General features: G+C 36.6%; 9 protein-coding genes and 1 pseudogene across 61 annotated transcripts; 2 read left to right on the top strand and 8 right to left on the bottom strand.

Moving 5' to 3' along the window:
- The first annotated feature begins 4960 nt into the window (after positions 1-4960).
- On the top strand, positions 4961-62058 carry LOC108327225 (myosin-1). Of its 45 annotated transcripts, none has more exons than XR_008247399.1 (28): positions 9384-9595; positions 9659-9817; positions 10972-11005; positions 11175-11299; positions 11388-11704; positions 11783-11926; positions 12008-12157; positions 13334-13458; positions 13547-13863; positions 13942-14083; positions 14351-14440; positions 17094-17127; positions 17297-17421; positions 17510-17770; positions 17879-17988; positions 18070-18220; positions 19353-19491; positions 19566-19882; positions 39840-39964; positions 45491-45576; positions 45655-45798; positions 45879-46028; positions 47004-47037; positions 47206-47330; positions 47419-47735; positions 47814-47955; positions 59643-59753; positions 61447-62058. XR_008247399.1 is itself a non-coding variant. In XM_052873941.1 (9 exons), exons 2-7 carry the CDS (start codon positions 9762-9764, stop codon positions 12143-12145), a joined length of 618 nt encoding a protein of 205 aa, XP_052729901.1. In that variant the 5' UTR covers positions 9384-9595; positions 9659-9761; the 3' UTR covers positions 12146-12157; positions 59643-59753; positions 61447-62058. The 45 variants fall into 45 exon arrangements, 5 of the variants coding, with proteins under 5 accessions (XP_052729904.1, XP_052729905.1, XP_052729901.1 ...); XR_008247398.1 differs by having other exon boundaries at positions 17510-17796; XR_008247401.1 differs by having other exon boundaries at positions 9674-9817; positions 17510-17988.
- On the bottom strand, positions 32680-39493 carry LOC108327226 (uncharacterized). The gene is made up of 2 exons (XM_052873938.1): positions 33264-39493; positions 32680-33027 (listed from the first exon to the last, which is right to left on the bottom strand). The coding sequence occupies exon 1, from the start codon at positions 38199-38201 to the stop codon at positions 35949-35951; it is 2253 nt and encodes a 750-aa protein (XP_052729898.1). The 5' UTR covers positions 38202-39493; the 3' UTR covers positions 32680-33027; positions 33264-35948.
- On the bottom strand, positions 61815-64811 carry LOC108327684 (pentatricopeptide repeat-containing protein At2g22410, mitochondrial). 6 transcript variants are annotated; one of them, XR_008247391.1, is made up of 4 exons: positions 62590-64810; positions 62428-62465; positions 62238-62329; positions 61815-62104 (listed from the first exon to the last, which is right to left on the bottom strand). XR_008247391.1 is itself a non-coding variant. In XM_052873940.1 (3 exons), exons 1-2 carry the CDS (start codon positions 64649-64651, stop codon positions 62259-62261), a joined length of 1611 nt encoding a protein of 536 aa, XP_052729900.1. In that variant the 5' UTR covers positions 64652-64811; the 3' UTR covers positions 61815-62104; positions 62238-62258. The 6 variants fall into 6 exon arrangements, 2 of the variants coding, with proteins under 2 accessions (XP_052729900.1, XP_052729899.1); XR_008247392.1 differs by having other exon boundaries at positions 61815-62101; XR_008247389.1 differs by lacking the exon at positions 62428-62465.
- A 1983-nt stretch (positions 64812-66794) lies between these two features.
- LOC108327683 (uncharacterized) lies at positions 66795-72080 on the bottom strand. Its single transcript, XM_017561368.2, has 12 exons — positions 71687-72080; positions 70909-71037; positions 70710-70802; positions 70485-70564; positions 69982-70095; positions 69154-69227; positions 68676-68752; positions 68272-68355; positions 68095-68187; positions 67882-67989; positions 67729-67800; positions 66795-67396 (listed from the first exon to the last, which is right to left on the bottom strand). The coding sequence occupies exons 1-12, from the start codon at positions 72035-72037 to the stop codon at positions 66938-66940; spliced, it is 1734 nt and encodes a 577-aa protein (XP_017416857.1). The 5' UTR covers positions 72038-72080; the 3' UTR covers positions 66795-66937.
- Positions 72081-74010: 1930 nt separating this feature from the next.
- LOC108328674 (LIM domain-containing protein PLIM2c-like) lies at positions 74011-76094 on the bottom strand (annotated as a pseudogene).
- A 7738-nt stretch (positions 76095-83832) lies between these two features.
- On the bottom strand, positions 83833-86967 carry LOC108327881 (uncharacterized). Of its 4 annotated transcripts, none has more exons than XM_017561607.2 (4): positions 86824-86963; positions 85105-85438; positions 84892-85009; positions 83833-84785 (listed from the first exon to the last, which is right to left on the bottom strand). In XM_017561607.2, the coding sequence occupies exons 3-4, from the start codon at positions 84892-84894 to the stop codon at positions 84015-84017; spliced, it is 774 nt and encodes a 257-aa protein (XP_017417096.1). In that variant the 5' UTR covers positions 84895-85009; positions 85105-85438; positions 86824-86963; the 3' UTR covers positions 83833-84014. The 4 variants fall into 4 exon arrangements, with proteins under 4 accessions (XP_017417096.1, XP_052729896.1, XP_017417095.1 ...); XM_052873936.1 differs by having other exon boundaries at positions 85105-85338; XM_017561606.2 differs by lacking the exon at positions 85105-85438 and having other exon boundaries at positions 86824-86967.
- Positions 86968-87745: 778 nt separating this feature from the next.
- LOC108328006 (remorin) lies at positions 87746-90217 on the top strand. The gene is made up of 5 exons (XM_017561773.2): positions 87746-87981; positions 88470-88520; positions 88888-88975; positions 89421-89502; positions 89904-90217. Exons 1-5 carry the CDS (start codon positions 87825-87827, stop codon positions 90096-90098), a joined length of 573 nt encoding a protein of 190 aa, XP_017417262.1. The 5' UTR covers positions 87746-87824; the 3' UTR covers positions 90099-90217.
- Positions 90218-91763: 1546 nt separating this feature from the next.
- LOC108328005 (transcription factor MYB17) lies at positions 91764-94673 on the bottom strand. The gene is made up of 3 exons (XM_017561772.2): positions 94043-94673; positions 93055-93184; positions 91764-92551 (listed from the first exon to the last, which is right to left on the bottom strand). Exons 1-3 carry the CDS (start codon positions 94176-94178, stop codon positions 91894-91896), a joined length of 924 nt encoding a protein of 307 aa, XP_017417261.1. The 5' UTR covers positions 94179-94673; the 3' UTR covers positions 91764-91893.
- Positions 94674-110820: 16147 nt separating this feature from the next.
- LOC108328535 (disease resistance RPP13-like protein 4) lies at positions 110821-113767 on the bottom strand. Its single transcript, XM_017562413.2, has 3 exons — positions 113530-113767; positions 113236-113325; positions 110821-112599 (listed from the first exon to the last, which is right to left on the bottom strand). Exon 3 carries the CDS (start codon positions 112593-112595, stop codon positions 110934-110936), a length of 1662 nt encoding a protein of 553 aa, XP_017417902.1. The 5' UTR covers positions 112596-112599; positions 113236-113325; positions 113530-113767; the 3' UTR covers positions 110821-110933.
- A 498-nt stretch (positions 113768-114265) lies between these two features.
- Positions 114266-120683, bottom strand: LOC108329381 (DEAD-box ATP-dependent RNA helicase 8). Its single transcript, XM_017563557.2, has 10 exons — positions 119826-120683; positions 118683-118743; positions 117784-118018; positions 116691-116929; positions 115993-116244; positions 115736-115916; positions 115329-115417; positions 115177-115250; positions 114989-115103; positions 114266-114612 (listed from the first exon to the last, which is right to left on the bottom strand). Exons 1-9 carry the CDS (start codon positions 120149-120151, stop codon positions 115025-115027), a joined length of 1536 nt encoding a protein of 511 aa, XP_017419046.1. The 5' UTR covers positions 120152-120683; the 3' UTR covers positions 114266-114612; positions 114989-115024.
- Between the last annotated feature and the right edge of the window lie 641 nt (positions 120684-121324).

Genomic DNA, 121324 nt, shown 5'->3' with positions numbered 1-121324 from the left:
TAATGTGTCATTAGCATTTAACCATGTAATCAGCAGAGTGCGTCGGTTGGGAATGATGGTCGGTCAGGGATGTTACCCTAGGTGGGCGTCCAGCTCTTGGGCGGAAGTCCAATCCTTGGGCGGACGTCAAGCTCTTGGGCGGTCGTCCACTCCTTGGGCGGACGTCCAGCTAATGGGCAGTCGTCCACTCCTTGGGCGGACGTCCAGCTCTTGGGCGGTCGTCCACTCCTTGGGCGGATGTCCAGCTCTTGGGCGGCCGTCCACTCCTTGGGCGGACGTCCAGCTCTTGGGCGGACGTACAATCCTTGGGCGGGCGTCCGGCTCGTGAATGCGTACTAGATTATTGGGCGGACGCGCCAACCCTGGGCGGACGTCCACCTCTTAATGGTTGGCCGCTCGTCCGGTCCAGATTCTTGGGCGGGCGTCAACTTCTTGAATGATTGAACGTCTGTCTTATGCCGGGAGGACCTATCAGTACAATGGGTATTTTTTCAGTTAGTTTTCAATTAGCCTTCCCTAAAAATTTGTCTCTATCATTATAAAACTATTCACCGAGATTGTAACATCATTTAAGCAAATTTAGGTTGGAAGTGTTAATGTGTTGTATTGTAACTTCATTTAAGTAAACAGAACATTGGAGGTACAATTTTTTTGGATAATGATACTTTAACAATATTTTTTTGATAACATTTAATATTATTTACGTTTCATTTTATTGATCCAAAATTACTCCACAATCAATAATAATAATCATAAACACCAATATGAACCAATCACATAATGACACGTAGATAATGTTAAAATGTTGTAAAAAATGTTCAAAAATGTTTTCAAAGTATCATTATTTTCTTTTTTTTTTCACTTTTTCTGGTGTTTCTGTACTTCAAAGGAGTTTCTAGCTTAGATAAGTTGGTCGAGAAGCTTTGCTGCGTCTTTTTTCCCTGTTGTCCTTGTGTTTAATGTGTTTGAAGGATTTCTTATCCTACCTCTGGTAGTGATCATCTAATTAAGCCATTTGTTCCTAATGTAATTTCTTCTTTATCTACAAATTGTATATGACACTTTTTTAATCTTATTGTGTTGGAAAATGATACTTGAACAACCATTTTTGATAACATTTAGACACGCGCACACGTGTCAAAATCTGAGTGGTCCATTTTCATTTAATTTTTCCAACTAGACCACTCAGATTTTGACACGTGTGCGTATGTCTAAATGTTGTCAAAAATGGTTGTTCAAGAAACATTTTCCTTATTGTGTTTGCTGCATCTTTACTAATACGAGCTTTTGATGTACATCTACTGCTATATTCATGTCTTATAATTAATCAGGACATTATTTTCTTGTTAATTTTCTTTCATTCCAGGGATATGATACACACAGTATTTTTCCATTACTTGGAAATTAAGGTATTTTTTTTCATTTCTTTATAATTTTTGCTGTTATTACCTCTTTTTGTTATTACCTTCCAGTGTTTTTTTTATCATTTATAGCTCTTTCATTTCGTTTCTATTTTGCTGCAGGGAAAATGATGAGACTTGGAGTTTATCTGCAAAAGGCTATGGATAAAGAGCGATTGTCTGAAAAGCTGAAAGACCTTAAATATTCAAACTGCCTCAAACATTTCTCAAAGAAACTGCCTCAAATATTCCCAAAGATGTCTAATGCAAAGTCGGTTTGGAAGATGTTTTCCTTTAAGTAAATCTTTTCTGTGGTTGAAATTATTATCCTCATTTTTTTCATTCTTATGTTTATTTTATTTGTTTTCATTCTTATGTTTATTTTATTTGTGCAGTGTTTTCAATCCTTAATATTCTAAGATCGTGTTTTACAGCATGTGTGAACTCCTCAAGAAAAATGAAGATGGAATATATCCAAGTAATTTTACTTGGTTAAAATTTCTTTTTTATCATAAATCTTACATTAGAACGATAACCTGCTTGATTTAATTTGGGTTATTTGAAACTGATCATAATGACTATATTTCATTGATTGGTTATGTTGATGTAAAAGTCAAACTTGTTCAGTAAATTCACAGTTAAAAATGGCCATTGAAAAGCTTAACTCATTTGTGTCTATGATTATATTACTATTCATATACCCTATATTTTGTTCACATAACATTTCAGTTCTTGCATGTTATCCTAGTTTAAGGATGGTTTTGTGATGAGCTATTCCATTTTCTAACGAGTGACTCTTTTTCTACTTTTATCTTTCTTCTGCTATGCAGTGGTTGTCATATCACTGGTTTACCTTGTTGTTGCTGGTTTATTATACAAGTGCACAAGCCACTTTTGTTTATAACGAGTAAACAAGTCATTTATGGTTATCCCCAGTGTGCAAACAACTTATTATTATAATTGGACCTTTCCTTATGGATAAGATTTTGTAGAAAAAATAATAATAACCTCTCAAGTGGTAAACAAGTTTAACTCTCTAAATTTAATTCATGCTATAAAAAATTACAATGGTTTTGGACACTGACAAAGAATACTTAAGACAATATTGTAGAAGTAGAAAATTGAAAGAATTAGATATTACGTTGTCTACATAGGCTACGAAAGTTAGACCATCTAGGGTGTCAACATTAAAATCTTTCAAGCTGACGGTGATTGGATTTGCGTGATTTTAGCAATTATAATGAGCTCTCAGAGCATCTAAGTTGCTAAAGGGTTATATGAATCATATAAAGAGTTAAAGTTTGACCATATGAATTCTAGAGCTCTCGAGTTAATTGGTTATAGTGCTAAGAATTTTAAAGTTTATGTACTTTTTAAGTCTAACTATGTATTGTTTCTTCCTACTCATGTCATGCCCATGCTTTCATATAACTAATGCTAAATTTTATATTATATGTCATGATACTTAATTTTACTTACTATATCATTTTTTACCAAATTGTCCAATTCATGTTTTTCACATTTTTTTTTCAAAGTGGTATAAATAATTATTTGCATTATGTCAGAGTGATTGCAACGGAATGGTTAGTATGGAATAACAAATCAATAGGGTCTTTAATACGAACGTGTGACTTTTAATTTTAAGTCAATTTAAACTTACCAAGCAAATAATAAAGAGTAAGGTTGAAAGAAATTTGCACATATGATTTTATCGTGGTTCGGATCTTACCAATCCTACCCAGTCGCTTATCTCAAAACAAGATAAACAAACAATTACAAATTATAATCACAAAGAAACAATTTGTAAAACTTTAGAAACCACCTCTCTTTATACCATAAGAGATGAACCTGCACCTCCTTTGAGTCTTCACAAAGGATGAACACCTCCTCCGAATACTTCACGAAGGATGAACTTCCTCTTCCGAACACCTCCTTAAACACACCAAGGATGAACCAACTATTTCCTCTGTCACCATAGCAACACTTCACTAGTTTCACAGACACGAGTTTCACAAGCCGAACAAGAACACACAAGTCTCAATGATTTATGAGTACTAGAGCACAAGGGAAGAGTTGTTTGTTGATGGAAAAAGAGAACCTATTTATAGAGTCACGCAAATTCTCTTCCGTTCTTCGTTTCCAGGCCATTTAACACTTTTAATCGATTAATGCAAGTGTTAATCGATTAAAATGAGTACAACGACTAATTTTTAAAAGTTAGAAAACTCTAACGATCAACTTAATTGATTATTTTAAGGATTAATCAATTAACTAATCGATTAAAATATATATTCTTTGATTTTGTAAATGTGTTAATATAGTGATTTTAGCTATTATTTTAGTGTAATTCTAATTTTGATTAATTTTAACTTAGTAAACCATATAATTCATATTTTAATTCCTAGTTATAGTGGAGATTGATAATTGTTCTTTGAATTCTACTGCATTAAAGAAGAAACTAGGATTTTATTGGGTTGAGAATTAGTTCACTGTCATTTCAATTTAATGATTTTAAGTAATAAGTTGTTTTATTTATAATTTTTACTACATGGAACTTACTACACAGTATTACAACTATATGGTATTTTTTACTTAAATAATAATAAAAAAATAAAAAATAAAAAACACTATCAACTAATATATGATTAAATTGACTGAATTTTTAAGAAAATAAACATTTAATTGAGACAAAATAAATTAGGAGACGAATTTTCAAACAAAGATAGAAAACTAAAAGTGTTATTGAACAATTAATATTTTATAAAATATTAAATAACAATTATTTTAAGTTGGAAACGTAAAATAGTAATCATATTATAATACCTATAGGATAAAAAAAATGGAATTTATACCTATAAATAAAACAGGTTCAATAACTTTGACTCCTTAATTTATATTAGTGCAATTAATTAAAAGGATAGATTTGATTTATTTTCTTAAAAAAAATCGGCATTTAATTTATTTAAATATTTTTCAAACATTTTCTTAAATTATTTACCTTTTAAGAAGTTAACATTAATATAAACCTTGTAATTTATGAGTTTATTAATTTACTTAATTGTCTTTTTATTTATTATATTTATTATTCTATTTTTACATCTCGAAGTTACAAGAATCACAATATTTACAAAAATAAATTATAATATTCATTTATAAAAACAATTAATTATTTAATTCACATTTTTCAAACTATATTATTTTATTTAAACCATTATATTTATTCTTTAATTCATAAGTTTAAATTAGAATTACATTATAAGATCAAAAGTTAATTTTTTGGAAAAATCGATAAAAAAAATTCAATTTCAAATTTTATTACAAAACCAATTTTTATTTACTCTTAATTATTTTTTGTGTTTTTCCCTTTTAAAGAAATTAAAACTTAAGCTTAATATTTAAATTTTTTTTTTAAATTAATTTTCTATAGTTTAAATTTTTATTTTGTCCTTTCCGTTTTAAAAAATTAAAAAAAAGCAGAATAATATATATATATATATATATATATATATATATATATATAAGGTTTGAAAGTGGGTTAAAAATGTTGAAAGGGTATAAACGGCAATCAGTAAATTGAATTGATGAGTGCAGAGGAAGTGCGGGAAAATCACATTTCTCTTTCTCTTTATCTTTCCTTTTTTTTTCCTTAACGATCATATAGTTTAGTTTCGGATGTTTTCCAAATTATTAACTTTTGCAATTGTGTTGTGGTGGAAAGATATGAGATTGGATAAAGCAGAAGAGGATTTCATTTTCGTCGTCTTTTGTATTATTTTTCTTCTCTTTCTTTTTTTTTCTGTTTATTTTCAAGAACTTTTTGTTTGTTTGAAGGTGGATCACTGAACATTACTGGCTTAAAGGTTTTTCTATTTCAGTCATACCTAGTTCTCTTGTCTCTGTAATTGTTTTATTTGCATTTTATGAAATGTTACGTGTTATTTGTGCTTTCTGTTTTCTTGTTTGCTGTATCCTGTTTTTTTTTCCTTCTTATATTTGCTTTTTCTGGACAATCGATATTGTTCTTGGACTCCTTTTGTTTGTGGAGTCTTTCTTTATATTTTGTTATTAGGTCTTATGTTCTTGTTTTTTCTTAGTACTTGTTTAGTCTTTTACTTGGTTTAGGAGTGGGTGTTGATCCAGATCAATGTTACCCTCAACCGAACTTATGACTTGTATTAATAAAATATTAGTCAATTCAGTTCTGAGTTGTACTTTTACATATTGTCTGCTGACAAATATCCAATGCTTTGTTGCCTAAAAATTTTGAATGGACAGGTGATGTTTTGACTACCGATTGAGTCTTGTGTTCTGAAATTTTTCTTGACATCGCTTGACCATTTTTCACTTATAACTTACTTGAATTTCCTTTTCGTGACTCTATAGGCAGACAAGTACAACTGGTTGACACACAAAGAAATATATCAGAAGGTGATTAAGGTTGGGAATTCCATCCGCAGTTGTGGTTATGGACATCCATGTATTTATTACCGAAAAAAGAAGCATTTTCCCGATTTCTTTCAGTAGTATTACTACGTTATCCCAAGTTCTTGAATTTGTTTTGTCGTTTAATTGCTTTCTTCGTGTAATTTTATTTAGTATCAGGTCTCCCTTGTAGTTCTTCGTGGTATTCTTTTTAGTTATTCCCTACCAATCTATCATCCTTGACACGTTAACATTTATATAACAAAGGAACTTTAGGTGGGTGAGACTCCGAATTTAAGGTGATTGTCTCATTTTCCATTCATAGATTTACTCAGTATTTTGACTAAACATTTACGGCTTTTGTATGGGATTTACACAGAATCTCATGGGATAGAGATGAGTATTTTCTTTCATCTTGCCCTTGTCATCAAGTGCTGGATCAGGACTAAAATAAATTTAGGAAAAATCTATTGAAGAGGAGTTGTTGGTAGAACTCTAGTTGAGGGTGTTCAAAGGATTAGTAGCAACTTTAGTTGTCAAATTTTCTTATTTCTTAAGCTGGTAATATTTTTTATCATCGGTTCATTTTTCTCTTTATGCTCGCTGAAAAATTTATCTAACCAAGTGAAATAATATTAAAGTGGCTCTCGTTCTCTAGATAGATGAAAGACTAAAGAGAAATGCATTTTCCATATTGTTCGTTAATTTGGTTTGATATTATTTTCGTATAGATTAAAAAGAAACTCATGTTTCTTAAAAATTTCAACTTTCAAGCGTCTGGATGTATAGATTTGATTTGTGGTTTAATTGGTTGTTTCGTGTAATTTTATTTGGTATCAGGTCTCCCTTGTAGTTCTTCGTTGTATTCTTTTTACTTATTTGCTACCAATCTATCATACTTGACACGTTAACATTTATTTAACAAAGTAACTTTTAGTGGGTGAGACTACGAATTTAAGGTGATTGTCTCATTTTCTATTCATAGATGTACTTTGATTGGTAAAGTTTGTATTTGTTGCTCAATGTTTTCAGCATAATGTGGTGATCAATCTGGTTTCATAAACCTAGTGTACCCTTAGTTGACTTTGAAATAAAACTTGTAATAACTCCTTTTATCTACATATTCAGTGGTGAGGGTGGAGTCGGAAAGACCGAGACAGCAAAAATAGTAATGCAATACTTGACTGCCCTTGGAGGAGGAAGCGGAATAGAGAACGAGATATTAAAAACTAATCCAATACTAGAAGCCTTTGGTAATGGAAAAGCATTAAGAAATGACAATTTGAGTCGTTTTGTAAGATTTGCAATTTGTTATATTGATTCTTTTGGTTGATTCATTAGGTTTCTTTCAATTCAATATGGATGCTAGTGGATATGCTCAGCTGGGAATAGAATGCACTCCTCATTGCTTTGATAATATGTTTGAAAATTTTCAAACGAAGATAACTTAATATTACAGGGAATCAGTGTTTTCTTTATTGAGTTTGTTTGATCCCATTAATGGATAATTTAAATTTTTTTCTTGTTTGTCTTACTTTTGGAGTTCATTATATCAGAAACTTCAGTTATGGCTTCAACTACCAAATGGGGATTGGGAGCTGGTAAAGATAATAACAACTTCCGGAGCTGAATCTCTCATTTCACTGCCAGATGGGAAAGTAAGATACGCAACATTGTTTCTCTAGACTGTTAAGTTCTTTTTGGTCTGATTAATTGTACAGTCCAGCCTATCATAGGTTTTAAAGGTGAAAGAGGATAATTTGGTGCCAGCTAATCCCAACATTCTTAATGGAGTGGATGACCTCATGGAACTTAGTTATTTAAATGTACCAGCAGATTTATTCATCCTGCAATATAGATACAACCAAGATATGATCTATGTAAGCTTATATCTCCTAATATTCTCTCTTTGTTTAGTTTCCAAATCATAACATCTTTAAGTGCATGACTATTTAATTCAGACGAAAGCTGGGCCCGTTTTGGTTGCTGTCAATCCCTTTAAGTAAGTTCCTTTCTTTGGTAATGACTATATTGAAACATACAACTGTAAGGCAATTGAAAGCCCTCATGTTTATACAATTACCGACACAACCATCCTAGAAATGATTTGAGGTAACTTTTTCTTTATATTTGCATGTTTGGATGAAGTTTCAAAAGTCAAGCTGTTTCAATTCATTTTAAACTATACCCTTGTACTGCTTTGCCTACAAATGAAGTGAATCAATCATAATTTTAATATTAGTATTTCTTGATTAGTTCTATTTTTCCGAGTGACTGGAATCCAAAACTATTTGGTGTTCGTTGCTTCTTTAAGAGATGCTTCAGTGTATGTTTTAATTTCAGTTTCAATCTGTGCATGTATTGCTTGAATATTAGTCTTCAGTTTTTCGCTCTCCACCTCTGTTTAAAGATGGTCCAGCATACAAGGCTCACAAGTGGGGCCTTACTCAGTATTTTGACTAAACCTTTACGGCTTTTGTATGGGATTTACACAGAATATCATGGGATAGAGATGAGTATTTTCTTTCATCTTGCCCTTGTCATCAAGTGCTGGATCAGGACCAAAATAAATTTAGGCAAAAACTATTAAAGAGGAGTTGTTGGTAGAACTTTAGTTGAGGGTGTTCAAAGGATTAGTAGCAGCTTTAGTTGTCAAATTTTCTTATTTCTTAAGCTGGTAATAATTTTTATCATTGGTTCATTTTTCTGTTTAGCTCCCTGAAAATTTTTTCTAACCAAGTGAAATAATATTAAAGTGGCTCTCGTTCTCTAGATAAATTAAAGACTAAAGCGAAATGCATTTTCCATATTGTTCGTTAATTTGGTTTCATATTATTTTCCTATAGATTAAAAAGAAACTCTTGCTTCTTAAAAATTTCAACATTCAAGCGTCTGGATGTATGGATTTGTTTTGTCGTTTAATTCCTTGCTTCGTGTCATTTTATTTAGTATCAGGTCTCCCTTGTAGTTCTTCGTGGTATTCTTTTTAGTTATTCTCTACCAATCTATCATCCTTGACACGTTAACATTTATATAACAGAGGAACTTTAAGTGGGTGGGACTCCGAATTGAAGGTGATTGTCTCATTTTCCATTCATAGATGTACATTGATTGGAAAAGTTTGTATTTGGTGCTCAATGTTTTCAGCATAATGTGGTGATCGATCTGGTTTCCTAAACCTAGTGTGCCCTTAGTTGACTTTGAAATAAAACTTGTAATAACTCCTTTTATCTACATATTCAGTGGTGAGGGTAGACTCGGAAAGACCGGGACAGCAAAAATAGCAATGCAATACTTGGCTGCCCTTGGTGGAGGAAGCAGAATAGAGAACGAGATATTAAAGACTAATCCAATACTAGAAGGCTTTGGTAATGGAAAAACAGTAAGAAATGAGAACTTGAGTCGTTTTGTAAGATTTCCAATTTATTATATTGATTCTTTTGGTTGATTCATTAGGTTTCTTTCAATTCAATATGGATGCTTGTGGATATGGTCAGCTGGGAATAGAATGCACTCCTCGTTGCTTTGATAATATGTTTGAAAATTTTCAAACGAAGATAATTTAATATTAAAGGGAATAAGTCTTTTTCTTTATTGAGTTTGTTTGATCCCATTAATGGATAATTTAAATATTTTGGTTGTTTGTCTTACTTTTGGAGTTCATTATATCAGAAGCTTCAGTTATGGCTTCAACTACTAAATGGGATTGGGAGCTGGTAAAGATAATAACAACTTCCGGACCAGAATCTGTCATTTCACTGCCAGATGGGAACGTAAGATACGCAACATTGTTTCTAAAGACTGTTAAGTTCTTTTTGGTCTGATTAATTGTACAGTCCAGCTTATCATAGGTTTTAAAGGTGAAAGAGGATAAGTTGGTGACAGCTAATGCCGAGATTCTTAATGGAGTGGATGACCTCATGGAACTTAGTTATTTAAATGTACCAGCAGATTTATTCAACCTGCAATATAGGTACAACCAAGATATGATCTATGTAAGCTTATATCTCCTAATATTCTCTCTTCGTTTAGTTTCCAAATCATAACATCTTTAAGTGCATGACTATTTAATTCAGACAAAAGCTGGGCCCATTTTGGTTGCTTTAAATCCCTGTAAGAAAGTTCCTTTTTTTGGTAATGACTCGGTTGAAACCTACAAGTGTAAGGCAATTGAAAGCCCTCATGTTTATGCAATTAGTGACACAACCATCCTAGAAATGATTTAAGGTAACTTTTTCCTTATTTTTCATATTTGGATGAAGTTTCGAAGAGTCAAGCTGTTTCCATTCATTTTAAAGTATACCCTTGTACTGCTTTGCTTACAAATGAAGGGAATCAATCATAATTATAAAGTTAGTATTTCTTGATTAATTCTATTTTTCCGAGTGACTGGTAACCCAAAACTATTTGGTGTTCGTTACTTGTTTTAGAGATGCTTCACTGTATGTTTTAATTTCAGTTTCAATCTGTGTATGTATTGCTTGAATACTAGTCTTCCGTTTTTCGCTCTCCACTTCAGTTTAAAGATGGTCCAGCATACAAGGCTCATGTGGGACCTTATTCAGTATTTTGACTAAACATTTACGGCTTTTGTATGGGATTTACACAGAATCTCATGGGATAGAGATTAGTATTTTCTTTCATCTTTCCCTTGTCATCAAGTGCTGGATCAGGACTAAAATAAATTTCGGAAAAAACTATTAAAGAGGAGTTGTTGGTAGAACTTTAGTTGAGGGTGTTCAAAGGATTAGTAGCAACTTTAGTTGTCAAATTTTCTTATTTCTTAAGCTGGTAATATTTTTTATCATGGGTTCATTTTTCTCTTTAAGCTCGCTGAAAAATTTATCTAACCAAGTGAAATAATATTAAAGTGCCTCTCGTTCTCTAGATAGATGAAAGACTAAAGAGAAATGCATTTTCCATATTGTTCGTTATTTGATATTATTTTCGTATAGATTAAAAAGAAACTCACGTTTCTTAAAAATTTCAACTTTCAAGCGTCTGGATGTATGGATTTGATTTGTGGTTTAATTACTTGTTTCGTGTAATTTTATTTGGTATGAGGTCTCCCTTGTAGTTCTTTGTTGTATTCTTTTTAGTTATTTGCTAGCAATCTATCATCCTTGACACGTTAACATTTATTTAACAGAGGAACTTTTAGTGGGTGAGGCTCCGAATTTAAGGTGATTGTCTCACTTTCCATTCATAGATGTACTTCGGTTGGTAAAGTTTGTATTTGTTGCTCAATGTTTTCAGCATAATGTGGTGATCAATCTGGTTTCATAAATCTAGTGTGCCCTTAGTTGACTTTGAAATAAAACTTGCAATAACTCCTTTTATCTACATATTCAGTGGTGAGGGTGGAGTCGGAAAGACCGAGACAGCAAAAATAGCAATGCAATACTTGGTTGTCCTTGGAGGAGGAAGCGGAATAGAGAACAAGATAGTAAAAACTAATCCAATACTAGAAGCCTTTGGTAATGGAAAAGCATTAAGAAATGACAATTTGAGTCGTTTTGTAAGATTTGCAATTTGTTATATTGATTCTTTTGGTTGATTCATTAGGTTTCTTTCAATTCAATATGGATGCTAGTGGATATGCTCAGCTGGGAATAGAATGCACTCCTCATTGCTTTGATAATATGTTTGAAAATTTTCAAACGAAGATAATTTAATATTAAAGGGAATCAATCTTTTCTTTATTTAGTTTGTTTGATCCCATTAATGGATAATTTAAATTTTATACTTGTTTGTCTTACTTTTTGAGTTCGTTATATCAGATGCTTCCGTTATGGCTTCAACTTCCAAATGTGGATTGGGAGCTGGTAAAGATAATAACAACATACGGAGCTGAATCTGTCATTTCACTGCCAGATGGGAAAGTAAGATACGCAACATTGTTTCTCTAGACTGTTAAGATCTTTTTGGTCTGATTAATTGTACACTCCACCTTATCATAGGTTTTAAAGGTGAAAGAGGATAATTTGGTGCCAGCTATTCCCGACATTCTTAATGGAGTGGATGACCTCATGGAACTTAGTTATTTAAATGTACCAGCAGATTTATTCATCCTGCAATATAGATACAACCAAGATATGATCTATGTAAGCTTATATCTCCTAATATTCTCTCTTCGTTTAGTTTCCAAATCATAACATCTTTAAGTGCATGACTATTTAATTCAGACGAAAGCTGGGCCTGTTTTGGTTGCTGTAAATCGCTTTAAGAAGTTCCTTTCTTTGGTAATGACCATATTGAAACCTACAAGTGTAAGGCAATTGAAAGTCGTCATGTTTATGCAATTACCGACACAACCATCCTAGAAATAATTTGAGGTAACTTTTTCCTTATTTTGCATATTTGGATGAAGTTTCAAAAAGTCAAGCTGTTTCCATTAATTTTAAAGTATACCCTTGTACTGCTTTCCTTACAAATGAAGTGAATCAATAATAATTATAAGGTTAGTATTTCTTGATTAATTCTATTTTTCCGAGTGACAGGTAATCGAAAACTATTTGGTGTTCGTTGGTTCTTTAAGAGATGCTTCGGTGTATGTTTTAATTTCAGTTTCAATCTGTGCATGTATTGCTTGAATATTAGTCTTCAGTTTTTCGCTCTCCACTTCTGCTTAAAGATGGTCCAGCATACAAGGCTCACAAGTGGGGCCTTACCCAGTAATTTGACTAAACCTCTACGGCTGTTGTATGGGATTTACACAGAATTTCATGGGATAGAGATGAGTATTTTCTTTCATCTTGCCCTTGTCATCAAGTGCTAGATCAGGACTAAAATAAATTTAGGAAAAAACTATTAAAGAGAAGTTGTTGGTAGAACTTTAGTTGAGGGTGTTCAAAGGATTAGTAGCAACTGTTGTTGTCAAATTTTCTTATTTCTTAAGCTGGTAATATTTTTTGTCATTGGTTCATTTTTCTGTTTAGCTCGCTGAAAAATTTATCTAACCAAGTGAAATAATATTAAATGGCTCTTGTTGTCTAGATAAATGAAAGACTAAAGACTAATGCATTTTCCATTTTGTTCTCTAGATAAATGAAAGACTAAAGCGAAATGCATTTTCTTTGTTGTTTGTTAATTTGGTTTGATATTATTTTCATATTGATTAAAAAGAAACTTTTTTGTCTTAAAAATTTCAACTTTCAAGCGGCTGGAGGTATGGATTTGTTTTGTTGTTTAATTGCTTGCTTCGTGTCATTTTATTTAGTATCAGGTCTCCCTTGTAGTTCTTCGTGGTATTCTTTTAGTGATTCGCTACCAATCTATCATTCTTGACACGTTAACATTTATTTAACAGAGGAACTTTTAGTGGGTGAGATCCCGAATTTATGGTGATTATCTCATTTTCCATGCATAGATGTACTTTAATTGGAAAAGTTTGTATTTGTTCTCAATGTTTTCAGCATAATGTGGTGATCAATCTGGTTTCGTAAGCCTAGTGTTCCCTTAGTTGTCGTTGAAATAAAACTTGTAATAACTCCTTTTATCTACATATTCAGTGGTGAGGGTGGAGTCGGAAAGATCGAGACAGCAAAAATAGCAATGCAATACTCTGCTGCCCTTGGTGGAGGAAGCGGAATAGAGAACGAGATATTAAAGAGTAATCCAATACTAGAAGCCTTTGGTAATGGAAAAGCATTAAGAAATGGCAATTTTAGTCGTTTTTTGAGATTTGAAATTTGTTATATTGATTCTTTTGGTTGATTCATTAGGTTTCTTTCAATTCAATATGGATGCTAGTGGATATGCTCAGCTGGGAATAGAATGCACTCCTCATTGCTTTGATAATATGTTTGAAAATTTTCAAACGAAGATAATTTAATATTAAAGGGAATCAATCTTTTCTTTATTTAGTTTGTTTGATCCCATTAATGGATAATTTAAATTTTATACTTGTTTGTCTTACTTTTTGAGTTTGTTATATCAGATGCTTCCGTTATGGCTTCAACTTCCAAATGTGGATTGGGAGCTGGTAAAGATAATAACAACATACGGAGCTGAATCTGTCATTTCACTGCCAGATGGGAAAGTAAGATACGCAACATTGTTTCTCTAGACTGTTAAGTTCTTTTTGGTCTGATTAATTGTTCACTCCACCTTATCATAGGTTTTAAAGGTGAAAGAGGATAATTTGGTGCCAGCTATTCCCGACATTCTTAATGGAGTGGATGACCTCATGCATCTTAGTTATTTAAATGAACCAGCAGTTTTATTCAACCTGCAATATAGACAACCAAGATATGATTTATGTAAGTTTATATCTCCTAATTTTCTCTGTTCATTTAGTTTCTAAATCATAACATCTTAAAGTGCATGACTATTTAATTCAGACGAAAGCTGGGCCCGTTTTGGTTGCTGTAAATCCCGTTAAGAAAGTTCCTTTTTTTGGTAATGACTATATTGAAACCTACAAATGTAAGGCAATTGAATGCCCTCATGTTTATGCAATTACCGACACAACCATCGTAGAAATGATTTGAGGTAACTTTTTCCTTATTTTTCATATTTGGATGAAGTTTCAAAAAGCCAAGCTGTTTCCATTCATTTTAAAGTATACCCTTGTACTGCTTTGCTTACAAATGAAGGGAATCAATCATAATTATAAGGTTAGTATTTCTTGATTAATTCTATTTTTCCGAGTGACTGGTAATCGAAAACTATTTGGGGTTTGTTGCTTCTTTAAGAGATCCTTCAGTGTATGTTTTCATTTCAATTTCAATCTGTGCATGTATTGCTTGAATAGTCTTATGTTTTTCGGTCTCCACTTCAGTTTAAAGATGGTCCAGCATACAAGGCTCACATGTGGGGCCTTAGTTAGTATTTTGACTAAACTTTGACGGCTTTTGTATGGGAATTACACAGAATCTCATGGGATAGAGATGAGTTTTTTGTTCATCTTGCCCTTGTCATCAAGTGCTGGATCAGGACTAAAATAAATTTAGGGAAAAACTGTTAAAGAGGAGTTGTTGGTAGAACTTTAGTTGAGGGTGTTCAAACGATTAGTCGCAGCTTTAGTTGTCAAATTTTCTTATTTCTTAAGCTGGTAATATTTTTTATCATTGGTTCATTTTTCTGTTAGGTCCCTGAAATATTTATCTAACCAAGTGAAATAGTATTTGTTAAATTAAAATGTATATTGAATAACTTGGTTTACTTACACCCTTCTCCTTAATCCTATACTTATAGGATTAAGTGAGTGGTACACACCTCACACACACTCACATACAGCACACTCACAACTCACATCTAAATACAAATACAATAATTTTAACACTCCCCCTCAAGCTGGATCATACATATTGTATGAGCCAAGCTTGGAATAAACACACTCAAATGGAAATAACATCAATCAACCAAATTGCAAATACAAGCACTAAGAAACTTCAACTTGGAAAGTCTTCAAACACACGAGATTTCCTTTGCAGTGTTGTCTTGGAATGATACTCCCCCTCACTGTAGGGACTAAATTGTCATCACTTTCTGATGGGGCATGTAGTGGCTGGAAGCGACAAAACTACAGGGACTGCCATCACTAATTGACGAGATGATGGGGACTTACAGGGACGGCCATCTAGCACTGACTGATGGGGCCTGCATGCCATCACTGACTGACGAGGTGATGGGGACTTACAGTGGTTGGAAGCATACTCCCCCTCACGACTGAACAACATGAACGTGAAGGTGGAAGAATGGGTGAGAACCGATCCGTACGAGGGTTTGGACAAATCTGAAACCCATAACTTCGGAAGTTCAGTTCAGCGGACGGTCTCAAAGAACAACTCCACATGAGCTCACATGAGCTGTTACAACAAGGCAAAACGGTGCCAGACAGCGGCAAAACGGTGCCTGGACAGCAGCAAAACAGAGCAGCAAAACGGCGCCTGAACAGCAGCAAAACGGCGCCTGCACAGCGGACAATAGGCGCCTGGACAGCGGAAACGGCGCCTGGACAGCGGAAATGGCGCCTGGACAGCGGAAACGGTGCCTGGACAGCGGAAACGGCGCCGGGAAGCGAAAACGAAGATTGCAGCAATGTCTGCTCTGAGAGTCTGAACATAGAGAGGAGGTCCAGACGACGGCTATGGAGGTGTCGCGGAGACTTTCCGGCGAGCAGAGGGCGGCGCGTGAGCTGTACGCGTCTGTTCGCAGCGTACGAAGAAGCGGCGCGTGGCGGAGCGTGTGGAAGAATCAGATGCCGGCACCGGCGGGGTTGGCCATCGCGGGAAGAGGCGAACCAGATCCAGTGGTCGCCGGTCGGAACGGTGACGGTGGCCGGCGACGAACTGGCCGGAAAGAAGCACTGCGTGGCGGCGCGTGACTGAGAACTGGCTCTCGAAACCGGCGTGGTTGGTCGTCGCTCGAAGAGATTGTCCAGATCCGCAGGTCACCCGTCGGAACTGTGACGGTGGTCGGCGGTGGCGGCAGCGGCGGCCGGCGGTGACGGAGTTAGCAGCGACGGCTGCGGAAAGAGGCGGCGACAGCAGTGGCTGGCTGGGTCTAGATTGGTGTCGACTGTGGCGCAGATTTAAGAAGAAGAGAAATGCCGACTGAAATTTGAGGGCTGCCGGCGGTGACGACGGTGGCGGACAGCAGCGGACAGATGAGAGATAACCGCAAAAAACGGCACCGGACAAGTGCAAACAGTAGTGACAGTATTGGTGGACAACCCACGATAGAAATTTTAGGGGCTGCCGGCGGTAATTTTAGGGGCTGCCAGCGGTGATTTTAGGGCTGCCGGCGGCCATGGCGGCCGGCCGCCGGCAGACGGCAAAGACCACAGAGAAGGATCAGAGAACCTGCTCTCATACCATGTTAAATTAAAATGTATATTGAATAACTTGGTTTACTTACACCCTTCTCCTTAATCCTATACTTATAGGATTAAGTGAGTGGTACACACCTCACACACACTCACATACAGCACACTCACAACTCACATCTAAATACAAATACAATAATTCTAACAGTATTAAAGTTGCTCTCGTTCTCTAGATAAATGAAAGACTAAAGAGAAATGCATTTTCCATATTGTTCGTTAATTTGGTTTGATATTATTTTCATATAGATTAAATAGAAACTCTTGTTTCTTAAAAATTTCAACTTTCCAGCGTCTGGATGTATGGATTTTTTTTGTGGTTTAATTGCTTGTTTCGTGTAATTTTATTTGGTATCAGGTCTCCCTTGTAGTTCTTCGTTGTATTCTTTTTAGTTATTTGCTACCAATCTATCATCCTTGACACGTTAACATTTATTTAACAGAGGAACTTTTATTGGGTGAGACTCCGAATTTAAGGTGATTGTCTAATTTTCCATTCATAGATGTACTTTGATTGGTAAAGTTTGTATTTGTTGCTCAATGTTTTCAGCATAATGTGGTGATCAATCTGGTTTCCTAAACCTAGTATGCCCTTAGTTGACTTTGAAATAAAACTTGTAATAACTCCTTTTATCTACATATTCAGTCGTGAGGGTGGAGTCGGAAAGACCGAGACAGCAAAAATAGCAATGCAATACTTGGCTGCCCTTGGTGGAGGAAGCGGAATAGAGAACGAGATATTAAAGACTAATCCAATACTACAAGCCTTTGGTAATGGAAAAACATTAAGAAATTACAACTTGAGTCGTTTTGTAAGATTTCCAATTTATTATATTGATTCTTTTCGTTGATTCATTAGGTTTCTTTCAATTCAATATGGATGCTTGTGGATATGCTCAGCTTGGAATAGAATGCACTCCTCGTTGCTTTTCTTTATTGAGTTTGTTTGATCCCATTAATGGATAATTTAAATTTTTTGATTGTTTGTCTTAGTTTTGGAGTTCATTATATCAGAAGCTTCAGTTATGGCTTCAAATACCAAATGGGGATTGGGAGCTGGTAAAGATAATAACAACTTCCGGAGTTGAATCTGTCATTTCACTGCCAGATGGGAAACTAAGTTACGCAACATTGTTTGTCTCGACTGTTAAGTGCTTTTTGATCTGATTAATTGTACACTCCACCCTATCTTAGGTTTTAAAGGTGAAAGAGGATAATGTGGTGCCAGGTAGTCCGGACATTCTTAATGGAGTGGATGACCTCATGCAACCTAGTTATTTAAATGAAGCAGCAGTTTTATTCAACCTGCAATATAGACACAACCAAGATATGATCTATGTAAGCTTATATCTTGTAATTTTCTCTCTTCCTTTAGTTTCCAAATCATAATATCTTTAAGTGCATGACTATTTAATTCAGACGAAAGCTGGGCCCGTTTTGGTTGCTGTAAATCCCTTTAAGAAAGTTCCTGTTTTTGGTAATGACTATATTGAAACCTACCAGTGTAAGGCAATTGAAAGCCCTCATGTTTATGCAATTACCGACACAACCATCCTAGAAATGATTTGAGGTAACTTTTTCCTTATTTTTCATTTTTGGATGAAGTTTCAAAAAGTCATGCTGTTTCCATTGATTTTAACGTATACCCTTGTACTGCTTTGCTTACAAATGAAGTGAATTAATCATAATTATAAGGTTAGTATTTCTTGATTAATTCTATTTTTCCGAGTGATAGGTAATCGAAAACTATTTGGTGTTTGTTGCTTCTTTAAGACATGCTTCAGTGTATGTTTTAATTTCAGTTTCAATCTATGCATGTATTGCTTGTGTATTAGTTTTCAGTTTTTTGCTCTCCACTTGAGTTTAAAGATGGTCCAGTATACAAGGCTCACATGTGGGGTCTTACTCAGTATTTTGACTAAATATTTACGGCTTTTGTATGGGATTTACACAGAATCTCATGGGATAGAGATGAGTATTTTCTTTCAGCTTGCCCTTGTCATCAAGTGCTGGATCAGGACAAAAATAAATTTAGGCAAAAACTATTAAAGAGGAGTTGTTGGTAGAACCATAGTTGAGGGTGTTCAAAGGATTAGTAGCAGCTTTAGTTGTCAAATTTTCTTATTTCTTAAGCTGGTAATATTTTTTATCATTGGTTCATTTTTCTGTTTAGCTCCCTGAAAATTTTTTCTAACCAAGTGAAATAATATTAAAGTGGCTCTCGTTCTCTAGATAAATTAAAGACTAAAGCGAAATGAATTTTCCATATTGTTCGTTAATTTGGTTTCATATTATTTTCCTATAGATTAAAAAGAAACTCTTGTTTCTGAAAAATTTCAACATTCAAGCGTCTGGATGTATGGATTTGTTTTGTCGTTTAATTGCTTGCTTCGTGTCATTTTATTTAGTATCAGGTCTCCCTTGTAGTTCTTCGTGGTATTCTTTTTAGTTATTCTCTACCAATCTATCATCCTTGAGACGTTAACATTTATATAACAGAGGAACTTTAAGTGGGTGGGACTCCGAATTTAAGGTGATTGTCTCATTTTCCATTCATAGATGTACATTGATTGGAAAAGTTTGTATTTGGTGCTCAATGTTTTCAGCATAATGTGGTGATCGATCTGGTTTCCTAAACCTAGTGTGCCCTTAGTTGACTTTGAAATAAAACTTGTAATAACTCCTTTTATCTACATATTCAGTGGTGAGGGTAGAGTCGGAAAGACCGAGACAGCAAAAATTGCAATGCAATACTTGGCTGCCCTTGGTGGAGGAAGCAGAATAGAGAACGAGATATTAAAGACTAATCCAATACTAGAAGCCTTTGGTAATGGAAAAACAGTAAGAAATGAGAACTGGAGTCGTTTTGTAAGATTTCCAATTTATTATATTGATTCTTTTGGTTGATTCATTAGGTTTTTTTCAATTCAATATGGATGCTTGTGGATATGGTCAGCTGGGAATAGAATGCACTCCTCGTTGCTTTGATAATATGTTTGAAAATTTTCAAACGAAGATAATTTAATATTAAAGGGAATAAGTCTTTTTCTTTATTGAGTTTGTTTGATCCCATTAATGGATAATTTAAATATTTTGGTTGTTTGTCTTACTTTTGGAGTTCATTATATTAGAAGCTTCAGTTATGGCTTCAACTACCAAATGGGATTGGGAGCTGGTAAAGATAATAACAACTTCCGGACCAGAATCTGTCATTTCACTGCCAGATGGGAACGTAAGATAAGCAACATTGTTTTTCTAGACTGTTAAGTTCTTTTTGGTCTGATTAATTGTACAGTCCAGCCTATCATAGGTTTTAAAGGTGAAAGAGGATAAGTTGGTGACAGCTAATCCCGATATTCTTAATAGAGTGGATGACCTCATGCAACTTAGTTATTTAAATGTACCAGCAGATTTATTCAACCTGCAATATAGGTACAACCAAGATATGATCTATGTAAGCTTATATTTCCTAATATTCTCTCTTCGTTTAGTTTCCAAATCACAACATCTTTAAGTGCATGACTATTTAATTCAGACGAAAGCTGGGCCCGTTTTGGTTGCTTTAAATCCCTGTAAGAAAGTTCCTTTTTTTGGTAATGACTCGGTTGAAACCTACAAGTGTAAGGCAATTGAAAGCCGTAATGTTTATGCAATTACTGACACAACCATCCTAGAAATGATTTAAGGTAACTTTTTCCTGATTTAAGTTAACTTTTTCCTTATTTTAACCATCCGTGCATGTATTGCTTGAATAGTCTTATGTTTTTCGGTCTCCAGTTCAGTTTAAAGATGGTCCAGCATACAAGGCTCACATGTGGGGCATTAGTTAGTATTTTGACTAAACTTTGACGGCTTTTGTATGGGAATTACACAGAATCTCATGGGATAGAGATGAGTATTTTGTTTCATCTTGCCCTTGTCATCAAGTGCTGGATCTGGACTAAAATAAATTTAGGGAAAAACTATTAAAGACGAGTTGTTGGTAGAACTTTGGTTGAGGGTGTTTGATTGGTTCTTTTAATAAAGAACCTATGAATATCACTAGAACACACCACAACACAGGTTCTCTGAATTATACAGCCTCCTTTTATTGCAAAAGAATTCAGAAAATGGTGAATACAGGGTACTCAGAGAGCTTAACCTCACCCAAAGAACTCCAAGAGTTCTTGTACAATCAATAAGACTCCAAAAAACTCCCCACTATACAACTCCTAACCTCCTTTTATTCAGCCCACTAACAGACTAACAGAAACCCAACCCCCTCCTACCTAACTGCCCTAGCAGTTAGGCTATGTTGCTTTTCTCCTTCTCTTATATACAATTAGTTCCCTGACATTACTCCCCTCCCCTCCAACAACCTTGACCCCAAGGTTGAATTCAGGATACTGATCCTGTATGGTTGCCACGTCTTCCCAGGTGGCGCCCTCTTGATCCCCTTCTTGCCACTCTATCAACACCTGAGGTATTTCCTCTGATGCCAGCTACCTTGTTCTTCTGTCTAAAATTCTCACCGGCCAAAACAAGGGTCCGTCTGCTTGTAACTCTGCCGGAGGTGCCTTCTCCACCCTCTTCTCACCCACAGCCTTCTTTAGTTGTGACACGTGAAATATTGGATGAATTCTTGCTGCCTCCGGTAATTGTAAACGGAAGGCTACTTTCCCCACCTGCTGTAACACCTCGAAAGGTCCATAATAGCTGGCATATAGCTTCTGGTGCAACCTAAGAGGCATGGACGACTGCCTATGGGGTCTAACTTTTAAATAGACCCAATCCCCCACCTGAATATCTGCTTCTTTCCTTCTTCTATTAGCTTGAGTGATCATTGCCTCCTGAGCTTGCCGTAAATGAACTTCAATTGTTTTAAAGCCTCATCCCTTGTTAACAAATCTTGTGCCACTGATTCCACCAATGTCTCCCCTGGAATAAAACGACTCAAAGTTGGTGGAGGCTGTCCGTATACTATTTCAAAAGGGGAGCACCTTGCTGCACTTTGATAACTGGTGTTATACCAGTATTCAGCCCATGAAAGCATCGTCTTCCACCTCTTCGGTTGTTCTGAGTAAAAACACCTCAAATACCCCTCCAAAATTCTGTTCACCACCTCAGTTTGGCCATCCGTATCAGGATGGTATGCCGTGCTAATGTTGAGCTGGGTACCCTGCATCTTGAAAAGCTCTTTCCAGAAAATGTTCAAAAAGAGAGGGCCTCTATCACTGACTATGGACGTAGGAATCCCATGCAATTTAACTATGTCTTGTATGAAAGCCTCAACCACCGTGCGTGCGGAATAAGGTTGTTTCAGTGCTATGAAGTGACTGTATTTACTCAACCGGTCAACTACTACCAAGATTGCGTCAAACCCTTGGGATTTGGGTAGCTTCACAATAAAATCAAGACTTATCTCTTCCCAAATGGCCTGTGGAATAGGTAGTGGCTGCAAAAGAACCTGGGGAGAAGTAGCTAAATGTTTATGCTGCTGACAAATCACACAGGCAGCCACAAACTCTGTTATTGTTTTCTTCATGCCTGGCCAATATAGTGATTGAGCTACCTTTCTGTAAGTACGAAACACTCCGGAATGGCCGCCAATGCTCGTCACGTGAAACTCTGCCAAGAGCTTGGGAATCCAACTCGACTTAGCTGATAAAACCAGCCTTCCTTTGTAGTGAAGGCGGTCATTCTCCAACGTATAGGCTTCATGGCTATTTGGGGCCCCTCTGACATCCTCTATTATTTTTCGAAGCGTGTCATCCTCCTCCACTTCTTTCAAAACCTCCTGAAAATTGTGCCAGTAGGGTCTAGAAATAGCTCGCAGTTCAGCCTCCTCCATACAACCTTGTCTTTTCCGAGATAATGCGTCTGCAACCTTGTTCGAACTGCCTAGCTTATAAACAATTTCAAAATCGTAACCCATCAACTTTTCTATCCAGTTCTGTTGGTTGTGCCTCGTTATCCGCTGTTCCAGCAAGTATTTGAGGCTGCGTTGGTCGGTGTGAACCACGAACCTCCTCCCTAATAGATAGGGTCGCCAATGTTGGATGGCCAACACCACCGCCATAAGCTCTTTCTCGTATATAGACTTACTTCGAGATCCCTCCGACAGCACCTTGCTAAAGAAAGCAATGGGTTTCTTATTTTGCATCAACACAGCCCCCACTCCACACCACGAAGCATCACACTCCACGTGAAATTCTTACGTGAAATCGGGCAAAGCCAGGACCGGTGCAGATGTCATCATAGCCTTCAGAGTATCCATGGCTGTCTTGGCTCGCTCGGACCATTCAAACTTTCCCTTTTTTAACAATTCCGTAAGAGGTCTTGCTAATTCCCCATATCTCTGCACGAATCTCATATAGTACCCCGTTAAACCCAAAAATCCCCTCAACGCTTTCAAATTTTTGGTTTCTTCCCACTCCAACACGACTTTAATTTTATCTTGGTCCATCTCAACTCCTTTCTCCGATATTTGGTGTCCCAAGTATTGAATTTTCCGTTTCCCAAACTCGCACTTTTTCTTATTGGCCACCAAGCTGTTCTGTTCCAGCAGCTGCAATACCAACTTTAAGTGTTGAAGATGCTCTTCCCATGAAGGGATGTACACCAATATGTCGTCAAAAAAAACGAGCACCCATTTCCTCAAGTAAGGTGCCATTAATCTGTTCATGGCGCTCTGGAAGGTTGCGGGTGCATTTGTTAATCCAAGTGGCATCACCAAAAACTCGAACAAGCCCTGATGCGTTCTGAAAGCAGTCTTGTGGACATCTTCTTCCCCATGCGTATCTGATGATATCCCGCTTTCAAATCCAGCTTAGAGAAGAACCTTGCCCCCCTGAGCTCATCCAAAAGTTCCTCAATAACCGGAATTGGAAATTTATCTGGGACTGTAGCCTTATTCAAGGCCCTGTAATCCATGCAGAATCTCCAGCTTCCGTCCTTCTTCTTTACCAAAATCAGTGGGCCTGCAGAACAACTCTGATCTCCACCTGCTGCTTTTCATTCAATTCACCCAACAAGTCACCGCCTGTCCCCTGCTACACTACGCACAATTCCCAAACCAGAAACCATGACTCAGCATCCATTATCTTGACAAGTGCGTCTGGGTCTACCAACTGTCTTGAAAGCGCTGGATCTCCTTTGATCATCCTTTTCTCACCTGCCATTACATACTGCATGTACATATCTTTCCAATTAATAACCACCTCCCCCAATTTTGCCAACCAAGCAATGCCCAATATCAGATCAACTCCCCCAGTTCAAACACATACATGTCTTCCTCCACCTCAACGTCTCCCAGCTTCAATCCCACCTTCTCGCAACGTCCACTTGTCCACTTCTTACGCCCGTCCCCCAAGCTCACAGCGTAGGTGGGTGTTGCAACCACCCATAAACCCAGTTCCTCCACCACTCGCCGGCCAATGAAATTGTGGCTAGCCCCACTGTCGATCAAGACGACCACCCTAATCTCTCCTATTAATCCGATCATCTTCATGGTCTTGGGAGGCGTCAGCCCCTCGGCATTCGCTTCCGGTTTAGAATTTTCCTCCAATTCCTCCTCCTCATCCTCTGCTAGTAACAAGACCCGTAAACTCCTTTCTGCACATCGATGACCCAGAGCGAAGGGTCCGCCGCATCAGAAACACCTTCCTTCTTCCCGCCTCTTCAAAAACACTGGATACGGTAAGTTTCTATTGAATATAGGGAAGAAGATTAGGGGAAATCTCCCTAATGTGTTTAGCATACACATAGGGTAGTTTATTTATAATGTAGGATAAGGGTTAAACCCTAAATACAGAATGGGCTAAGCCCAATTAACAGAAACATACAACTTAACATCTAACACTCCCCCTCAAGTTGGAGCATATAAACCATATGTTCCAAGCTTGTTACAAAGATAGTCAATTCTAGGTCCTCGTAAGGACTTGGTGAATATGTCTGCCAACTGGTTGCCTGAGTTAACGAACTCAGTGTTGATATCTCCGGATATGATTTTTTCTCTAATAAAATGACAATCAACTTCAATGTGCTTGGTTCTCTCACGGAAGACAGGGTTAGAGCTAATATGAAGAGCAACTTGATTATAACATATAAGTGTCATGTGAGTGGCATCTCCAAATTTCAATTCATTAAGTAATTGTTTAAGCCACACAAGCTCGCAAGTAGCAGATGCCATAGCTCTATATTCTGCTTCTACGTTGGACCTTGCCACAATACTTTGCTTCTTACTTTTCCAAGAAATCAGGTTGCCACGAATAGAGACACAATATCCAGAAGTAGACCTCCTATCAGAAGGGGAACCAGCCCAATCAGCATCTGAATAGCAAACGATTTTTGTATCGTTGTTAGGGCCATATAGCAAACCTTTTCCAGGTGATCCTTTAATATACTTCAGTATGCGAACAACTGCATCCCAATGGTCTTCACATGGGGAGTTAAGAAATTGACTCACCACACTAACTGCGAAGGAAATGTCAGGACGCGTAACGGTAAGATAGTTTAATTTACCAACTAATCTTCTGTACCGTTCAGGATCTGAGAAAGGTTCCCCCTGATTTGGTAAGAGTTTGATGTTAGGGTTCATAGGTGTCTCAACATATTTACAGTTCATTAACCCTGTTTCCTCCATGATGTCTAACACATACTTCCTCTGAGATATGACAATACCATCATTGGATTGTGCTACTTCAATACCCAAAAAGTACCGGAGTTTGCCAAGATCTTTGGTTTGAAAATTATGACAAAGGTGTTGTTTCATCTGAGAGATGCCGAGATAGTCACTTTCTGTGAGAACAATATCATCAACATACACTATTAAGTAAATACATCTAGCACTTGAATGGCGATAGAACACTGAATGATCCGCTTCACTGCAAGACACACCAAATTGTTGAACAACACAACTGAATTTACCAAACCAGGCCCGAGCAGATTGTTTTAGGCCATATAAGGATTTGCGAAGACGACATACCAATCCAGATGACTCCCCCTGAGCAACAAAGCCAGGCAGTTGCTCCATATAAATTTCTTCATGCAAATTACCATTTAGGAACGCAGTTTTGACATCAAGTTGGTAAAAGACCATTGTCGAAGAGCGGCCATGGCAATGAATTGGCGAACAGAGGTCATTTTTGCCACTGGAGAAAAAGTATCACCATAATCCAAACCAAAAATTTGTGTGTAGTCTTTGGCAACCAGTCGAGCTTTCAGACGATCAATTGTGCCATCAGGGCCAACCTTGATAGCATACACCCACCTGTAAACAACAACAGACTTTCCAGATGGTAATTGGACAAGCTCCCAAGTTCCACTTTTCTGTAAAGCACTTAATTCATCCAGCATAGCTTGACGTCAGCCAGGATGAGTTAAGGCATCACCCCCAGATTTAGGAATTGACACAGAAGAAATGGATGAGAGATAAGTGTAAAAAGATGGATATAATCTGTGGTAACTAAGAACAGTATAATGGGGGGAAGGGTTACGGGTAGAGCGTATACCTTTACGGAGGGCAATAGGCAAGTCAGACTCATTGCTGATCATCTATCCCGGCTCATCAGTGATGAAGTTACAAGCAAAGAAGAAGAGATCCGGGAATCCTTTTCAGATGAAACTCTCTTGCACATTCAACAGAGGCCATGGTTTGCTGACATGGCAAATTTCAAGGCAGCGGGAGTTATCCCAAAAGACTTATCTTGGAGTCAGAAAAAGAAGTTCTTTTATGATGCAAAACAATTTGTCTGGGATGACCCTTTCCTGTTCAAGATTGGGGCTGACAACCTATTGAGGCGCTGTGTAACCAGTGAAGAAGCAGCAGGAATCCTTTGGCACTGTCATAATTCACCATATGGGGGGCACTTCAATGGAGAAAGAACAGCTGCAAAAGTCCTTCAGTCAGGATTCTATTGGCCCACATTATTTAAAGATGCTCACAATCATGCCAAAAGCTGTGATAGATGTCAGAGAACCGGGAGCATATCAAGAAGGCATGAAATGCCACTACAAGCAATCTTGGAGGTTGAAGTTTTTGACTGCTGGGGCATAGACTTTGTTGGCCCACTTCCACCATCTTTCAATAATGAATATATCTTGGTGGCTGTTGACTATGTAAGTAAATGGGTGGAAGCATCAGCATGTCAGAAAAATGATGCTAAAACAGTCATTAAATTCCTGAAAAGGAATATTTTCTCAAGGTTTGGGGTGCCTAGAATTCTTATTAGCGATGGAGGATCTCATTTTTGTAACTCCCAGCTAGAAAAGATACTAACTCATTATGAAGTGAGGCACAAAGTTGCATCCCCATACCATCCTCAGACCAACGGCCAGGCCGAGGTTTCAAATAGGGAAATTAAGAGGATTCTTGAGAAAACAGTTTCATCTTCAAGAAAAGACTGGGCAATGAAGTTAGATGATGCCTTATGGGCCTACAGAACAGCATTGAAGACACCGGTGGGAATGACTCCATTCCAGTTAGTCTATGGAAAAGCATGTCATTTACCAGTGGATTTGGAACACAAGGCTTACTGGGCTATCAAATTTCTAAATTTTGATCATACCTTGTCTACAGAAAAAAGGAAGTTGCAACTACAAGAGTTGGACGAACTGAGATTAAACGCCTATAAAAACTCCAAGAAGTACAAGGAAAAGGTCAAGATGTATCATGACAAGATGCTTCTGAATAGACAATTTCAACCTGGCCAACAAGTCCTACTCTTCAACTCTAGATTCAAAATTCTCCAAGGCAAGTTGAAATCAAAGTGGTCTCGACCCTTTACCATAAAGGAGGTAAAGCCCCATGGAGCCATTGAATTGGTTGACCCCACATCCGATGATCCAAATAGAAGTTGGGTGGTAAATGGACAGCGGTTGAAACATTACCTGGGTGGTGAGATTCAGCGTCTCACCACAATCATCCATCTCTCAGATCCTTGAGCATCATTGTGTCAAGCTAATGACGTTAAACAAGCGCTTACTGGGAGGCAACCCAGCTTTCTAACCTTCCTTCAGTGTTATTTTGTTATTTGAGTGTGATTTTGATCTTCTTAAATGTGTTTTAGAACTTGTTAATATTTGGCTGTGTGGAAGCATTTTAGTGTGTTTTGTAGCCTGAGCTGTTAATAGTGTGATTTTGTGTGTATTGATTTGTAATAGCTTGTTTTGGAGAATGCTGAAAACTTTTGAAATTGAGCACCTCAATTTTGATTCTTGAAGTGAATTTCAAATGTTAGAGATTTGAGCAAGTTTGGGTTGTTATGGGTTGTTTTGAGAGCCAGAGAAGAAAAAAAAATCAGAAAATTGTACAGTGAGTTGAGCAATTCTGCAGTCTCTGAAATCTGCAGAACTCACGCCCAGGCCCCCCTGACCAGGCGCGCCCAGGCGCGAGATGGCACCACCTACGTGCTGGTCGCGCCCGGCGCCCTCCACAAGAGGGGCGCCCGGGCGCGACATGTGCAGGCCCAATCTAAATGGATTTTTAGTGCACAGTGGTCAGATTTTCCTCATTTCCTCAAACCCTAATCCCTCAACTCCAGCTCTCTCTCTGTTTTTCTCTCTCGTTTCCCCTCTACCACAATCCATCACTCCAATTTTCTGAATCCCACACTACACACACATCATCTCCCTCACCATCAACATCTCATTACCTCTTCAAACCCTTTTCCCCAACTCAACCCAGCCACTCAACCCAGCCAATAAACCCTTACTCATACCCACTCATTCTCTTCACAAAATCAAGTCTATCTGGGCACTCTTCACTCACGGCCAAGCTCTCAAAATAACAAAGAACCCCAATTTCAAATTAATTTCGCTTCTCCAAATCAAGTAGGTTTTAATTTCGTTTGCTTGTAATTGAAAATCTATTGCTTTTAAGTTTAGATTGTTGTTTGAAATAGAGTAGGCCCATAAGGCATCATCTAACTTCATTGCCCAGTCTTTTCTTGAAGATGAAACTGTTTTCTCAAGAATCCTCTTAATTTCCCTATTTGAAACCTCGGCCTGGCCGTTGGTCTGAGGATGGTATGGGGATGCAACTTTGTGCCTCACTTCATAATGAGTTAGTATCTTTTCTAGCTGGGAGTTACAAAAATGAGATCCTCCATCGCTAATAAGAATTCTAGGCACCCCAAACCTTGAGAAAATATTCCTTTTCAGGAATTTAATGACTGTTTTAGCATCATTTTTCTGACATGCTGATGCTTCCACCCATTTACTTACATAGTCAACAGCCACCAAGATATATTCATTATTGAAAGATGGTGGAAGTGGGCCAACAAAGTCTATGCCCCAGCAGTCAAAAACTTCAACCTCCAAGATTGCTTGTAGTGGCATTTCATGCCTTCTTGATATGCTCCCGGTTCTCTGACATCTATCACAGCTTTTGGCATGATTGTGAGCATCTTTAAATAATGTGGGCCAATAGAATCCTGACTGAAGGACTTTTGCAGCTGTTCTTTCTCCATTGAAGTGCCCCCCATATGGTGAATTATGACAGTGCCAAAGGATTCCTGCTGCTTCTTCACTGGTTACACAGCGCCTCAATAGGTTGTCAGCCCCAATCTTGAACAGGAAAGGGTCATCCCAGACAAATTGTTTTGCATCATAAAAGAACTTCTTTTTCTGACTCCAAGATAAGTCTTTTGGGATAACTCCCGCTGCCTTGAAATTTGCCATGTCAGCAAACCATGGCCTCTGTTGAATGTGCAAGAGAGTTTCATCTGAAAAGGATTCCCGGATCTCTTCTTCTTTGCTTGTAACTTCATCATTAATGAGCCGGGATAGATGATCAGCAATGACATTTTCACTGCCTTTATTGTCATGAATATGCACGTCAAACTCTTGTAGCAAGAGCACCCATCTGATCAAGCGTGGTTTGGAATCAGGTTTGGTGAGCAAGTACTTGATGGCAGCATGATCAGTGTATATAATCACCTTAGACCCAATGAGATAGGGCCTAAATTTCTCTAACGCATACACTATGGCAAGAAACTCCTTTTCTGTGGTTGAATAATTTAGTTGTGCTCCATTCAAGACTTTGCTTGCATAGTAGATTGTATGGAACCGTTTTTCTCTTCTCTGCCCAAGGACTGCATCTATAGCATAGTCGCTTGCATCACACATTAGTTCAAAGTCTTTATTCCAATCGGGGGCTATGATCACCGGAGCAAAAATTAGCTTGGCTTTCAAAACTTCAAATGCCTTCAAGCATTCGTCATTCATTTCAAACGGTGTATCCTTTACAAGGAGGCTGCTTAAAGGCTTAGCAATCTTGGAAAAATGCTGAATGAATCTTCTATAAAAGCCAGCATGCCCAAGAAAGCTTCGAATTCCTTTTACATTGGTCAGCGGTGGAAGCTTTTTGTTAAATTTGGAGAGAGAAAATATAAAGATAGAAGTATTATTCCATTGTGTTATCTTTCTATTACACCAAATGTCCTATATAAGGAGCAAGTAGACCAGCACACAAGTAGACCAATTATACAATACAATATATTTCAACACTCCCCCTCAAGGTGGAGCATATAGATCATATGCACCAAGCTTGGAACATATAAATTGAATCCTAGGTCCCCTTAGAGATTTGGTCATAATGTCTCCGAGTTGTTCATTAGAATTGACAAACTTCGTAACAAGTTCCTTAGTCAACAACTTCTCTCTAATAAAATGACAATCAATTTCTATATGTTTTGTTCTCTCATGAAACACTGGATTGGAGGCAATATGAAGGGCTGCTTGGTTGTCACAGTACAATTTCAACGACTCATTTCCACAAAATTTCAACTCTTGGAGAAGTTGCTTGATCCACACAAGTTCACATGTAGTCAAAGACATAGATCGGTATTCAGCTTCAGCACTAGATCTAGCAACAACACTTTGTTTCTTACTTTTCCAAGATATAAGGTTCCCTCCAAGTAGAACACAATATCCTGTAGTAGATCTTCTATCAATTGGAGAACCAGCCCAATCTGCATCACAATATCCTTCAATCTGAGTGCTTCCCTTGTCCTCATACAACAATCCCTGTCCTGGATTTCCTTTTATGTATCTGAGAATTCGAATTACTGCATTCCAATGGTCAACATGTGGATTCTGCATGAATTGACTCACAACTCCCACTGGATAAGAAAGATCAGGTCTTGTTATTGTAAGATATATGAGTTTTCCAACCAGCCTTCTATATCTCTCTGGATCTGAGAAAGGTTCACCTTGATCTCTCATTAGTTTTTGATTTGAGTCCATAGGACTATCAATAGGCTTGCAGTTTGTCAAACCTGTTTCCTCTAAAATATCAAGAGCATATTTCCTTTGTGAAATGATGACACCTTCTTTTGACTGTGCCACTTCAATACCAAGGAAGTATTTTAGACGACCCAGATCTTTAGTCTGAAAGTGGTTGAACAAATGATTCTTTAATTGAGTAATTTTAGTGTTGTCATTCCCTGTAATAACAATATCATCAACATACACCATGAGATAAACACATTTGTCAGGAGAAAAATGACCATAAAACACTGAGTGATCTGCCTCACATCGTTTCAACCCAAAATTTTGCACAACCCGACTAAATTTACCAAACCAAGCACGAGGTGATTGTTTCAAGCCATAGAGGGAACGGCGTAATTTACAAACTAACCCAGACTCCCCCTGAGCAACAAACCCAGGAGGTTGCTCCATGTATATCTCCTCTTCCAGATCACCATGAAGAAAGGCATTTTTAATGTCCAACTGATAAAGTGGCCAATGACGAATGGCAGCCATAGCAAGTAAAATACGAACGGTACTGGTTTTAGCCACAGGAGAAAAGGTATCACAATAATCAATGCCATAAACTTGAGTATATCCCTTAGCTACTAGACGAGCTTTTAGACGATCAATTTCACCAGTAGGACCAACCTTAATAGCATAAACCCATCGGCAGCCAACAGGCTTCTTACCAGGGGGAAGAGGAACAAGGTCCCAAGTACCATTGTGGTCAAGTGCTTGCATTTCATCAATCATGGCTTGACTCCATCCAGGATGATCAAGTGCCTCATAAATATTATTAGGAGTCTTAATGGAGGATAAGGAGGAAACAAAAGAGAAATAGGTAGAAGACAAACGATGATAACTCAAAAAATTATAAACAGGATATGGATTACGAGTAGAACGAATACCTTTCCGAAGGGCAATGGGCAAATCATCGTCTGAGTTAGGAGAAGACGAGGAGGATGAAGGATCCATGGTCTGGTGAGCTGATGGAGGAGGAGATGAGTCTAGAGGATCTTTATTGTTTTGAGCTTGAGATTGTCTCCGACGCTGATATGTGAGAATAGGTGGAGGAACAACTTCATTCACATTTTGAGTTGGAGGTGTAGATGCAGGAATAACCAAGGGATCACACGATGGTAGAGAAAACATTTGTTGAACAGATGAACGATCCTCCACAGAGGATGAGAAAAACGGTGTATCCTCAAAGAATGTGACATCAGCCGACATATAATATCTCTTGTTGGAGGGAGAATAACATTTATATCCTTTCTGAAGACGAGAATATCCCAAGAAGACACACTTAATAGCCTTGGCGGATAGCTTATCAAGACCTGGAGAAACATTATGGACAAAGCATGTACACCCAAATACACGTGGGGGGATATGATATAAGGCATCATTTGGAAAAATGACAGAATGAGGAACTTTATTCTCAAGAGAGGAAGAAGGCATCCTATTGATTTGAAAACAGGCAGTAAGGACTGCATCTCCCCAGTGATGTACAGGAATATTAGTATTCAACATCAAAGAGCGTGCAGTTTCAATGAGATGTCTATTCTTCCTCTCTGCAACACCATTCTGTTGTGGAGAGTGAGGACATGTTGACTGATGTAAAATTCCTTGGGAAGATAAGAATGAAGAAAACGCTGATGAAAAATATTCCTTAGCATTATCACTACGAAGGATTTTAATTGTCTTCCCAAATTGGTTCTTGATTTCATTAGTAAAGGACACAAATATGGACAAAAGTTCAGATCTCTCTTTCATTAAATAAACCCAAGTACATCGAGAGAATTCATCAATGAAAGTGACAAAATAGTTAAAACCAAAAGAAGTAACACGACTTGGTCCCCAAATATCAGAGTGAATAGTTGAGAAAGGAGAATTACATAATGTCTCAGACTTTTTAGGATGAGAAGATCTAACATGTTTTCCTAATTGACACGACTCACAATCTAAGACTTGAATGTTCTTGAGACTTGGAACCATCATCTTCAACTTGAATAAACTTGGATGGCCCAACCGATCATGCAAAAGTTTTGGGGATGAAGTGGTAAAACAGGAAGCTGGAGAGCTATGTTTCAAAAAATAAAGTCCTCGAGACTCATGTCCTTCTCCAATCAGGCGACCCGTACCATGTTCCTGTATAACAAAGGAATTAGCAGTAAAGGTTTCAGAACAATTTAAGGAGCGAGTCAATTGGCTCAAAGAGATTAAATTGTAGGGGCAATGAGGAATATACAAAACGAAATTTAAATTTAGTGAAGGAGATAAGGAAACTCTGCCAATTCCCTGCGATGCAACTTTGGATCCATTGGCAATAGTAATGAAATGAGGGATTTTCTGAGAAGACATGGAAGAAAATGAAGAAATAGTACCAGAGATATGGTCAGAGGCACCTGAGTCAAGGATCCATGGATTGTGACCTTCCACAGATTGAGACATACCGGCAGTTGACGCACTGGACATGGAAGAGGATTGGTCAGGATTAGAAGATTTTCCAGATTTATACTTCAAAAATTCTTGATACTCTTCATTCGAAATTTTGGGTTCATCAGATTTCAAAACATGAACACCCTTGTCTGGATATCCATGTAAGGCATAACATTTTTCTCGAGTATGGCCTATCCTCTTACAATATGTGCACTGAGGAGGCATACCACGGCCACCACGTCCTCCTCGGTTGCCTCTGCCTCCTCCTCTTCCTTGTGGTGCTACCATGGCTGATGTTTCAATACCACTAATTGAACTTTCATCTTTAACTAATGAAGGTACCCGAAGAAGTCGAGTAACTAAGCTGTCCATTGATGGAACTTGATCACCAGCCAACATTTGATCACGAACATGACCAAAATCTGAATGTAGACCTCTTAAAATTAAGACCATGTAAAACTTATCAAGCTTCTTGTTTAGGCCTTCTAAAGAATCAGCCACAAAGAAATTCTTCAATTCTTCTACAGCAGCACGGGCCGTTCCTATGTAAGTAACCATATCATGATTGTTCTGTTTGAGAGAAGTCACTCTTTGAGTTGCATCAAAGAGGCGTTGTACATCGTTAGCAAAGATATCTTGAGCTTTTCTCCAAAAGGAGGAACACGTTTTGTAAGGTCTTAAAATTTCTAAGACTTCTGGTTCAACAGATTGCCATAGGACAGCACATAGTTGGAAATCAAGTTTCTGCCATTGAGATTTTTCTTCTTCAGGAACGGTGGAAACATCTTGTTCAAGATGGTCATGGTGTCCTTGACCAAGAAACCATAACTCCACAGAAGAAGACCAAGATAGATAGTTTTTCCAACTGAGTTTTGCAGAAGTAATGGTTGGAGTGGCAGAGAGAGGCAGTGTTCCAAGACCAGCCATCGTAAAACCAAACCAGAAAAAGAGGAAAACACCTTAACGGAGCAAAGATTGTGGGAAGAAACCCTAAACGGAGCAAACCTCAACGGAGCAGAAAATCAGTGACCACAATAGACTCAGGGGACGGAGGCGAACCGACCGGCGGTGGCGCGGTGAAGTTCTGACACGGGAGAGGCGGCGCGTGAATCCCACGCGCCCGAGAGAGACCGCACAGAATCGGCGCGTGACGGCGCGTCGAGAAGAATATGCGGTGGCGACCACCGGGGATGGGTCGCGCTCTTCGAGGCGCACCGAACCCCTAACTCCGCCGGAGAAAAGGCTGCGATGGCGGCGGCGGAGACGGAGCGGCGACGGAAGCGGAAGCAACGACAATGGGTGGCTGCAAACCCTAACCTGCTCTGGATACCATGTTAAATTTGGAGAGAGAAAATATAAAGATAGAAGTATTATTCCATTGTGTTATCTTTCTATTACACCAAATGTCCTATGTAAGGAGCAAGTAGACCAGCACACAACAGTAAAGTCTTACAGTACAATTATACAATACAATATATTTCAACACTTTTCAATGATTTCCACTTTAGCTATGTCCACTTCAATTCCTTTGGATGAAATTTTATGTCCCAAAACAATCCCTTCAGTCACCATGAAGTGACATTTTTCCCAATTAAGGATGAGGTTGGTTTGGATGCATCTCTTCAAAACTGTTTCCAAATTTGCCAGACATAGATCAAATGAGCTTCCAAACACAGAGAAGTCGTCCACGAAGACTTCTATACATTTCTCCACAAAATCAGAGAATATACCTTGCATACATCTTTGAAAAGTGGCGGGGGCATTGCAAAGCCCAAAAGGCATCTTTCTATAAGCGAATATACCGAAGGGGCACGTGAATGCGGTCTTTTCTTGATCTTTTGGATCAACAGCTATTTGATTATAACCAGAATAACCGTCCAAGAAGCAATAGAAAGCTTGCCCTGCTAATCTCTCCAGTATTTAACTTCCGGTAGTCAATGCACATTCTCCAACCGGTGACAGTTCGTGTAGGTATAAGCTCATTTTTCTCATTACAGATAACTGTCATGCCACCCTTCTTGGGCACCACTTGCACAGGACTTACCCATGTGCTATCAGAGATAGGATAAATGATCCCTGCCTTGAGAACCTCTTTTCTCACCTCCTCTTTCATGACTGGATTTAGCCTTCTTTGAGGTTGAGTTGCTGGTTTAAAATCATCTTCCATGAAAATGCGGTGCATGCAATAGGTTGGACTTATCCCCTTTAAATCAGAAATAGACCATCCTACAGCTCCTTTATTTCTTTTTAAAACTTCAATCAACTTCTTCTCTTCAGCAGATGATAAGGAGCTGCTGATAATCACAGGCCTGTTGTTGCCCTCATCTAGAAAAACATACTTTAGATGAGAGGGTAATATTTTTAGTTCTAGTTTCTTCTCTTCCAATATGACATCAGCCTTCATATCTTCAATCTGCACCTCATGAGATGGGATCTCCTTCAGCACATCCAAATCTGTTAAACGTTCTTCAATCATTCTCTCTTCTTCTTCATTGAGAGATTCACGTGCATCTATGAGGGTTTTTATAAGTGGGGATGATACATGTATTTCCCTTTCCACAGTTATGCAGGCTTCGTCAAGCACATCAACTTGAAAACAAGCTCCCTCATCAGTGGGATGAGACATTGCTTCAAAAACATTGAAATTCACCTTCATCTTCCACCCTCACCTTGAGCTTACCATCATCAACATCAATGAGTACTCTTGCCGTCTTCATAAATGGCCTTCCAAGAATGAGCGGTACCTCCACATCCGCCTCCATTTCCATGATAACGAAATCTACTGGAAACACAAATTTATCTACTCGTACAAGAACATCCTCCACTACACCAAGTGGATACTTGATGGATCTGTCCGCCAATTGTAGGCTCATCCGAGTAGGTTTGAGTTCAAGCTCTCCAATCTTCTCAAATAAAGAGAAAGGCATCAAATTAATCCTTGCACCCAAATCAATCAATGCTTTTCCAATAGCTAGCTTACCTATAGTGCAGGGAATGGTGAAGCTACCGGGATCCTTGAATTTAGGAGGGAGAAGCTTTTGGATAATGGCAGTGCAGTTGCCTTGTACCTCAATGGTCTCTTCCTCAATGTATTTCCTCTTTTTAGTGAGGAGTTCCTTCATGAATTTTGCATAGACTGGCATTTGTTGTAGTGCTTCTGAAAATGGTATTTTTATCTCCAATTGCTTGAAGATATCCATGAACCGCCCAAACTTCTTTTCTTTATCCTTTCTTGAGTATATTTGTGGATAGGGAAGAGGCTTCTCAACTTCTCTTTCTTTTCTTTTTCTTCTCTCATCCTCTTCATCTTTTTCTTTCTCTCTACTGACACTACTGTCTTTTTCTTTTCTCTCATTCTCTTCTTCTCTTCTATTCTCACTCTTTGTCTCATTTTCATCTTTTCTTTCATCACTCTCTTCTGAATTCTTTTTCTCCCCACTCACTAGCAACTTACCACTTCTTGTAGTGATTGCCTTGCACTCCTCCTTTGGGTTGGCTTCAGTATTGGCTCCAAAACACTTATCAGGTTTTTCTTCTAGCTTCTTGGCCAGTTGGCCAACTTGTATCTTCAAATTCCTTATGGATGCTTCTGTGCTTTTATGGTTGGAGATGGATACTTGCATGAATTGTTGAAGAGTGTCCTCCAATTTAGAGGTCCTGTCTGATAGAGAGGGGTGCGGTTGGTATTGTTGTGGTGGTCTGTTTGAGGGTCCAGCTTGTCCTTGGCCCATGCTTGGGTGCGGTCTCCATCCTTGATTATAGTGATTTTGGCGGTTCTGATTACCCATATAGTTCACATCTTCTTGGGTATTGACCTGCATAGCACAATGACCATTAGCATGTTCTCCTCCACACAATTCACACCCTTGATGTTGGGCTTGTGACACATTCTGGAGCTCTTTTGGCAATTGATAGAGTTTGTTCATGAGCGCTTCAAGCTGTTGGGTCATTATCTTGTTTTGAGCTAATAAGGCGTCCTGAGATTGTAGTTGAAAAACGCCCTTTTGTTGAGCCCTTTCATTCTGCATTTCACTGTCATTTGTAGCCATGTTTTCTATTAGCTCATGGGCTTCTTCAGGTGTCTTCCATCTAATATTTCCTCCAGCTGAGGCATCCAACATCAGTTTGGTTTGGGATCTCAATCCTCCCAAAAACATATTGAGAACGGTAGGCTCATCAAACCCATGAGTGGGTGTCTTTCTCAGTAGACCTTTGAATCTGTCCCAGGCTTGACTCAAAGTCTCATTGACATCCTGTTCAAAAGATGAAATCTCCTGTTTCCCCTTGTTAACCTTGGACTGTGGAAAGAATTTGTTGAGGAATTTTGCCACAACATCCTCCCAAGTACTAAAACTATTTTCAGGGAAAGAGTTCAGCCACATCTTAGCATTACCTCCCAAGGAGAATGGAAATAAGCTGAGCCTTATTGCCTCATCTGGCACTTGATGGATTTTTACAGTGTTGCAAATTTCCAAGAAAGTTGCCAAATGATTATAAGGATTCTCGTGTGATAGGCCATTGAACTGATTACTCTGCACCAGATGGATGAGGGCTGGCTTCATTTCCATGTTCACAACATTTACCCGTGGTCGAGCAATGCTATTAAAGTGGAGTGGCCCTGCGAAAGTAGAGTAGTCTTCCAATGTGCGCCTTGCTTGTCTATCACCGTTATCATTCATGTTGTCAGCCATATCCCCCATTTCCTGATTAGCTGTGGGAGAGTTTGGTCGCTCAGAGATTACAGGTGTGGGAGAAATGTCTCTTGATGTCCTGTTTTCTCTCCTTCTTTGGCTATTGTTTCTTCTTGCTGTCTTTTCAACTTCAAGATCCAATAGAAGAGGTTCAGATGATGATGTGCTTCTAGTACGAATTTTTCTCTGCATTCACTAAAGACAACAATACTAGAGCACAAGGTCAGCTTTAAGAACAATAAAAACAAATTTATTCTTAGTATAAAGAATATAAGACTAAAGCCTAAGTTGGTTAAGAATTACACAAGTAAAGTATTAACACCGAGTCCCCGGCAACGGCGCCAATTTTTGCAGTCCCAATCCCTTGGTAACTTAGAAAGTTCATCTGCATTACAATTAGAGGCTCTAAACAACTACAGAATCAAGCTCTATCCCTAGATACAATCTCCTATAGGTGTTAATTCCAGTTCAACATCCACAAAATATTTCCCAATATCAAGCAGATCTAAGAATCATGCTATGGTTGATCAAGTCACAACAAGCTTTAAGAGAAGGAAATTAAACACTCACAATCAAATGAAAGAAGCTTAAATTCATTAAAACTCAAGTGCATTTACATGAAAGTTTCGTAATTACATCATTCCCCAACAAATTGAAATTAGTTCTCCATAGTCATGGAGAACTTGAGCTTACAATGGAGAAAAATGAAAGAATGCGGATCCAAGGAGGAAGAATGGAGAGTTCCCACTGCCCAAAACCAGCTCCCTGAAGTCCAAATATGGTGTTCCAAGCTTCAGCCGCCAAGAAGATGTTACCCTGAGTTTCAGAATGCTTTAAATAGGTCTAGGGTTCCAGGTCAGCAATTATCGCGCCCGGCGCCCCTCCTCAGTCGCGCTCGGGCGCGAAACTCTCGCAGAAAGTCGCGCCCGGGCGCCCCCTATGTCGCGCCCGGGCGCCCCCTATGTCGCGCCCGGGCGCGAGCTTCTCGCATTAAGTTGCGCCCAGGGCCCTCTTGGTTGCGCCCGGGCGCGAGGCTTGCGCAGAAATTTGCGCCCAACCCCCTTCTTCTATGGCGCCCAGGCGCGAATTTCCTTCCCTGCTTCTTCAGATCCTGCTTTTGTATCTTTTCCTAGGCTCCCTTTCTTGATAATTATGATACTTCTCCAACAACTTGCAAATTGCCTACAAATTCGAGGAATTAATGAAGAAAACTTGTATGTAAAGCTTAAACTAGACTTATTCACAGACTTAGATAAAAAGGGAGGGTTAAACATGTTTCAAGCTTCAAAAGGGTCGATTTGGTACGAAAATTGGTTCAAAGATAATGGTAAAAATTACCGTTATCACTCTCGTTCTCTAGATAAATGAAAGACTAAAGAGAAATGCATTTTCCATATTGTTCGTTAATTTGGTTTGATATTATTTTCATATAGATTAAAAAGAAACTCTTATTTCTTAAAAATTTCAACTTTCAAGCGTCTGGAGGTATGGATTTGTTTTGTCGTTTAATTGCTTGCTTCGTGTCATTTTATTTAGTATCAGGTCTCCCTTGTAGTTCTTCTTCGTATTCTTTTTAGTTATTCTCTACCAATCTATCACCCTTGACACGTTAACATTTATATAACAGAGGAACTTTAATTGGGTGGGACTCCGAATTTATGGTGATTGTCTCATTTTCCATTCATAGATGTACATTGATTGGAAAGGTTTGTATTTGTTGCTCAATGATTTCAGCATAATGTGGTGATCAATCTGGTTTCCTAAACCTTGTGTGCCCTTAGTTGACTTTGAATTAAAACTTGTAATAACTCCTTTTATCTACATATTCAGTGATGAGGGTGAAGTCGGAAAGACCGTGACAGCAAAAATAGCAATGCAATACTTGGCTTCCCTTTGTGGAGGAAGCGAAACAGAGAAGGAGATATTAAAGACTAGTCCAGTACTAGACACATTTGGTAATGGAAAAACATTTAGAAATGACAACTTGAGTCGTTTAGTAAGATTTCCAATTTATTATATTGATTCTTTTGGATGATTCATTAGGTTTCTTTCAATTCAATATGGTTGCTTGTGGATATGCTCAGCTGGGAATAGAATGCACTCCTCATTGCTTTGATAATATGTTTGAAAATTTTTAAACGAAGATAATTTAATATTAAAGGGAATCAGTACTTTCTTTATTGAGTTTGTTTGATCCCATTAATGGATAATTTAAATATTTTGCTTGTTTGTCCTACTTTTGGAGTTCATTATATCAGAAGCTTCAGTTATGGCTTCTCTCAAATTTAGAAGGAATATTATTTCTTTCTTATTCTCATTATGAGGTTATTAACCTCTATAAATATACATGGGTTAGCTGCATATTTTAGGAAATGCAGACTGTTAATTCTAAGAAACAGATCCCTATGATTACGGGATCAATCATACATAAATAAACCTAATAAATGCAGCACATAATTGTTGCATAAATACAGCCCATCAAATATTAAAACATCCTAAAATATATCATGACAATTACTACCACGTCAATCATGGTTTTTGACACTCCCCCTCAAGCTGGTGAATAGGTGTTTTCCATTCCCAGCTTCGATATAATCCCTTCAAATTTACTGCAGTTCAGGCCCTTGGTGAGGATGTCCGCAAGTTGGTTTTGAGTGGACACATATGGTGTGCAAATCATGCCACTGTCAAGTTTTTTCCTAATAAAGTGTCTATCGACTTCAATATGTTTAGTCCTATCATGTTGAACCGGATTGTGAGCTATGCTAATTGCAGATTTATTGTCACAATATAACCTCATAGGTTCGTCCCACTTTATCTTCAAGTCTTCCAATATAATCTTCAGCCATAGAAGTTCACATATTCCGTGGGCCATTGCACGAAATTCTGCTTCAGCACTTGATCTAGCCACTACACTTTGTTTTTTACTCTTCCAAGTGACTAAGTTTCCACCGAGGAAGGTGCAGTATCCCGTGGTTGACCTTCTATCTACAACTGACCCTGCATAGTCCGCATCTGTATATGCTTCAAGACTTACACTCTTGTTCCGCGTGAACAAGATTCCTCTTCCGGAGGTTCCTTTTAAGTGCTGAACAATCCTAAGGGCAGCTTGTAGATGAGCTTCCTTTGGTTGGTGCATAAATTGGCTGACTCGACTTACAGCAAAAGCAATGTCTGGTCTAGTATGAGATAAGTAGATAAGTCTGCCCACAAGTCTTTGATACATTTCCTTGTCCACTGCAATATCCTCCTCCATACTTCCCAATTTTATATTTGGATCAACTGGAGTACTTGCTGGTCTGCAGCCTGTCTTCCCTGTTTCTTTGAGCAGATCAGTAATATATTTTTGTTGAGATATGAAGATCCCTTTCTTGGAATGAGCCACTTCAATTCCCAAAAAATATTTAAGCCTCCCTAGCGTCTTGATCTCAAATTCAGTGGCAAGACACTCACTTAACACTTGTTGTTCCTGCTTGTCGTCCCCACTTACTATAATATCATCTACATACACTAATAAAAATGTTACTCCCCCTGAAACTGAATGTTTGATAAATAATGTGTGATCTCCTTGGCTCTGTTTGTAGCCCAGATCTGTCATGACCTTGGTAAATCTTCCAAACCATGCTCTTGGAGATTGTTTTAGCCCATATAGAGCCTTTCTTAGTTTGCAAACAGTTCCAATAGCAACCCGATCATTGTAACCAGGGGGCAATTCCATGTATATTTCTTCTTCAAGATCTCCATGCAAAAAAGCATTCTTCACATCAAATTGCTGCAGATCCCAATCATTATTAGCTGCCAATGACAATATTACTCTGACCGTGTTCATCTTAGCAACCGGGGCAAATGTCTCCAAGTAATCAACTCCATAGGTTTGAGTGAAGCCTTTAGCTACCAACCTTGCCTTGTGACGTTCAATGGTCCCATCGGCCCTATACTTTATTGTATATACCCACTTACATCCAACTGGTTTTTTTCCAGGAGGTAGAGTGACAAGTTCCCAGGTTCTATTTCTGTTTAACGCATCCATTTCCACATCCATGGCATGTTTCCATTTCCTGTCAGACAATGCTTCAGATACAGAGGAAGGTGTGTGTGTGGAGTTGAGGTTAGTGAGAAAAGTTTTATGGGTAGGAGAGAATTTTTCAAAGGATAAAAAATTTGACAGTGGGTAAAGAGTTTGTTGGGTGCATGTTCTAGTTCCCTTTCTAAGGGCAATGGGCAGGTCCAGAGTTTGGTCCACTTGTGCTTCTATATTTTCAGACAAAAGCTCATTAGAATCACTTAAATTTATAGGATTTGAAGGTGTTACCTCATGCAGTGACGGTGGGTTGGATTCTTGGACATTGCCGGATCCTGGAATGGCCTTTTCTTTCCTTGAATATACCAGATTTTTCCCAAACTTTCTGCCTCCATCAGGTGCAGGAGTTGCAGGTGCAGGCTGTTTATTTGATTCAGGTGCAGGAGTTGCAGTTGCAGGCTGTTTTGTTGGTTCAGGTGCAGGCTGTTTTGCTGGTTCAGGTGCAGGAGTAGTTTCAGGGTCAATTTCTAGGCCAATTTCAGGTCCAAATGTCATATTTGGGGACATGAGAGTCTCATCTTCCTGTCTTACATTCTCCCCCTGAAGATGAGGCTGTTTAAAGTAGCTTTCTTGTTCGTTGAAGGTGACATCTCTTGACACATAGAATCTTTTTGAGAGGGGTTGAAAACATTTGTACCCTTTTTGTGTGGTAGAGTACCCTAAGAAGACACACTTGACAGCCCTAGGATCCAACTTTCCCCTTTCATTACTATGAATATGCACAAAGGATACACACCCAAATATTCTAGGTTGAAGGTTATTTGTAGGATCTAAGTGTGGGTAGAACGAGGATAGAACTTCCATGGGACTTTTAGAGTTTAAAACCTTAGTGGGTAACCTATTGATTAGATAGGTGGTAGTAAGAAGGGCTTCCCCCCAAAATCTCTTAGGAACATGGTTTTGAAAAAGTAGAGCTCTAGTTTGACCTAATAGGTGCCCATTTTTCCTTTCTGCAATCCCATTCTGTTGAGGTGTGTTTACACATGAGGACTCATGGATTATCTCTTCCCTTTGGCAAAAAGAGTTTAGTACAAGGTTAAAGTAGTCCCTGGCATTGTCAGACCTAATTCTTTTGATACTAACCCCAAATTGATTTTTAATCATTGAGACAAATTGGATAAACATAGAGCTAACTTCAGATTTTTGTTTCAATAAAAACACCCAAGGCACCCGGGTACAATCATCAATGAATGTTGAAAACCATTTAGCACCTGAGATATTAGGAACATGAGCAGGACCCCATACATCAGTGTGAACAAGAGAAAACGGGAGAGAACTCATCTTATTGCTAATGGGAAAAGGTACACGCTTGTGTTTTGCAAACTCACACACCTCACAATGGAGACTCTCCACATTTAAATTTTTAAACAAGGAAGGAAACAACACTTTTATAACACGGAATGATGGATGTCCTAGCCGGTAATGATGAAGTTGGGCTTTCTCGTTATTGGTCATGATGGATGTAGATATAAGACTCTTGGTAGGCAGATTAGGGTTCTCCATGTAGTATAGGCCATTCCATTCTCTAGCATGTCCAATCGTGCTCCCCGAGTTCTTGTCCTGCAAGATACAAGCGTTGTTGTAAAAGACAACATTACATGAAAGATCTTTGGTAAGTTTTTGTATGGAAATCAAGTTGATGGCTAGTTTAGGGACATGAAGGACATTTTTTAAGGTCATGGATGGGCTTAGTTGGACCTCTCCTTGTCCGGCTGCAGTTATAAGGGTTCCATCTGCGGTAGAAATTTTCTTGTTGCTAGGACATGGGGAATACGTGGAAAAGTATTTGGGTAAGGGGGTCATATGGTCAGTGGCTCCAGAGTCTAATATCCAGTAATGTGTAAATGGTGTATCTGAAACATTGAGTCCAAACAGAAATGGAAACTTACCAGAGTATGTCAATGTACACGTACCTATACTGGTGGGCTTCTCCAATTTACTAAGAAATGCTCTTACCCGTTCTATCTCTTCATGATTCAACTGTACAGATTCTTCACTTTGACCATTAGCAATGTGTGCTTGCCCTTGCCCTCCTTTTTTGTATACGCCTCCTTTTTGCCCCCACTCTCGGCTTGGGTTTTTTGCCCCCATTCTCGGCTTGAGATCTTTCCATCTTTCAGCCCCCATTCTCGGCTTGGGGGTTTTCCGTGTAATTTCCAACACTTTTCCCTTGTGTGGCGTGGCTTATTACAATGAGTACACCAAATCGCCTCATGTTTTTTCTCCATATTGGGAACCCAGTTGTTTTTCTGGTTGGCAATCATGATTGTTCCTCCTTCAGCTATCATTGCAGAATTTTCGGTGGTTGAGGTTTCCAGCATCAGCCCTTTCCTGCTTTCTTCACTCCGGATAATGGCCACCACTTCATTAAGACCTGGAACCTTTTCTTTTCCCAGGATTTGGATTCGAACTTGGCCATATTCAGGGTTTAGGCATACCAAAAAATCATAGACCCTATCTTGTTCAATATACTCCTTTACAATTGCTGAGTCTTCTGAGCATTTTGCTTTTATAACTCGATAGTGATCCAATTCCATCCATAGAGACTTGAGTTGGTTGGCATATTCTGTGACTGATTTATTTCACTGTTTGGCAGCCACAGTCTTCACTTTTACATCATAAATTTGAGCAGCATCCTTGGCCTTAGAGTAAGTTTGTTCAGCTGCCTCCCAAATTTCTTTTGCTGATTTCAGAAACATACAGGTATCACTGATTTCTGGGACCATTGAATTCCATAGCCATGCCATGATCATGGAGTCTTCATCCCATGATTTGAATTTGGGATCAGTCTCATCTGGTGCATTACCAGTCAGGTGACTGATCTTCCCTTTACCTTTCAAGACGGTCTTAATGATTTGAGACCATTTGAGATAGTTCTTCCCATTTAACCTATAAGTGGAATGAATATTCTGCATTTCTCCAGTGGTTTGGGGACTGTCCCCAGTTTCCAGATTCACTACTTCAGCCATAACAAGGAGGAATCAAGGAGGAGTTACGCTGCAATGAAGGCTAGCTTCGGGGTGCAACAATAAAGGCTGCGGTTTTAGGTTACAGATCGTGCAGCAATGACGGCTGCGGCTGCAGTTTGGTGGCACGGTCAGAGACTCCCAGAGATCGGGAGCTCTGATACCATCTCAAATTTAGAAGGAATATTATTTCTTTCTTATTCTCATTATGAGGTTATTAACCTCTATAAATATACATGGGTTAGCTGCATATTTTAGGAAATGCAGACTGTTAATTCTAAGAAACAGATCCCTATGATTACGGGATCAATCATACATAAATAAACCTAATAAATGCAGCACATAACTTTTGCATAAATACAGCCCATCAAATATTAAAACATCCTAAAATATATCATGACAATTACTACCATGTCAATCATGGTTTTTGACAGCTTCAACTACCAAATGGGATTGGGAGGTGGTAAAGATAATAACAACTTCCGGAGCTGAATCTCTCATTTCACTGCCAGATGGGAAAGTAAGATACGCAACATTGTTTCTCTAGACTGATAAGTTCTTTTTGGTCTGATTAATTGTACACTCCACACTATCATAGGTTTTAAATGTGAAAGACGATAATTTGGTGCCAGCTAATCCCGACATTCTTAATGGAGTGGATGATCTCATGGAACTTAGTTATTTAAATGTACCAGCAGATTTATTCATCCTGCAATATAGATACAACCAAGATATGATCTATGTAAGCTTATATCTCCTAATATTCTCTCTTCGTTTAGTTTCCAAATCATAACATCTTTAAGTGCATGACTATTAATTCAGACGAAAGCTGGGCCTGTTTTGGTTGCTGTAAATCGCTTTAAGAAGTTCCTTTCTTTGGTAATGACCATATTGAAACCTACAAGTGTAAGGCAATTGAAAGCCGTCATGTTTATGCAATTACCGACACAACCATCCTAGAAATGATTTGAGGTAACTTTTTCCTTATTTTGCATGTTTGGATGAAGTTTCAAAAAGTCAAGCTGTTTCCATTAATTTTAAAGTATACCCTTGTACTGCTTTCCTTACAAATGAAGTGAATCAATAATAATTATAAGGTTAGTATTTCTTGATTAATTCTATTTTTCCGAGTGACAGGTAATCGAAAACTATTTGGTGTTCGTTGGTTCTTTAAGAGATGCTTCGGTGTATGTTTTAATTTCAGTTTCAATCTGTGCATGTATTGCTTGAATATTAGTCTTCAGTTTTTCGCTCTCCACTTCTGCTTAAAGATGGTCCAGCATACAAGGCTCACAAGTGGGGTCTTACTCAGTATTTTGACTAAACCTTTACGGCTTTTGTATGGGATTTACACAGAATTTCATGGGATAGAGATGAGTATTTTCTTTCATCTTGCCCTTGTCATCAAGTGCTAGATCAGGACTAAAATAAATTTAGGAAAAAACTATTAAAGAGAAGTTGTAGGTAGAACTTTAGTTGAGGGTGTTCAGAGGATTAGTAGCAACTGTTGTTGTCAAATTTTCTTATTTCTTAAGCTGGTAATATTTTTTGTCATTGGTTCATTTTCCTGTTTAGCTCGCTGAAAAATTTATCTAACCAAGTGAAATAATATTAAATGGCTCTTGTTGTCTAGATAAATGAAAGACTAAAGACAAATGCATTTTCCATTTTGTTCTCTAGATAAATGAAAGACTAAAGAGAAATGCATTTTCTTTATTGTTTGTTAATTTGGTTTGATATTATTTTCATATTGATTAAAAAGAAACTTTTTTTTCTTAAAAATTTCAACTTTCAAGCGTCTGGAGGTATGGATTTGTTTTGTCGTTTAATTGCTTGCTTCGTGTCATTTTATTTAGTATCGGGTCTCCCTTGTAGTTCTTCGTGGTATTCTTTTTAGTGATTTGCTACCAATCTATCATTCTTGACACGTTAACATTTATTTAACAGAGGAGCTTTTAGTGGGTGAGACCCCGAATTTAAGGTGATTATCTCATTTTCCATGCATAGATGTACTTTAATTGGAAAAGTTTGTATTTGTTCTCAATGTTTTCAGCATAATGTGGTGATCAATCTCGTTTCGTAAGCCTAGTGTGCCCTTAGTTGACGTTGAAATAAAACTTGTAATAACTCCTTTTATCTACATATTCAGTGGTGAGGGTGGAGTCGGAAAGATCGAGACAGCAAAAATAGCAATGCAATACTCTGCTGCCCTTGGTGGAGGAAGCGGAATAGAGAACGAGATATTAAAGACTAATCCAATACTAGAAGCCTTTGGTAATGGAAAAGCATTAAGAAATGACAATTTTGGTCGTTTTGTGAGATTTGCAATTTGTTATATTGATTCTTTTGGTTGATTCATTAGGTTTCTTTCAATTCAATATGGATGCTAGTGGATATGCTCAGCTGGGAATAGAATGCACTCCTCATTGCTTTGATAATATGTTTGAAAATTTTCAAACGAAGATAATTTAATATTAAAGGGAATCAATCTTTTCTTTATTTAGTTTGTTTGATCCCATTAATGGATAATTTAAATTTTATACTTGTTTGTCTTACTTTTGGAGTTCATTATATCAGATGCTTCCGTTATGGCTTCAACTACCAAATGTGGATTGGGAGCTGGTAAAGATAATAACAACATACGGAGCTGAATCTGTCATTTCACTGGCAGATGGGAAAGTAAGATACGCAACATTGTTTCTCTAGACTGTTAAGTTCTTTTTGGTCTGATTAATTGTACACTCCACCTTATCATAGGTTTTAAAGGTGAAAGAGGATAATTTGGTGCCAGCTATTCCCGACATTCTTAATGGAGTGGATGACCTCATGCATCTTAGTTATTTAAATGAACCAGCAGTTTTATTCAACCTGCAATATAGACAACCAAGATATGATTTATGTAAGTTTATAACTCCTAATTTTCTCTCTTCATTTAGTGAAGGAATTTGAAGCTCTGGCCGGACAGATGAAAGCGTTTTCGGACGACCAGTTGTTGGGATACTTCCTGGCAGGCTTACGGAAGGAATTGCGATGCGAGGTTAGACCCCATGACCCACGAAACTTGATGACGGCGATGAAACTAGCGCGGGACGTCGAAGAGGCTCTACGCGGGCTAGGTCTGATGGGGTGTACGACATCCAAGAATCCCCCATCATGGGGACTATTGAATATAGGGAAAAAGATTAAGAGAAATCTCCCTAATGTGTTTAGCATACACATAGGGTAGTTTATTTATAATGTAGGATAAGGGTTAAACCCTAAATACAGAATGGGCTAAGCCCAATTAACAGAAACACACAACTTAACATCTAACACTCCCCCTCAAGCTGGAGCATATAAATCATATGTTCCAAGCTTGTTACAAAGATAGTCAATTCTAGGTCCTCGTAAGGACTTGGTGAATATATCTGCCAACTGGTTGCTTGAGTTAACGAACTCAGTCTTGATATCTCCGGATATGATTTTTTCTCTAATAAAATGACAATCAACTTCAATGTGCTTGGTTCTCTCATGGAAGACAGGGTTAGAGCTAATATGAAGAGCAGCTTGATTATCACATATAAGTGTCATGTGAGTGACATCTCCAAATTTCAATTCATTAAGTAATTGTTTAAGCCACACAAGCTCGCAAGTAGCAGATGCCATAGCTCTATATTCTGCTTCTGCGCTGGACCTTGCCACAACACTTTGCTTCTTACTTTCCAAGAAATCAGGTTGCCACCTATAGAGACACAATATCCAGAAGTAGACCTCCTATCAGAAGGGGAACCAGCCCAATCAGCATCTGAATAGCAAACGATTTTTGTATCGTTGTTAGGGCCATATAGCAAACCTTTTCTAGGTGATCCTTTAATATACTTTAGTATGCGAACAACTGCATCTCAATGGTCTTCACATGGGGAGTTTAGAAATTGACTCACCACACTAACTGTGAAGGAAATGTCAGGACGCGTAACAGTAAGATAGTTTAATTTACCAACTAATCTTCTGTACCGTTCAGGATCTGAGAAAGGCTCCCCATGATTTGGTAAGAGTTTGATGTTAGGGTCCATAGGTGTCTCAACAGATTTACAGTTCATTAACCCTGTTTCCTCCAAGATGTCTGACGCATACTTCCTCTGAGATATGACAATACCATCATTGGATTGTGCTACTTCAATACCCAAAAAGTACCGGAGTTTGCCAAGATCTTTGGTTTGAAAATTATGACAAAGGTGTTGTTTCATCTGAGAGATGCCGAGATAGTCACTTCCTGTGAGAACAATATCATCAACATACACTATTAAGTAAATACATCCAGCACTTGAGTGACGATAGAACACTGAATGATCCGCTTCACTGCGAGACATACCAAATTGTTGAACAACACAACTGAATTTACCAAACCAGGCCCGAGGAGATTGTTTTAGGCCATATAAGGATTTGCGAAGACGACATACCAATCCAGATGACTCCCCTTGAGCAACAAAGCCAGGCGGTTGCTTCATATAAATTTCTTCTTGCAAATCACCATTTAGGAAGGCATTTTTGACATCAAGTTGGTAAAGAGGCCATTGGCGAAGAGCGGCCATGGCAATGAATAGGCGAACAGAGGTCATTTTTGCCACTGGAGAAAAAGTATCACCATAATCCAAACCAAAAATCTGTGTGTAGCCTTTGGCAACCAGTCGAGCTTTCAGACGATCAATTGTGCCATCAGGGCCAACCTTGATAGCATACACCCACCTGCAACCAACAACAGACTTTCTAGATGGTAATTGGACAAGCTCCCAAGTTCCACTTTTCTGTAAAGCACTTAATTCATCCAGCATAGCTTGACGCCAGCCAGGATGAGTTAAGGCATCACCCACAGATTTAAGAATTGACACAGAAGAAATGGATGAGACAAGTGTAAAACGATGGAGATAATCTGTGGTAACTAAGAACAGTATAATGGGGGGAAGGGTTACGGGTAGAGCGTATACCTTTACGGAGGGCAATAGGCAAGTCAGACTCATTTGCTGGAGCCGGAGGAGACACAGGAGGCGGCACTAGAAGTTAGTCATGAGGGAGACAATTGCGGCGACTATAAACTTGAAGGGGTGGTGGTGAAAGACGATCCTATGGTGAATGAGAGTCTAAAGAAGGAGGAGACAAAATGGGTGGAGGATCACCAGGAGGATTACAAATAAGAGGAATATCAACAGTAACAGGGAGAGGTACAGAACTAGAAGATAAATGTGTAAAGTAAAAAGAAGATTCATCAAAAGTGACATCAGCAGAGATAAAATGACGATTGAGGGAAGGAGAAAAACACTTATAGCCCTTTTGTGACCGTGGAAATCCTAAGAAAACACATTTGTGAGACCTAGGAGATAACCTGTCAAGACCAAGACTAAAATCATGAACAAAACATGTAGACCCAAAAACTCTAAGAGGTAATGGATGTAGAGGGTCTTGAGGAAATAATATAGAATGAGGGATTTTGTTCGCTAGGATGGAAGATGACATGCAGTTGATAAGATAACATGCCGTGAGAACAGTATCACCCCAAAAACGTGAGGGTACTTGACCATGAATGAGAAGGGTACGAGTTGTTTCAATAAGGTGTCTATTCTTGCACTCAGCCACCCCATTTTGTTGAGGGGTATAAGCACATGAGGTTTGGTGAAGAATGCCATGAGAAGCCATAAAATGTTTAAACTGTTGAGAAAGGTATTCACGGCCATTATCACTATGTAAAGTGCGAATAAAAACCCCAAACTGAGTTTTTATTTCATTAAAAAAAGTTTGAAAAATAGAAAACAACTCAGAACGATTCTTCATGAGAAACAACCAAGTACATCTAGAATAGTCATCAATAAAGGTAACAAAATATTGAAATCCTAAAGTTGACTTAACACGACTAGGTCCCCAAGTATCAGAATGAACCAAGGAAAAGGGGGATGACGCTCGTTGGGAAACACTACGAGGAAAGGAACTACGAGTATGTTTACCTAACTGACAAGACTCACACGACAAACTTGATAATTTGGTGTTGGAATATCAAATGTAATATTTATGTATCTTAGGAGGTGCCTAACTTGTCTAGGAGGTGCCTAACTTATGTCTTTGGGATGTGCCTAACTTAGGTTAGGATGTGCCTAACTTAGGTTAGGATGTGCCTAACTATTAGGTTCATAGTTCTATAAATAGGTAGTATCTTGTAATAAGTTTTAAGGAAGTAATATAGATTTTATGCTTTTTCACATGGTATCAGAGCCTTAGTCTCTTCCATCACTATCTTTGTTGTCTGCCGGCGGCCGGCCGCCGTGCCGCCGGCAGGTCCCTAAAAGTCTCTTCTTCAAACATGTGCCTTTGTGCGTTATTGGCCTGCAATTGCCCCAGTCAAGCTGTTAGACTTATGTCTCTTTCAGCCTTTATGTTTCAGTGGGCAGCTTATGTCTCTTTCAGCCTTTATGTTTCAGTGGGCAGCTCTCTAAAATTAGAGTGGAGTCATTTCTCTGCCTTAGCCAAATTCAGTACGTCTTTATGTGCTGGCCTCACCTAGCCTTTCTCCAATGTCACCAACACTTTCTTATTCTGGAATTCAATTCACCTGCATCCAGAAACTAAGTGACTAAAAATCTCAAAATGGGATTCGAACCCATTTCAGACCAGCAGCTGAAACTGGTATTTTAAGTGATGCTGAGTTATTTTTGGCATTATCATGTTGCTGCCAATCAATGACCAAGACCGAGAGAACTAGGCCACTGCCTTGAGGTGCACTGCTGCTCTCCGCCGTCACCGCTGCTCTCCACCGTTGACCGCCGAGTCGACCGCCGCCGGCCACCGTCGCAGTTCCGTCCGATGACCAGCGGATCTGGACCGCCGGATTCAAGATCAAACTCCTCTCCACGCGCCACCTTCCTTCAGCCAGTCTCGGTGCGTGTTTGTCACGCGCCGCCGTCTCCCGGCGATCGTCACAGTTCCGACCGTTGTCCAGTGGATCTGGACCGTCTGTTCACGCGACAGCCGTCCCCACCGGTGGGTTCGCCTGATTCTCCTCCACGCTCCGCCACGCGCAGCCTCTTTGTGCGCTGCGAACAGGCGCGTGCTTTCCACGCGCCGCTCTCTGCTCACCGGAAAGTCGCCGCGACACCTCCATAGCCGTCGTCGGAGCTTCCTCTCTCTGTTCTGACCCTCCATAACAGCCGGTGTGTTGGTTTTGATCATTCTTTCCTCACCTCTACCTCTCGGAAGAGGTTTTCAGATTCTGCCTCAGCCTCCTCTTCCACCGGAATGTGTTGCTCCGTCTTGGAACGCGTTCAGCTGCATGCGGCCATGTTGGCCCTGCAGTTTGGCTACGCCGGATTCCACGTCGTCTCTCGAGCTGCCCCTAACATGGGCATTAGCAAACTTGTTTTCCCAGTCTACCGCAACGTTATTGCCTTATTCCTGCTCCTTCCTTTTGCCTACTACTTGGAAAAAAAGGAGAGGCCTGCCATTGCTTTAAACTTTGTCTCACAGTTCTTTCTTCTGGTGCTTATCGGGATTACTGCGAACCAAGGTTTCTACTTGCTTGGTTTGGACAACACATGATGCTTCTCTTTTTACGTCACAGCAGCAGCTCCCTGAAGGTGTGTACCTCCCATGCTTGCTGGATGTCGATCAGCCCCCTGCTTCTTCTTGCTGTTGGTGGCTGCTCCCTATGTGCTACTGTCATGGTCGTGAACCAGCTCCCTGTGCCTGCTGCTGCCTTGCTGGACCAGTTGTTGTTTTCACTCCAAAGCTGCTGGATGAAAGTTGCTGGACTGGTGGATGTTGCTGCCCACCGTGAAGTGCTGCTGCACCCCCTCCGTGCTCTTCCCAATCTGTCCAAGCAGCTGGACGTGATTGGCCGTGTGTTTCATAATATGTTTCATTGCTGGACAGAACCTGAACCAGGATACTGTTGTTCTCAACAGTGATGTTTTGATGTTGCTGCTCCGTCTGTGACCAAGCCTGCTTCCATCATCTCCTTCTCCATTGAGAAGGGCTCTCTGCCTTCACCAATGTGAAGGGCTTCCTGTCTCTACCATTCTCTATTCTGAAAAGGCTCTCTACACTTAACAGCTCAAGTACTGAATTTTGTGTTGTTCTTCAACAACTCACTTTGACTCGTCGGGTTGAAATGTTCAAGGTTGGGGGATCTCATTTGACTTCAGACTCCCTTTTGGACGCCACTGCGTCACTTCTTTGGGTCTTTTTTTGATGCCATCATAAGTCCCAATATTCGTGTTTTGGTTTCTGCCATGTGAAAGGATATTTGCACCGTTAGTCAATGCCTTCTTTGAGATTGACCGCTGATTTGACTCGTTTGATGCTATGGGATTTCAGATTTGTCCCTCGTACGGATCGGTTCTCACCCGTTCTTCCACCTCCGTGTGAGGGGAAGTTTCAGCCGCCACAGGGTAGTTGTCCCTGTAGGTTTGTTGCTGTTTCAGCCGTTGTAGGGTGGTTAAGTCCCTACAGGTTTGTTGTTGTTTCATCCATTGCAGACATTTCAGTTTCTGCAGGTTCGTTGTTATTAGGGCAATAAATCCCTAACGGTTCATTGTTGTTCAGGGTAGTTAAGTCCCTGAAGATTTGTTGCTACTCAAGGAAGTGAAGTTCCTGAAGGTTTTATTGTTGTGTAGGGTGGTTAAGACCCTACAGGTTTCTGGCTTTTAGCCTTTGAAGGCCTCTCATGTTACCGATGTCTTCGTCTCCACCGTTTGCCGCTGTCCACCACCGTCCGCTGCCAACTACAGTCTCAGACAGACGCAACTGCGTCAGTTCTTCTTCCGATCTTCGTGTGATACACTGCTAAGTATCACCACTGGGGAGTTGTCCAACAAAGAATTTTGGACCTCCAACATGTCTTTGGATCTTTGATGCCTTTGTTTTCATTTGAGTTTAATGATGTACTTTCCAGTTGAGTGTGTTTATTCCAAGCTTGGCTCATACAATATGTATGATCAAGCTTGAGGGGGAGTGTTGGAATATCAAATGTAATATTTATGTATCTTAGGAGGTGCCTAACTTGTCTAGGAGGTGCCTAACTTATGTCTTTGGGATGTGCCTAACTTAGGTTAGGATGTGCCTAACTATTAGGTTCATAGTTCTATAAATAGGTAGTATCTTGTAATAAGTTTTAAGGAAGTAATATAGATTTCATATAATTTCACATTTGGACAGACTCGGAACAAGTTGTTGCAGTTTGGCAAGACTGGGATGACCTAACTGAGCATGAAGAAGGGATGGTGACTCCATGATTACGCCAGCATGTGGAGAAGGGCTGAGATGATATAGGCCATGAGACTCACATCCTGTGCCAATCATGTGTTTCGAACTCCGGTCCTGCAAGCAAACAGAATCTTTGGTAAATGAAATAACACAATTAAGGGAACGAGTTAGACGACTTACGGACAATAAGTTAAAAGGAGACCCAGGGACATAAAGTACATTATTAATGGATATGGATGGAAAAATATGAACAGTACCAATACCATGAGATGAGACTCTAGACCCATCAGCCATCGTTACCGAGGGTAAATTAACCGGACATGACAAGGAAGAAAACAAGGACTTGTTACCAGTGATATGATCGGTGGCACCTGAGTCAAGGACCCAAGATCCGAGAGAGTGAGTCATACCGACAAAAGGAGGACCTGTGCGTATAACAGAAGCAGATGTAGTGGAACTAGAGTGTTGACGGTCCTCATACCATCTGAGAAATTCCTGAAAGAGTAAAGGGTTATTTATGGTATTTGATGAAGTAGGATGGTCTGCAGACGGTGATCGGGGAGGTGGATCAGAATTAGCCATTGCTATAGGTCGAGGAGGACGTCCATGAAGTGCATAACATCTATCAATTTTGTGGCCTAGCTTGCCACAGTGGTTACATTTTGGACGTCCTTTACCTGGTTGGCGAGACCGACTCCGATCATCAAGTTGGGCAGCCATGGAGAGGGAGAAACTCTGTTGAATATAGTTAAAAACTATATTTGGATTAATCTCCCTTGTGTAAAATACACACATAGGGTTCTCTATTTATAATAGAAGAAATATGGGCTAAGCCCAAAATACAAATGAGAAATAATAACAAACTAACTAAAAGATAAAAGATATAATATATCTAACACTCCCCCTCAAGCTGGAGCATACAAATTGTATGAACTAAGCTTGGAATAGATGAACTCAGTTTTGAACTAGATGATTTGTCTTCAAGAGTGTGAGACAAACATAGATGGACTAATAGCAGCTTGTGAAACTTCAACTTCAAAAGTGGATGAATGAGAGCAGTGGTGGACAATGACAAACTGCAAGGACTGATTCCCAATCAATGATGGATGAGTGACGGGATCAACAGTGGTAGCTGAAAGCTAAGAGCTACAAAACTGCAGGGACTACACTAAATCTTCATCAATGATGGCTGGGTGACGGGATCAACAGTAGTAGCTGAAATCTACAAAACTGCAGGGACTACACCCATATATATGTGACTTGCAGTGTCTTGGAAACGTACTCCCCATTAGTGTGAAGGGCGGAAACGGGAATATCACAGTTGCTGGACCACTAAAGCAAAACAAAATATTAAGCTACAATGCTGAAACAAAGGCATCAAAGATTCAAAGATACGTTGGAGGTCCAAAATTCTTTGCTGGACAACTCCCAAAGTGGTGATACTTAGCAGTGTATCACAAGAAGATCGGGCTAAACTCTAGCCCTAGAAGAACTGACGCAGTTGCGTCTGTCTGAGGCAGTAGCGACTGCAGTGGCGGTTCACTGCTATAAAACTGTAGAGACTAAATTGCCATCACTGACTGATGGGGCCTGTAGTGGCTGGAAGCGACAAAACTACAAGGACTGCCATCACTAACTGACGAGGTGATGGGGCCTACAGTAGTTGGAAGCATACGGGGCCTGAACAGCGGCAAACGGGGCCTGAACAACGGCAAACGGGGCCTGAACAGCGGCAAACGGGGCCTGAACAGTGGCAAACGGCGCCTGAACAGCGGCAAACGGCGCCTGAACAGCGGCAAACGGCGCCTGAACAGCGGCAAACGGCGCCTGAACAACGGCAAACGGCGCCTGAACAGCGGCAAACGGCGCCTGAACAGCGGCAAACGGCGCCTGAACAGCGGCAAACGGCGCCTGAATAGCGGCAAACGACGCCGGACAGCGGCAAACGGTGCCGGACAGCGGCAAAACGGTGCCGGACAGCAGCAAAACGGTGTCGGACAGCGGCAAAACAGTGCTGGAGAGGAGTCTGGTCTTCACTCCGGCGGGGTTTGTCGTCGCTCGAGGAGACGCTTCAAATCTGCTGGTCACCGGTCAAAACTGTGACAGCGGCCGACGACGATGGGGGACTGGCCGGAAAGAAGCGCTGCGTGGCGGCGCGTGACTGAGAAAAGGCTCTCGAAACCAGCGTGGTTGGCCGTCGCTCGAAGGGACGGTCCAGATCCGCAGGTCACCCGTCGAAACTGTGACGGTGGCCGGCGGTGGCGGCGGCGGCAGCGGTGCTAGCGGCGGCGACAACGATAGCAGCGACGGGAGCGGAAAGCGGCGATCGTTGGCGACTGGCTGCACTGAGAAGAAGAGAAAATGGACTGTTGTCTGAAATTTTAGGGGCTGCCGGCGACCATGGCAGCCGGCCGCCGACAGACAAAAGAGGCCACAAGAAGAGATCAGAGAACCTGCTTTGATACCATGTTGAATATAGTGAAAAACTATATTTGGATTAATCTCTCTTGTGTAAAATACACACATAGGGTTCTCTATTTATAATAGAAGAAATATGGGATAAGCCCAAAATACAAATGAGAAATAATAACAAACTAACTAAAAGATAAAAGATATAATATATCTAACAAACTCTAAAAAATCAAAGTACTCCGATTGATGCAACGACCACAGATCCAGAAAAAGGGCGAAGAGGAGATCACGGCGGTGCTGATCGGCGGCGGAAACCTCAGGCGACGCGCCGGCACGTGCGGCGGTAGCGGTGGCAGCGGTGACTTTTGCGGCGGCGCGTGGAGGCGCATGGGTGGTCCGTTCGCCGCGATCTTTGTACCACGGTGGTCGCCCGGTCGAGACGATTCCGATGATGTGGTCGCCGATCGATTCTGGAACTCCGGCAATGGCGGCGGCGACGACTGCAACAACAGTGGCAGTGATGAGTGCCGGAGACCGTGGAGTTGACTGGAACTATTCCTGTGCTCTAGATACCATATTGAATATAGGGAAAAAGATTAAGAGAAATCTCCCTCATGTGTTTAGCATACACATAGGGTAGTTTATTTGTAATGTAGGATAAGGGTTAAACCCTAAATACAGAATGGGCTAAGCCCAATTAACAGAAACACACAACTTAACATCTAACAGGGACGAACGACATGAGGAGGAGCGGGGGTGGTAAGAACCGATCCGCCGAGGAGCCAGTCGATGCAAACGACCCCGACCGAGAGCTTCGGGTCCGTGAGACGTGACAGTGTTCTGGTGAGAGGCGGAATGCACGGAGGAAGTGATAGCCGTGGAAGAAGTTCAAGAAACCTGCCTTACCCAGAGTTTCTGAAACACAGAGAAGAAGGAAGGTGTTTCCGATGTGGGGGGCCATTTAGCCTAGGGCACCAGTGTCCGGAGAAGAGTTTACGGGTGGTGATACTGGCCGAAGAGGAAGAAGAGGATGTTGAAGGGGAAGAGGTAGAGTTGGAGCCCCCCTGCATGGAGTTATCGGCGTTCTCGGCCGGTGGGTTGATGCAACCTAAAACATTGAAGTTGCAGGGGAAAGTGGGAGGAAAAGACGTGCTAATATTGGTGAACAGCGGTGCGAGCCACAACTTCGTCAGTAAGAAATTGGTGGAGGAACTAAAGCTCGAAATGGAAGACATTCTTCCATATCACGTAAGCTTAGGGGACGGTCATAAGAAGAAGACCCGAGGATGTTGTCCGAGGGTGGTGGTCGACATGGGGGGAGTTGAGATTGAAGAAAAGTTCTATTTGTTCGAGTTGGGAGGAGTAGACATGATCCTTGGAGTTGAGTGGTTGGCCAAATTGGGGGAGATCACGCTGGATTAGGAGAGATCCACCATGTCGTTCCGACAAGCGGGGAAGAAGATTGTCATAAAAGGGGATCCGACGTTGGAGAGAAGGGTGATTGAACCCGAAAAATTGTTGAAATTGAGTGAGGCCGAGACATGGGCTCTAGTTTGGAGCTTGGAAGGTAGACGAGCGGGACGAGAGGATAGAGAGCGAGGGGATAGAGAGGAAGAGGGGATGACGGTGGAATAGAAGGAGGAAATGGCGAGCGTATTGAAGCAGTATGAGGGGGTATTTAAGGAACCCCGCGGACTGCCTCCTGACAGGGACAAGCGACATCAGATCATTTTAAAAGATGGGGCTGACCCTGTCAACGTATGTCCATACCGCTACCCACATGTCATGAAAGAGGAGATCGAACGCCAGGTGGCAGAAATGTTGCATGTAGGGATTGTTAGACCAAGTATAAGTCTGGTGATTCTCATAAAGAAGAAAGACGGAAGTTGGCGATTCTGCATAGATTACCGAGCGCTCAACCGAGCAACCATCCCCAAAAAGTTTCCCATACCGGTGATCGAAGAGTTGTTGGACAAGCTTAGGGGAGTGAGGTACTTCTCGAAGGTGGATCTCAAAGCCGGCTATCACCAGGTCCGGATGGGAGAGGCGGATATCCAGAAGACGGCGTTCCGGACCCACTTGGGGCATTATGAGTTTCTGGTCATGCTGTTCGGTCTCACCAACGCGCCCGCCACTTTCCAGAGCGCTATGAATGAGCTATTACGACCGTATTTGCGGAAGTTCGTCCTCGTCTTTTTCGACAACATCCTCGTGTACAGCGCAACGTGGGCGGAGCATCTGCAGCAAGTGAACATGGTGCTGGACCGCTTACAAAAACGACAGTGGGTGGCCAACAGGAAGAAGAGTGAATTTGGGAGAACATCGATCGGGTATTTGGGGCATGTTATAACAAGGAGAGGGGTTGAAATGGATGAAGGAAAAGTGAAGGCGGTCGTTGCCTGGGAAGAACCGCAAACGTTGAAAGCTCTAAGAGGTTTTTTGGGCTTAATGGGGTACTACCGATAAAGTTCTTCAAGGAAGTCAATGTGGCTTCATTTCTTTCTAGAATTGTTACAAGTATTTTTTGAACAATTTGAGAATCAGGAATCTTAGTGCTAAGAAGATGTATTTTGTTTGCAATGCTGAGAAGCTTGTTTGCGTAATCATTTATTGTATCCGAATCTTTCATCCTCTGCATCTCAAGTTCTCGAACTAGATTCAAAGCTTGCCTTCCTTTTATTCTCTCACTGCCTTCATACTCTTCCTTCAAAAACTCAGATTTCAAGGTTACTTGGAGTTTTTCTCAAGGTTACTTGATAGCATTTTGAATTGAATCCATGGTTAAAAAAATTATCTCATGTATGTGTATTTTGAATCCATTTAAGTAATGTATATTTAACTTGTCTATTGACTTATATTCTCTTATGATTAATGGGTGCTTGATGTGCAAGTTGAATATCTCTATCAATATCTCTTAAGACGCATAAGTAATGCATGGCAGTGAAACAGTGCAGGAGAAGCTGATAGGAAAACATTTTGCATGTATTTCTTCTTCAAATGCTGAAGATACGACATCAATTGGAGTTAACCACAATGGTCACGACCTCAATCCTCAACTATGTAATCATTTACTCTCTTTTCCTTTTGCGCATTACTTTTCTCTAAAATTGTTGTCTCATGTTTTTATGATGGGCACCTACTGAGGTGGACATGGTTGATGGATATTTTATTGATTTAAATTTGCTGACATCTTTTGCATGTAAATCACACTATAATTTATCTATTTACTATATTTCTGGAGGGACACCTCTCTTTTGGATTGGTGTGGGTGTTGGGCTTTCTGCACGGTTTTCTATGGTGAGAACTAAGAACTATATGCACAACTGTACATTACATGTTTTGATGACTGATTTACTTTTGTTGTATGTTTAATAAATTGTGTTCCGACTCAAGATTAAAGGTGAGTGCCACTTTATTGCTATGCATTGATATAAGCTGGTTCATTCTTTGAGTTCAGGTATAAATGAGTAAGATGTAAGAAATTTTGCTAGTCATTGGTGTAAAGGCTATAATTTGGTGCATACTTTGAGTTCTACTATAAATAGGGGTTTGTATGTTAGAAATTTCACGAGGCATGAATATAAGCTGCTGCATTCTTTGAGTTTTGCCTAAAGGTATAGGGACCATGATTAGTCAGAGGAGTTATTTAAATTTGAGAGATCTTAAGTGAATAGTCAAGACTAGAAAGTAAACACCATGCATCTTTTTTAATTGACTATTATTAGGGGTTGTATGACAGATGAGATCAAAGTTATTGAATTGCAACCCAAAGCATCTAATTGCAAGAATGGAACTCTTAGGTAGGAATGCACCATGTTTGCAATGGCTCATGCAAATTAATTTGATTCGCTTCTAACATTTTTTTTATGAGCTGTCTGAATTTTCCAGATTTAGGACACTTGAAATAAATATACAGTCATGTCTGCTTACCATCTGGCAGAAAGTATTTTCAAACTCCAGGTTTGAGAAACTATTTGGTGATGTGAGGAATCACTTAGTCTTTTACTTCACACATAGATTCAGGCACCTACCATAAAAGCTTGTTATCTAATTTAGAAGTCTCTACTATGAATGGTTTGAGAGTAACTAGAATATGATCTGTTAATAAAACAAATGTAAGTCCCTCAATGTAGGCATGAGTAGAATCTGGTCTGTTAATAAAATAAAGAATATTTTATTCAAGTACCATGTGGTTATTAGTTAAAGTTTAGTTGGAGAAAAGGTCCCATAAATATGTCAAACTGTTGTGAAAAATAAATAAAATAATAATTGGTTAAATTAAAAATGGAAATGTGCGAATCAAGATGAAGTATACATATTAAATGGTTAACGTAAAAGGGAATTAAGCTTGGCCTAGTGGTGTGTGTGGAATGTTGCTTCTGGTTGTTGTGCTGGACTGGGTTTCGAACGTGGTTGAAAAACAAAAGTGTTTTATTGTTGTTTGTGTGACTGGTTAATGTACTAGGGAGTTAAGCTTGGCCTAGGTGTGTGTAGTGTGTTGCTTCTGGGTTTTGTGCTGGACTGGGTTTCGAACCTGGTTGAAAAAAAAGGTGTTTTAATTTTGTTTGTATGACTGGTGTGTCCATTTCGAATCTGGATGGGAACAAAACTGGTTTATTTAACCCAAACTTCTCTTTCTCCATTATCTGGCAACCATTTCCTTTCTAATGAGTATGCGAGAGTTCGATTTTTACAAACACATTAATCTTTGCTGTTATTTCTTACATTTTTAATTTCTTTGAACTATTGTTAGTCTTTCATTCCAAAGACACTGATGTTAAGAATGCTGAGGAGGATGTACAACGGATAACAAGTGGAAAGGACACTTAAAGATTTATACTACCAGGACCGTTACAGGGCTTAAACATGCTCTGTCATTAACTCAGTCTTCACAGCAAAAGACCCAACAGCAGAAATCAAGTGCCACAGAAGATTCACCGATCATTTCTGAAGAGTATTCATCCTCAGAAAGTGAAGCAGTGGATCTGCAGAAAAAAAGAGAGGCCAAGAATGATAATAAGAAGGTGGTGAAGAGGGGAAAAGAGAAGCACGTAAAACTAAAGTCCCTAAGGCGGTTAAGAAAAGAAAGAAAAAGTTGGCTTAAACACGCAAGACCATATAGATAGGAAAGAGAACGAATAATGTCCCGAACATGGAAGAAAGATTCACATGATAAAACAAAAACAATAAAGCAAGTGTGCCTGAAGACATGTCCCAAAGCTTTCTACAACAAGAGATGTTCTGGTTGCCTAATAATTCTTTCTTAATATTTAAGCCTTCAACACGATCTACACCAATAGAACAAGCCCAATCAGGCTAACATTTATTGTTCATATTTAAATACCAGAACGGATGTTTTGTATAATTTAGTTGCGAGTCCTTGACCGAAGTTTCATGATAAACCATGCCTGCTAGAAGAGAAGAAAGTAAGAAACAGATTAACACATAACTAATTACTCAAACCGAGTCATAGCAGATTCTAAACCATGAGATCAAGAAAAAAAAAACGAAAGAGTAAATAAAATTTTAAGGTGAATCCCATACTTGCTTTCAAGTTCAAGTGCATCATTTGAGAACACGAACACAATTCTGTTCTGCATTTCGAATAAACCCCGGCATGTTCCATGATTGATTGCCTGGTAGAAATTTTAGAATGAGTTCATAATAATTGTAAAACGGTATCAACAGAAGAAAACGATTCAGTTATATATACGATTTTGTAGCGGCCACTCACGATTTTAGTGGGGCATTGCTTGCAACCTAGTCTACCGACTAATACAAAATAAGCACATCGTTAGTACTAAAAGCACATTAGCAAATTAGGCATCATTAAACCTATGTCCTATTAATTTTCATTTTATGCTAAAACTTGTCGAGTCAGTAACAATTACATTACCGTGAGCATAATCAGTCTCTAACCACCAGTGAACCGGAGGAAACTCGTCGCAAGACAAAAGAAAAAATATATGCCCAATTAGCAATTCCATCCGTAATCCGTAATTAGAATCAAAGTACTGCTCCATCAAAGGAAAACTACTAGTTCTCCATCAAAGTAGTGCTCCATAGCATCATATAAGAATTAGAATCAAGTCCCTTGCTTGACAAATCGGAGTTGATAAGGCCATCAGGTAAGGTTCAAAATTTTCAGACCTTTTGGTTTATCATGTCCATTGCACGTGCGGTCCCACAAATGAAATCAACTTATGAAGTAAAAAATGAATCTTCTAGACAGCAGTTAATTCACTCTTCTGTTGATGTTTCATAAAAGAATCTTGAGAACTGTTTAGACCATTTATTTCTATGAAACTGCTACCTGATGGTTTCTGAACATTACTCTTATCCATCAGTCCTCTCATTTTAACGACATCTTCCCATCTATTGGAGCCCGCATAAGTATTAGAGGAAAGTACATAGTTACCACTATTAGAAGGATCCAGTTCAAGAAGCTTCTTTGTGGCAATCTCGGCCAAGTGAACATTTCCATGAACCTGAGAAGCGCTCAACAATATCCTCCACACTACCACATCTGGAGTCACAGGCATCTCGTTTATGAATTCATATGCCCTTTGTAAATTTCCAGAGCGACTAAGAAGATCCACAACACATCCATAATGTTTCATTTCTGGTTTCAGTCCATAAACTTCTCCCATACTTTCAAAATATTCCAATCCTTTGTCAACCAATCCAGCATGAGCACAGGCTAGCAATACTCCAACAAAGGCACCATGAGATGGCCAAACACTTTCCTTCAACATCCGTGAAAAATAATCAAGTGCTGAATCTGCAAAGCCATTAACTGCAAAGCCTGAAATGATCGAAGTCCATGACACTGAGTCCCTCTTCGTCATTTCTTTAAATACTTCCAATGCTTTCCCAACTACACCACATTTGCAGTACATATCTATCAAGGCATTTCCAACATAAACATCAGTTTTCACATCATATTTCCGTATGTAGTCATGAACAGCCTCCCCAACATCAAGTGAACCAATATGAGCACATGCAGAAAGCACACTGGCAACCGTTATTTCATCCGGTTTGACCTTAGCTTCCATCATTTCCTTGAAGAGCCTCACTGCCTCCGTAAACCGGCTTGCTTGAGAGTAACCCGTGATCATAGAGGTCCATGAGATCACATCTCTCTGCGGCATAGTGTCAAACAACTCCCGCGCAGCAACCAAGTTTCTTACTTTCCCATAACCCATAATCATGGTGTTCCATGAAACTAAATTTCTCCGTTCCATCCGATCAAAAACTCCATGAGCCAGGTGCACCAAACCGCGCCGTCCATACATGTCAATCAGGGTATTTCCCAAGTAAACATCCATTTCCACTTTATTTTCCTCAATGTAGTCAACCATCGCATCAGCAACACTCCACTCACTCAAAAAAGAGCATGCAAGAACAACCTTCACCATCGTCACAGCATCACCCTTCACATCAGCCACCCGCATTGCTTCGAAAACACCCAACACCTCCCTGAACTTCTTACACTGACCATACCCACAAATCAACGAATTCCAAGAAACCAAGTCCCTCTCAGGCATTTCATCAAACACCTTCCGAGCAAAATCCAGATGACCACAAGAACCATACATATGAATCAGGGCGTTGGAAACAAAGAGATGGGGTTCAAACCCAAGTTTCAAAACGCGGCCATGAAGCGTTGTACCGCGAGAAACATGAGGGACTCGAGCACAGGCCTTGAAGAGAAAAGGGTAAGTAAGGTTGTTACCCAACAGGCCTTGACCGTACATGAGGTTGTACAAGCGAATTGCTTCAATGGGTTGGTCACTGATGGACCAGCCACGGATCATGAGGTTCCAAAATGACAAGGTGGGTCGGTGGATTTGTTGGAAGAGGTGGTGGGCTTTGAGGATGGTTGAGGGGGAAAGTGCGTAGGATTTGAGAAGATTGTAAATGGTGGAAGGGTCTGTTTTGAGATTTGGGTTCACCATGTTTTGTTGATTTATGAACTACACCAAACTTCAAATACCACCTATTTATACTCTTGCCTTCTTCCTTTCTAAACCTCGCCTTGGAGAAACCACGTTACTTCATTTTTAAACTCCAAAATTGTCTGTTTACACAAATTTAGAATGTAATTTTACATTTCTGTCTAAAAGATGAAAAAAAAAGCGCACTAAATGAATTTGTAGGTGCAGAAAACTACAGTTGAAATCCTTAATTAAATTTTTTGGTAGAATATCCCAATGGTGAAAAAGGTAAGAGGTAGAGTGGACTCCAATGCCTCAGTAGAAACCACTGGGAAATTTCTACATACACCTAAGCTACAAAAATATTAAATTTTTATCTTATTGCAGCTATTTAACTATCTTCGTTCGGAGTGCTAAAATTTTAGTGCAGATAGAATAGCATGTTATTTATTGAAAAGATGAGTTATTTTGTCTTTTCACTTTGATTCTATTGACAACTTCCTCCTGACATGCTTGTCCTAAGAAAAAAGACAACAAACTTCCATGTCCTAAACAACACAATTTTTATTCATAAATAATAAATTTTAGTGACGTGAAAAAAATGATAATGGAGTGATTTTTTACATAATCAATGTTGGTGTATATATATGTTTACATTATTTTGTATTAAAATAATGTTTACAAAAGGTATAAGTTTTATGAGCCAATTTTTTATGATATTTTTAATCAATAACAGTTAAACCATTCAATTTTTCGTTTATAAGTATAATTTTATGTTTTAAAACATTAATTCTAATACTTTTTTCAAGTTTTAGTTTTAGATCACATGATATTTTTAAATAAAACAATGGAAGAGGCGTTACTTTATTAAAAATATAAAAAAAAAGTATAGATGTCATTTTATTAAAAATATAAAAGTAAAAGTTTTATTTTAAAATAAAAAAATTGTAAATTTCATTTAACATAAGGTAATTGCAATTTTCCATTAGATTGTATTGCATTTTGGTGATTATCACTTCAATATTTAACATTCTCTTTCAATAACATATTAAGGACTCAGTTCAATATTTTAAGGTGTAAGTGTTAGAATTTATGTGACTCTTCAATAGTTTTTAAATCATAATGACAGTATTAAGGACTCAATTACAGTATTTCAAGTTGTAAGTAAATAACTTTTTTAATAATTACAACAATCAACACGTGCATATTACTACATCATTGAGATTTTCATGTGACAAAATCATGAAAGGGAAGAGGTACAAAAATAAGATCTCATAAAATTTGATTTACTATAACGATTTTCCATGACAACTACATCAGTAGAAACTCGAATTAAGAAAACAAAATTTGAAACTTCAAATTTGTAAATTTCATTTAACATAAGGTAATTGCAATTTTCCATTAGATTGTATTGCATTTTGGTGATTATCACTTCAATATTTAACATTCTCTTTCAATAACATATTAAGGACTCAGTTCAATATTTTAAGGTGTAAGTGTTAGAATTTATGTGACTCTTCAATAGTTTTTAAATCATAATGACAGTATTAAGGACTCAATTACAGTATTTCAAGTTGTAAGTAAATAACTTTTTTAATAATTACAACAATCAACACGTGCATATTACTACATCATTGAGATTTTCATGTGACAAAATCATGAAAGGGAAGAGGTACAAAAATAAGATCTCATAAAATTTGATTTACTATAACGATTTTCCATGACAACTACATCAGTAGAAACTCGAATTAAGAAAACAAAATTTGAAACTTCAAATTTGTAAATTTCATTTAACATAAGGTAATTGCAATTTTCCATTAGATTGTATTGCATTTTGGTGATTATCACTTCAATATTTAACATTCTCTTTCAATAACATATTAAGGACTCAGTTCAATATTTTAAGGTGTAAGTGTTAGAATTTATGTGACTCTTCAATAGTTTTTAAATCATAATGACAGTATTAAGGACTCAATTACAGTATTTCAAGTTGTAAGTAAATAACTTTTTTAATAATTACAACAATCAACACGTGCATATTACTACATCATTGAGATTTTCATGTGACAAAATCATGAAAGGGAAGAGGTACAAAAATAAGATCTCATAAAATTTGATTTACTATAACGATTTTCCATGACAACTACATCAGTAGAAACTCGAATTAAGAAAACAAAATTTGAAACTTCAATAATACTAAACAAAGGAAGAGAATCTATCTTGAAGTTATTGTCCATGACACACTTCCATTCAACTTAATACAAATAGAGTGTAGAAAAAAGCAAATATTACAGATATAACCACTATCTATCTAGTTTTGCGTGATTTAGCCAACTTTTTCTTTCTCTTTTTAACAGCCTTAGGAACTTTAGTTTTACGTGCTTCTCTTTTCTCCTCCTTCACCTTCTTCTTATTATCTTTTCTAGCCTCTTTTTTAGCAGCTTTTTTATCTGCAGGATCCATTGTTTCACTTTCTGAGGATGAATCCTCTTCAGAATCACTTTCGTCATCTTGGTCATCGTCAGATTGAACATCAGCATCATCCTCCAAGTTGTTAGATTTATCATCAGAAATGATAGGTGAATCTTTTATGGCACTTGATTTCTGCTGTTGGCCCTTTTGCTGTGAAGACTGAGTTAAAGACAAGGCATGCTTAAGGCCAGTAATGGTCTGGTAGTATAAATCTTTAGTGTCCTTCCCACTTGTTATCCGTTGTACATCCTCCTCAGCATTCTTAACATCATCAAGTGTCTTTGGAATGAAAGACTGTAACAATAGTTCAACAAATTAAACATGCAAGAAAGAACAGAAAAGATTAATGTGTTTGTAAAACTCAAGCTCACACATACTCTCGTGAAAGAAAATAAGAAAGGGAATGGAGGGTTAAATGATAATAAGAATGAATTTTGTACTCAAGCTAAAAGCATAACGTTCTTAGATGTGGCTCACACATAAATTCAAATATGATATTTGAACAATAATAATATTTAGTTTCTTCACCCATGACCAGAGCTTCTTAGTTTTTTCATTAAGCTTAGCCAACAATTCAGATAAGGATAATAACTATAAAATGAAATTGACATAACAAGGCAAGTTACCTGCACAAATACAGAGTCTGCAATCTCATCCTCTACAGATACATCTCCTCTGGCCAAAATTTTTTGTTGCATCTGGAAATATTTCAAAAACCATTTAAGATCTCTTTGAAGTTGGTCAGTAATCATAAACCACAATATAACAAAGCCAAATACCTCTTCCAAGTAACTATCCACAGCATCATCAGCTATTGATGCATCAACAATAAAATCAAACAATTCTCTTATTGTCATGACCGCTACACCATGCTTTTTAAAGAAATCCTGCAGGTCAAGAAGGTACTTAACCACACTCTTTCCACGTCATCTCGCCTATTAATGAAGTCAACAAGGAATCTATAATTACATCTAACAATTGGAAGTACTTACAGATACATGAACACAATCTTCACGCAGAAAATCTAGGGCATGAGGATGTTCAGGATCGACAGCTTGAGAAACATCAATAATATACAAGTGACCCTGTCAAAAAAAGAACATGTGAATTGAGTATTGGCAGACTGACATTCAACCAATGAAATATATACTGGAGAAGGAATTGTTCACCTCATAATATAGTATATTATATTCACTCAGATCTCCATGTACCAATTTGCATTTCTGATACAGTGTCCGCATTGCAATAATAATCTGAAATAAGAAATACCCAAATGATTTCAACCCAAAGTTTTGGATTTATGGAATAGAAACTAGAAAAACGTGAATGATAATCACTAAATAAATAGAACAGACAAAATTGTGATTTCTAATTAATCTCAACCCCTAATAAAATGCACTCAAAAGAGTGTTTTAAAAAGTGTGTTGCAGGCATGTCTCATCTAGACAAGTAACCTCAGTAGAAACCGTATACTACAGCATCCCAGCATCATAATGTTTAAGACACTCGTTAAAAGGATTCTATGTACAAAACCATGCTAGCATCAGAAGAATACTGTAGTGATTGGACACACCTCAACATATCCTTCCCGCAACTTGTCTAAAGATAAAGCAGCATCTTTAAGACGAGGGGCAGCCCAACCAGATTTTCCTTCAAAAAACAACAAAACCAGAGAATTTAAATAAAATTGTATTTGTATTTATTTTTTCTAACCTAAACTGTAGTCTGCATTAGAGTCTGATGATATATGCCATAGCAAGAAATTGAAATTTCTATGATTGATAACAATAAAAATTTTTAGTGCTGAGGTAACTACAAGTAGTTATACCTTCAATACTAGTATAAAAAAACAAGTAAACTATTCATCACACTTTTCATTCATTCTTCTTTTTTAAATTTTTTTATCAACGGTATACATTTATACACTGATATTCCATATATTCAATGATAGAATAATAGACAATTGAGCAACAGATCACATATAAACAACTAATCACATTGATCACAGTAACATCATACTATATTCTTGAAATTCAGAACAAAAGTAATACCTATAAACTCCATAACCAGAACATGTAGTCGCAGAAGATATGCTGTAGGACACCTAATTCCTGCTGCCTTAAGCCTGCAATCCAAAATAAACAGGGTAAAAGAAAGAAACAGTCCAAGTAAGCATGTAATCAAACTTTTGTTTCTCTTAATTGAGAACGACCAACAGAACAAACCCACAAGCACACAAAGAGGAGCCACTTCAACAGAAAAAGAAAAGGTAGTGCATGCTAAAATTGATGAACAAAACATTGCCTCTTCAGCGCACATTAAAACTTGATACCTTTAAGACAAATACATAGTTCACAAAAAGAATTTTCACCTAAATAAATGACTACACAAGTTCCTGGTAAGTACAAGCCATCATAGAATACATCTAAGGTCCATAGTACTTCAAATCATAACTTACAAAAAAGAGGGCTAAGTAACAATAACCACAATGACGTATTCATTCTCTCTTCAAGTATTCCTCCTTCCCTTGTTATATTAACAGTCTAATTTAGTACATTGTATTGTACTCCTTTTGACCTTGGATATAAGAAAAAAAAAACTAATTCACACTGATTTAAAATGTCAGTAGCTTTGAATTATACTAAACTTATTTAAAAAATAACAATTGTTCCTAACTTACCCTTCCTTATAACTTGATATCAAGAATAAAAGAGAGTCATTGGAAGTAAACATTTCAATTAAATACAGGGGCCTTTTAGAGATAGTTTCGTTAAATAGAGTAAAATTAGTTGAGATTTGTGTATACTCAGGCTGGAGGAAGTACTTTGATTTTTACAAGAATTTTAGAAGAAGTGAAAGAAGTAAGAACAAATGTGAACCTCATAAGATTCCTCATTTCTTTCTCTGCCCATTTTTGTACCATCTTCCTGGGATTATGCTTGCTGTATCCATTTCTAAACCGGAAGTCTCCTTGCACATATCTATCTCTATCCCTGATATCATAAGATCATAGAACGCAGTTCATAAAATAAAATAACTTTGAATCAAGAAACTGTTTGAGGTAAATGTAGCAGAAATATATTACAAGCTGCCTTTTTGCTGTGCATATGTAATGAATAAATTAAAAAAGCATCCATCCAGAAAGTATCAATAATCCCTAGCCCAGAGCTTTTTATATTTCTTCAACAATATATTATATAGGTAAACAGAGAGAATAGACAAAAGCAATACAAGTACACCTGAATACAAATCCTAGTTTTCTCCTTAAAAGAGAGAAAACAAAGGTATGATTGCCTATATAGTTCTTTCTTAACATTTCAGCCTTCAAAACAATTGACAATAACAGAAGAAGCTGAAACAAGATAATATGTGATATACTTACTTAAACACCAAAATAGATGTTTTGTATACTTTTATTGCAACTTCTTGATCACCAGATTTAGTTGCATGATAAACATTTGCCTGTTAGAAAACAACAATGTAAGAAACAGAAAAATGTTGGCTTAACATCACATAATCAATTATCCAAACCATGTTACCGTCTTAGAACCTAAACAGTAAGATTGAGAGAAAAAAAGGAAATAAAAGCTCCTGGCACATCACGTACTTCCTTGCCAGTTGAAATGCATCCATTGATATCATCAAAGACACCTCTGTTCATCATCTTGTATAAAACCATGCGCGTTCTTTGATCAATTGCCTGGAGGAAACTTTAGAGTTACTTGCATAATAATTGTAAAAAAGGAATCAACAAAATAACAAGGCTCAATTTAGGTGCCACATTTCATGAAATCACCATCACTCACCTGTTCAACAGTTGCCCGGTCTGCTTTATCTGTAGTTTTAGTCTTCCCAACGGCACTTTCTCTAACACTTCCACGAATTGCTGTCGTCACAGAGTTTGACATGCCAATATTCATCCTCCCTTCCCACTCCTGCACCACGAACCACCTAATTTAAAACTACAACCAAACAAGCATACCCCACAGAATTCCAAAAAACACCATTCACCACACAACTTTAAATTCAAACTAGTCCATATTAAAGGAACACAAAAGAGCCAATAAAACAGAAGTGAGAAGTCAAGTTCATGCACCATGCTCACAATTTGAAAAAAAAAGATATTATCTTTAATAGATAACAAAATGTCCCCTGTAATGTTTCCAGTGGATAATCAAGAATAACACATTAACCGGCACGAAAACAGCTACAATGAAGTAATCCCGTTAACCCGCTAAACACTGAAAATTTATCCCAAACTTCAAAAAACGAAATCAGAATTTCCCTATGCTAGTATCCTCCTTTGAGAACAATCCTGTTCCTGAGATTGTCAAACACTAAATGTTAGCACATCTTCCAGCCAGTCAAGGTTCAACCTTGACTCACCACATTTAACGAGATAGCCCTTCTGATAAACCCAACCCTCGGTTAAGTAATTAGAATGGTTTGTGATCAGTCATGAAAAAAGAAGATAAAAATCCAAACTTCAACGAACAAACAAATAAAAAAGTTTAGAGCGAAGGGATACCCATTTAGCTATTGACAATTATGAATGAAAAGAAGTAAAAGGGTATCTAAGAAAACCTCCAAGGGTGAAGCTCGAATGTGGTGGGAGTACTTTTGGTTGCGATTGGCGAGAGGCTGAAGAGTTGAGGAATGGAGGTGGTGGCCACCGTGAGCATTGGGGCGCCACGAATTGAGGGAAAAGGATGAGCCTTCATCTTCCTCCTTCGAATACAAACAGTCCAACGCATCACCGATTTCGGAATCCGAATAACTGGAAACCTCTTCATCTTCTTCTTCGTCGTCAACTTCATGTTGTTGTTGTTGTTGTTCTGTGTGAGTATTGAGGTTGTTTTCGACATTGTTGTCCATTAGTGAGTGTGTGACGTTGCTAATCAAGCAAACGGCTTCCTCTGTGCCCGGAGCGGCCATTTGAGGTTTGGAAGTAGAATGACCTACGTACACTCTTTCAATGTGATTCAATATTTCTTTTTAGGATATTTAATATATATCATTGGATATTTCTTTTAGCTAGTATTTTAGGGCCTGGGTTATATTTTTTTATATACTAAACTAATAATAAATATATTTTTAGATAAATTATCGTAGAACAAAATTTATACTGAAAAATATCATCAGATAACTAAAATATATTTTTTGTTTGTAGTAAACAATTTAAATTAAGATGTATAAGTATGTGTGTTATTTTTTTATGATAATAAAACTATTATTATTATTTTTATTATAATTATAAAAGTAAACGTAAATAATTTTTATAATTTTGTTATAAATAGTTTTTATTTATTTTGTTGGTAGTTTTATAATAAAAAAATGGTTAAATTTAAAAAAATCAAATATAAAAAATAATTAAATTTAAAGAAATGAGAATAAATTTAATGAAACAGTTATTTTAATTTAAAAAATATTTTTATTTAGATGATAAAATTAAAAAATAAATATGGATAGTAAATACGAAAGTTCTTTATATGTAGATATGACGATACTTTTATCTATGATAGAAAATTTAAAATTAAATTATTTTAGTGTAAAAATAGAAAAGGATGATTGAAATTTATAACAGCCAACTGGAAAAAAAAGGTATGATATAGTGCAGAAAAAAGTAACCATGTAAATTAAAGGTGAGAAAAATAATAGATTAAATAAAAAATTATTTTATATTAGAATAGATTAAATAAAAATTTATTTTATATTAGAATAAATTAAATAAAAATTAATAATGTATTTTGAATAATTAAAAATTAACTAATTTGTTTTATCTAATCTATTCATTGAGAAGTTTTTACGGATGGATAATCCATTTATAAAATAATATATTTTAAATATTAAAAAATTGTAAAACATATTTTAAAATTTAATTTTGAAATTTTAAATAAAAAATTTAAGGATAATTTGTTTATGAAAAAAAAAGTTATTGGGTTAATTTTGCTAATATTGATGAAGGAATGAAATCTATTTTTAAAATTATGAAAGGATAATTAACAATTAGATAAATGAAATTGATAAATCTATTTTTTTTATATTTTTATAATGAATAAATTTATTTCATAAATAAATTATGTCAATAATATTAATAAATGAATGAATTTAAACAAGTATAAATGTTGTTCTAGCATAAACTCAAATTTTAATGTTATTCATTTTCACTCCAAAATAAAGGATTGGTTTTGGATTTAAATTTCAAAGAGTTTTGATTTCTAGATAATTTGATCGGTCCAATCTTATTTCATGAGGAAAAATCTTACTCTAGAGTTATTTTGCTCGATGAAAATTATTCAGCCATCAAATTCAAGGATTTCCAATAGCAAATCTCGTTCGGAGAATGATAAGGTAATTTCTTATTTAATTTTGCTCAGTGAATTATATTTCAGTCTACTGATATCCTCTTCAGATAATATGTCATAATTAAGATGCATAAAAAGTGTTTGATGGAATGCCTTACAAGATTAGGATTAATGATGTTTCAGAGTTTGAAAAACCACGCCCTTTAATGCTTTCCCTAAACATATGAATATCTCAATATGCTTTCTTCCAGCATAGTGTAAGTGTATATATAGAAAATTTCCTTTGTTCTTGCATTTGTCATGTATACCATCCTCAGAAACGTCATTATCCTGATGAAGCATCGTTCCCAAATGAAGTGAAAATGGGTAGAAAAAAATTGTGAAGCATATTAGATTGTGTTCCTTAAGTTATTATTACATAGTAGTGATATGATATGATATTACACGAGGAGAAAAACCTCCAATAAAGAATATCTTGTAGTGAACAACTCTTTGTTTAAATACATAAATAAACCTCTCAAATTAGCTTACAATAAACTAATTTGTGAAAAAATGTCAGAAAGTGGAATTTAACCAAACAAGAGTGAGCCAAGTGCCAACACTCTAACGATAGAACTTTCTATAGTATATCCCTGAAAGAAAGGGAGGAAGCAACTCATTTTTTCTATGCTTCATTCAGGATTTTTCTTCTGTTTCTTCCTGTTCAGCTTCCTCTGGCTTTGGTGGTTCTTCTTCTTCGGCTGGTTCAGGAGGCGGTGTGGCATTCTTCCTGTTTGCAGCAGCTTGGAGTACATGATGGTAGTTCCCTTTCTCCATGAAAAGCTGTTGGAAATGGTGCCTGCAGTAGAGAACACCGTCTAGGGAAGCATAGGAAGAATGTGTGAGGTGGCAACCTGCATGAGCACACCTAAAGCAAGTCTTGTGATAGCATTCCCCTTCCAGTGTCATCTATTCAGCAAAGCAACAATTTTTTAGCTAGTTCAGTTCAATCAAAATTCTAATCCAGGTGACGAGAAATAGTTTATAAACAAACTAAAGTGTGTCTAAGATATTAATCAAAACACAAATCATTTTGTGGATTTTTCAGCCAGGCAGACCAACCACAACCAGCATCCACATGTTTCAGGCTCAATGCTTTAAGGAAGTGAAGACTATTCTGCCATTGCCTTTGCATCAAACATAGTAATGGAAAAACAAAATCTTATATCAAATTGTTCGGCGAGATATATAGTATTTCAAATTGTTCAGCACTTGAAGGGTTGTGAGATGGTGTTCTGATAGATACTACAAACCTTTTCCAGAGGATAGACTGTTTTTGAGCAAACTGAACATTTGTCTAGAGTTCCACTGAACATGGACGAGAGTCGGTTGGGGGTCTTATTCTGAAAATGAAGATTATTGTTATTGACATGTTAGAAAATCACACAAGAACATTTGAAAGAAAAAAGTTGTGTAGCTCTTTGATGTCGTAAGCTTATTATAATTAAGGTCTTAATGATAATGATGATAGTGACGATGATTTCCAAGTAAATACTCAAACTGGCTACATATGTGTTTAGGCTGGATAGTGAACGTACCATCTCATTTTGTTTTTCAGAAGACCTTGCTGTGCCGCAATTACAATCATGAAAAAACGCATAGCATGTTAGCCAAGCCAATAGAAAATTACAGGTGCAAATGAATTTGCACTTACTGAGATTCTGGCTAAAATATGCGCTGAACAGAAGATGGTAGCATGTTACCTGTCTGAAAGTTCTTGCTGAAATTGCCAGATTCCTTGAAAAGCTGTTCAAAGTGTGGCTTGCAGTAGAGGACACCGTCCATTGAAGAGTATGTGCTCATCTGACCAAAATATAATTGCACCATTGGCACCAAAGTTAAGAACAAGTTTAAACTGCACAAATTATTTTTTCTTGAATCAAGTCATATCAATATCAAACTACAAGCTTGGCCATTTATGTCATTACAGATTTCAAATTCTAGCACCAGGATTCCATGATCAAAACTAGTCATGCAATTCAATAATGCCATGTACTTCATTACATGTAATTAGCAAAGTATTTGCATTATTCTATTCTATATGATTTTGATGAAAAAATTGCATTGTAGGTATTTGGTTAAGCAGGTTTTATATTAAAAAGAATTGGCATACAAGTATATAAGCAGCACTCTATTATTTGAGTAAGGAGATATGAAACTTCTCAACAGATATATCCCTATAGATGGTGAGTCAGTTTCTCCAGCAAAGATTAACCAATTACATGGTTACCAGAAAAAAACTATTGAATGCATATTCAAACACAATGACTAACACTAGAAGAATGAGAGAAAATAACAAACATATTCAGAAAACATGATTATGGCAACAAAAGAACTGAAGATGAAGAAAAAATGGTGTGGAAGAAGTATTATATACCGTGAGGTATCCCTTGCAGTGACTGCATCGGAAGCAGTTCTTATGGTAAGGTGTACCTTCAAGAGTTAACAAGTCAACCACATAAACAGTCTTATCACAAGCCTTGCATTTATCAAGAGTTCCTGTGAATGACATTTTGGCTTTCCTCCTCAAGAATGATGCAAAACAAGGCTCGGGAATTTTCTGGCTGGTGTTTCTGTTTTTCCCTTAATCCAAGATCAGAGGATTAAAGAGAAGTTCAACAAGAGAGAACAGCACACATTACCTTGCACCTCAGACAAATGAGGATTGAATAAAGTCTTTGATATGTATTAGCAAAGTAATTTAAATCAGATTATAACGTATTTGATTGCTATGGTAAATGGTTGGCAAGTGATTAGAGACCTCAAAATATTAAGCAAAGGATGGGAAATCCTTGCCGTAATTTGTGGATGTAAAACCTTATTGTGTGGAGTGAAAAACGATGACCATTTCAACAACATATACAAAAAAAATAAAAATAACCCTCATTCCAACTATTCTTGAATTTAACTTTTTCACATTTAACTAGCCAAAGAAAGAAAATTTTCATATTTAAGATGCTGAAAAAAGTTACATCCAGAATAATCCAAAACAAAAAATTAAATCCACAGAAAGCAGTTATATTTTTAGAATCTGATAAGTTAAGAGAACTTTGCATTCCTTGTAAGAAAAAAAAATCTTTTTTTCTCTCATAAATCTCACTCTGATGGTCTCCAACAATTTGAACCTTGTCACGTTCGTTCTGTAAAGCTGTTTATGGTAAAAAAATCTGTCAAGCTTTTATTTTAAGTAATGGCTAAACCAAATTATATTAGTCTCCGTAAGGGTCATGTCTTCATCTTATTTTATTGCGGTTTTAATAGTCTCAATTATTCTTTTTAAATTTTTTATATATACGGTTGATATTTTTGAAAATCCAATCACTTTTAGAGTAATATAATAAGAATTTAAAAAATTATTATATCTCAAAACCCTTTTCTTTTTAAAACAAAAACAAAAACAACTTACCTCACAAAACAGAGACGCAGTACTCATCATCCTCAAGTAGTCTTCTCCCTTTAGTCTTTGTCTTCTTTGTTAGAAAACTTGCACTATAAAAAAAAATAAGTTATTATTAACGGATATAAATTTGTTGAAAATTTGTTATTATTAATGAAAATATCTGTCGATAAACTTATATCAAAACTGGTTGACCAAATACTTGTTGATAATATTTGTTAGTAAAGTTTTCTTATACGTCTCTTAGTAAATTTTATTGTAATAATTTAACAATAATCATTATTTTCTAAGTGAACAATTTTTATTTCTAACTATCTGAATACTGTTATTAAGAGTAATTACAATCATGTATGATACTCCTTTTAGTTGGAACAATTATAATAATAGTTGCATTGATAGTTATTTTCGTTCTCAAATATGTGTTGATAGTTGCATTTTTGTTGATATAGACAAATACAATGACAATTCTTTTTATAGTTACTTTTTTTTGTAAGCGCAAAAATGGCAGGGAAAGTGAGAATTATATGAAAAATTGGTGGTCCAATTCTAGATTACTTAATAGGAAGTTCGAATATAAGTGTGAATTAAGTAAATCAATGGAGAGTCTTGGTTCTATTGAGAATACCAGTCTAAGCGAAGAACCAAAAATTTTAACTGATATAGATAAAAAAATTCAGAGGTGATAAGTTACTAGATAAAATGATATTAAATCTTCATATTCCCTCCTCTTCATTCTAGTTTCTTCCCCAAAACATGAATCAGAAAATCTCCCAAAGTGCAAATCCAACCTGTGGTGATCTCGGTTGGCCCTATCGTGAGGAGTATGTGATGTTGATAGAGAAGCTCTACAAGGGCAACATTCAATGCAATGTTTTTCTCTTCTTTTTACAATTCAAACCACATATTTTGTTACAAGCACAAGAGTTGGGACAATATGTGTTTGTTGATGAGATATTTCAACAAATTCATCTTCGCAAGGGATCTGACCAATTTATTAATCAAGGATCTCGCAAGACACATATAAGCAAATACTTTTGTTCTTATTTCCTTTAAACTTAAAATTTTACCATATTTAACTAATTTCTCATTCTTTTTCTTTAATAGAAGAATTTGAAAGTAAAGTTTCACATGCTAGATTTGAGCAAGGATCATGTCTTGATGCATCAGATGAGAATAATGATGATGCACAAATTGACATCATTAGGACACAATGCTAGGTTGAGGTTGCTGGTGGAAAAAAATAAAGTAAGACTATATGGTGTAGGACAATTTGGTGCAAATTACATTGCTGGAAGAGGTACCCTCAAACACCAACCATCTTCTTCCATCAATGTTCAGGACGTTATGTACCTTAGGCAAAGACTAGAAGCACGTATTTAGGATTATGAAAATTTGAGTTACCAATTTCAAATCTTGCAAAATCTAGTAATGAAATTCTTGCCTTCGGATGCCTAGATTTGTCTTCAACAACCTCAATCAATCCAACACTGTCCCAATAGCAACCCAACCCAACCTAGTCCAACACACCCCAGTTCAGTCACAATCCCAACAACAAGAACAACATCCTCAAAAAGGCCCTTAAGAATAAGACTAAATTTTGATAATTATGTTTTTACATACTTATTATAGTTTTTTATTATGTGTGAATGCATTACTTATAGACATATTGTAAATGATGTTTGTTTGCATGACCTAGTATTAGCAAATTTTTCTCAGTGTCCTGTATATGGAAAATTGCACTTTTATTGCATGTTTGCATATGAGATATGATATTGTAAGATTGTCAAGTCTAACTAAGTGCACAAAATACAACTCACTACACTAGAAACATGCATTACATTTATTAACAAATTTTACCGACAAACAAATCCATGGATACTATGCTGTACTTGAATCATGCTATTATCGAAAAATATATTCATCGATAATTACTAACATATCCCAATTTATGTCGTTAAATATTATCGACGAATTTTTTCCCATCAGGAATCTTCAATTGAATACAAATTTGAAAATTAAACACATTTTCAATAGAAAACACTAAACAAAATATATGTACTAAATGAACAACTTTTAGCTTGAGTCCACCCATCTTGATTGAATCTAGATAAGCCCGTCTCTACCTCTGGCAAACACTAGCCTATCTCGATCTTTAGCCAGGTTTGTCTAGCTCGATTTTGTCTGTCTCGTCCGTCGGTTGAAGTTAGTCCATCTCAACCTTTTGTCTAGTTTGGCTCATGTCGATCTTTAGTTCATATTGATCCTTCTCAACCTTCAACTATAATTAGCCTATCTCAATTTTATGCTTGTGTTGACTCGTCTTGACTCTTACCTCGAGTTGGGTTGTCTTGATCATTGGTTTGGGTTGGCCCATTCTTATCCTTGATTCAGGCTGACCCATCTTAATCTTTGGTTTGAGATGATCGTCCTATGGTTTGGTTCAGGCTAGCTTCTCTCGACCTTCAATTTATGAGTCTCTTCACAACCTTTGGTTTACCAACTCGACTTGACCTTTATCTCAGTCTTACTCAATTATAATCTTAGTTGAGACTCACTTGATTTGACTTTCTATTCGGATTAACTCTGCTCAAACTTCGGTCATGGCAGAGTCGGGTTAACCTTCAAGCTAGGATAATCTGAGTCAAATTTTGATCCCAACTAAAAGTGTTGTATTTAAAAATTAATTAAAATTTTGTAGGAGGATCAAGCTTACTTTAACCTGAATCCTAACTTACTTATAAAGAGACTAAGCTTCGATTTCTTTTTTCCCATTCATTTAGTGTTCCTACAAACAGGAACTTATTCAAAAATAGCTTAAGATTAACCATGAGTTATCAATTAAATTGACACATAGCACACCCAATTGATAAAAAAAAAAATGTAGAATTGAAGTTAAAAAAGAAAAACCCGGAGCATGGTGGGAGGCGGAGTCACGAGCCAAGAGTTTTCCTCTCTTTCATGGTGCATAAACAGTTCAAATTACTCAAGTGATTTGAATAGAAATTTGAAAATTAAACAGATTATTACCAGAAAACACTGAAAAAAAATTACTTTCTTACTTTTAGTTGTTATGTTTAAAACTAAATCAGACTGTACTATATACTAAATTTATAATTAATTTTTATTTTATTCTTGAACAAGTCTTAATTCCAGTCGGACTGTTTTATATATGAAAAATGAGTCACTGAAAGAGTTGCCCAGTTTAAGAAAATAATTTCTGTTTTCTAAAAAACATTTTCAAAATTTAGAAAAGAAAGTTATTTCATTTTTCAAGAATCTAGAGGTTAGTGAAGGAAAAGAGTCAATACAACTAAAGGTGAAGCTGTAAAATAAAAGCATTGAACTTTGAAGTGAAAAAGAAAAGGAGGAAGGAGAAAATATATTATAGAATATTTCTAACACAATTTTTTCTATATCTTTATCATTTTTATTAGAAGTTGTAAAATTATGAACAAGATTTACAAAATATGTAGTAGTAAAGATACGTAAGTTTCTGACTTTAATGTATTTCAATCAATTAAAAAATATATTAGAAAAATTGTAAAGGTGTGAATCTAATATTTCTGAAGATACGATAAAAGAAAGGGAACAAAACACCACAGCAATAAAAGGAACATTGTCAGACCTTGTAAACGTACCCAACACTCCTCTTGTCAGAATCATTAAAAACGCACCCAAAAACTCCTCTGAACGGACGTTAGGTGTCAAGCAACGAGGATTCGAAAATCAGATAGTGGAATGCAGGTGTCAGCAGAAGAGCGGATGTCCGTTTTAAACAAAACTGATTTCTGAAATTTCGTGTCACACTCTCTGCATGCACCGTCTTCTCCAAAACTCTGATCTTTCATATTCTCCTCCTTCTCTCTAAAACGCTCTCCCTTCTCTCTACTGAAACTCACCATTCCTCTACTTCGATCTCTATTTAGGCACCGTAGGAATACTCCCGGCGTCCCAAGCTTCAAATTGAACCGAATAGTTTCAAGTTCTGAAACTGGTAAGTCTCTTTGTCCTTAGCCGTTCGTTTTCTGGTACATGCAAACCAAGTACCGGTTGCATGCTGTTATATTGTCTGAACCACTTTTGGTTTTTGGCTATTTGGTTAGTTTAAAGAGTCATGGAACGTAAGGGTAGAAGGGAATCCAGTCAGGCAAAACGTATTGTGTCTTTAGGACGTTCGTTCACGCTCAAAGGTAAGGGAAACTTATTTAATTTAATTTACCTGTTTATTTGGTTGTATGAACGATCGCTTATTGACTGAAATAAATACAATGCATGATGGTTGATATGTTTGGAGTGTATGAATGCGAATATGAGTATTTGTTTGGAGTATGATTTATTAACATGATGTAGAATTATGAAGTACGTAAATTGACGTTTTATGTGAAGTTATAAGGTTCTGAAATGATGTATTGAAAAATGAGTTGAAAATAAATGAAAATCTGAATATGAATTTCTCACTATGATAATGTGCATTCGTCATTGAACAGTCTTTGACCGTTTGGTGTTTCTAGTAAACTCCTTTGAAATTGAATTCTTTCATTTGGGAAGAATTCTAGTTGAGGACGAGCGCCTTCTTGTAATAGTGTTATGTTTGAGCGTTCGGCCAAACGTAGATGTACTTGAGTGTTATGTGAGGAACTGAAAATCTTGTAAACATGTATTGGTATATTTAGTTATTCTTCAACACTGTCTCCAACGTGTCTTATCATAATTATTATTATTAATAGTTTCTATTATAAGTTTAAATTAGTGATAGGTCTCAACCCAAGCTCTCGTAATGAGTGGCGCTCGGTCTTATATCGAACGCTCGTACTCGTTTTTAATTTATCAATCTTGATGAAACAACGTTCGTCCAATTTCAGTAGAATCTCTTTTACCGTGTTCGGTCATTGACTGACATTAGGTTTCTGTATTTGAATTATTCCAAATATGGTTCGTTAACGTTGTGATGTGTCTGCATTCGTTGGATCCAACCTAGAGCCTCCATACTTGATTTATAATTTGAGTGTTGGTTTGAACTCCCGAGAGTCAGTTCATTTAACTAATTCATGATGTAAATAACGTTCGTCATATATTATATATAATTGTACCCGGTTCATTCACTAAATCTAATAGTAACTTTTTCGGTCTTATTCTATTCGGGAACGGGAGAATTCTCTGTCTCGTTCCTTTCGTCCTTCCTCGTTCTGAAGAGGGCTGAACGTTCGGTATTTGATGTTCTTTGAAATTGCGATAAAGATGACACTAAAGGGAAGAATTATATAAGATGAATAGTATATGAGATGAAAGAAAGGTTGTGGATTTTAAACGAGCGTTCCAGGGAGGAACGACTCTTGGATGAATATTGAAATTGTAAAGTATGAATGTGGTAATGCTTAGATGGCGGTTCATCTTGATGTTCCGTGACTACTCGTCCTCACGTAGAGGAGGGTAGGTCATGTGTGGGAACGGCAGGAGGTCCTAGTCCTTAGGGGTACTTTGGACAGATAGGACTAACCTCGGGTGGCAGCTGATGAGAGTATTCCAGTTACTACATCACCCGGGTGTACGAACGTCGTAGCTACACAGATTTCATACAGTTCGGACAGTCAGTCTAGTAGTAGGCCTTGTTTGGAGCATATGTTGAAATGTATCTTATGTGTTTGAATATGTGAAATGTATGTGTATACTTGAATTAAATTACATAAGCTTACCCTGTGTATTTCCTGTGTTGTCTGGTTTTGTACGTCTGTCCTTGTCGTTGCAATGATCATCCGTGTGGATGTGAGCAGAAGGAGACGAGCTGTTGGAAGAGGCGCTGGAAGAAAAAAAATTGGTAGAAGTAGAGGTAAAGACTGAACAATAGGATGTTCGGTCAGTAGTGTAGTTTGAGTATAAGGTGGTTACCTTTCCTTTTGAGTTCATTTGACCGCTCGGTAGATCCTTTTGTAAAACCGTTCAGTCATGATGACTTATTGCTTACAGTTAAATTTTTTGTAACTCTTATGTAAGGTCGTTAGGCTAAAAACATTCGCTCTTTAATATAAGACTGATCTGAATTATGATTAAATGTAATTATTCTATTATATAGTTTATACTGTATTTTTGGGATGTTACAAACATTCATATAAAATTTAATATTCTCAGGAAATTTTTGTACAGAGTAAGTGTTTAAATTTATGTAAAATTAAAAAGTTATTGTATCAAGATTAATATATTTTTGTATTACTGTACTGAAAACAAAAATATATCAATATTTATTAACTCTTTACCCTTTCAAACTTATCGCACTCTGTTAATATCTTTAGTAAAAATAATGATTTAGGCATGTTATGTAGATCAAAAGTACAATCTAAAAATATGAATACTAAATTTCAGCTAAAATATTATAAGAGATTAAAATGTCATAACGAGATGGAATTATATGTTTATATCTTTAAGAACTGTAAATAATTTTAATCATCCATAAGTATTTGTGTATAGTCTTAAATTGTTTAATGCTATCTTCGTATTTTCTTTTTCAATTTATTCAATTGCTTTAAAATTATTGAAATGCTTTGCCAAGCATTACGCATGGTTAAAAGTTGTGTAACTAGTACACATATAAATGAAAGAAAAAAACTTATTTTAGTGTTTATTTTAAAAAATATAACCGATAAATTTGATGCTTATCTAGTCTAAGAGAATTAATTACTTTTACTTTTGTACAATTAAAAAAATAAATTCTTTTAAATTACTAAATAAATAAGGTACCTGTGTTTGCCAATATGAGTAGGTAAAAATCTATCATACATCAGGATCTTAACACAAATGACAAGTTTTAAATCAACATTAACAATTTTTAGGTTGTGGCCTAGAGAACAATTATTGGATTTTGAACAAATGTCAAAATAGAGAGGTATTGAAAGTAAATATAAGTATATCAATTGGAAAATAATCTAATTAAACGGAATAAAAAAAGCAAAGAAAATATAAGAAGAAACTACTAAGAAAGACCTTGCTAAAAGTGGTTTTTAGTGAAAAATTAGTTTTTCACAAAGTTTTGATGCTAGTCAATTGATGCTCAAGCTGACCTCAACTAACAGGGAGAATTGGTCGTTGTAATTATAAGGCCTTCTGAATGCCATGGCAATGCAAACATAACAGTTGTCAGACAAAACATCCTAGCATCAGAAATCATTTGTTTTCTCAATCAACACTTGTTGTCACTATTGGTGCCTCTCCAAAATGAAAATAAAGGAATATGTGTAAGCAAGGAGCCTATGAACCCAGAAGCAGATTGGTTTGCTTCATCCTTTCCATTATCAAAATCCCGCCAGAACTTGATTATATGGAGACTTTCTTCCTCTGTGGATCTTTGGACAACAATCTTAGAACCATATCCTTTCTTTCTCATTTGTTGGCATATCTCAGAAGGATTGTTTGCAGTGAGGGTCACCATGTATAGCCATCCCTTTTCTGACAAAAGACGGTCTGCAACCGGCAAAATCTTATCTATAACACTTCGGCCATTCTCCCCACCTGCCCAAGATGAGGTAATACCTTCAACACCAACTTCGTCTTCAGGGGTAGGCACATAAGGAGGGTTCACAACCATAACATCAACCAACCCTGCCAAACGCTCCTCTAGTCCAGCTGCAATATCTGTTACTACCAACTCAGCACCAACCCCATGTGCTTCCATAGTCTTTCGGGTCACCTCCACAGCATGAGGGTTGATATCGGTTGCAAAATAGTTGACACCATAACCTTCCTGCCCCAGAATAAGAGCGAGGGAAGTGATGACATATCCACTTCCACAGCCTATCTCTATGCACAATGATGGATGATGTTCCAGCAAGTTACTGCGATCAGCTAGAAGAGCATCAACCAGTGCAAAAGAATCATCACATGGTTCATAAACCTCCTGATGGGAACTTACAAGGCGAATTTGAGCAGTTCTTGGTAATTCTTTGTATGAAGCCTATCAATGAACACATAACTGTCAGTAAACCTGAAAGGTTCAATCCAATTCACAAGTAAAAAGGGTCTGGGGAAGTGGCAGCAACAAAAGATTTGGCACACCATACCATTTTACCGGTGTTCACTTTGGCATTGATACACGGATGACCTTTATTGAATCCAGCTCTGACTGGCACTGCCCAATTTCAAGACAAAATTTGCAATATCAATTTCTTCCTACTCCTCCTGAGCCAGAAACGGCAGAATAATTTAGTTGTTGATTTTAATATTAAAAAAAGTAGTAACAAGAAGCAGTAGAAAAAATAAACTAAAAAGTGAACCTAGCAATCTGTCCAACAGCTTTTAGCCTATGAGAATCACCTCCAAATACCAATACATGCCACACTTAGACATATTTTTGCTTTTCTAACTCTACCAAAACCAGTGAAAGAAAACAACCCCTCTGCATTAATTAAAGGAAAACAGCGTGATTTATGCCCCTGCAGCAGATACACCAGCGCTGGTCACGTTCCAGCATTCCAAACAATGCTCAACTCTTTCCAGAATAGCAATTTCTGCATCCAATTCCGCTTATGCGTCAGTTTACCAGACTTCACTGCATATATCAGCGCCAAAACACCAATGTGCTAGCATCCAGGAGTAGTTTTCCATCATCTGAAACCTTATACAACAATATACTTACACTGTCCAGCACAATTCTCCCTTGATCATTCCAATTTCTTCATCATGCAGCACGCATATAAAAAAAAAAACACTAAAACAGCCACATAACAGAACAATATTGCCCCCTTGAACCAATGAATTTCATGCACCAGATTGCTTACCAATAGACCAGAACTTATCACAAAATACATCATAAAATATAGTAACCTAAACCATATCAAAGATCACAATTTTAAAGCACTTAAACACCAACTTTTCCTTACACATAACTCAAGACAGCACCTCTAATAAAGCAGATTCTGAATGAAACAGCTACTTAAAAGGACAACTTTGCACCTTTCACCCACTGATTTCGTGCTCCAGTTTGCTTACAAACAGATCAAAATTTAACACACTAAAACATATAACATATAGCACACTAGACAAGATAATTAATCATAATGTACACAACAGCAACACCAATTTTTCCTCAAACATGCACTTCAAAACAGCACCCCAAAAGCAACACATTCAAGAGACAAACAGCCCCTGCATCAGGCCTAAACATGGTTCAATAATTGGTTTAAAACAAAGTTTTCATCAGTTTATACAATCCAAAAAAAAAATTCCCAAACTTAAGCTTTATACTAGCTACGGTGACTGCTGCAACTACCATCCTAACAGTCTACTGCATTGGACCACTACCGCATCATACTGGACAGGTTTTTAAGCTGCAGACTCACTTCAGAAATGCTCCCTACCCTTCACTCAACTCACGGCCACTCACAAGTCATTGCACAGGACTCTCATGCACCAAAACCTACTAATGTGCTACACAATACTGCACCCGAGATCCCTCTCAAACCAAATTAGCTGGACTCCTACCACCAGGAATGACTCTGCACGAATAACATTTTCTGCACAATCCTCACACAAGGCTGCACTAACACTCCCCCCATCCCGCTACTGCCAATGTAGTAAGGAAAACAGGCCACTGCCTTGCACAAAACTCATCTACAACAGTTCATTCTAGTATCAGCCTACATGAATTTCTCGTTCAAATACTTAAACAAACACGGCAAGGAACATATATGCCAATTTACGTTCACACACAAGTTTAATATCCTACTCCAGCTAATACAACCCAAAAAAAACCACCACATTGCCCTGTCACATGTAAATACAAGACACTCCAGTTGCGTGGTCAATGAAACCAGAAATTCATACATCCGTTCAGACTGTGGATGTAACACATTCTTCACCTCAAACTCATGCCTAATGCTATTGATTTCAATTGAGCTGCAACCAGGAGTCCTTTGATGCAAATAATGAATACTCAAATAGGGTAAGAAGAGAACAACATGGACATGTGGATAAAGTGGGCGTAACAAACTCACCGGCGGTCGCCGCCTTCGCACTCGCCGCCCTCGAGACTCTATGCGATCGCAGCCCTCGCTGATGCCAGCGCTCTCCAACCCGCTGCTGCCTTTTTTCTTCGACTCCTTATTCTATTCGCGCCTATGTTTTTACTATTGTGCTTTCTATCTAGCATATATTTAGAATTTGAAGAAAAAGGCTCTTTTTCATTCTATTTAGGGTTTATTTAGAATTTGAAGAAAAAAATGGAATGATCATTTTTTTATAAATTTATTAGTTGTTTCATATATGAGTATTTTATGAAATATCATATTTTTTTTACAATTGTATTATAAACCCATTTTATAAATAATACATAAGTTACTTTTATAATTTGTATTACTTTTAATGATATTTCTATTTATAAATATAATTTTTCATCTATTTATAATTTTTACCAGTTGAATTACAATTTTCGAGTTTAAATTCTTTAGTTAGAATCTTATTTTCAATTTTTTTATTCTCTTATGATATGCAGTTTAATAATATTAGTTAGATTTAAAATACACTATTAAAAATTATTAATTTTTTTAATGAAATTAATTATTTATTAAATTAATTATTTGTTGAATTTATTATACAAAATAGTATCAAATCTTATATATATTTATTGCACCCTTCGTTCATCTATCAATTTTCTTCATTTTTACAATTACCTTATAAAGGTCAAAGTGAGTTTAGTTCTCACAACAATGTCCTCTGAAAGGTATAACCATAAATAAAATGTATGGTTTAACATTGGTTGAGAAGTTTAGCTATCTTTCAGGGTTTAGTCTAATTTTGTTTTCGTTCTAATATGTGTAACATGTTTGTGCTCACTCATTTCTAAGGTTAAAATTAGTTAAACCGTTGAAAACAATGTCTTATTGGAGGCTCCACCTTGTTTCTTGGAACTTTTGTAAACTATAAATAATAAGGCTTCCTCTGTTTTTTCTCACCTCACTTTTTCTCTGCACTCTGTTTCTCAAACCAAGCAAGGACGATGGAAGAGCCGCAATCGAAGCCCGAAACTATCCCTTCTTCGGCTTTGGTTGTGGCTGAGGTGGCTCCGGTTGTGGATGAAGTGCCCTCCAACGATGCCGTTGCAAAGGAAGCTTCTGGAGCAGAGGAGTCCAAAGATACCCTTGTTAAACCCGAGAGTGAGTTTTACATTGCACGTGTTGGTGTTCATGTTTTCATTCTCTGATGACTCCTTTCACGGGACAAAATTCGTGGGTTTTTGTCAAAATCTATTTTTGAGTGTCAAAATCTGTTTTTGAGTTTCTTCCCAATACATGTTTTTCTTCCAAGGCTTGTGGAAAAGTGTTTCTGAACCTTTTTTGGGGCCATCTAGCTTTGTGTTTTGATTTATTGCACTTAAGACACTGCAAATAATAATGAAGGAAAAACTGTGTCATATTATGTGTACTAAACCTTATTCTGCACTTAAATATTTTCTTTTTGAATTATTCTTATTTTCGAGGCTGTTGGCAACTATATCACTTAAATCTGTTTATATTTTCATATTTTTTGCCCAAATTTTAATGATGTACTTCGTAGTAACTATTGGAGATTTAATGGTTTCTTGTATAAAGTTTTCTATCTGTTTAAAAATTTATATAGATATATCATTTTCTTAATTCGACAGATACAGAAGTTCCTGAAAAAAAACAAAGCTCGAAAGGGTCTCTTGATAGAGGTTAGTGTTAACTCTTCTCATTTAAATTTAAAATTTAACGTTGGAAATTCAACCTTAACTACATATATAACCAATTTATAATATATAATTAGAAGTAAATCTCATTTTACCGATTGATTTTACGAAAGTGAGTTTAGTTTGAAGTACAAGATAGAAGATACTAGTAAGAACAGAAACTTACACTACCTAATTAAAGATCTTTAGCTGACATGTTAATGTGTCTTCCTTGGTAACATGAATATGTGTTAGTACTAACAAAATTTGGTAATCTCTTAAGAAAATCGTGTTTGAAGAATCTGATTCACCAATCACTTTTTTCTGGATGACGTTTATTGATTTCTAAGCTATTCACTTATGTTATGAACAGATGTCGCTCTGGCTGAAGTAGTTAAAGGGAAAAAGTTGTCCTATGTGAAGGCATGGGAAGAGAGTGAAAAGGCCAAAGCAGACAACAGGTAATAATACTTTTATGCACTTTATCAGTTTATGTATATGCCTCAAAGAAGGGTTATTCTTCATTTCTAAAAGTTAAAACTAAATGTGTTTAGAACTCATTGCAAAGTTAAAAATCACGTCATTTATACTGCAAAATGCAGAAGTTATAACATTTAGCTGATTGTTTGGCCAAACTAAAATGTTACAGTTGATTTTACAGAATATATTATTACATTTATATCTTAGACAAAAACAATCTGATAATGCTTAAACTCAACTAGTTTCTTAACATGAAAGGAAACATATGACTATTTCCCTAACACACACTCATGCCTTCCAAAGTCTGTAGGATATTATGATTTTGTGCTATGTAGACCATGATGATGATGATATGTCATTGATCCCTTTTACAAATTTCCAATACAAACTCACCTAAACTCGAGAAATCATTTGGTCTGTTAACAGAGCTGAAAAACATTTCTCAGCAATTGCTGCTTGGGAAAGCAAAAAGATGGCAGCTCTTGAAGCTGAGTTGAAAAAAATAGAGGTAATACTTGATTTACCTGTTCACTATTTATTTTAACGTGATGCCTTTCTTGTATATACATGTTATGTAGTAACATGGCTGGACTGAAGAAAGTGTTCCTTTCTTTACATCAAACAATATAATAAACTTCATCTGTTGGGAAGATGCAAGATCTATGTTCTCTGCATGATATTATTCTATACTTCAAATAAGGATTTTTTTGTAATTTCAATCTATATAGTATATAAGTGGATATAAATCTTGAATTAATAAACTAGTTTCCTGAAGTTGAGTTAGATGACCAAGTTATGCTAGAGAAAGGACAATTTTTTCTGTGGAGTAAAGTGAATGAAGTAAATGAACATAGAAGTATGGTGATTGTGCTGAATAATATAGCTTTGAAAAACTTGTTATGTGAGTAGGAACAACTGGAGAAAAAGAAAGCACAGCAAGCTGAAAAGATGAAAAACAAGATGGCTTTAGTTCACAAGGAAGCAGAGGAGAAGAGGGCAATAATTGAAGCCAAGCGTGGAGAAGAGATTCTCAAGACAGAAGAAATGGCTGCAAGATACCGTGCAACAGGAACCACTCCAAAGAAGACCGTAGGCTGCTTTTAATTTATCTTTTTGCCTTTTGGTCTGACGAAATTTGTAATAGTTTCACCTCTCTTGTTCTCAAGGTTGTCTATGTGCAATGATTCTTCCAAAGAAGAAAAAGAAAACCAAAGTTTTGTAAATGCCTCTTGTTTTTATCATCTAGCTTGGGGTGAAATGTTCAATGTAATGCTGTTTTTCTCTTAGAGAACTTCTTTACTTACCAATTAATCGAGTTTCTCTATTCATTCTTTTCTATCACCATTGCCCATTGGATCATCACTGTTTCTCTATCACCATTCTTTTCTATCACCATAGCTAACCTCTTTAGATGATTATTTATAATTAAAAGGTATTAATAACGTTTAATAAGGTCAAGAAGAACTTCAAATTTACAATGTAAATATCTTCGGTGCAAATCTAACATAAATTATGTTTAAGTGGCGAGTATTTTCTTAGTATCATTTTTTTTTCATACATACAGTGTGTTTTACTGCTATCATATTATATTATATGTTAAAATAGATTAAAAACATGAAGTCATTTTTTATTATGGTAAATAGTGTGATGATATCTTAAGATATAGTATTAAAATGAAAAAAATGAATAACATAATTAGTGTGATTGTGAAATTAAAAAGGCTAATAAAAATCATATTCAAATGTAAATAATATAGACCTATGCAAAGTGGATTAGACTAGGTGGTTAGGCTCCAATTTACGAAAAAGAATATTTTTTTTACTAATTATTTAGGTTTTAGATTTTTTTTAAGATTTTAGTGTTATTGAAAATTTAAAATAACAGTCCACTTGTCTTGTCAGTTTATTTTATAAATGTAATATCCGTAGTATTAATAAAAAAATCATATTCAAATGAAATTTAAAGTAAAATATTGAAATATGTCAAGGTTTTTAACTAAATTTATCATTTAATTAGTTTTCTATATTTTTAATTTTAAATTTTGGTGGGAAGTTCCCTATATAACAGCAACTCATTGCAGTTAATTGGTTCTTATGAAGTCTTCTGAAGAATGTACTCATATAAACAACTACAAACTTGGAAAAATAATTTTGAAGTCAAAATAGAGGTTCTTGTGTAACAAAGAGATAAATAGGACTCATTCAAAATATGAATTTCAAGTTTGGATCACAATAGACCTCATCAAATAAAGTATTCCGAAGAATCTAGTTTGCAATCTTCTGGGCTATGGATTACAATTGCCAATTTTGTGAACAGTTTTCCTATTTGCTATTGTTAATGTGATTTTGTGTGCAGAAATCTGACTTCCTGGAAGGTCACCCATCCCAGAATTACTCCAGGCTAAGCACGCTTAACCATGGAGTTCTTATGAGTTAGGCTACCGAAAAGCAAATGCATTTTTGGTGATATGAGTAGCCAAATCAATTCCTTTAAGCTATCCTTCAACCGTATAGTCCCATACCTATACAGTCTCCAGATCCCTCTCATTCCGGTGTATATCCGATTCGTCCATGTACCCCTTCCACACGAAGCTGCCAGGAACCGCTCCTTGTCTGTGCCCCCTGCACCATGCTTCTTGCACCGGCGTCACTCCCCGCCCTCGTCTCCGTGCCCGGGTGTCACACAGAACATGATCATATGTAATTAACATTTACTATATTCATACTGAGACTTAAACTATAAAAAATCCACAATAATGGCTCACCTATCACAGGGACCATATTCAGCTAATTGCCAAGCCATGTCATTCTCCTACTTGTTCAAATGCTTATACAGACAGCAATATTACAAAACACCAAACCAAAAGGTACATGATGATCCTATAATTCATGCAAATGCACTAAAGTGGACACATAAAAGAGTTTCCTTCTAAGAAGCTCATGTCATTGTTTATAGGAAAATCTAACAAGAGCTGCAAAGCAGTGTCTGATGAATCCTCCATGTCATTAGAGCTTGAAGAATCGGATCCACGAATCCTCCACTCAAACTCTTGTTTCACAATGTTAGAGGGCGTGGTTTCTTGTGCAATGGAAGCCAAATCTGCATTTATTCCAACTGACTCACACTTGTTGGAAGATGATCCTGCAGAGAGGGGACTGGGGCAGGAGCTGGTAGTGGTGATTTTGTTGTCATCAGCTTTGTGATGAACAACATTGCGAAATGCCTCTCCAACTTCAGAGTTCCAAATGCGGAGAAAGTAGTCAGAGTCAGTGGTTTTGGTATCTGAATTAGGATTGGTGGTGTTGTGGCTGAACCTTGTTGACTCATTTGAGAGCCTGGCCTCAGCTTCAAGCCTAGCACTCTCCCACTGAGCCATGTGGCGTGTGGACACAGATGCATGTGCCTTGTGGAAGGGGTAAGATGGAGATGAGACCAATGGCTCGTGAGTTCGAGGGTCAAGTCCCATGCTTTTGAGACGCTTCTTCAAGTGGGTGTTCCATAAGTTCTTTATCTCATTGTCTGTTCTTCCTGGTAACTGAGAAGCTATTGCAGCCCACCTGAAAATTTGTTCAAGATTTCTTGTCAAGTGTATTCAAAGTAAGAATTTGAACTGATTCAGAACAAACCAGAAAATTTTATGTACTTTGTACAGTTATTCACCAAAAAGATCTATGCTTTATTATGAAGTTTTGCCAAAGAGATAACAGTTTCAAAATGAGTGGATCTTGCAGAAAACAGAAAAGTTAACACAGTTGTTTCTTTGTTTTATGTTATGTGGGGAATTCCAATATCATAGATTTGTGAGGCAAAGCAAAAAAGGTTGTGCTTTGAAAATGTAAAAAAACTTCTATTCAATATTATCATCCCAAATGGGTTTCCAAACTCACAAAGATCCAAATTACTGCATGTTTGGTTTAAGAGTTTTTCTGTTTGTTATCATATTTTTACCGTTTGATTATTAATGTTTGTATAGGAAATATTAAACAATATTTACTTTTTCTAAAATATCTTCAAAAAAATATTGAAAAGACAGAAATATAAAGGTCAATAAATTGTTTACCTATTTCCTAGGATGCCATGAAGCTGTATGACTAGTTTTTCTTCCTCTTGAGTAAAGGGACCACGCTTGATGTCAGGTCTGAGATAGTTTGTCCACCTAAGCCTGCAACTCTTGCCACAACGAAGAAGACCTGAAAATGACAGATAATCTTATAACCTATGGAAACATGGAGATCATGTCATTTAGTTGAAAAACAGAATAAATGGTTAAGCATTGTCACACTTGTTTCACAAGGCTATGAAAAAAATAAAAAGAACAAAGATTTTGCGAGGAAAAGTGTCCAAAGTGAAAGGGTCATGGGGCATGTGGCTACTAAATCCGCAATAGAAATATAATGAAGTCAAAAGGTAGCACAAGTTTTGGTCAGGATTAGGATGCAGACAGAAAACAACAGAGAAAAAAATAAGATCGTAGCATAACATGAAAAAGGGTAATGTAAACATGATACAGAATGCTCCAAGTACTGCATTTAATTTCTCTTGCACTTAATTACTTGCCTATTTATATTCCTGCCTTTTAACATTTAAGAACTTGAAAAAGAAGAGTGGAGGAAAAGGTAAAAAGGAGTCAAGAGGTATAGCTTCTCTTCATTTGTTCAATAGTTGTTAAATTGGGATATGATATGATGGGCAATGTTATCATCGCAGCACACCAAGAATGTGAATCCAGCCATAGAAATGTAAAAGGGTGTAAAAGGGAAAAACAAAAAACCATTCAAACCACTTGGAAACAAGGATTAAAGCTGGTTTTAAAGTAAAAAAGTTATGTTAATAATATATATTTAGCAACCATAAAAAAAAGCTTTCTTCAAGAAATATATATATATATATATATATATATATATATATATATATATATATATATATATATATATCTATGCTCTATACCATTAGAAAGACAGGTTGAGACTAAAGTGGTTGTTGAAGTTCAGTTTAGCTGATTTTAACAGAAACAAAAACTAATCAAAGTACCAGCAAAAGAGCAAAACCTGCCATCCTTGGAAGAGAACGCCAGCTTCCATGGCCACCATTTTTCTTGATATAACTAGCAAGAATTTCATCTTCTTCAGCTGTCCAAGGTCCCTTCTTCAAACCCTTCTTGTCACAACATGGTGTTCTTCCCATTCTCTTTTAAACTCTCAACAAAAACACACACCACAGCACATCAACAAAGTAAATATATATCACAAGCAGAAAACTTGGAGAACCCTTTGATGCAGACAAGTTCTCCCTGTATTTTCGACACTACAGAAACACCCCAGAAGGAACTGGAGGCACTCAAAGCAATGAGAGGACAAATAAATAGTGAAGGCGTTGGAGATGATGAAAAATTGAAAAGTTGATTTGAGGTGGCATTGCTATTGGATGGGGGCTTGCTTGCAAGTATGATCAGCGAGTTTCCAGCTGAGACAAGCAATAAATGCGTGTGCTGTAGCATTGAGAAGTTGCATCATCATTGAGGCGAAGAACTTGCACAAACAATGAAAGTGGAGGGTCTTTATGAGGGTGTGCGTTTTGCATTTTTTGGTTTTTATTTTGCACAGAAGTGGGGTGAGAGAGAAGCAGATTGCAGTGAAGATGACAGTGACAGCATTAAATGTGGAGAGTGTGGAAATGAAAAAATAGAATGCATTAATGGCGGATTCTCTTCCAGAAAAGTCAGTGCAGGATTAAAAACCAACAGAGACAGTTAAAGGGAAGGACATGAACATTAATGGGGGTCCAATTAATGACATGCATTGCAGGGTACGAACACACACCAGGAAATGAATGAATGCTACTACAACACAACACATGATGTTTCTCTTTCTTCTTTATTGCAAACAAGACCATGAACAACACCTTATCCTTATTTTTCTTAATTAGAAACAGAATATTATCACCTATTAATAATTCTTCACTATCTACTACGTTCAAAGTTTACTTCAATCAAGCATAAAGAATAGCATGATACGAACTTAAAGAGTTTAGTCACACTAACACAGGCTTTAATTTACAAAACTATGTATGAGTCAAGGACTTGTGTATTGTTTTAAGTTGTGGTTATAATTTAGTCACAAATCTTTAATACTGCAGTTAATTGTGGAAAAACATTGTGGATGAGGTCACAGTTACCTCGCAAAAATATAGTTGCAGTAAATTGAAAATCTTTTGCCTCATAGTCAAAGCAATAAGTTTGATTTGGTGTCTGATAAAGGTGGATTTTGTGATTTACACTGCTGATAAATAACTTCCATTTTTTACATTTGAATAATTTTTTAAGTAATCATAATTAGAGTTACATGATGATTATTTTGGTAAGGAGTGGATGCTGAGAAAGACTGATGATAAAAGGAGTATGTAGAGATTTGAGAGCATTGATATGCCCAAATTACATATTCTGTAATCATAACTTGTTGATAATCTCATACCCTTTTGTGAATTATTGTTTTAGAATAACATATAATTTATTTTGGAAAAAGGATTTCAGGAGTAAAATCCAATACATTCTTCTCAAATTGAATAAAAGAAGTTGATTTGTATATAAAATAATTCAACAATATATCATGCAATTACACATGTTCACCTTATTTAATGATTGAATTTAATGAATACATAGAACTTGTCAGATTCCTAAAATAATGTGATGTTACATTTGTATAAAATTTGTGTACCAAACTGCAAAAGAACTAAATTATAAATATAGTAGAAAAGTTACAGTTGTTCTTTTATTTTAAGAAGAGAAATCACATCAAATCCTATTTGAACATTAATGACAATAGGGGCCATCTCAAGCTCAACCAAAAAACATGCAACATCAAATATAAATATTTCTATATGTAAGAAAGAAATTAATAGTTTTATAAATCAAAATGACTTTATGTGTAATTTTTTTTTAATTTATAAATCTTTTTTACATATTTCTACAAATAGTTAGTTTTTGTTATCCGAACAGGCTATAAGTTAAAATGGAGTTCTTTCTTCACTGTCACCTTCCAAAACACATTCAACATAAGTTCTTCTCTCACAGTAACTGATGATTAAATTAACTGAATGAAAGCATAATACTTAACCTTATAATCATATATTTTAGGTTTAGATTAATAGGAGGTTAACTCCATGCAAGGACAGGAATACCCACAATCCAATGAAAATTTATGGTAAAATAACAGATCAAACAAGTCATATTTCTGCATATGATCATATTTTTTTCGAAGCAACAAATAACTATTTTTGTTTTATGATGATTTTTGTATGTTATGATTCTCTATCAGCAAATCAAACACATCATAGATGAGTCAATTCCCTTATAGGTATGCACGAAGAAAGGTGACAGATAATAATTTTTTAAGTTTTTGAAACCTTTTTTGTTTCATAAAAGATTTGGTATGTTGACTGGGGAAGTGAGTGGCAGAAAGGTGAATGGAAGAAGGAAGGAAAATGAAGGAATGGTCAAATAAATCCACAGACAGAAACAGTGACACTGTAATGCAATGATCTACTGATAATAAATGCAGTCAAACAATTCAACGTAAGGATATAATAGTGTTGTCAATAGCATGTATTTACCATCTATGTGGAATAGTTTTCTTTTAAATTTGTATGATCTTTTGTTGTGAGTCTTTTAGGACTATTTATTACAAATTCTTTTAGCACTTATGTAACCATAATTTAACATAATAAATCTAAAGTTTATACGTAATCATAAATTAGATATATTATATGTAAATAGTTTTTCTTTAAGATAAAAATCTATTTTGTTTAAATTAAACAAATAAAACTTCCAAATTTAATTTACAAAAATACATTCTTTAACTATTTATAGAATCCAGAAATCCAAATTTTCACATGTGAACAATAGTCTTCAACAACCGAATAATTGACAGGTTTTCTCATACAGATGATCACTATTGAATTTTAGCTTGTAAAGACTAAATGAGTTTATTTGTGTAAAGAAAATTTGAAGAGATTTATTTATGTAATTTTTTTTAAAAAAATAGCTTTATCTGGAAAACAAATTTATAAATAAAGTATACTTATCAATATATGATTACTATTATTTTAATTTTATTTCAATTTTTTTCTTTTTTTCTCTTACATGCTTTATTCATCGCAATTTCTTCTCCCTCAACTAACAAAGAGTTAATAATTCACTATAAATTTCAAATATTCCTTAACTCTTTTTGTTATATGACCATTAGCCAAGAACCTTATATCATGCTCTGTCCTTGACTGACTGGGTGGTCATACATACAGTACATAACCCTTCGAGTCCGAGCATGATATAAGGTGCGAAGTGGTTTTAGGTAGTCCGCTTCCGATGCATATTAGTTTTACCTTCGATACTTGTCTTTGTGTGATGTTGTACGTTGACATATATATTGAGCTTCACCAATCACTCATTGTAAATAAGGCCAGAGTTAAAAAGTGTTCCCTACAGGTTGGTTGAAGGTAAGTCGTGAGTTTGAAAAACGTTCTCTGGCCACCCGTAGAGGGCTTGGTAGGAGTTGAAAAACATTCCCTGTTGGCTAGTTAAAGGTAAGTCAGGAGTTGAAAAACGTCCCTGACCACCCGTGGAGGACTTAGCAAGAGTTGAAAAACATTCCCTGTGGTCTAATTGAAGGTAAGTCAGGAGTTGAAAAACGTTCCTTGACCACCCGTGGAGGGCTTAGCAGAAGTTGAAAAAACATTCCTTGTCGACTGGTTAAAGGTAAGTCAGGAGTTGAAAAATGTTCCCTGATCACCCGTATATGGCTTGGCAGGAGTGAAAAACATTCATTGACGAATAGTTGAAGGGAAGTCGGGAGTTGAAAAAGTTGCCTGACCACCCGTGGAGGGCTCGACAAGAGTTGAAAAACATTTTATGCTAATTGGTTGAAGGTAAGTCAGGAGTTGAAAAACGTTTCCCTGTCCACTCGTGGAGGGGTCGACAGGATTGAAAAACATTTCCTGTTGGGTGGTTGAAGGTAAGTCATGAGTTGCAAAACATTCCCTGACCACCCATGGAGGGCTTGACAGGAGTTGAAAAACATTCCCTACCAGTTGGTTGAATGTAAGTTAGGAGTTGAAAAACATTCCCTGACCACCCGTAGAGGGCTGCAAGAGTTGAAAAACATTCACTGTCAGCCGGTTGCTCAAAGTTGGCCAAGTGGTTTGTATGCAAGGTCCTATCATCTACACAAGAGAAAAGGAGCGATTCAAATTTGAATGGTTAGAAAAAGTGTGGTCAATCAGGCTAACGCATTTACGAGGTTAGACAGTTAATATCAAACTCACATAGGCTATAAGGCTGGATGACTAAGCAAGTGAGATCGTTCGATCTTCAGTTGAATGTTTGAAGACCAAAATGAAGAATCCATATTAGGATGTGTCACGACCGAGATGTTAGTGCTAAGCCTTGTGACTTGTATAAGAGTTTAGGACATTGACTGTGACTGTATGGATAGACACTGCTCGGAATACGTTAAACAAGGATTGAGGTGCCTCGTTGAGGTTTGAATGAGAGCCTAATTGTTGGGACCTGACGAGGCTAAACATGAGGGCCAACTGGCTGAGTGGAAGAGAGACTCATATATGCCCAAGCTATATCCTAACATCGATAAAACATAATTTTCCTGTAGTATATGAAGATTGTATTTGACCTATAATATTATGTTCCAAATATTTTTTTACAATAAGTTTAATTTAATTTTTGACAATATTATGCATAAATATAAACTTTTTTTCTCTAAATATAATAAATATAATAAAATATAATTAAGAATGTATCTAACTTATCCATAGATACCATATTTTTAATTAAATATAGTTAAAATTATGTTTTTCTACAAAATTAATTGAAATAAATATGTTAACAAATTATATATATATATATATATATTAATTCCTGTTTTTTTTTAACTTTTGCTCACTGTAGATATATATAGCATAGGGTAGACATTTGAAAATAACATAAAATAACAATTATTGAGGGAAAAAGAGAAGTATACACAATATTTTCTACATGTGCAGTCCATGTTGTCAACATTCATAACAAATTGTTGCCCAAATGTTGAAACATGTTTTACTTCAAATAATGTTTCTCTTGACCATCTGTATTTAATACACAATTCACAACACAATTAGCTGGATCAATATAAATGCCTAAAATGAATGGAAACATTTGGTGCATCTTGCACATACAGCTGCCCCACCAAGGTCCTCAATTAGATGCTCCAAGAACCAAGTCCACGACTCTTTGTTTTCTACCTCAACAACAGCATATGTTATGCGCAACATTTGGTCGTTTCCATCTCTTCCCACTGCTGTTAGTAACTTCCCTCCATACTTGCCTTTCAAAAAGCATCCATCAACCTGATAATAGGTCTACAACAAATGAAGCTATCCTTACATGCCTTCAAGCATGCATAAAATCTTTGGAATATGACCTCACCATTACTGTTATCAACTTTTATTTGTACTGTTGTACCTGGATTTGTTTTTGCCATGGCTCTTGCCCTAAAAGCCATATTTCTTGAAATCCTACATTCCATTTCCTAGTGACTTTCTCCCTAATGTCCATGACCTTCATAGTAGGGTTTTCTCTCATAGTTTTCTTCATCCTTTGACTTAACCACTTTGAACTCATCAACTTTACATTGAAATCTCTACTACAGCTGTGAGCATCAAACACTTTTCTTAGTTGTCATGCATTGACATCACTCCTAAAGGAACAATAGGCATACCATTTACAATTTCCTCTTCCACCCAATCACTTCACAGAAATAATTTTCTTGTCATTCTCAATAAATTTTAAATTTCTCCCATTACTTAGTGCATAAGTCCTAATGGCATATGTGAATTCATTTTTCTCAGCAAAATAGGTTCCTACTTTCCATTTATAACCCTCCAAAGTTTTAGGCATACTAAAAGTGGGAAACCTTATCTTAGTGGACCAATCATTGTTCTCACTATCTGATCCACTAATCAACTCCTTTGATAGCCACTCATTGTCAGACAACCCATGGACATCATGAATACAAACATTATCTGTTGACCGTGAAGACTCAAGTACTGCACTGGAAGCTTCTTGTCTCACATTTCGTTTAGAAGTACCAATGTCACAGTGCACGCTGACATCAATTAGACTTTCTTCACTGACATCAACTTCTTCATCATCTACATCTTCGTCATTAGTCTCTGCATCATGTACATCATCACCCTCACTGTCCTCTACATCATCATCCTCTCCTAAATCCTCTAGCTCAAAATCATGTACCGCATGTACCTTAGCTTCCTCTACATGATGGACCTCACCATCCTCAACCTGATGGACCTCAGCATCCTCATCATCACCCTCATGGGCATCACCCTCACCCTCAACCATTTTTGTTCCAAGTTCAGTATGGACCTCACCATCACCCTCATGGGCATCCCCTCACCCTCCACCATTTATGTTCCAAGTTCACCATCACCAACAACCTCAGCCTCCTCCACTTGTGTTGCAACATCACCTTCATCGTCAAGATGACCACCAACCCAATCAATCATTTCTATTATTTCCAGTTCCATCATATTATGAACCACATACAGATGAACTTCATCATTTAACCTAGCAATGTTTAACATATGCATGGCACCCCTATCATCAGTTAATAATTCTAACCTATCTGGGTCCACAGACTGACCTCCTAAATTGTACCATAATTCTTTGATGTCCATATTGTTGTGAAATATTATTAAAATATTGCAAAAGAAACTTTTGCAACGTTCCTTTGCAACGTTCCTTTGTAACGTTTCTCTGGCAACGTTTCTATAGCAACGTTCCCATTTGCACCTAGCTCTATAAAAAGAGCTCCTCTTCCATTCTAAGGGTGCAGTACAAAAAATACCATTTCCAACCTTTATTATTTTCTCTTTTGATTTCTTAACCTCCTATCTTGTTGTCTATATCTCATATCCTGGGTATATACTTTAGAGAGTTTCTTGCTAGTTCTGAGATCCTCAGATATATTCTGGGAAGTTCCTGTTGTATCCTGGGGGACTTGCGCAATACACCGCAGATAAGTCCTTAAGGACAGTGACTCTACACGCCTCAGGAAATTCTGTTCGTGATTTTGTCAGCAATTTTACAACAATCTTAAGGACTTATGGCTGACAACAACAACAACTCAATCCCGGAGACTCAGAATATTGTTTCCGGAACCCAGACGGTCTTCGCAAAATCTCTTCCGGACGTGTCAAAAATCGAGATTTTCTCTGGACAGAATTTTCGACGCTGGCAAGAACGCGTTTCCACACTTTTAGACATGTATGGAGTTGTTGCTGCTCTTTCATCTCCGAAGCCCGACTCTACTATTCCTTCAAACTCAAAACTAGTTGAAGAATGGACTTATGCAAACAAGGTATGCCGACACACTCTGCTTAGTGCACTTTCTAATGATTTGTTCGATGTATACTGTTCCTACAAGGAAGCAAAGGACATTTGGGACTCGTTGATTCTCAAATACACTGCCGAAGATGTCATCAGACAAAGATTTGTAATAGGAAATTATTACCGTTGGGAAATGATTGAAGACAAGGACATAAAAACTCAAATCAACGAATACCACAAGTTACTTGAAGACATCAAAGCAGAAAACATTCTACTACCGGATGAATTTGTTTCAGAACTTTTGATCGAGAAATTGCCGTCATCCTGGACAGATTACAAACAACAGTTGAAACACAGGCACAAGCAAATGTCTCTACCAGAACTCATTACACACATAATAATTGAAGATACCAACAGGAAGGAGTCTGCTACTACAAGGGCCAAAGCTTTATCTGCGAAAGCAAATATAGTAGAAGGAAAACCTGCTACAAAAAGGTACGAATACAAACCTGATCACAAAAGGAAAAATAATTTTCTTAAATCTCGTCCCCATGAATCTAAACCCAACTTTAAAAAGAAAGGAAATTGCTTCGTATGTGGAAAGCCAGGCCATCATGCACCACAGTGCAGGCGCAGAGTAAGAAACGACAATCCTCCTAAGGCTAATATAGTCGAAGGAGATGACATTATTGCTGCGGTCGTTTCTCAAGTAAATCTGATGACCAATGTGAGCAAGTGGGTGGTAGACTCTGGTGCTACCAGGCATATCTGTGCAAACAGAAGTGCTTTTACCTCTTACACTAGTGTAGGGGATGGAGAAGAACACGTCTACCTCGGTGATTCCAAGACCACTCATGTTCTGGGAAAAGGAAAAGTTCTTCTCAAACTCACATCTGGAAAGACTCTGGCCTTGAGTGATGTGCTACATGTGCCATCAATCAGAGTTAATTTAATCTCTGTATCACTACTGGTAAAAGTGGGGGTTAAAGTGACTTTTGAGTCTAATGGAGTAGCTGAGAGAAAAAATAGAACCCTTAAGGAAATGATGAATGCTATGCTTGTTAGTTCTGGTGCACCTGATAACCTTTGGGGAGAAGCCTTGCTTACTGCATGTTTTTTACAAAATAGAATACCCCATAAGAAAACCGGTAAAACTCCTTATGAGTTGTGGAAAGGTTACCAACCTAACCTTAAATATTTAAGAGTGTGGGGGTGCCTAGCTAAGGTGATGTTACCCGATCCTAAGAAAAGGAAAATAGGCTCAAAAACCTCTGATTGCATGTTCTTAGGTTATGCTGAACATAGTGCTGCCTATAGGTTTCTAGTTCTTAAAAGTGATATACTTGAAATAAATTCTATAATGGAGACGAAAAATGCTGAATTTTTTGAACATGTATTTCCCTTAAAGGTTAGTGAGATGTCTCAACCTGTTGATGATAATGATAATAGTAATACCTTAAATAAGGATTTGAGAAGAAGCCAAAGGCAGAGAAAGGAAACTTCCTTTGGAGATGACTTTTATACTTATCTTGTTAACAATGATCCATGTAACTTTGTAGAAGCCATTAGTGCTCCTGATGCAAAACAGTGGGATAAGGCCATTAAGACTGAAATTGAATCAATTCAGAAAAACAATACTTGGACTTTAGTAGATTTGCCTAAAGGAGCAAAACCCATTGGTTGTAAGTGGATCTTTAAGAAAAAGTATCATCTTGATGGATCTATAGAGAAGTATAAGGCAAGATTAGTAGCAAAAGGTTTTACTCAAAAACCCAACATAGATTACTTTGATACTTTTGCCCCTGTGACTAGGATTTCCTCTATTCGAGTTTTGTTAGCCTTAGCAGCCATCCATAAGCTAGTGATACACCAAATGGATGTCAAAACTGCCTTTTTGAATGGTGATTTAGAGGAGGAAATTTATATGACTCAACCTGAAGGGTGTGTTGTACCTGGTCAAGAGAATAAGGTATGTAAACTTTTAAAATCTTTGTATGGATTGAAACAAGCACCAAAACAGTGGCATGAAAAACTAGATAATGTATTGCTATGTGATGGTTTTTCACCTAATGATGCTGATAAATGTGTGTACTCTAAATTTGAAAATGGTGATTGCGTCATTATATGTTTGTATGTGGATGACATGTTAATTTTTGGTACATGCAATGAGATTGTTACTAGAACTAAATTATTTCTAGGATCGAACTTTGAAATGAAAGACATGGGTGAAGCCAATGTAATTTTAGGTGTTAAAATCATAAGGAAGGGAGATAGTATACTACTATCCCAAGAACAATACATTGAGAAACTACTTAAGAAGTTCAGATTTTATGACTTAAAACCAGTGAGTACCCCTTATGATGCTAACTCTAAATTAATGAAAAATAGAGGAGAATCATTATCTCAGCCTCAGTATGCCCAGATAATTGGGAGCTTACTACACTTGATGAGCTTTTCTAGACCTGATATTGCTTATGCAGTAGGTACACTCAATGTCCAAATCAAGAACATTGGGATGCACTTTCTAGGCTTATGAGATACTTAAGAGGTTCAATGGATTATGCCATTGAATATAGTGGATTTCCCGCTGTACTAGAAGGGTATAGTGATGCTAATTGGATCTCTGATTCAGATGAGACAAAATCCACTAGTGGTTATGTATTCACACTTGGGGGTGGTGCGATTACATGGAGATCAGCCAGACAAACTATTATTGCAAAATCAACAATGGAATCTGAGTTTGTCGCTCTTGAGATGGCTGGTAGTGAGGCTGAGTGGTTGAAAAACTTCTTAGCAAACATTCCACTAGGAATGAAACCAACCCCATCGGTGTCAATACACTGTGATTGCCAATCGGCAATAGCTATAACTAAAAACAAGAATTACAATGGAAAGAATAGACATATTCAATTGAGACACAATTTGGTGAAGCAGCTGCTAAAGAGTGGAACTATTTCCATTGACTATGTGAAGTCAGAAAGGAATCTAGCAGATCCTCTGACAAAACCCTTGGGAAGAAATATGATCTTAGAAACATCAAGGGGAATGGGACTTAAGCCACTGACAAACAAACAAGTGATGGTAACCCAACCTTTGTGATTGGAGATCCCATGAATAAGGTTCATATGGGTAAAAACAAGTCACTTGTTAGTTCTGATAGCACTAAACTGATTCTAATCAATTATGTCCCTTCCTATGGTGTGAGTGAAAGTGCTAGAGACTGCATTATGAGAGGTTAAACTTTATTGTTAAAATTCTATGTGGTGAAAGAATTTTAGCTTAAAGTTTTTAATGATCTTCATATCCCTTACGGGTGGTGTATGATTTGCAGCATACACTTGATGAAATCACCTATATGAGTGTCAAGTGGGGCCGCTTGTATGAGATCTTGGCGTGATCTCTAGAGCACTCATGAATACCGGGCACGCGCATGGCCTAATTAGCGCAACACAGCGATAACAGCAAGAATTGTGGGGGTGTATTGTGATTGATAAACCTCTAACACACGTCAAGTGTCTTTGGTTCATATAGCTTGCTATACCAATTACATTGTGTGTTAAGTTTCTCGATCTAAGACTGGTTCATATAGCTTGCTATACCAGCTCTGATGCATTACATCTTATAAGACCCAGGATATAAATACTCTTATCTTACTTTCAATCTTTGATTATCCATCAGAACAAAGATTTGCGCTATTGCTTTATATACAATCATTTTCCAAGTTTACACAAAGATGACATATCTTTCTTTTGAAAAAGGATTACCTGCAAAAGAGAAATCACTTTTGAGACAGAACTGTTTGGATCAAAGACATTTTCTTTTAACTTTCTTTTGCAATATGTGGGGGATTATTGTGAAATATTATTAAAATATTGCAAAAGAAACTTTTGCAACGTTCCTTTGCAACGTTCCTTTGTAACGTTTCTCTGGCAACGTTTCTATAGCAACGTTCCCATTTGCACCTAGCTCTATAAAAAGAGCTCCTCTTCCATTCTAAGGGTGCAGTACAAAAAATACCATTTCCAACCTTTATTATTTTCTCTTTTGATTTCTTAACCTCCTATCTTGTTGTCTATATCTCATATCCTGGGTATATACTTTAGAGAGTTTCTTGCTAGTTCTGAGATCCTCAGATATATTCTGGGAAGTTCCTGTTGTATCTTGGGGGACTTGCACAATACACCGCGGATAAGTCCTTAAGGACAGTGACTCTACACGCCTCAGGAAATTCTGTTCGTGATTTTGTCAGCAATTTTACAACACATATGACCTAATTCTTTGACCGAGGCTACTATGCCAAAATAGCTCCACAGGTCTGGATCACAAGACCATTCTGCTCTCTCTCCATCAAATTTTAACTGCCGATTATCATCACTGACAAAATCTCCACAATGGTGGACCACAACTTTAATACGTTCATTATCCATATGAACAAGTTGCTTTTATAACCTATACATTATGGGGGTTAACAAATCTTTGGAATATTATAGTCCTACCACTTCGGGAACACTCACTCACCAACTAAACACTCACATCGACACAGACAGGGGGACAGGGAACAAAGTAACATCCCCACTAACAAAACACTCATAGACAGGGGACCACTACAGCTGATAAACAATTCAACAAAGAAAATTCGGGACCACAATGTCTAAACTACAATGTAACAATTAAACATGCAAAATGGGGACCACAAATCATTATAAAAATTGTTACAGACCAAAACAAAAACCCAATTGTCGAAGACGCACGTGTTCGTAAAAGCAAAAAGACATTTATACGTTCAAATAGAAAACCAAACACGAAACGAAATACCTTACCTTAGTTCGCGTCAACTATCGGTTGGATTCTCTTCGTCTTGTCCAAGATTGCAGTTGGTGATCGTCTTCCGCTTCGTCTCGCAATAAGGAAATGAAATCCCCTATTCCAATTTCAAATCCCTAATTCTGATATCCCTAAAGTGAATAAAGGGAAGTAAATAATGTCACATCAGCACTGTTTATTTAATCAAAACACTCCACGTAAATGAGCAACACACATCAGCACATTCTCTGTGCACCACATGGCCTTAATTTAACGCCTTCTGAGACCACTTAACGGTTAGGGTACAATGTGTTCATTTTTACAAAAAATATGACTAAATTCAAACAGATGAAAACATGAGGACTGAAATGATATTTTCATACAAAAATGAGGACCAAGGGAGGGTTTAAGCCAAACTTTTTCCAAGAAAACATTCAAGATGCAACTTTCTCAAACCTACTGGCAAAAGGATACGAGTTTAGCATACCTTGGGTTAGACACACTCCAAGATATTTTGAGATGCAGGAAAATTTTCCAAACTTTCAAACTCCCCATCCCTGACCATGGCAGCAGTTCCTATATGTATGCTGAGTCTCCTTAGTTTTGTCAAATTATTAGCAGGGTCTGATCTCCATTCAGCTGCTGCTTTGCTTTGAGAGAAGCTATCCTAACATGATGCCTGGACGTGCTTCCATCGTTATATTTCTGATACATGTTTCATTTTAACATGTGTATTTGTTAAACATAATGTCTAAGCAAGTCTTGCATTGAAGTTTAACATAATGTCTAAATGAAATAATGTTTAATGGTTTAGGATATTTGTTAAAAGCACTAAAACAACACCTTTAAAGATGACTAAACTGTTGAGATTGTTGATAGGGGGAGCACAGGTGTTGCTTAACCCAATCTCAGAAATATCTATGTTTTTTATTATAACAACACATAATTAATAACACATGTATATTCTGTATTACATGTTCTGTGTTTACATATTATATGTTGTTCTTTACTGTGTTAAATTTGTATAAGCATATATGAGAATATGATCGTGTTGTTCATTGCATATCACTGTGTTAAATATGTGATTTTATATGTGATGGAAACTAATCCCAGCTAGAAACGTGCAAACAGAGGCTCCAGACCAGAAGAAACCAGTAGTGAATGATGGTGCAACGGATTGATGAAATAGCTTAGCTCTTGGTGCGTGGACGACCTAAGCTCTGATACCACTTGATGGAAACTAATCCCAGCTGGAAACGTGCAAACAGAGGCTCCAGACCAGAAGAAACCAGTAGTGAATGATGGTGCAGCGGATTGATGAAATGGTGTAGTGTTTGAGGTGTGTTAATGGAGGAAAGGTGTATGACTGAAGCCTCACAGCTCAGAGGGCCTTCCTACAGAGGAAGGAAGCTTGAGGAAAGGAGAAGAAGTAGTAAATCAAAGGTGACTTAAGAGCACAAAAGCTGGAAAGCAAATTCTGCAGCATATCATTAAGCTCAAAAGTATCCCAAAAAAGGGAAGAGGTCTCCTATTTATAGGAAGATAAGAGCCTCAAATCTGAAATGAAATTCAATCCAAAAGCAAATGAAATTAAAGAAAAAGGCGCCAATTTGCTTCAGCTTCAAACATGCCTCATTCCAACTCAGCAGCACACGTGAGACAACACCAATTCTGAAACGTTGGGCTAGCTAGGTTATTGGCTAAGCTTTTTGATAGCTTTGGCAGCAAGCTTCTCCCTCCAAGTCTCTCTTTTCACCTGATCAAATGCTATGCTGGCATCTGCTCCCTCCAATTTTATTAATCCTACAAAGCAAAAAAAAATGTGCTTTTAATTATGGGAAGAAGGATTAATGTAAATTACCTTCCATAGAAGCAAAATGGTAGGTGATCCTTCTTCCTCTTGAATCCTCTTTGCCATGGCTCTAGTAAGAGGTCCAATGTGTGTCTTAGATGGTCTTCCATCAATATGTGTATTCATGACATATTTTTTTGGAAAAGGAAAACCACATACACTTTAGTTGAACTTTAAATATATGGCAAAATAACAGTTTTAAGTCAATTACATTATGGGGTTAATCAATTAAAACTCGTGTGTTTGCACAGAATCTTTTCAAGTGTGCTGTGAGATTTTTCAAGAAGAAAAGTTTTCAAAAATGTGCTAAGTATTATTGATTAATCGATTGCATGTGATTGTATTCGACTAAGTTGGTTGATGTTTTGAAAAACTATTAAATGTGTGTCACAACAAACATAACGATCATATTTTTAATTGTGTTGAGCAACCATTAAATGATAGTCGATTGCATTAATTGTATATTCAATTAATTACTGTGATTGCTGCTAAACTGTTATAACAGAATGGTGTATTCGATTACATTAGTAGCAAAGTCGATTAAAATGCATCTGATATGTGTTTAACTATAAATTGATGCTATTTTGAATTTCGTAAGAACTTTTTGTGATTTTAACACTTTCATATTTTTTTACAGAAAGTTGTGTGATCTTACAGAGAAGGGAAAAGCTCCAAATCAAGATTGACCGTGGTGACCAAGGATTCTGAGATTTGTTGAGGAGCAAGACTTGTTGTGTTTCAAACGTCTGATCAATCTACACATTTGGGTGTTTACTGTGTGATCAAGATTTGCAATCGTTTGAAGATTGGCTTGGTTTCCTTGTTGTGATTACAAGAAGAAGAACAATGGTGTTCTTGACTTTGAGGGTGCCTCAAAGGGTTAGACAGTAGAAGAGGGTGTTCTTGCTGTTGGTCTTGTTGTTTACTGCCTATATTATATTAGAGGGTTAGAGAGGTGTTTTATATTTTTGACGTGAGGTCTCGATAAAAAACTTGTTGTAAAAACCTTGATCTTTATGGTGCATTTGCTTCCTGTGGTTAGAATACACACGAGTTTTAATTGATTCACCCCATACTTATGTGGTTAGAAACTATTTTATGTGTAACTATGTTAAGTAAGTATGTTAGGTAAATGTATTTAAGAACTTTTGTTAGGTAAATATTACATTTTGATCTGTTAATAAAAACAATATTGATTATTTTGCTTAGATAATAGCACATACAAATCAAATATTTTAAAAAAACTTTCACTTTTTATAACGATTAAACTCATAAGAGGTATAAAAAATCTTGTTTTGTCACATTATAATAGCACAGTAATAAAAGTGATACTCTTTTATACCTGGTCTAACATAAACATGTGTAAAAGAGTTTATTCCCTATATAAATATCAAACTTTTATACCTATTGCAGACAAAACTTGTGTAAAAGTTTACACATTTTACACCTTTTCTAGAACCGGTGTAAAAAAGTGAAAATCTTATATACCCCTTACTTTTATACTTGTTCAAAAACTAGTATAAAAAGTTTTTTTTAACCAGTATAAAAATTATTTTTTGACATAGTGATATATATATATATATATATATATATATATATATATATATATATATATATATATATATATTATATTATGAAAAGAAAAAAAAAACTCAAGGTATATTTAACCAAACACCATGAGGAATTTCAAGAGAAGGAAAACATTAACAAAATATTGTGGAAGATATTCCTCCTCTGGATAGAAAATTCTCAAATAGTTAAGATGCTTTAAACGATTCAAATACGATCTTATATAGCTAAAGATAGTTTTGAAGGAAAGTATACTTGACATGGAGGGAAGCTAATTCTGAATCATAATTTCCAGTTTTAGTAGGATTTGAAGGAAGGAATTACATCACAAAAGTTTCACGTCATTTTGGGTACCTCTTACTTTAATGACACCAAAAAGTTTGATTTTTACTTCTCCTCAAACAGAGAATCTATAAATTTATTATGTTTGAAAATACAAGGATTTTGTTAAAACTACGTTAGAACATCTATCATAAAAGGTTTATTTTACTTGAGTGCACTAGTGTGTTATAAGTGATAGTATATTCTATTTTTTTAGTGAATAATTTAAAATGATTGACCACTAATATGAACATTAAACAAAAATAGTAATTTTCAACATTAAAACTCTGTCATGAAAAATAAAACCACCTTTTGTTTTCTCAATCATTTAATTTTCGTATGTATCCTAATTTTTATATTTTTTTCCTTTTCAATAATGACGTAAAATGATTTATTTTACTTAATTATTTTCTCTTTATATTTGAATTTTAATAATATTGTGTACTATATTTTACTAATTACTATTATGTGTCATATAATTTTATTTTATTTTAATTATTTAACTTGTTTTTAAAATTATTTTATTTCTATTATGTTATTTCATTTCATTTTCGTATAAGGGAAACATATAAGAAATTACATAATATACAAAATTGTTAAATACAGACCCGTATTTGACTTATAATATTTTGCTCAAAATATTTTCTTACAATAATTTCAATTTAATTTTTTATTATTTTTATAATATAATGCATAAATATAAACTCTCTTTCTGTATATATAATAAAATATAATTAAGAATATATAATATTTTTTATTAAAACGTTTAAATTATGTTTTTCTATAAGATTATGTATGAAATAAAATATGTGAGCAAATTATATGTATAGAGAGATAAATAGATATTTATTGATTCCTTATTATTTCAACTTTTGTTGAGTCTATATACAGCAGTGTAGACATTTGGGAATAACATTTTGTAAATAACAACTATTGAGAGAACAAAATAAGTATATACAACATTTTACAACATCAGCTTCACTTCTCTTTTCCAATCACCATCCTATTCATATGTACGCTCAATGTATGAATGGTTTGAAATTTGTTTAATCTCTAAGTATTGTAGGAAAGGAAATGATATTTTCAAATCGTCTGTATCGACATTCAATTGCTTAAGGTACTTCAGACGAAGTATTTTCACCCTCCACCGTGTGTCTAAAAATATATTTTCCAGTTTTCCTCCAGTTATATTTAGCTCATCTAGTATTTCATATCCCCTCGGTAGAAATTCTAGAAGACTCTTTCCATGAAAACATTCAAGATGCAACTTTCTCAAACTTACTGGCCAATGGATAAAAAATTTAAGAGACCTTGGGTCAGACACACTCCAAGATATTTTCAGATGCTTCAGTGATGGAAAATTTTGCAAACTTGGGAAAACAAAATCCCTTGACACGGCCTCACTTCCAATACGTATGCTGAGTCGCCTTAAATTTGTCAAATTATTAGCAAGATCTGATACTGTGCAAGGAGTCTTTTCAGAAGTGGTTATTAAAAATCCCTTGAGGACTTGGAGATTAGTGAGCTTCTCAATCCCCTTTGGCATGGCCTCCAGTAAGCAACAATCGGACATAATCAGATGTGTCAGACTTTTCATTGATGAAATATCATCAGGTAGTGTCTCTAAATTATGGCAAGCTTTCAGATCAAGAATTAGTAGACTTTCAAGTTTAGCAACGGAGGATGGAAGCTTGAATATTCTTGATATCCCACGGAGACTCAGATATTTCAACCCCTTTAACTTTATCAACTCTTTCAAGAATTCTTCACTCCCAACTTCAATATGATGTATAGGTGAATCTTGCCAACGCCCAAGTTGAAGCACTTCTATATTCTTGAATGAATCGGTGACCCATTGCGGTCCAAAATTCAGATAACTTGTGCCAATATTAAAAATATTAAATGAAGTAACATTTTTTGTATCAATTCCACCTATTGTAAATTTTTTTCTATAAAGCAGTAAATGCCGTGGTCTAATAGACTTTAGATCTCGATCTAAATAAAACTTGAACTGACTACGGATGTCATGAGGAATTTGAAATTTATTGACAAGGGGATCGTTTGTACTACCGTAGCGTACAATCACCTTCAATTCCAAAAGCTTATGAACCACATCCTCACCCAATTCATCTGCTGTTTCCTTCTCTGTAATCAAACCCTCTGCAATCCACAAATTAATTGCAATTCCTTTCCTTATGATAGCGTTCTCAGGAAAAATTAGGAGACACAAGAAATAATATAATTGATCGTCTGGGATGTTAACATCTCCCGCAGTCAAACTCTGCCTTTGAGGGGGCTGCACCAATTGTTGTGGTGAGCCCCTGTCATCCTCCTCCTTATATGAGTCGTCAAAAACAAGCGTTGGGAGCAAATTGTGAGCGGAATCTCTAATCCTCTTGCAAATGCCCTCCATGTCTTCATCCAGCTTCTTACGGTCTAACCTGTGAAGATGCACATACACCTCTGCTAATGTGTCAAGCAGTTTTTCTTCATTCTTCTTCACTTCCACAAACACATCCTTTATTCTGTTCAGATCCAACCTCAACTTCTCCAATTTCTTCTCAAATGATTCATCTCTTCCCTTTTCATGGAATTCGTTCTTTGCTTTCGTCAACTGCTTCATCAACACGGCTACTGCTTTCATCTTGTTTGTTCGAATCGACATTTTACTACAAACAAACACACAAATACTACGTCACCTAATTTCTTTTACTATAGAAATTCTTTTATTTTTTTTGTATGTGTATGTGTACACTCACACTTACCTTTAGAGGCAAAACAGGATAGAAAAGAAGAAAAATGTGTATGTGTATGTGTACAATAGCAAAATACGTTCGGGAAATTATGCTAGGATGTTTAAAATGATGTCAATAAAAGAAAAAGCGTGCATCAGTAGAAAACTTGATGGAACATGATACATCACGCATTTACCCAACTATAGTTTTCACTGATCAATTAGGAAAAATTTAAGTATTTAGTATTCTGCATAAGATCAAGCTTATAAGGAGTATCCTCAAGAATGAATAATCAGTCATTACAAATACAATACATTGTTTGGTGAATACTGTAAAACATAACATAAATAAGCTAACATGTATTCAAATAAAACTTTCTCTACAAATAAAACAACATAAATTATACGCTCAAAATTATTTAATTCAAAGGATATGCAATATAGTAGAAAGTTTAAACTCTTTTAGGATATAAGAATAGGTGATTTATATGGAGTTATAACCATCATTTGAAGCATCGTATAAAAGTTTATTATTTGTAATTAATATATCAATAACAAAATGGAGTTGAACCTTTGAAATAGTTGGGACAAGAAAAAGCTAGATGTAGGAATGTATTCAGTCCACTTGGTAACTTCGTCCAATTCTTTCTGTTACACCCTGCTATTGACAAAACAATATGATTTTAGGAAATAGCACAATCCCAGTTAGTATATGATTCAAAACTGGACGTTAACAAATTATTTTAATCAATTTCAGAAATGAAATATATATATATATATATATATATATATATATATATATATATATATATATATATATATATATTATGAAAAGCAACAAAAGAGAACTCAGGATACATCTCACCAAAAACCAGGAGGAATTTCAAGAGAAGGAAAACGTTAACAAAATATTGTGGAAGATAATCCTCTTGTGATAGAACAATCTCTAATAGGTAAGATGCTTTAAACAATTCAAATACAGCCTCGTATAGTTAAAGATAGTTTTGAAGGAAAGTATAGTTAATATGGAGGGAAGCTAAATCATGTCATCATAATGTCTAGTTTTAATATGATTTGAAGGAAGGAATTACACTACAAAAGTTTCACGTCATTCTTTGAGTACCTTCGACTCTGGCGATCCCTGATTAATACTTTCCTTCAAAGATAAAATCTATAAAATTGTTATGCTTTAAAATACACGGTTTTTGTTAGTGACTCCTGAAATACCTTCTCCCAAGAATAATGTTAAAAGAATTTGAAGAGAAGAACAGTTAAAACCATAGCACACACTCCGGATTAGCATAATGACTTCCCATTTTTGTTCATCAAGACAAATTATTATAGTCATCAATTACAATTTTAATATAAACTTTAAAGATTTTAGAAATAACTGTTCCATGATTGTGTCATCGTTATGGTTATGATTGTTATTATATATTGTTCGATCGTTTTGTAACTTGAGATGCACTTTCTCCGTATCCCACTTGTTCATGATTCATATTTCAAATATGTTAATCCAATATGTGAGTAAGTGGTTTGTACAAATCGTTTGTTCTACCAATTGAAGACATTAACTGCGAAGAGTGACTACTGCAAATACATTGGCAGAAGAAACAGCATATTATTCTAGAATCAAAAGGGACGTCTTCATAGTAAGGTACATCTAAGTAAACAGTTAAAAGGATTACTGGAGAAATGAAAATCTGGAATAACACCTGCTAACACAGCTGCAAATGTAAACCATGGAAACCCAAACTGGAACCCCCATTTATGTAACATTTGAAAGCCCATATTAAACTTTCTGAAAGTCCTAATTATAGTGTTCAAAAGCTCTCAAAACCCAGAAATTAAGAAAAAGCATTAAACAAAGGGTCTGACAATTCCCCTATTTTCATAGTGCATCCTTATACAAAGTATTCACACCTGCTTGACCAACAATCACATCAACCTGTAAAAAAGATATACATGATCACAAATCAGTAATAGCAACTGCATAATTGAATTGTATAACTGTCAATAAAAATTAGAAAACATAAACCATATCAAATGAACCCCCACCCCCAAGAGACAATAGATAAAGCTGTTTTGAAAGGTTAAACTTTGATTTACTAATTATGGAAATTAAAATACATTAAAAAAAGAGAGTACATGTGTTCCAAACAAAATTTTCACATCAACTTTCATTAGTGGGAAAGAAAATCTATTTACAGATATTTGCATGTAAAAATATATACGTTGATTTTTACTTTTGAAATCAAAACCCCTTTTCAAGAACAACAATGGCCATTATAAGTATGAAACTAAAAAAATTTCCTATTACTCACCACAGTTGTGAATAGAATCAAGGTATTTATCACCAATCACCGGCAATATATTGCTTGATCAATGTGTGGCGGAATTTGTTTTATTTCAGTGCCAAGTTCTTGTTCAATTCTATATCTGGAAAAAATAAATGGAAACCCATGAGAAATCTATAGGAATTTTGAATGAAAGTCACATAATAAATACTTACAAATTGAAGCGATCCTCATAGGTGATCAAATTCACTGCTAAACCTAGGTGCCCAAACCTCCCTGAACGACCAACCTGCATAACAGAACATCCATAAGAACACAGAACCATTATGGCGGTGGAGAGAAAGCAGAAATTGAGCATAGAGCATACCCTGTGAAGGTAGGTTTCTGAGTTCTTGGGAAAATCAAAATTAATAACAACATTGACTGCTTGGATGTCTATTCCCCTAGTGAAGAGATCTGTAAATGTTTCAGAAGGGAGACAGATGAAAAGTTATAGTTATAATTATTAGGGACAATAAGATAAAAAATTTAGCAAATTCCATCAAGCAGATATATTTAACTAAGGACATGTGGCATGAAATATTACTGAATACCACCACCGCATTAATCAATTACACTAACCAAACAAATATACAATATGCTACTATTCACCATCCACTCAACTGATTTCTGAAACAATATAACAGTTGGAAATAGGAATTGCCCGGATATCAACGGAATAAAAAGAAAGACTCTGCTCATTTATAGCAGGATGCTAAAATGCCTGCAACATACCAGTACAAACAAGATTTCTACAGGCACCATTGCGGAAGTCATGAAATACTCTATTACGGTGGTCTTGCAACATCTTTGCATGGATATAGAAACACGAATACCCAAGTTCAGTGATTTTCTTGGCAAGAAGTTCAACCCGATTCACAGAATTGCAGAAAATGATTGACTGGTTTATTTGCAGCTGAAATTGATACTGTTGTTATTACTACATTCAAAGATGGCATACGGAAAATCCAGAGTATCTTGACATAGATTACCTTAGAGAAAAGAGTATTTAAGCAGTGGACTTTCTGCCTCTCTTCAACAAATGCATAATATTGTGTAATACCTTTCAGAGTTAGCTCATCCATAAGGTTAATAACGTATGGCTTACGTAGATATCTATCTTTGAAGTCCTTTACAGTAACAGGATATGTAGCAGAAAACATCAGAATTTGACGGGTTCCAGGAAGAAATTGAATCAGTTGTTCTATTGAAGGTTGGAACTCTGGGGAGAGAAGCTTATCAGCCTGAGAGAAAATTATATAAAACCTCGTTATTGTCCTTTTTCTTTTTTAGTTTGATAAACAAATACATTATTGGTGCAGAAGTTACAGGTACAAAGAGGAAATAAAGAAACCTAAGAACAAGAAACATGACATAAACCATGTCAATCTCTTCGTACATCACCATCCAGTAAACATTCTAACATTTTATTCCAACTAAATTCATCAAGTAAAAGAATATCAGAAGAATTAATATTGAAAGTTCCAGAGAATGAATATGTAAAGGGAAAGATCATTGGCTCAATATTTATAACAAGAATCAGAGTCACAATAAACAAAGCCATTGCTTCTGCTAACACCATCCAATCATTTCTTAACCTCATCTTCAATCCCTTTTGTAATGCTATAAACAGTATAAATTAGCTAATGTATCTCTATCATTTAGTAAATTTCAAGATAAATGTAATTACCTCATCCATAACAAGCATAGAGCAATCTTTCATAATGCAAACACCCTTCTTTGCAAGATCTAATATTCTTCCTGGAGTTCCAACTAGCAGATGAACCGGTTGATATAAACGCATAATATCATCTTTCAAGCTGGTACCACCTGTTGTGACCATAACTTGAATTTTCAAATGTTTTCCAAGTTCTTTACACACTTGGGATGTTTGCAAAGCCAGCTCTCGAGTTGGGACCAATATTACAACTGCATTACAGTATATAACAAAGGCATTGATCAAGACATGAGTGAAACCTAAAATCAATGCTCATTCAAAAATATAATAGACATTAAATAACTACAAATAACAAATAAATTAATCATGCATCAACAACGCAGCCAAAGAAATACTATTTTCAAACTTTGACACCATAATCTATTTGCGCATGGACAAGACAACAAAAAAATTGGCAGCCACATGTTCAACAATCAATATATACATACAAGGAGAAATTATAGGATATGCAAAAGACTAGTATACATAATTTATACATTCATCAAATATTTCTTATCCAATAAAAAAAAAGTTTGTTTAAAGAAATGTTCAAAACCTATAGTTAAAATTAAGAGAAATTACTCCAAAAATATATTCTCAAAGAATTGGGGGCTGACTCTTTAAGCTTTGAAAAATACTATCTCTGGCTCTGAAGAATAGCACTAAAACACTTAGTTTTAGATTTTTACAAAATGATTACAATTTTTTTATAAAACGTGGCTTCATAAAAAAACACTTAAAAAGGTCAAAGAAATGAGCAATTATTATCTTTCTGGACCATGGACAAAATGCTGAAAGAAGGTAAGGAAATTAAAACAACAACATCAAATCAAGCTTGTTTAAGTGAATACTCGAGAAATAATGTTACTAAACTAGTTGGACCTTCCCTATCAACAATCATAAATATTAGTTAATTCCCTCTCTGCATAAGTTTTAATAAGAAAACACTGCTTAGTGAGCCAACAAGCAGCCAGCTACAAGAAAGGTGAAAAAACTAAAAATAATAAACATAATCATTTCAACTATATTTATGAGAATTCTTAAAATGCACAAGTAGAGGACGAACCTTGAATAACATTATTATCCTGATCAATTTTTTCCAATGCAGGAATACAAAATGCAGCTGTTTTGCCTGTTCCATTTTTAGCCCTAGCAAGAATGTCACTACCAGTAAGAGCAATGGGAATGCTTTCTTCTTGGATAGGAGATGGCCTCTCAAAACCCTTCTCATATATTCCCATAAGCAGCTCACGCTTCAAAAAGTAATCCTCAAATTCATTGCCTTTAGTTGCTGTCACATCCTGAGAAAGACAATGAATAGCTCAAGACTGACAAAATAATATATAATATAAAGTTAACAGTATTGAATCACATAAAATAAAAGGTTTAAAACAAATAACTCATGGACGAAAGCATCTAATTAGACCTTCAAATCGATATAAAGTTATAAGATAAAGGTTCATCTAGCCTTCAATTTAGCATAAAATTCAATTTCATCAAACAAAAATAAACCTCCAAACAAAAGAAATGATACTGAACTGGTTACAACTTACAATCAGTAGAATCTAAGTACATTTCCTATATCTCTATAATTGCAACAAAGTGTGATCACGAGAGATTCTTAAATTTAATTGTCCAAATTACTGAAAAATGTCAATCTCTAATGCCTAAATAACAGGTATATATATATATATTGTACTAAGTAAGGCAAGGCATTGATCAACAAAATGCCAGCTATCACCCATGTAGAGAATCAGCTCAACAAAAACATTCTATTATATTAACTAAAATTATAGCTCAAAAATAAATGAAAATAAAATAGTATGGAATTAGAAACATCAGAAATAATGTGTACATCCCCCAAGGATCTCTCAAACAAAACACAAGACTAAAGCATGATGCATATCTCATATAATCATAAACTTCAAACACAAGTTCCACAGTTCTCAATTTTCAAAACCATACCTCTGTCTTGTAGCGTGTATCAGGTGCAGGGATATTTAGTCTCGCCTTCCAATCTTGTAAACTAACAAACAAAAAGAATTGAGGATAAAATTAGAACAATTATTTCCTTAGGCAAATAGCTTTGCCTACAGGTAAATATATTTGAACTTAACATGTAATTTTCGAACTTTTCACTTTCACATACTCAAAATTCAGCAAACATTTGTAGTTCCATAATACATTTGCAACACCAAGGAACTAAACCTCAATGGTGAACAATTATACATTATCAACTCACTTTGAATTTACACATAAATACACAACAGAAATTAATGTAAATATTAATGATCATGCTAGACAGAGTTTATTAAGAAAAGAATTAGAACCTAAAACCTCAGAAAACCACAAACAGAGATTTAGTTTTACAGTTCAAATTTGAATGTCAACAACATTTACAATATAAATTACATTATCTTCCAAAATCCATGATTACACAAAAAATCCTGATCCCCTAGCATAAAACAACAGGATCTCCATTCATAAAAGAAAACAAAAGAAGAATTCCAACAAATGCTACCCTTTAGCAACCCATATTATCAAAACCAAGTTGTTGGTTGACAGACAATTTTCACCATTACAATAAAAAAAAAAACAAAAAAGAAAACCGAAATCTCTAAAACTCTCTGAACTACAGAGAGACCACAATAACTACATATCTCCCACGTGAGAAGATACGCTTTCATCCAATAGTTACACATCTTCTTAGACACCACAATAGACAGGCAACCTCTCACCCACACAACTAACTAACCATTGAAAATGTCTCAAGACAAAAAACTTTATCCATTCCAACTCCAAAAAACTCAACAAATCCAACATCCTTCGTTAATCCCATCACAACACACGTCTGTCCAACTCGCAACGTAATTTTCAATTTTTTTAAAGCGATTACAGTAGCAACACCGAGAAATTGCAGACAAATGCAGTCGCAATTGCAGTCACAGTTCGGCCACAAGAGCGATCAAAAACCTTGACATTGCAACCTAAATGGAAGCGACGAACCATTTTTAAAAACCTTCGTAATTTCAAGAAATCGATCAAGTCCCAATTTAAATAAACAGACACCGAGACACAAAGAACAAAAACAATAAGGTCAAAAAAGACCTTGAGTCAACGGCTTCAGACTGTACAGTCTTCTCAACCTCCTCGACAACGTTGGTGTCGGTCCCACCACCTAACTGGTTCCTTCTCAACCACTGTTGCTGTTGTTGTTGTTGCTGCTGATGTTGATGGTGTTGATGATGCTGTTGTTGCTGCTGCTGATGGTGGTGGTGGTTCTGTTGATACTGCTGCGGATGATGGTGTTGCACCATGTGCCTCTGCACATATTGATGTTGCTGATGTGGCCTCGGTTGAAACCCAGGGTTCGAGTTCAACCCTCTTCCTAACCCCATCCCAGGTGGGTACCTCTCTCTATCTCTATTGTTCATCCCTCCGATCTAAAAACAAAAAATTTCTATGCAAAAACAATGTACAAGACGCTGCTAAACTCTACACGGCACGAAGCTAGGGTTTCCTGAGGGTCGCTGGATTCGGAACCCGTTGGCGAATTCTCGAAATGGGGTTGCGATTGGGGCCTAGACTAACAAAATCCGAGGGGGAAAATCGGGAATTTCTCAGGGTATCATACAAAGACCCAAAAAAAAATTGGGTAGGGTCGGGTTGAAATTTGGAGCAAGAATTTGTACAGATCTACAGCAGTTAGAGGGGTTGATTGGATTGGAGGCAGAGATTTGATGAAGGTGGAGAGGAAATGGAGGAAGAAGCAGTGTGGCTTTCTTTGAATTTCTTTTGTGTTGTGAATTCAATGAAATTTGATTTGGTGAAATTAGGGCGTCAAAATGGGATTGCCGGTAATTACTTCACGGCCCCTCTTCATCTCCATTTATTAAGTGTAAGCATTTCACTTTCTCACGTTGGATTTTCTTCATCTTCTTTCTTCAATAAATTAAGGATTATGGAATCATGGATCATTCTTCTCTTGTAAGAGATATACCTTTTAAAAAAATAACATAAAAATACATGGTTTCACACTATTGTTTTTAGGTGTTTTTCTCATCATTAAGGTAATATTTGTGTAATTTTAGAATGAAATTGTTGTTGCTGTCTATAATATTTTTTATTAATTATTAAAGTTTGACTGTAAAAATTATTCAATAATTATAAATGCTATTTAATTGATTATCAATAATTATGTTAAACTTTAAATTTATTCAATATACAAGAAAAAAAAATTAATCTTAAACCCTAAACCCTAATATTAAATAATATAGTGATGAAAAATATTTTAAGTTGACTGGAAAATTCATTTTGAGCACAAGATACAAGAAAAAAAGTTAATCCAAATACGTTTAATCAAATAACTAGCAATATGGAGATTTTTGTAAGAGAAAATTTTCTCACCTCTTCAGCCCCCAAAGTGAGAAAATGGCCACAAACACAGAAAATATCAATAAAATATATTGTATTCAAATCTAATAAAAACTAAATGTCTAAAGAAATTAACCATTGAATAATATTAGTAAATAAAAGTTTGGATCTCATACTCATATTTCTTTTTTTACATATTTTAGTCTTTAACCTATTTCTTCGATGACATGATA

Source organism: Vigna angularis, chromosome 2 (genome assembly GCF_016808095.1).
Source record: "Vigna angularis cultivar LongXiaoDou No.4 chromosome 2, ASM1680809v1, whole genome shotgun sequence".
NCBI lineage: Eukaryota > Viridiplantae > Streptophyta > Magnoliopsida > Fabales > Fabaceae > Vigna > Vigna angularis.
Note: the sequence above shows the minus strand (reverse complement) of the source record. Positions and strands in the feature narration are given on the sequence as shown.

Excerpts from the sequence above, each read along its gene's own strand:
- LOC108327225 (XM_052873941.1), top strand. The coding sequence starts at position 9,762 with ATGTACCAGCAGATTTATTCAACCTGCAATATAG. Across the intron at positions 9,796-10,971 it reads TTATTCAACCTGCAATATAG|AGGAACTTTTAGTGGGTGAG; the intron begins GTACAACCAAGA and ends TTTATTTAACAG. Across the intron at positions 11,705-11,782 it reads TTTCACTGCCAGATGGGAAA|GTTTTAAAGGTGAAAGAGGA; the intron begins GTAAGATACGCA and ends ACCTTATCATAG.
- LOC108327226 (XM_052873938.1), bottom strand. The coding sequence starts at position 38,201 with ATGCAGAGAAAAATTCGTACTAGAAGCACATCATCATCTGAACCTCTT.
- LOC108327684 (XM_052873940.1), bottom strand. The coding sequence starts at position 64,651 with ATGGTGAACCCAAATCTCAAAACAGACCCTTCCACCATTTACAATCTT. Across the intron at positions 62,330-63,111 it reads ACTGGATCCTTCTAATAGTG|GCAATCAATCATGGAACATG; the intron begins GTAACTATGTAC and ends AATTTCTACCAG.
- LOC108327683 (XM_017561368.2), bottom strand. The coding sequence starts at position 72,037 with ATGGCCGCTCCGGGCACAGAGGAAGCCGTTTGCTTGATTAGCAACGTC. Across the intron at positions 70,096-70,484 it reads ACATCTATTTTGGTGTTTAA|GGATAGAGATAGATATGTGC; the intron begins GTAAGTATATCA and ends TTATGATATCAG. Across the intron at positions 69,228-69,981 it reads GAAATGAGGAATCTTATGAG|GCTTAAGGCAGCAGGAATTA; the intron begins GTTCACATTTGT and ends TTTGGATTGCAG.
- LOC108328006 (XM_017561773.2), top strand. The coding sequence starts at position 87,825 with ATGGAAGAGCCGCAATCGAAGCCCGAAACTATCCCTTCTTCGGCTTTG. Across the intron at positions 87,982-88,469 it reads TACCCTTGTTAAACCCGAGA|ATACAGAAGTTCCTGAAAAA; the intron begins GTGAGTTTTACA and ends TTAATTCGACAG. Across the intron at positions 88,521-88,887 it reads GAAAGGGTCTCTTGATAGAG|ATGTCGCTCTGGCTGAAGTA; the intron begins GTTAGTGTTAAC and ends TGTTATGAACAG.
- LOC108328005 (XM_017561772.2), bottom strand. The coding sequence starts at position 94,178 with ATGGGAAGAACACCATGTTGTGACAAGAAGGGTTTGAAGAAGGGACCT. Across the intron at positions 93,185-94,042 it reads TTCTCTTCCAAGGATGGCAG|GTCTTCTTCGTTGTGGCAAG; the intron begins GTTTTGCTCTTT and ends TGTCATTTTCAG. Across the intron at positions 92,552-93,054 it reads CATGGCATCCTAGGAAATAG|GTGGGCTGCAATAGCTTCTC; the intron begins GTAAACAATTTA and ends ACAAATTTTCAG.
- LOC108328535 (XM_017562413.2), bottom strand. The coding sequence starts at position 112,595 with ATGTCGATTCGAACAAACAAGATGAAAGCAGTAGCCGTGTTGATGAAG.
- LOC108329381 (XM_017563557.2), bottom strand. The coding sequence starts at position 120,151 with ATGAACAATAGAGATAGAGAGAGGTACCCACCTGGGATGGGGTTAGGA. Across the intron at positions 118,744-119,825 it reads TCTGAAGCCGTTGACTCAAG|TTTACAAGATTGGAAGGCGA; the intron begins GTCTTTTTTGAC and ends TTTGTTTGTTAG. Across the intron at positions 115,251-115,328 it reads CAGAAACCTACCTTCACAGG|GTTGGTCGTTCAGGGAGGTT; the intron begins GTATGCTCTATG and ends TCTGTTATGCAG.